This window comes from Panonychus citri, unplaced genomic scaffold (genome assembly GCF_014898815.1).
Source record: "Panonychus citri isolate SS breed McGregor unplaced genomic scaffold, ASM1489881v1 Contig00023, whole genome shotgun sequence".
Taxonomy (NCBI): domain Eukaryota; kingdom Metazoa; phylum Arthropoda; class Arachnida; order Trombidiformes; family Tetranychidae; genus Panonychus; species Panonychus citri.
In genome coordinates this window covers 13500-116129 of record NW_026515428.1, presented here as the reverse complement: position 1 = coordinate 116129, position 102630 = coordinate 13500, and the positions used below count along the sequence as shown (strand labels likewise).

The window sequence follows — 102630 nt, the reverse complement described above, 5'->3', positions numbered from 1 at the left end:
TTAGTTGATTGTTTCTTGATTGTTGAAACTTTTCTTCCATTCTCTCTGGTCATTTAATTGTCATGCATTTAAATTGTTCAATTGATTGTCAAGGTTATGATTTAACTGTTTGTCTTAAGAAGGAAATAATTTACAAAGAGTTTATCGTAATTACTTATTATCTTAATTGTCTTTTTCTTATCAAATCATTGATTGTAATAGTTATGTTTTTTGTTTTCTATCGCAACCAATTCAAATATTGACCATTTTTCCGTGAACAATTAGCGGTTAATATATTGTTGATATTTCCTTCATTAGTTTAAATTGATTGTGATGATAATTAACTTGGAGATAGAGGAAGAGGGAGAGGGAGAGAATTGAAATTAGGAAATTAATTTGGTTTCACAATTAGTTTAAAGGTTAATTGTAGAGAGAAAATATTTTAAAACATGGAAACTTAATCAGTGTAACACATTGATAACCATTAAGGTCATTTGGTTTGTTGATTGTTTATTGACAATTAACCAATTACATCAAATGAAATCATCACATTCAAATATATTTTTCTTTCTCCTTTTTTAGAGTTGATTCCAAGTCTCACAAAATTGTTACCATTGTCTTTGTATGAGAGGATATTTCAATGTTGAATTAATTTCACTTGAGACAAAAATCGTTGATTGTTGAAAGATAACAAGGGTTTATCATGTAACTAGAAGAGAGAGAGAGGGGGGAGGGGAGAGATTTAGGTCTATTTTTCCGGACATTCCACTCCTCTGCGAACAGCCGTGTGGTGCCACACTGCTCGACGTTAGCTAGTGATACCGGACTGCACAATCTTGCACTTTGCCGGCGGACTTTATCGTCTTGTCGATACTAAATTTTTCTTAAATATCACTTAATCTTTATTTACTGGGTGTGGCAAAAGTCACTAACGGCTATTTTTTGTGAACTGTTGAAAACTGGACGTACCGACCTCAACTAAAGTTCGTGAGAGTGTATAACTAGATCTCGGATTATGGATAACATCGATTTTATTGAACTTTGATAAAATATTAGATAGGCCATTTTCCGTATATTTAGACCGGTAAATTCGAAAAATTGAAAATTTTTAAAAGTACTGTAGTTTTGCATCTAGAACTTCAAAAAAACTGAATCCTCGACATTGAAAATATCTAAAAACAGTCATTTAAACATTAACCGTTTCACCTGAAAATTTCAATATTTTTCGACGGCATTTATGCTGTTTCGTAGTATTTTTGACCTTATTTCGAAACTTTGCGATCCACAGGTTTTCTTTTTATATTTTCTGCAATCCGGCAATCTTTTCTGCACAATATAGCAAGAAAACTGTTTTATTCACGTTACTCTGTTCAAAATTTGCGAAAAATAGCCGTCAGTGACTTATGCCACACCCAGTACAAGTTAGTAAATGTCTCGGTATGTCACTAGCTCCCCCAGAGCCGATTCTCCCCCCGTCTTACCCCTTCTAGGTGTCACCACCTAGGGAGGCTGAAAAGACTCCCTCGCAGGAGTCATTTCAGCTGACGGGTGCTGCCCTCTCTTTCTCACTGGGTCAACTAATGCATCACTGGGTCTCGAACCTACAACCTACATTAACGAGGACAGTGGCTTCAACCCTCTGCGCCAGAGAGAGAAAAGATGATAATGTGTAGTTAAAGAAAAAGCAAACCGACGAAAAAATAGAAGCAGAAAAAGAGTCAAAAGGTAAATCCAAATTCTCTCCACCTTTTCTTCAGAATCCGCCTTCTTTTACAGAACTTGGCTTGACTCTTTCTTTTTTATATTCTCTCACTTACCTGTTGATGGTGATGATGGAATTGAGGCGAATTCACTATTAAATTGAAATGAAAAGAAGAAAAAAAGATGAGACCGTAAATTATGAAACCGAAAAACTGGTTTCTCTCAATGAGATATTCATATGAGACTCGATTTAAGATGTAATTCTGGATAATCTACTCTTATCTCGATAATTAGACTATTACACAATTTTCCCAAGTTAAAACAAATTAATTCCAGACAGACAATCAATCAGTTAGTGATCAAATTACAATTAATTCCATTCTCCAACACGAGCGCCATCTCTTGTTCTAATTAACAGATTCAATTCTAAGTCAAATCAAAATTTTTTTAATAATTCTAATCACCAATCGATCAACGATAAACAATTGAAACTAAATTCCAGGTAAAAATGCCTTTCCACAGGTAGAATTGATTTTTTTTCGGCTTAAAGTTCGGTTTGATTGTCTCAGGCCCTCCGGGCCTTTCTTTGGTCATGGTGACCCTTATTAGCGAAGACCTAACCTAATTTAAACAAACACAATTAACTGAACAATTAAGTCCATTTTCATATGTAGCTTGAACTTTAAGCCGAAAAAAAATCAGCTGAAAATTAAAAATATCGAGCTGACGGACATATCTTGAGTCTTATCGCAAATTGATATGCTGTAAGTGGAATCACCTCTGTAATTGGAAAAGTTTACTCGTAGAGGGCAATAGTTTTGTCCATGACTTTATCTTTAAAAATTTAACTTTTCCGTGGTTGTTTTTGTTGTTTCAATTGTAATAGTGATCAGTAAATTGTATCAACATGAATCCTATTGAATATCGTTCAGTAATCAAGTTTCTTGTGCGAAAAGGATTAACAGTTGACCAAGTGACCACTGAGATGAAGAGTGTTTATCGTGATGATTGTCCAAGTTATGAAATAATTGCAAGTGTCCATCAAGAGTTTACTCAAACTTTTGCCTCGAAAATGAAAAAATAACCATTACAATGATCGTCAAATAATCGAAATAAAAATCAATCCTATTCGCAATTAAACATACCAATGTCTTCAAATTACTTCAACTGTTTCAATCTTTACAATTGTTACATTTTTCATGAAACCATCATGAATGAGTATATAGATGGTGACAAGTTAAAACTGTTATTTTAATCAGTTCATCGTTAATATTGAACTGTTATTAATTGGATCTCATGAAAGAGTAGAAATTAAAACACGGAGATGAAAATATTAATAACAATAGATGTGAACAGAATGAATCTTTCAACTGAGAAACCATTCAAGTCTTCGTGATAGTTGTTAGACTTTCTTTCAGAATTTAAATATCTGGATTAGTTGATTCAGTAGAATACATTTTCCAACTTATGACAAATTAATTCAATGTCCAGATTAACCAATTTTGAAAGTGTTTCGATATTAATTTCGTCAGCTAACCATGAGAACTTTTATTTTGATTTTTTAATGTTTCGATCTTAAAGAAACAATGTTCTGAACTCAAGAAAATTACTTGAAGAAACTTGTGACAAGCCAATAGCTTCAATTGCGTAAAGTAACAGCGTAAAAGGAAGACAAAAGTTTCGCGTTTTTTTCCCGCGAAATTTGAACTTAATCGATTTTTTAATCTTAATCTAATAATTAATTAATAATTAATCTTAATAATTTTTAATTTTTTATTTAATCAAACTTTTTTCTCGAAAGTTAAAAAAATGGTAAATATTTCAATCGAAAAATTAATTTTATTCGAAATTAAACAAAATTTGGTTTCCAAATTACTTCAAATGTTTCAATCTTTACTTTTTTGCATAACATTTTGCATGATAACCTGAGTAAACATGGTGACATTCATAGCAACTTTTATACGAAGGTCGAACTGTTATTTTAATAGTTTCACCGTTAATATTGAATTGCCAGTCATTGGATTTCATAAATTGGTGCAGTTTTCCACATGGAGATGATACTAGCAATAGATGTGAATTGAATAAATCTTTCAACTGGGCAACAATTCCAGCCTTGGCGAATAAATTTAGATTTCCTTTCAAGATTTTAAGATTATCTTGACTAGTCGATTGAGCAGAAAAGATCTTCCAATCAACAACAATCAATTCAACGTCAGGATCATCCAATTTTAAAAGTGTCTCGATAACCCCTTTGGGCGTTTCGTTCTTCAGATGAATCTGTAGTCGTTTACTTTGCATTCCCGTGATAAAATTAATACAATCACTTGGAATTAAATTGGCCATTTCCTTTTCCATTCGTTTCTCCATTGCGATTATTATTTCACCTTTGATTCCATTTGCTTCGCCTGTTGGTGGTAATATTTGTACCTCAGGTGGATAAACTTTGTTACGAACAATATCAATCAGGTATTGGAACTTCATCAATTCATCTTCACTTGTTGGTAGATTTCTGAGCCACTTCCTGGTAATTAGGTTAATCACAAGGAAAAAAGATTCGTCACTTATTTCCAATTGTTGTAAATCATTTGGATTGTTTTGTAAACAATTTATAAGTGAATTACATTCGTTGAATAGTTTCACCGTTTTAAATTCACAGTTAATTTCGTTAGTTAACCAGGCGAACATCTTAATGAGTTTTAATCTTTCGAGACTAAAGAAACAATGTTTTAAACACAATTAGATAGATTAGGTAGAGAAAATAATCTTTGTGAACAAGAACGAGAAAAAGTTCATCCTTTTATACTCATGAACTTTGCATACTATCGATTTTAGAAAAAATCGATTCCCTGAAGCTCTATCGATTGATCGATCAATTTCGTCTAAGTTTTGTTTTTATTAATACTTTGAAGTTCAAAGTTTCGAGCGGAAATAAATTATTGTTTTGTCTGCCATATATTACATACTAACCAAATTGTTTACTAATTAACACTTAAATGTGGAAACATGTGCACTTTACTTAATTGTTTTGGTTCAAATCTAAGAGATGAGTTGTTTTCTTAAATCTTAAAACTCTGTTGATTGTATCTTTTCTCATATTCTCGAGAGCGAATTATCATTCGCTTTTAAAGACTTGAGGCCAAAGGAAATCAACGGCCAATCCTTTTCCTCAATAAATCTCTTGCTTTTAACTTTAACGAAATTTGAGAGATTATTGTAAGTTAGAACTGTAATAGTAAAGATGAACTTTGTTTCTTCACTAATTAACAGCGATTTCTTATGACTGAAAAGGCAATTTGCTTGATTGTTTCTCTTCTTGATAGAGTTAATTTTCTCAAACTCTAATCCCACTAAAAGCTTTTCCGAGAGCCGAAAAATTTTTAATTTTATTACTCATATAACTAAATCAACTCGAATTTTTTACTTTAATTGTTATTAGCACATCAATTTTAAGAATTGAGACCTTAGGTCAACAATGGTCATTTGTTTTTGTTTTTACTGATCGAATGTCTCAAGTTTCAAACTTTCGCCGAAACAGTTAGATAAGTTGATTATCATCAAAACGATTAATAGAATTCAATTTTGATTGTAATTTAAAAATTGTTTTGATTTCCAAATTAAGTTTGTTTCATTTGTTTACACTCTTCGGGTGTAACTACCTCCGCCACTGCTTTCTGAGGTTTCATCGGTTGAAACATCAGTCTCTGAGTTTAAGGCTGCCGATGGAGGGACAACTGAATCATCTGATGATGATGATCGAGGTACTGGTGGGAATGTTACTGGTTGACCATCGGAATGACTACAAAGCTCTTCTCCAGTGATCGGTGATACAAATTGAGCATATCGGTAAAAATGATCCATTGGACAGTCGAGATTACATCCGTACATGGCCAAAGGTTTCCAATGTTCAGTTTTTTCACCATCATTGAATGTTAGATGAAAATAAGGTTGTTTTCCTGAATTGGAATAAATTTCCAATCCAATAACTGCTCCTGGTTTGGTAACTATTTCTTGAGTATTGTTAATCAACAAACTGGTCAACAAGGAAATCATCTTAGGTTGTTTGGATGCAATTGATTGATTATTTTCTCTGTTAAATATTTGTTTAGATTGTTCAAAATGGATACACATCAATACCTTCAAATGAAACTTATCCAAACGATGAATATTCTGTATCTGAATATTGGCCTGATGGTTATGGTCAGTTAACTATTGTAAGTGTATTTTAATTATTCTGTTTGACTAATTTTCTAATTAATTGTCTTTATTATTTTGTTTCATCTCTAATTTGATAGTGGGGTAAACAACAATTATACAAACTTGGTCAATCAATTGCATCCAAATACTCAACCTTATTACCAGTTAATCCTCATGATGTTTATATTCAAAGTTACGATGATGTACCAACCTTTGAATCAGCTGAAATCCTTTCCGCTGGTGCTTTTCCTCCGATTGATAGATGGATTTGGAATGAGAAATTACTTTGGCAACCAATTAAGATAAACACTAATCCATCAGCTAATGATACAGTAAGATTGATCAAGATTAATCTATGAATAATCTATAACCTTTTTTGTCCTTGTTACAGATTTTAGGAACATCAATTCCTTGTGAAATACCAACTTTAAGTAACATTCAAACACGAGAAGCTTACATACAATTGACAAAAGCCCATTCCAACCTGTTGGCCTATGTTGCTGAAGAAACTGGATTAGAGGATATGAGTATTAAACAATTCGTCGATTTGTATAAAATAATTATTCTCGAAGATCATGCAAATCTACCTCGATTGTCTTGGCTTAATCAAACAGTTTGGCAAGAGATGGAAAAATTTGTCTCTGATTTGGCTTATTTGATGTACTCAGACAATTTAGTACAAAAAGCCATAGCTGGACCTTTACTGGCACAAATATCTAAAAATATTGAATCAATTCAACAAGGAAAAGATTCACCAAAGGTTTTCATCTATTTTACCAAACAACCTAAGATGATTTCCTTGTTGACCAGTTTGTTGATTAACAATACTCAAGAAATAGTTACCAAACCAGGAGCAGTTATTGGATTGGAAATTTATTCCAATTCAGGAAAACAACCTTATTTTCATCTAACATTTAATGATGGTGAAAAAACTGAACATTGGAAACCTTTGGCCATGTACGGATGTAATCTCGACTGTCCAATGGATCATTTTTACCGATATGCTCAATTTGTATCACCGATCACTGGAGAAGAGCTTTGTAGTCATTCCGATGGTCAACCAGTAACGTTCCCACCAGTACCTCGATCATCATCAGATAATTCAGTTGTCCCTCCATCGGCAGCCTTAAACTCAGAGACTGATGTTTCAACCGATGTGTGACGGTCGATAGGGGGCGTGACAGTCAAGAGGAGGAAGAAAGGAAAGGGACAATTGTTAACCTACTTTTACAAGTTTGATGACAATTGTTGGACACTAGAGGGCGGTAGTTGAGAGGTCAAAGGGAAGTTTATTGATAATTTACATGGTCAATCTCTGGCCTTATAAAGGTCAACTTGATATACAGAAAATACAGTTTATCATTTATCATCAAATTTATATTAAAATTATACATGGTTGACATGAGTTGTTTATGTGTTTGTGTTAGTTAAAATTTCCTCTTCCAGTTTATCTGTTTTGTTTATTTGTTTATTTATTTTCATTTTGTGGACCTTTACACTCTCCCACTGTAATTTTCAGTTTGTGGACGATCAACAAACTTCTTGAGCAGGGAAGCATGAGCGCGAAAAGATGGTCCTGAAAGAAATGTCGAAAGTTACATCGGTTATCTTCGCGATAATGTAGTAAGGGCCTGTATATTTGGGTGATGTCTTGTTGGATGATGGGTGGTTATGTGGAACTTGTTTAAGAACCTTGGCTCCGATGGCAAATTGGATGCTTTTCATCATGCCTTTGTTTCCTTCGCTCTTGTTCTTTTCGGGTTCTTTCTCTGGCATTTTCCCTGGCTTCTTGTATGTTGTTAGTCGCGGTTGAGTACGTGGGTGAAGGGTCGTTACCAAAGAAGAGATAAGATGGAGCGTAGCCAGTGATATCGTGTGGAGTATTGTTATAATCGGTAACGATTTTTGGCAAGAGAGTCGTCCACTTACAATGAGGATGATCTTGTAAAGCAGCTTGTACTTTAAGCATTAAGGTTCCATTGATTCGTTCAACAATACCATTTCTTCGAGGATGATAAGGTGTTGAATAGATATGCTTTATCTGATTGCGTTTAAGGCATTGTTTAAGAACATTACTTTGAAAGTTCTTATGGCAATCAGTTAGTATTGTTTTTATTTTGACACCTGATTGTACTAATTTATCAACAAGGGTAACAATAGAGGCAGAAGTGTTAGTCGCTGTTGGAAAAGCCCAAACATCACGAGAGAAATGATCAATGAAGACTTGAATGTATTTGTGATGAGTGCTACCAGCAGCAGGTCCCATCACAATGGTGTCTAAACCAACGAGTTCGCCTGTTTCGTGGTTGGTACTTGGCAGTATCATTCTTCCAATAGAAGGTCGATGCGGTTGTTTTAGTTGACAGGTTTTATATGAAGCAACATAAGATTTTATTTGAGGAATCATGCCCGGCCACCAGTAGAAACAGGTGATGAGTTTGACGGTTTTGATTTTACCAGGGTGACTGTGATCATCGTGAAAATGATGCATCACCTTATCTTGAAGTGTCGGTGGGATGATAGCTCGAGTACTACCATTAGTTTTTACTGTGATGATACCATTGATGTTGAAAGGTTGTTTGATTTCTGTGAAATCAGCAGTGGATTGATGTTGTTTTATTTCATTTGCATCAATTAGAAGGGTAATTGGAGCTCGTGAAAGTACATCTACATGCTGTTGAGAACGACCAGCTCGGTGAAAAAGCTCGTAAGAGACAGTTGAGAGCTTGATACTCCAACGGTAGAGTCGACCTTTAGGTTTCTTGAGCGTAAGTAACCATTTAAGTGCGCTGTGATCAGTAATCACCTTAAAAGGAAGACCAAAATAGGCTTCAAAATGGTCAATTGCTTCAACGATGGCAAGGCATTCAAGCTCAAAGGCTGTGTAGTTTCCTTGGTGTACATTGAGTGCTTTTGAATAGTAAGCGATCGGGTGTTCAAGTCCATCGTCATCGGATTGAAGTAGCACCAATACCAATTTTAGATGCATCTGTGTATAGTATGCATGGTTTATCTTAATTATAAATGGTAAGGACTGGTTTAGAAACTAATTTTTGTTTTAGTTCCTCGAAAGCTTGGTGTTGAGGATCATGCCAATGGAAAGATTGGTTTTTGCGTAGAAGAGAGGTGAGTGGTTTACTTATAGCAGAGAAGTTTCGGATGAAGCGTCGATAATAGTTGGCCAAACCAAGGAATTGTCTTACTTCCTTAAAAGTGGTTGGGACAGGGAAGTTAGCGGCGTCTTTGTTCTTCTCGGTTGATGGTTTAACTCCTTCATTGCTGATGACGTACCCAAGGTAACCCACTTCGATGCGAGCGAAATTACATTTAGAAAACTTGAGTTTTACATTGTTTTCTCTGAGCAAGATGAATACTCTCTCCAAAGGTTGAGATGATCTTCGAGTGTTTTACTGTAGAGAATAATGTCGTCTAAGTAATTTATTATATAAGTAGAGAAGGGGGCCAAGGATTCGCTGAGCTCGTAGTTGAATAGGAGGATGGTTTGTGGTTGTTATTCGATGTTGGGCTACTGTGATACGTCCAATATCGGTTTCATTCTGGGCAAATACGTTTTGATATTTGTTGATGAGAACGTTGATTTGGTCTTTCTCGGTTGTATCTTCTAACAGGGTTACCAACTCTTTGGTTTTAGGTGATCGGATCGACACAGTCTTTTCTTCCAAATCGATGTGTAATCCAAAACCAACTCCAGTGTCTAAACCTAAGAGAATTGGGTATTTAAAATTAGGGAGAACATGATAATTGACCATTTTAGTTGTGAGATGAACGGTGGTTGATGCGACGACGAATCCAATGCTAGATGTAGATCCATCAAGCTGGTTGATTGTTATCTTCTCTGATGGGTTTATCTTATGATTGAGTTTTCTGCTTATCTTAGAACTCATGAGGCTGACGGTACTACCAGTGTCGATGAACGATTCCATCTTGGTACCATCAATTGTTATTGGTACATCTAGAAATTTGATTATCGGAGAGATGTTTCTACCATAACAAGTGGTTGCAGCTGTAGAGGCAGTAGGATACTCTTCTTCGGCAGTATACGTGTGAGGGGTTTGACTTGTTGAAGGACGATTAGGACATTCACGATGCCAATGATGCTCGGTCTTACCAAGTCTTTCACAGTATCTGCATCTGGAGTTTCCTATCACCCTGAGCTGGACGGAGACTATTGTTGTGTGGCGGAGCAGCAACAAAGGTTTTTACTGGTTTCTTCTTATGGAACGTAAGTTTCCTTTTTTCATTGGCCTTGAAGTGAGCTTCGGTTTGCAAAGCTATTTTGATCCACTCGTTAGTGTTACTGGGACGAGCGGATGTCATAAGAAGTTTCCATGAGAACGGAAGGCCTTCGGTTAGCTGTTGAAGAATTTCTGTTGTAGATAGAGAAGTCTGTCTAAGCAATCTTACTTTGCGTAGGTAGTATTCTTCGACAGATTCTTCTCGGCGAAGGGAGATGTGTTGAGCTTCTACGAGTGGAGCTTCTGTTTCACATCCAAAGCGATTGATCAATAAAGCTTTTACCTCTGTCGAAGATTCGATACCAGAACCAATGATTTCGTCTCCATACCATTCGAGAGCTTTCTCCTTAAGATAGTACATGAGACCTTTGACGAGATCATCGTCATCTTTTGAGTTGATGTGTTGCTCGTAAATTTTATCCAGGTTTGTACTCTAATATCATTAGAGTAACCGAAGTACTTGTCTAGTTTGTTTGTAGAGATCATGTTGATTATTGAAGATGGTTGAGGTTGATCGATAGAGTCAGGGAGAGACGATGGTTGTTGAGTTGAGGTTCTTCTGCGATTTGCCATTTAGTTTATTTTCTAAAAACAATGTGATGCAAATAATCGAGAAGGTGGGTTATTACGGTGTCAAGGGTGGGATTGGGAATTTGATTTATTTGGTTAAATTTGAGCCCTCGGTGAGCAATGGTTTCAGCTCTAGCTAGTAAGTTGCGAGATTCCAATCGTGAAGGCAAGTTTTGGGTTACTTGTTGAAGCTGTTGATGAGATGAGAAGGTTGTCTTATTATTACTATTTCATAACCTTCGTGATCAACTGATATGTTGAGGTATTTTGAATGAGCGCTCTCCGCTCGAGATGAAACACAATAAGTTGTCGCTATGTCCATGGTACTATTAAAAGCTTTATTGAAACCACTAGAGTCTCCACAGGTAGAAAATCTCAACTCTGAAGATGCTCCTGTTATGGAACGAAGAAAATCAAAATTACAACGAGAAATATATCAACAATTTGGGGTGTTCGTCAAACTACCTATTTAAAAGGATAATTAAGTTGATAAATGTTGATTAATTTGACCCGAAGGTTTCACCGGTTATTGTTAGAGATCCAGTTGATGGTTAGATGATCATCAAGCATTTGGTTAAACTACGATGTAAGGAAAGTTAACGCTTTGGATATCGTTTAATGGCCTAGAGAAAAGTCCATCTTCCCAATAGAATCCAAAATTATCAAAGGCTCCTTCAGGGGAAGGTTAGGGAAGGTAATTAAAGAGGGAGATGGAGATCGGATTCAATCAAATTGTGATGGTGCAAAAGTAAATTAACAAACAAGCAACTGATTTACACTTAGTGTAGTAGCTGTGGTTTGAAAAACTTGTGATGATTCCGTCTCCTGATGACAATTTAAGTTTTAATTCCTCCAGATAATTGAGACAAGACATAAATGTTGGTCTCATGTCTGAATTGTAACACCAGCATTGATTCATCAAAAAGAACCTATTGAGAGAGAAATCAATCAAATTAAGAATTTATTCGACTCTGATGATTTTAAACACTTACATCTCCTTTAAACATTTTGGTGGCCTTTCAGGTTGACCACCACTTCGAACATGGTTCAATTCTTATTGGATACTACGAGCTGGGTATGGTTGTTGACTCAAAGTCCTAACTTCCCAAAGTAGAACACCGAATGACCAAACATCCGTTTGGGTCGTGAAAACGACGTAAACTAAACTTTCCGGGCCATCCATCGAACTGGCATTAAACCCTTAATCTCTTTATTATACTAATCATTTATATACATGTAAATATCTCGAGCTAGACCAAAGTCACCGATTTTAACGATTGCTGATTCACGGTTTTTGCTCGCGACAAGACAATTTCGAGCGGCCAATTCTCTGTGAACAAAGTGCATTTTAGCTTCTTTCATGAAATCATCTGTTTCTTGTTCTGATACATCTGATTTTAATTTCTGTGAAAAAATCAATTCAATTAGTGTTATTAATGATATAATTGATCAGCCATTAGAATTAAAAAGAGTCACCTTCATCGCAACGGGCAATAAAGCGTCGAGGCTTCCGACAAGCTCGGGATCAGTGAACAAGTCAATACTTGACCAGCAGCTCCACAACCCAAATGATCTGTTTGTTTGCTGAAAGATTAGAGATCAACAAGTTTAAATCATTCACTTTAAACTTACCTATTTTCAAATTTGTATGAGCTTTTCGCTCACCTGATCTCGGTGAAATGTCACCAATGAATTTGAGTGATGTTGTTTTACCCGAACCATTGTCTCCAGCAATACAAATTCGTTATTGTAGATTAGCGTTTTCTTTTCGGCAAGAATCATCGACCATTTTCACCATTTCACTTGCGTTATTAGGGGTGGTTATCGGATGATAGTCAAGAAAACATAAATTTGGATTCACCTTGATTATATCGATTGCGTCTTCTTTTGTGAATTTTTATTTATAATTTAATTTCAAATCACAATCAAGCTGAATTGTTAACCATATACACGCCATATTTCAGCTCTATCTAAGGGCAATCAAGATAAGACTCATCAGAGTAACTTAACCTTTGAAATGATTAAATTTAATCATGAAAATGAAATAAGCTGGTTAAATGAGTGACCCAAAAGTTGAACAATAGCAAACTGAAAACAAGTTAATTGTCAAAATTAACTTGATTGAAGTGAAAAAACTTCTGCTTAATCGAAACGAAAACTTTTTACCACAGTTTAGACTTTGATTGATTAATTGCTAATTGGGTAGAAAACTTTTTCGAGAATCCGAATGTTGTTCTCGTTATTAAATCTTTTGACTACGATTTTTTGAACTTACACGTTAAAGTTGTGATTTTCTCATATTGAATCTGAACCAATTTCCGCCATTTTGAACAAACTTTTGTAAGTAAAAAGAACGAGTTAAAAGTTACAAATTTTAAGTAAATATTGAGAATACAATTGTTCTTAAAATTACCTTGAATTAATCAACATCAATTGTTATTAAACTTGAATCAGTTTCTTAGGCCCGTATTCACCAACCGTAATCAAATTAGATTCTAGATTTAAATCTGCTAATCACAGCTTTTGTCTTTCACCAACCATTATCAAATCTTGATCTCTAATCAAAGTTAAGTTCGGTTCAATTTGATTCCGGAATTAAAAAATCTAGTTTCACCAATCGAAATCAATTGATCTCAGCTCAAATTGCTGTTTCACCAACCAAAATCAAACAAATTTGATTGTGGAAGTCTTGAGCAAATCTTGGTAATTACCATGATCAAATTTTGATTTGACTTTTTTTTCTCTTTTTTTCAATCTAACTCATTTTTTCCGAATTTTTTTTAATTAATAGGTTTATATCATAATGCTCTATTATTTTCTACAATTTTTGCTAGCGTAAAGAAGATTTCTTTTTCACATAAAAATCTAAACAAAGATATTTAGAAAACTTGATCAGTGTAATCATATAACTTGTTAATTGTTTGGAAATCAATCTTAATTTCAAGTCTTTTCCATAAACAATTAATTAATTCATCCACTTCAAATTAACCGCTTTTGTCTAAAGAGAAATAATTTTTTATTGTTGTGACCGTTGTTTTGTTTGATGATCGGTTGGTAAAAAAAATTGGTAAGATCCTAGTTAATGGTTGGAGGCGGAGCCAATGATTATTCAACACACTTATCGATAGTGTTCGTCAGCTGAAATTGAAAAATTAATTTGAATTTGCGGTTGCTTGTGTGCCCGTTTGATTGTCTCAGGCCCTCCATGCCTTCCTATGTCGATTTTGACCCTTTTAATGAAGACCTAAACTAACCTAATTTAAACAAACAAAGGGATAAGTGTGACGAATAGCCGTTAGCTCCACCTCCAACCATTAACTAAGATCTTACCAAAAAATTAATTAAAAATTAGGGGTAAAAATGAAAAAATAGGGGAAAAAGACAAAAACACGCCCTTTTAGTGACAATTTCTTAATTGAATTAAGATTAATTTAAGTTAAGCTTAAATCAAATTTAAGTCGGAATCAATGATTTTGGAATCAACTAATCAGGCTTGGTGAAACTACTTTATGCTTTAAACTCGGAATCAACTTGATTCCAGGATCAGTTGATCTTAGCTTTTGATCTCAGTTGGTGAATACGAGCCTTAATCAATTAACTTCTAAAGCTACAACCTCGATATTTTTTATTGATGAATGTGTGACAGTGATTTATAACCAATTTCCGAGCTTCAAGTTTTAACAGAATATGAAAAGCCATGTAATGGCAATCACAATAATGGCAAGTTGGAAAATCTAGTTTGTCAGTTGATCGATTTGGCCATAAGCTGGTGCGTCCAGTTGAAGGGAACAGTAAGAACTGGGTAGGTAAATATGAACAACGAGCTATAAGATTGTAACAACTGCGATAATGAATTTCCGATAAATGGTTTCAAATTGGCGAATAGAAAAAAAAGAGAAGCAAAGAAAATCAAGTTTCCTCTCTATCTCTCTGCAAGTTTCATCTTCCTCTCTGAAATCTTATAATCCATTTAAAGCTTTAAAACAACAACAAGAAGATGAAGTAACTTTTTTTATTAGATTGATATAAGATTTGCTTCTTCAAGCATCTTCTTCCGTTTTTTGTTTTCCCATGATAACAGAAAGATAAACATACTTATCTCTCTCTGTCATTAGATATCTAACTTCATCTTAAACATCATCAAGATGATAAGAAGCCCAAGCCACTTGTCAAACTCAGAAAGTCAACCTTTTTTTCAAGGGATAACTGTTATTATCTCATTGAAAGGTTATCACTTACCGATACAAATATGATTCTGATTATTAAAACTATTAATTATTAGAACTGAAATTAAGTTGAAGCAGAAAAAGAAGAAAGAGAGAGAGAGAGTAATTAATTGTATAAATTTCAATAGATTATCAGTATAACGATTAAATCTTGTTAATTGTGTTGCTGATGATCAATGTAAATGTTAATTCAGTTACTTTTCAATTTATTAGCTCATTAAGTAACTTTGTGTTTAGATTTTGATTAATGATTAACTTAATTGTTGTTCTGCATTTGACTTGAATATTATTACAATGAACTAAATTTAATGATTGTGCGGAAAACAACAAAGAAATCATTTTAATGATGATGATGATCAAGTGTAACTAAATTGTTCACAATTAACTACCGTGTTTACGTGCAAATAAGAACGGTGCTTATTAACGAGAGCAACTCGTATAAGTCCATGTTGATACTTTGTTAAAGGCTCTGCTCTCGTTTCACCATCTTTTTCAATGTAGTTTGTGCGCATAGAGCTTCAACAAACTGAACTAAATGGGCTTAAACAAAGTGCACTCATTTACAAGCACCGTTCTTATTTGCACGTAAACACGGTAATAAACAACTCGAATGAAAGTAAATTGTTTAATATAATTTTGCTTTTGCTTTCTTTTAATAGCAATTAAATTAATCATCTTCACCCATAATCAACTTATTATATCAATAACTCTTGAAAGTTATCAAACTGTGGTAATAAAATGATAGTTAATCACAATCATCAACCTGATTAGATTGTAATTCAATGAAAACCAAAAATCAAAATAAATAAACTACAAATAAGACAAGATTCAATTGAATAAATCATATACTATGTTTATCTTAATACCAATGATTAGCTAAACGACGGCTAAATTGCGTTATGGTGATATCAAAGGACGCTACGAAATGTAATGAGTTAGGCTCCATGAATGACAGCCGCAATCATCGAATCAATAATTGAATAAATAGATCACACTCCTTTGATGCACATCGGACTTCATTCTACACATAGATTACCGTTTATGAGTTGTATACTTTACGCGCCAACAATTCTTTCCATTTTGACCCACTTCGCGGGTTTTCTGACCGAATATCTCGACAAATTCTTAATCGTAGATTAGCGTTAACTGATATCTTTTCGCGTACATTTGGTTCGGTTCCCCAACCAAAACTTACCTCATCTAATTGAAGTATCGGTGCACGAGCTAAAGTTTTATTCTCTGGGAATCTAAGGACAACTTTTTCCTCTTTAGCAACTGGAGCAAGAACGGGTAACTTTTCCAGCATTTTGATCTTACTCTGAACCAAACTCGCTCTTTTAGCCTTATAACGAAATTTGTCGATAAATTCTTGAGTATGTTTTCTGAAATCAATTTGAGTTTCATATTCTCTCTCTTGGTTATTCTGCTTCTCACTTTTCACTTTAACAAAGTTGTCATAATTTCCAGCGTAGGGTCAATTCATTGATTATGAAAACAAAGTACATTGGTTGGACACTGTTAAGAAATGAGAGACAACCAAAAGCGCCCAAGTCCAACTTTTGATTAGATAACTTTCGCGCCAAATGATCACCTTCATGTCCAACATGTTAGTAGGTTCATCGATTCAAGATAAGGCTATCAAAATTGCTTGAATCATCATCAGCAAATAATCCGATGGCTTCAGAATTCAGCTAAAAAGTTATTTTGCATTTTAAGTCGTAATGAATTGGGGAAGTTTTCGTAAAGAGCGGGTAATGTTCTTGTTGACGAGAGCTCCCGTGTTTCCCTGGGAACCATCTTTAAGGCCAAAAGAATTACAATAAGAATCTTCAACCGAAAGTTTAAACTTTCCAGTCATTTAATCAGCTTATTTCATTTTCATGATTAAATTTAATCATTTCAAAGGTTAAGTTAGTCTGATGAGTATTATCTTGACCAGTTTATCGCTTTAATGGGTGAAAAAGTTAAACTTATTTTGCATTTTAAGTCGTAATGAATTGGGGAAGTTTTCGTAAAGAGCGGGCAATGTTCTTTTTGATGAGAGCTCTCGTGTTTCCATGGGAACCATCTTTAAGGCCAAAAAGTTCCAATAAGAATCTTCAACCGAAAGTTTAAACTTTCCAGTCAAAAGTTTTTCCAACGTGCAAACTTTTCAAGTGCTTTTTAACTTTCTCATCACCATGAGTATCAACAATCTACCTGATATTAGTTTAATGAAAATATTCGATAACTTCGATAAACTTGAAGATCTTATATCTTCGTCTAAAGGTAAAAACAATTATATTCTCAATATTTACTTATAATTTGTAACTTTTAACTTGTTCTTTTTACTTACAAAAGTTTGTTCAAAATGGCGGAAATTGGTTCAGATTCGATATGAGAAAATCACAACTTTAACGTGTAAGTTATCAGATTGAAAACATTCAATAACGAATTAAACATTTTCTTTTTGTAATTATTTATCTTTTATTTCTTCTAATAGGTGGGTCACAGAAAACGATATTACCTCCACCTCACAATATCTACACTGAGAGCTTTCGATTCATGGAAAATATAAATGTCGCCGAAGTATTTCCAAACCTCAAGGTACTGCAAGCTCGGGATTTTCAAAAAACGTGCCCATGTAAAGTTGTATCGAATGTATTGTCCTCTGGGAATCCACTTAGTGGATTGTACACTTACCTTGACTGTAAAAGATTTCTTCAAAATGAGCATGTTGATATTGACTGAAAGATTGTTGCAAATTGTGGCCACATTACTCAACTATTGGTGAACGATGGAAAATTTCTTGATCTTTTTTTCGTTGAATGTAAATTTGGAGCAAATTTGGAAAAGTTTGGTGATTTCGGTGGAGTTCGCTTGGAAGTCTTCGAAAATTACGCTGCTCAAATGCCGAATCTCAAAAAACTCTATTTAGACGATTCCGAAGGTAATTCCAACTCTCATTCGTCTTTAATTAGAGAAACTGATTTTTATTCTTTTTTCAGCCGAGTTCAGCTACAGCCGATTCTTCCCAGGAGTGGAAGAAATCTTTTTCACATCGTGCGATCATCTCCACTTTCATGGTCCACTGTCATCCTACTTTCCTGATTTGAAAAATTTACAAATTTATTACTATGCAAGGTATACGCGTTCTAAACGATACTCACGCTTTCGTTCTAAGAAGAATCACAGTGTCAGAAAAGTCGCTCTCAATTTCGAACCTAAGGAAAGTAGAAGAAAAGCCCGTCTTGTAATCAAAAGAACTGCATTTCATTTTCCCAATTGTACCAACCTGACGATAATTGGCCGAATTAATATTTTGACAAAAGAAGACGCAATCGATATAATCAAGATGATGCCAAATTTATGTCTTCTTGACTATCATCCGATAACCGCCCCTAATGACGCAAGTGAAATGGTGAAAATGGTCGATGATTTTTGCCGAAAAGAGAATCGAAACCTTGTATTCAGTATTGTTGAGAAGAGCGGAGATGGGCAAATGATGTTTCCTCATGTTGATGGGAAGTTTTTTTTCGATCTTTGAATATTAATAATGATGGATTTTAATGTGATTCGAGGTAGCTAAGTTAGGTAAGGTCCAAGATGTTTTGGTAAAAGGAGGAGTCTCTATTTTCGCCTTCCCCCTTAGCAACTAAAGAAGAAAAAATTTTCGAAAAAAACTAAAGTCAATACATTTCTTTGACAAAAAGTTAATTTAATTGTTCATATAATGATTCAGCGAGAAAGAATTCATATCCTTATAGCCTATTGAAAATAAAGGGAAAATTGACAAATAAATGAATCGATCAGAAAATTTTCTCGAAATTAAAATCAAGTTCCTGAAGAACATGTCAACTTACTTTGCGATCCAAAGTACTTTCAAACGATCAGCTCGCTGTAAATACCGTAATTATCAAGACTTGCAGTTGATGCTAACTTACTGACCAAGTGAACTGGTGTTTTAATGAGTTTCTTCAGGAAAGTTGAATCATTTTGGCGAATCTTTAGTTAAATTGTGTAATCCCATTTCTCCAATATTTTACTATATCGATCAAAATCATGAACATTTCGACGAATAACAGCTTGACGAATAACAACTCCTCTAAAATGATTCAAAAGACTCAAGTGGTTGTTGTCAAACAAACATAAACATTAGAAAAGTGCCAATTCAAATGAACTGATTCATTTCGATCATTTTGGTACATGAAAAATAAATTGAGTTTCAATTGTTTGAATAATATGATGAAAAAAGTAAAAGAATAATCTTTCGTCTTGCTCTAATATGGAAACAGTTTTAGGCTGCTGACAATGCGGAAATTTGTGCGCGTATTTGGGCTATTTCATCGTCTAGTTCTTCCAATTCCAAATCAGAGTCAGCATCAACTAATTCCAAATCAGAGTCAGCATCTTCTAGAAATTCTTTATGAGAATTCCGTTGAGTTTCCAGCATGGAGATTTTTATTCCAGCCTCAACATTGGATGCTTTTAGTTGTTCAATCGAAATCAGCTCTCTGGATATTTTCACTTAGATATTCGTTCAAATCATTTAATCGCTTCATCTTTGCATGATATGCATTTTCTCTGGTCTCGAATTCTATTTTCGCCATTTCTTCTTGATATTCGGTTTAACTTAGCACTTCAGATTCGGCTTTTAGCTCAGCTGCTGCTTCGTCAATAAGTCCATCTAAATTCTCACAAGCTAAGTCAGCATCGTAAATCATGAATTTGAGTTTCAAGTAGGAATCAAAAGCACTGAAGGCTTCTTGATTCGTTTTCTCTCTAGCTGCTATTAATTCATCCATGAGACTGGATTGTAAGGAGATGGCGTTTAAGATTTCTTTAGATTCTTTAGCTCTTTCTTGTAAAAAAGTTGCGGCATTTTTTATGGCAGTTTGGACCTTTTTTGGCACTTATTTCTCATTTCCTGGCGTGTAAGATGTTTACCAAGAATATTTTTCCGCTTGGCATTGGAATGGTCATCCAACAAAACAAGAATATAATGAAACTGGGAAATAACACCAAGTTCTTTCACAACACGAGATAAATCTTCACAAATACTGGTATAGAAACCAACATCATTGTTATCATTTTTACTTTAAACATTTCTTTCGAGTTCTTTTAACACAAGTAGAAAGGTTGAGATCCCTTTAAACTGGTAACTCTAGCTCATTTAGCCAAAACCTCGGACTCATTAACATGACGTTTTAAAGATGTTGAACTCATGATGGTTGGAAGAAAGTAAGAAAAACGGCCCAGCGAAAAGTCAAAAGTGACTAACCTTAAACAGAAAAAAGAAAAGAGCTAATTAAAACACATAATAAACCATAAACTCTACAAAACTCAACACCTCAAGGCTTAAAATTAGAATAAAAAACTCACCTCGAATTGAAAAGAAAACACTGAAAACAATTAACAGAAATGATATGAAATTAACAAAATCAATCAAATCGGACAATTGAAAAGAGAATAAAAAATTTCTCCAGAGCAAAAGTTAATTCATCAGTTACCATGACAACGAAGAGAAAAAGAGGTCAATTCAAAAATCTAATCGACACAGCCTGATGAAAACTTCTTAGTTCCAAGAAGGTATTTAACTATGATCGAAATTGTACAAATAACACAATTTAGAATTAGAAATTAGAATTGTTAGTAATTATTAGAAATTTATTACAATTGAAAAAGCAAACTTATTTGATTATTAATATTCAAAGATCGAAAAAAAACTTCCCATCAACATGAGGAAACATCATTTGCCCATCTCCGCTCTTCTCAACAATACTGAATACAAGGTTTCGATTCTCTTTTCGGCAAAAATCATCGACCATTTTCACCATTTCACTTGCGTCATTAGGGGCGGTTATCGGATGATAGTCAAGAAGACATAAATTTGGCATCATCTTGATTATATCGATTGCGTCTTCTTTTGTCAAAATATTAATTCGGCCAATTATCGTCAGGTTGGTACAATTGGGAAAATGAAATGCAGTTCTTTTGATTACAAGACGGGCTTTTCTTCTACTTTCCTTAGGTTCGAAATTGAGAGCGACTTTTCTGACACTGTGATTCTTCTTAGAACGAAAGCGTGAGTATCGTTTAGAACGTATACCTTGCATAGTAATAAATTTGTAAATTTTCAAATCAGGAAAGTAGGATGACAGTGGACCATGAAAGTGGAGATGATCGCACGATGTGAAAAGATTTCTTCCACTCCTGGGAAGAATCGGCTGTAGCTGAACTCGGCTGAAAAGAATAAAATCAGTTTCTCTAATTAAAGACGAATGAGAGTTGGAATTACCTTCGGAATCGTCTAAATAGAGTTTTTTGAGATTCGGCATTTGAGCAGCGTAATTTTCGAAGACTTCCAAGCGAACTCCACCGAAATCACCAAACTTTTCCAAATTTGCTCCAAATTTACATTCAACGAAAAAAAGATCAAGAAATTTTCCATCGTTCACCAATAGTTGAGTAATGTGGCACAATTTGCAACAATCTGTTCGTCAATATCAACATGCTTATATTGAAGAAATCTTTTACATTCAAGGTAAGTGTACAATCCACTAAGTGGATTCCCAGAGGACAATACATTCGATACAACTTTACATGGGCACGTTTTTTGAAAATCCCGAGCTTGCAGTACCTTGAGGTTTGGAAATACTTCGGCGACATTTATATTTTCCATGAATCGAAAGCTCTCAGTGTAGATATTGTGAGGTGGAGGTAATATCGTTTTCTGTGACCCACCTATTAGAAGAAATAAAAGATAAATAATTACAAAAAGAAAATGTTTAATTCGTTATTGAATGTTTTCAATCTGATAACTTACACGTTAAAGTTGTGATTTTCTCATATCGAATCTGAACCAATTTCCGCCATTTTGAACAAACTTTTGTAAGTAAAAAGAACAAGTTAAAAGTTACAAATTATAAGTAAATATTGAGAATATAATTGTTTTTACCTTTAGACGAAGATATAAGATCTTCAAGTTTATCGAAGTTATCGAATATTTTCATTAAACTAATATCAGGTAGATTGTTGATACTCATGGTGATGAGAAAGTTAAAAAGCACTTGAAAAGTTTGCACGTTGGAAAAACTTTTGACTGGAAAGTTTAAACTTTCGGTTGAAGATTCTTATTGGAACTTCAGCTAAAAAGCCAATGGAGAAGTCCTTAAGAACAGCCATGTAATGACATTCACAGGAATGGCAAAGTTTCCAATTCTCTTGGCAACAATCAATTGAACAATATCTTAATATTAACAATATGATGCACCATTCGCAGGAAGTGAGTCGATGTTCAATTTGAAATGATCTCATCTTCATCTCTTTCGAAAAGGCAAATTTATGAGCATCTACAGTGTCCAAATGGAAAAGTCCAAGTTTTGAATAGACTTAACTTCGCCACCCAAAACACCGAGAAAATTGATAAACTTCATCCCGATTGATTCAAACAACGGAAACGATTAAATGTATTCAGATCGATTAGCCAAGGTCGAGATAATAAAGAACAAGAGAAAAGATTGAAATGAAAAAAACTTCTTTATTTAAATGATAATGAAAATTTATTTTTGTCGAAAAAGTTTCATCATTAGATTTCACTTTGTCTGTCAATTGTTCATCTCAGTTTCCAATTGATTGTTGGATAATGTTAGTTTTTAAATGAATCTCTATAAAGTGATTAAAATATTACAATTTACTCTTAATTGTAAAAGAAACATGATCAATGTGTTGTAGTGATTTAACTCGGTTAATTAATTTGACCTTAGATGAAACTTTAAGACAAGTGTGACAAGAATTATGAAAATCGATAGAAACAAAATTTCAACTCCAAGTCCAGTGAAAATTATGTTTTTGAACAAACGTTAGTCGGTTAGGTCAGCAGCGAAAGAGGCATAAAAATGACCGAGTGCTATTAGTTGATGACTTAGCCGAATAATATAACCAGAGGTAAATGTGATTTACGAGGCCAAAATCAAGTGAACCAAGTTAAAAATCTGATTTGGTCAGTTGATCGATTCGGCCATAAGTTGAAAGTGTCCAGTTGAAGGGAACAGTAAGCACTGGGTAGGTAAATATGAACAACGAGCTATAAGATTGCAACAACTGCGATAATGAATTTCCGATAAATAGTTTAAAATTGGCGAATACTGGTCAGTTTATCACTTTGCTGGATGAAAATGTTGAAGTTATTTTGCATTTTAAGTCGTAATGAATTGGGGAAGTTTTCGTAAAGAGCGGGCAATGTTCTTTTTGATGAGAGCTCTCGTGTTTCCATGGGAACCATCTTTAAGGCCAAAAAGTTCCAATAAGAATCTTCAACCGAAAGTTTAAACTTTCCAGTCAAAAGTTTTTCCAACGTGCAAACTTTTCAAGTGCTTTTTAACTTTCTCATCACCATGAGTATCAACAATCTACCTGATATTAGTTTAATGAAAATATTCGATAACTTCGATAAACTTGAAGATCTTATATCTTCGTCTAAAGGTAAAAACAATTATATTCTCAATATTTACTTATAATTTGTAACTTTTAACTTGTTCTTTTACTTACAAAAGTTTGTTCAAAATGGCGGAAATTGGTTCAGATTCGATATGAGAAAATCACAACTTTAACGTGTAAGTTATCAGATTGAAAACATTCAATAACGAATTAAACATTTTCTTTTTGTAATTATTTATCTTTTATTTCTTCTAATAGGTGGGTCACAGAAAACGATATTACCTCCACCTCACAATATCTACACTGAGAGCTTTCGATTCATGGAAAATATAAATGTCGCCGAAGTATTTCCAAACCTCAAGGTACTGCAAGCTCGGGATTTTCAAAAAACGTGCCCATGTAAAGTTGTATCGAATGTATTGTCCTCTGGGAATCCACTTAGTGGATTGTACACTTACCTTGAATGTAAAAGATTTCTTCAATATAAGCATGTTGATATTGACGAACAGATTGTTGCAAATTGTGGCCACATTACTCAACTATTGGTGAACGATGGAAAATTTCTTGATCTTTTTTTCGTTGAATGTAAATTTGGAGCAAATTTGGAAAAGTTTGGTGATTTCGGTGGAGTTCGCTTGGAAGTCTTCGAAAATTACGCTGCTCAAATGCCGAATCTCAAAAAACTCTATTTAGACGATTCCGAAGGTAATTCCAACTCTCATTCGTCTTTAATTAGAGAAACTGATTTTTATTCTTTTTTCAGCCGAGTTCAGCTACAGCCGATTCTTCCCAGGAGTGGAAGAAATCTTTTTCACATCGTGCGATCATCTCCACTTTCATGGTCCACTGTCATCCTACTTTCCTGATTTGAAAAATTTACAAATTTATTACTATGCAAGGTATACGCGTTCTAAACGATACTCACGCTTTCGTTCTAAGAAGAATCACAGTGTCAGAAAAGTCGCTCTCAATTTCGAACCTAAGGAAAGTAGAAGAAAAGCCCGTCTTGTAATCAAAAGAACTGCATTTCATTTTCCCAATTGTACCAACCTGACGATAATTGGCCGAATTAATATTTTGACAAAAGAAGACGCAATCGATATAATCAAGATGATGCCAAATTTATGTCTTCTTGACTATCATCCGATAACCGCCCCTAATGACGCAAGTGAAATGGTGAAAATGGTCGATGATTTTTGCCGAAAAGAGAATCGAAACCTTGTATTCAGTATTGTTGAGAAGAGCGGAGATGGGCAAATGATGTTTCCTCATGTTGATGGGAAGTTTTTTTTCGATCTTTGAATATTAATAATCAAATAAGTTTGCTTTTTCAATTGTAATAAATTTCCGATAATAGATTTAATTTTCTTGTGTTTTTAATTTTAATATATTACATACTAACCAAATTGTTTACTAATTAACACTTAAATGTGAAAACATGTGCACTTTACTTAACTGCTTTGGTTCGAATCTAAGAGATGAATTGTTTTCTTAAATCTTAAAACTCTGTTGATTGTATCTAAATCGTTTCTCATATTCTTCAGAGCGAATTATTATTCGCTTTTAAAGACTTGAGGCCAAAGGAAATCAACAGCCAATCCTTTTCCTCAATAACTCTCTTGCTTTTTAACTTTAACGAAATTTGAGAGATTATTGTAAGTTAGAACTGTAATAGTAAAGATGAAATTCGTTTCTTAACTAATTAACAGCGATTTTTTATGACTGAAAAGGCAATTTGCTTAATTGTTTTTCTTGATAAAATTAATTTTCTCAAACTCTAATCCCCTTAAAAGCTTTTCCGAGGGCCGAAAAATTTTTAATTTTATTACTCAAATAACTAAATCATCTCGAATTTTTTACGTTAATTGTTATTAGCACATCAGTTTTAAGAATTGAGACCTTAGGTCAACAATGGTCATTTGTTTTTGTCTTTACTGATCGATGTCTCAAGTTTCAAACTTTCGCCGAAACAATTAAATAAGTTGATTATCATCAAAACGATTGATAAAATTCAATTTTGATTGTAATTTAAAATTGTTTTGATTTCCAAATTAAGTTTGTTTCATTTGTTTACACTCTTCGGGTGATTAGATTGTTTCATTTACATTGTTTGTTTACTTGTTAAGGGATAAAAAAATGATCGTTTCCTAATAAATTTGCGTAAATTTTCATTGATTGTTAATTTGTTTGCAAGTGAAAAATTATATTCAACACTTGTCTAAATAATTATTAATATTTCCGATTGTATTCAAATCTTATTTGAGACTTTCTCTGAGTTGACCATTAATGTTATGGACAAATGATTTGGTCAGTGTTTCAAGTTGATTGTCCGGAAAGTTTTTAGATGAAAAAATATTCAACTCGTCTTTGGCGTTTAACGTACTTGGCAACTCCGAAAATGATTAAAGCGACACAAGCTAAACAAAGGATAGTAATTAAGAAAGTACTCCAACCTAGAAAAAGAAAAGAAAAGAAAAAAGTTTCAGTTTTTAGTTCCAATGAATAAATGAAGTTTCTATCGAAGTAAATTTACCTCCGCCACTGCTTTCTGAGGTTTCATCGGTTGAAACATCAGTCTCTGAGTTTAAGGCTGCCGATGGAGGGACAACTGAATTATCTGATGATGATCGAGGTACTGGTGGGAATGTTACTGGTTGACCATCGGAATGACTACAAAGCTCTTCTCCAGTGATCGGTGATACAAATTGAGCATATCGGTAAAAATGATCCATTGGACAATCGAGATTACATCCGTACATGGCCAAAGGTTTCCAATGTTCAGTTTTTTCACCATCATTGAATGTTAGATGAAAATAAGGTTGTTTTCCTGAATTGGAATAAATTTCCAATCCAATAACTGCTCCTGGTTTGGTAACTATTTCTTGAGTATTGTTAATCAACAAACTGGTCAACAAGGAAATCATCTTAGGTTGTTTGGTAAAATAGATGAAAACCTTTGGTGAATCTTTTCCTTGTTGAATTGATTCAATATTTTTAGATATTTGTGCCAGTAAAGGTCCGGCTATGGCTTTTTGTACTAAATTGTCTGAGTACATCAAATAAGCCAAATCAGAGACAAATTTTTCCATCTCTTGCCAAACTGTTTGATTAAGCCAAGACAATCGAGGTAGATTTGCATGATCTTCGAGAATAATTATTTTATACAAATCGACAAATTGTTTAATACTCATATCCTCTAATCCAGTTTCTTCAGCAACATAGGCCAACAGGTTGGAATGGGCTTTTGTCAATTGTATGTAAGCTTCTCGTGTTTGAATGTTACTTAAAGTTGGTATTTCACAAGGAATTGATGTTCTAAAATCTGTAACAAGGACAAAAAGGTTATAGATTATTCATAGATTAATCTTGATCAATCTTACTGTATCATTAGCTGATGGATTAGTGTTTATCTTAATTGGTTGCCAAAGTAATTTCTCATTCCAAATCCATCTATCAATCGGAGGAAAAGCACCAGCGGAAAGGATTTCAGCTGATTCAAAGGTTGGTACATCATCGTAACTTTGAATATAAACATCATGAGGATTAACTGGTAATAAGGTTGAGTATTTGGATGCAATTGATTGACCAAGTTTGTATAATTGTTGTTTACCCCACTATCAAATTAGAGATGAAACAAAATAATAAAGACAATTAGAAAATTAGTCAAACAGAATAATTAAAATACACTTACAATAGTTAACTGACCATAACCATCAGGCCAATATTCAGATACAGAATATTCATCGTTTGGATAAGTTTCATTTGAAGGTATTGATGTGTATCCATTTTGAACAATCTAAACAAATATTTAACAGAGAAAATAATCAATCCAAATCAATTAAATTAGAGGAAAAAAAGGTTGACTTACCAAAATTAATCCCTGGAGATTAGTATTAGAATCATTATTGGCAGAAGTGATTAAAGGTTGAAAGAAGAGACAAAAACCAACAAAGGTTAACCATGTAAACGAAGGAAACATTTTGATTACAGTTAAATTTACAGAGCGAAACCTAAAAAATTGAGAATATAATTGAGAGTTAATCACAATTAGAGGATAGAAATTAATCCAAAAAGGTAATTAAACACAGGGCGTTTTGTCTATTGTCTTTATTACGGGTACACAAACACCAGAGAAACAAATGAGACACAAAAGGAGAGAGAGATTGAGGGAAACAAAGACAATGGAAGAGTTTAAATTGATTATCGAGATAATTAGAGAACAAAAGTCACTCAGGTACACACAATAGAATCTAATCTAAAAAAAGGTAGAAAAATAATCTAATAATTAATTAGAAGGAAAAACATTCGAATGAAAAACAATTAACCAAAAGAGAAGAGAAAACAAAAAATAGAAAAGAACAAAATTTTACCAATGGAAACTTTTTATTCTTCTCACGTGATTCTATGTAATTCTTTGGTTCCATTCGCCATGTTTACGTTTCTCTGTCTAAAGAAAACCAGTATTTCTTTTATTAGTTGTTAATCCAGTTTTGTGGAAATTAATTAACTAGAAATTTGATTCTTTAATCACTTCAAATGTTTCCAATAATTTATCCAAATGGACTAGTTTCTATTCGGATTAATCAGTAAACGTTTTCTCTTGTTTTCACCATTCATACATTCCTATGGATCTTTACCTTTAATCGATTGTTTTGATTTGATTTGATTCTCTTTTTTAATCATTTTCATTTTTTTCCTTCTTTGCCTTGACCATTGGTCATTCTGTTGGTAGTGTCGTTTATTGTGTTTACTTTTTTGTTACTCACTTTCTTTGTTTTTCTGTGAGTGTTTTTGTTATTTTGTCGGCTTGTTTTTTGTTATCATCTTTATATGTTTACATGCCGGAAAGAAAATGTTATCACAATTAACCCTTTGCACCGGTGTGATTGTTATTTTTTTCTTAATTGTTTACTCTGATTTTGTATCAGCTTCTAATGTGACAATTGATAAAAATGGTTATATTGTTTATTGTCCGTGTATGGGTAAGTAATTGAGATTCTATTCTCAATCAGCTGACTTGATACTCTCTCTCTCTCTCTCTCTCTCTCTCTCTCTCTTTCTCTCTTTGTTTATGACATTTTTTGTTTCTCTAATTGTTGATTAATTTTTCTCTTCTTTTCTTTTATAATTTACTAGGACGTTTTGGTAATCAAGCAGAACAATTTCTCGGCTCTTTACTATTCGCCAAATATCTAGATCGTACCTTAGTTTTACCACCATTTGTAGAGTATCGTAATTATCAAGTAAGAAATTTTGAATTTTCTTTTGGGATTGAGATTATTTTGAGACTATTGTTATAATCTCAATGATGTTTATGTCTTTTCTTAATTATTTTAATGATTCTTTTCTCTTTAGGTTATATTTTCACCTTTCGATGATTTCTTTCAATTGGAACCGATTAGAAAATATCATAGAGTAATTGCCATGGAAGATTTCATGGAAAATATCGCACCAACAATTTGGCCTGAAAGTAAATTGAACTATCGTTTTGTTTGAAGAAATATTCTAAACTAAATTTTTCTCTTTTCCATTGATGTTATTATTATTGTTTCAGATGAAAGATATATATTATGTTATGATCCTAGAAGAGGTGATAAAGACCGGACACCAGGATGTAATCCATTTGACGGAAGTCCATTCAAACCATTTTGGTACAATTTCAATATTACCCGTTTTCGATCATCCGTTTTCCATCAACCTCTTGTCACGCAATTTTCAGAGGCCAAACTGTGGAAATCGCGATTTAAACACATTAATGTCCTTGCCTTCGTAGGTAAGTTAGAAATTCCCACCTCGATCTATTTCTCTATTATTATGATGATGACACAGTTTCGAACTTTTTTAACCTAAAAAAAAATGGTTCCTCATAACAGGAGCCCCATCAGCATTTCCAACTAATGAGGAGGCTATTCCACTTCAGAAGTATCTTCATTACACTGATTCTATTGCTGAAAAAGCTGCCAAATATCGAGCAGAACGGGGATTCTCACGAAAACCATACTTAGCAATTCATCTTCGACATGGTTCAGATTGGGTAAGTCATTTGTTACCAATTAGTTTTTCTAATTTCTCAAATTTTCGTTGATTACTATTAATATTTTCTCTTTCTCTCTCTCTCTCTCTCTTTTCTTGTTGGACTTTAGGTCAAAGCTTGTAGTCTTCTTAAGGAAAATGACATGAGCCAATTGTTTTCATCGAATCAGTGTACCAATCGAGCGGGAATTAAATTGAATGAGATTAAATTACCTTATGAGGTTTGCTCACATTCAGTTCGTACAATAATTAAAGATATCAAACGAGCTTTAACTGATGGTGAAAATACTCACCGATTAGAGGTGATCTATGTCGCTACCGATTATAATAATGAGCTAGTTTGGGATGAGATACATCGACAACTACCTGATGTCAAATTAGTCACACCAACGTTAACCTATCACAACGGTACAATTACCAGGAAACACTCACCACCTCATTACATTATCGACACTTACCTATTAGCTTATTCCAATTATTTCATTGGTAATTGTATCTCATCATTTTCGGCATTTGCTTCACGAATTCGCCTTCAGTCATTCCGTTTCAATCGAACAACACAATTTTTCGCCAACGATCTTCTTTATCCAGATCAATTATCTTTCAAAGATGAACTTTGACTTCGACACACAATTAGCGAGCTAATCATGACCATCGAGCAATTATCAACAATATTAAATCAATCATCTTAAGATGATATTGAAAAAGCAAAACAATTATGATCTCTAATTGAATATTCAATTGTAAAGATAACAGGTGGTTAGTTATCAATTTAATTACAATGATTTAATCTCATAAATTTCTTGTAAATTAACTTTTTTTGTTAAATAATTAAAATGAAAAATGGTTAATCATTCAAATGGTTATTATTTAACCGATCAGACTAAGGACGAGTACCAAAAAGGCCTGCAAAATCAAACTGCTTAAAACCTAACTATTTTGATGCTAAGCGTTATGGTGATTCTGAATTTTTACTTTTTATTTCTCAAAAATGATATTTTTTGTAATATCGTCGAAAACCGTGTTTTTTACCGAAATATTGTAGGCCACTTACCTATTCGCGAACACGGCAAGAAGTACATTTTCCCCACTCAGTTTTTGATGCTCTACAATATGATGAAGTTCATTTTTCTCTAATGATTGACTAAGATAGTTTTTTTCGCAGGCCATTTTTACGGAACGGAAATAGTCCTACAAGATATTCGTGAACACGAATAGAAACTCATTTTTCCTACTCAGTTTTTGACTATTTCCGTTCCGTAAAAATGGCCTGCGAAAAAAAACTATCTTAGTCAATCATTAGAGAAAAATGAACTTCACCATATTGTAGACCATCAAAAACTGAGTGGGGAAATGCACTTCTTTCCGTGTTCGCGAATAGGTAAGTGGCCTACAATATTTCGGTAAAAAACACGGTTTTCGACGATATTACAAAAAATATCATTTTTTGAGAAATAAAAAGTAAAAATTCAGAATCACCATAGCACTAAGCACCAGAAAAAATTGGTTTAACAATTTTTTATTTCGAGGGCATTTTCCCTATTCTTTTGGTCCTCATCCTTAATCTAATCTACAATCAAATGGTAATCGAAATAAAAACAAACAATTAATAACAAACGTTTTTTTTAATTACGTTTCTAATTATTGTAATTAACTCCTTGATCTTCATTAGATGCACTTTAATTGGGCTAATTTGACTCAAGCCTTGGTAGTTAATAATTGATTTAATAATACAACTCTGATGATGGTCATGATAATCAAAATCCTTGATTAACCTTGATCATTACCAACAATTAACAACACGTTGAATCATTTTAGTTACAGTGTGTGAGAGAGAGAGATACAAGAAATTAGTTAATTGTTGGTCTGTTGATTTAGTTTTTATTTTATATTGAGCAGCAATGAAAAGGACAAATTGTAATTACAATTAACTACAACTATTACTACTAATAAACTAACAATGATAATGATGACAAGTGAAATTAAAATGATCAAACAAAATTGATTGGGTGAGATGATGATGATGATTAAATTAATTTTGATAAACAAAATCATTTCAATTAACCATTAAAATCATTGGGCAAATTAAATTGAAATCCAAGGTAAGGTTATCAAAGGAAATCAAAGTTAATTGTCAATTGATTTGATAATTAGATTTTGTATTATATTACTAATCGATTAGTTTAATTATTTCTTTGTTTTTTGTCTTCAACAATTTAAATTGGGTTGAATTTGTTTTTTATATCCATAATTATATATTTGTATATGTAACATAATTGATTAACCAATTAGTTGATTAATCGTAAATTGTAAGGCAAGGTTTTTGAGCGTAGCTGAACAAAGCTGGACATTGATGATTGTAGTTAATTGTGATTAAAGTGCACATGATTAAGCGATGATTGCATTGGACCAGATTTTGACAGTCGATTGAAAAAAAGTTACAACGACGATGAAGACGATTGATTGTTTACAAGATGAGAAAGTGACCTGAACAAAAATCGCACGAAAAGCAAAACAAAAATAGAAAAAAAAATCATTTTCTCCATATTATCAAATAGATTTTAACAGATTAAAAAGTTAATTGCTAATTTGTTATGAGATAAACTTAACAATAAACCATTCGAGTTTCAATTTTGATGATTACAATTTGAAATAAAATTTGAAAAAAAAACACAAAACAAAACAATCAAGGAAAACAAAATTAAATTAAGTGTGTATCTTTTTCCTATCAACATATTATAATAATAATATATGTAACTGTTGATTAGATCATTAACTTGATTAGATTAATTGGATTACTAAGCACAACATGAATGCTCTAGACTTTCAGATGGATAATTAATTAGTAAATTTGAACCGCTAGTGGGATCAGATGATTTTGTTGTTGTTGTTGATGATGAAGTTAAGGATGAACATGATGATGATGATGAAATTGTTTCATTTGGAATTGTAATTGCGGCTTCTGATTCAGTAATTGTAAGTAAATTGTTGGTATTTGAATGAGTTTCACAAATATTTGTTTCTTCACCAGGACAACCAGGACAACAGGTTCCATTTTTGCGACACAGATTTGGATCACATTTACAAATATCGGCCTGAGCGGCCGCGCCGAAGATGATATTTTGTGGATCACAACAGCCATGAATCGGAGTGAAATTTTCATCCTTTGAAAACTTAATCTCTTTTGTTGAATTTAAGCCAAATGGATCACCATCAATATGACAATTGTCATTGTTATTGTTTACCCTGTTGTCCGTATGAACATTATGATGATCATTATTGATAATATTTGTATTATTAGCGTTTACATCATGATTTGTTGATGTTGCCGTTGATGTAACATAATTTTGTGCAGGTGAGATATTTATTATTGTTGACATTTCCACAGGTAAATATTGATTTGTCGGAGTCTCCGTTGTAATTGGTAAAAATGTGTAACCTGTTAACAAAACGATTATCAGACAATCAAATAAACGATTGAAAAAAAGGAGAGGATTAGACGATTATTATCAATATGAAAGAATGATGAAATTTTGTAAAATTGTTGTTTACCTGTTGAATTATCTGTGGTTTGAGGTATTAATTGAATTGCGTTTATTGAATGAGAGGCAAACATTTGAACATCAACAGAATTAAGTCCATCCATTGGTACATTATCAATTAAACCGGAGGTATTACAATCAGTACCATTGAGAATCGTTGATGTTGTTTGATCTTCAACCGAAACATTCAAGGTATTAACATTGGCTATGGACAATCCATTATTATTGCTATTACAATTTGTGCAATTGTCATTGTCACTATTGATTATTGTATGATTATTATTGTTATTAATTGTGCTATCGTTATTATTATCATTATTATTAACATTATTCAGTAGTTTAGTATTCACGATGACTCCATGATTAGTTAATAAATGACTATTTGATTGAGAAGTTAATCCAACACCGGACATATTGACAACAGGTAAAGATGATGAGGAAGACGTTAAATTGTCAATATTATTATTATTAATTGTTGATGATCTAATACACTGAATATTAGATGAATTAGATGAACATGATAAAGGTGAACAAGAGGCAGGATTTGTAGTTGATGATAAAGGTGATGATGAAGATAATGATGATGATAATACAGTAGCCGTTTGTTGATTAAGGTGATTAACCATTGATGATGCTGATTCATGTTTACGTTTTAAACTATTATTATTATTGTTGTTGTTGTTGTCATTGAGATTGTTACTCTTATGATTACCATGGTTTGACTTTTTTAATTGATGACGAGTAAGATGACTTTTTAAACTATATTGGGTTGTGAATGATTTTCGGCATCCATCTTGATCACATGAATAGGGTTTCTCGCCGGTGTGTGTACGAATATGGGTTTTAAGGTGATGAGAAGCGGAAAATGATTTACCACAACCCTGTTGATTACATTTGTAAGGTCTTTCTCCCGTATGGGTCCTCCAGTGTTTCCTTAAATCACTTAGAGTGGTGAAAAATTTGCCACAACCATCACTCGAACAATTAAAAGTATTACCAGTGTGTAAACGTTTATGTGCTTTTAAACGGTAAAGTGTATTAAACGCTTTCTCACATCCATTGATTTCACATTCAAAGGGTTTCTCCTTTGTATGAACTCGAGTGTGAATTCGTAAACTGTATGATGTTAAAAATGCTTTACCACAACTCTCCTGATTACAGACGAAGGTTAATTCACCTGTGTGAGTTTTATGGTGGGTTTTAAGGTTACCCGCGGTGGAATAGGTTCGTCGGCAACCATTGAATTCACAACGAAATACTTTGTACTCTTTTCTTTTTGTATTCTCATTACGTGTCTCTATTGTTAACATGGCATGAGATGGATTTCGAGGCATTGGTGAGTTTCCTGGATGAACGTGCATAGTAATCTGATCCTCGGTGATACTATGGTGAACATACCTGAAAGAAGAAATAAAAAAAGAAATTGAAATTAGTTATCAAATAAATTCTCATAAATTGTTATCATATGATATATAAATTATTTCTTAGCAAATTGATCGGATTTTCATCGTTGACCTTCAATTGTTTCTATTTATTATTCTGTGATTTTGTTGTCGAAAGAATGAGAATAATTTTGATTAGTAGATTGATTAATCGTCGATTTTCAGTCTAATTTCTTACATGGAAGAAATTAGAATAATCAAAATTATCTGAGAGAAGAAAATTGATTCAACCTCGCCCCTAACTCTCTCTCTCTCTCAATGATCTAAATAATTGTTACATATTATTTTCTATTTTTCTTCTTCTCCTTCCTTCTCTATCATCATCATCTTTTTCTTCCTTAGATTAACATCATCATAGAATATATTTAGATACGAAAATATCTTAGATATAATTAGTTACTCTCTTCTTATTACTTTACATGATTTTCCTGGGGATAGATAATTGTAACAACTAATTTTCAACTGAATCTAAATATTTGTCTTAGGAATGGATTTTCTTTTTCTTTCTCAAATAATTAACAGCATCATCTTCATCACTTGTTACTTGATTAACAATTTGACAATTTATGGTCAATTGTTTCAAGTGAGTCAATGAAGATTGTTTTAACATTTGACAAAATTGCTTTTCATCATCGACAAGAAAAACATTACGTTTGAATAACATCATCAACCATTGAAGGTTCGATATTGGGTTAGTCCCAATTTTGTTTTCTTCTTTCAAAATAAGGATTAATTAGGTGAAACTGTGCCATGTAATGAGTATTAATACAAGTAGTAGAGGGAGTGGGGAGGATTAAGATGATGATTAAATGAGAAAATGCATATGTCTTCCAAAAGAAAAAAAAATAGTTCTAAAAATAACAATTTACTGCGAAGATGAGAAACAGAAAAAAAAAATTCGAAGCTAAATTAAGTTTCTACTCTCTTTCTCTTCCTCTATTGGTGTGAGTGTGTATGTTTACAATTAACGATAATGTCGATGATTATAATAATATGATTAGTATGAGACGATAACAAAATTATGATTAACTCAAAAATTGATTGTTTCTTTTATATCTCAATCGTTTCATCTTTAACTATCTTTTCGTCAGCTTTTTTGTGCTCTCTCTCTCTATCTGTGTGTCTTAATCTTAACCAATTAAAATTAATCATGTTAATCAATGATTGATTTTAATTATTATTATGATACTAACCCTGAATTTTCTTGGTCAATAAGGAAATCAGTTGATTGTTGACCGAGAAGATTATGATTGTTCAATGAATTAGATCCATTTAGACCAGTGGAAGAATCAATTTGATGTAAATTATATCGGCTAGTTAAACAATCTAAATTTGATGTTAAACTGGAAGAATGATTTTCATCACCTGGTAGTGTTGTTGTTGTTGTTGCTGCTGCTGTTGATGATGTTGTTGGTGTTAGAGAGGAAGAGGTTGATAATAGATGAATATTATTTATGTTACCATAATTTAGATGATTGTTTATATTGTTATGTCCACCGGGATCGACGATTAGTCCATTTGTATCTATGTTTGTAATGGTCGTTGGTGTTGCTTGTAACATGTCAAACTGATGACCATCAAGTGAATCATCAAAATAATCATGAAATGTTATCGTCATTGGAGGTGTATTAAGCCCTTCACGAAAAGTATCCATGGTCAGGGGAGCTTATTTATCACAATACACACAAGAACAGTCAACAGGTTAAGAATATGTTTAATCCGAAGTTTGTTTGTTCCTCTTTTTTTGCCAAAATTGCCTTAATCTTATGGTGGAATAGGCTAGTGGTTACAATTAGTGTTGATTACGATGATGATAGACTTTTATGGTTATGGTGAATGATGTTGATCTCCAGAGGGATTATCTCTCCTTTAAAGGTGGCAGATTCATAGGAGATTATACATGTGTACTTTTTGTTTCATATGATCAACGATTGCATGGAGAAAATAACCAGTTAAAATATTCTTTTTTTTTCTATCTGGAAAAAAAGAAAAAATTGTTAAAAGAGAATAAAATTAAAGAGGCACCAAAACAAAGAGAATCACAGAGAAAAATGTAACTTCATTTACAGAGAGAAGAAAAATCCTGGTTAATTTTTTTCTCTTCTCTCTCAAAACCACAAACGGGAGAAAATGAGAGAAGATTATTCGAGATAACTTGATTGAACTTGTTCTCTCTTTTTCTCTTTCAAAAAAGAATTTTTTCTCTCTCTTCATATAATAAAAACATAGAAAGGAGAGAGAGAAAATGATAATAGCAACAGGCACAAGTGCTTCCATCTCTTTGGGTTGATTTGGTTGATAATCGTGACAAGAAAATAATAGTAATCATTAAATCAACACCAAGATATTAAATCTCAGCTAATCCAAAATAATCAACTGATTAACAATCAACACGATTCACTTGGACAATTACCTTTTTTTTTGTTCCAAAAAGGAAAACTGATCCAAGGACAAATCCAAACTAAAGCGACATGTAAATTTTGTGACAATTAAACCATATAACCCAAACGAAAGAAAACATCTAGAGAATCCATTATGTAACAATTAAACGAAAGAATTAATTAAAATTAGCAGAGAAGAAAAAAAATAACATAAAATGATTCCAATCACAATTAAAACAGAAAGAAAATAAAAGGTCAATGTTAATAACAGAAAAGAAAAAAAGAAAATAAAAACAAGATTAGTTTTCTAATCGGTCAATTTATTCTTACCTTTAATCTATCCGGTGATTTATTATTCTCTTCATTTTCCAAGGTCAGTTAATTGTCCATTCCAAGAGTAATTAAATTATAAAAAAATAAAAATAAAAATAAAAACACTTCGTAAATAAATAGTTAATTGTTCATCTGGTTAACCTTCATTTTTTTTTCTTCAATCAGATGGAATTTTCATCCCAATGAGTTTCCCGCTCGAAATTTTTTCTCTTTTTCTGTTGACCGACAGATGGAGCCACATTTTTTGTCTTTCATTTTTGTTGGTGATTTTGGTGAATTCAAGTTGATGGTTTTTTGTGTGTTGTTGATTTAATTAAAAAAATTAAATCATTATGAGCAATAATCAATCCCGCTGGTATTTTAGTAAAGAATCTTTAATTAATACTCCATCGAGAAAATGTGGAATCGATTATGACAAAGAAATGTCTTACCGACAACAAGCAGCCAATTTAATCCAAGACATGGGAAGACTTCTCAAAGTGTAAGTGTTTCAACCGTTTTTGGTAACACACATTAAATTGTGATATGATTAATTGTGAATTTAATTTTTTTCAATGTTTATTTTAATTGTGTTACATTACCTGTTAACCTATGAGATGTAATCGTGCATTTAATTACATTCTCAAAATTATCTTCTTATTGATAGATTTGTGTGTTTGTAAAACGAAAATGTTCTCATATATTTTTCTTCCATTTTTTTTTCTTTCTGGTTCATCCATTTTTCTATAGGGACCAATTGTGTATAAATACTGCTATCGTGTACATGCATCGGTTTTACATTTTCCACTCTTTTCAGAGATTCCACCGAAATGTGAGTATTTACTCTAAGTGTAGTGATCATCTTTGACCATCTAAATAGCGGATTAAATCAACAATGATTGTGATATTTGTCGGTAAAAATGGAAGTGGATATAGAGAGATGCTGTTGGAAAAATACCAAGCAGATGATAGTTTTCTATCTTTCTCTTTCTTTTTCTCTTTCTTTTTTTTTTCTCTCTCTCTCTCTCTCTATTTCTACTTTCCAAACAGCTATATTCAACATACACATTCTTGCACCAGCTAAAAGACACACACTACATAAACACAAACATACACACATTTGAGGCTTAAGCCAGCAAATAATTGAATTGGCTTGATCTAACTCATATTTTTTTCTTTTCTCTTTTTTTCTCCAGGCAATAGCAGCTTGTGCTTTATTCCTTGCTGCCAAAGTGGAAGAACAACCTCGAAAATTAGAATATGTTATCAAAGTTGCTCATACTCTTCTAAATCCTAACCAACCACCATTAGACCCAAAGAGTGATGTGAGTTCATCGATACAATTTTTGTATATATGAAAACATCTCTCTGTCTCTCTCACACACACATCCTAGTGATATTGTTTCCTTTCTCCCATTTGTTTACCATTTCTAATTTATGGTTTCATTTTTTCTTCTTCAACCAAAAACCATCAGTATTACCTAGAACAAGCTCAAGAGTTGGTGGTCAATGAAAATATCATGCTGCAAACACTTGGTTTTGACATAGGCATAGAGCATCCTCATACCTTTATAATTAAATGTTGCCAGCTAGTTAAAGGTAACTTGTAATTTTATTGTGAAAATTGATTTAGTAAGATTGTATATCAATATCTTCTAATGCTCAGATGTATTTGCAGCGCACAAAGACCTCGCTCAAACATCATATTTCATGGCAACCAACAGTCTACATTTGACGACAATGTGCCTACAATATCGCCCGACATTAGTGGCCTGTGTATGTATACATTTAGCATGCAAATGGTCAAATTGGGAGGTAGGTTAACTTAATAATCCGTCATTGGTGTCAAAAACGAAACTTAAACCAAACCATTCGAGTCACTTTGGCCATTCGAGGAACAGAAAATTTCTAATTTAATCTTCTCATTTTATTTTACTCTTTTTCAACAGTTGCCGCAGTCATCAGAAGGAAAAGACTGGTTTTATTATGTTGATAATTCGGTTACTTCTGAAATTTTAGAAGAATTAACATCAGAATTTTTAGCAATTTTGGATAAATGTCCATCTCGTTTAAAAAGTAAAATTCTCGCCAGTGCCAAAAAACAAGGGAATTCAACTAACGACGCGAATGCACATTCAACTCCAAAGGTAAAATTTACCTTTATATTTTTCACTCTAATCCAATTGTAAATCTTTGTGAATGCATGAATTGCTCATAAAATGTCATTCAACTCTTGTCTTATTATCTATATGTTTATAATTTTTTGTTTTGCTTTCTTTTCTCTTTTATTTTCTTATCCATCACCATCTTAGAAGGATAGAAAAGGTTCATCTGTTAAAAATGAAACGAAATCAAAACAATTACCATCATCATCATCGTCCTCATCTGGTTATAATCAACCATCAACATCTAAAGCAGATGAACCATCTACATCAACATCAACCTCCACACCAACAATTCCAGTGCCCAGTATGACCAAGAAGCAATCTCCACCTTCACCAACTAAAAAATTCAAAGATGAAACAGTTAGAACGCATTCCACGACGCACTTATCTCAAGTATCTGGTCAATTAACTAATGTACACAATTCATCAAATTTGAATGCTCATAATACAACCACAGATAGTAGACAACGTTCTCAGTCAATTAAGGTAAATAATAATAATTAAACTTTAACCAAATCTTTGATAACGATGATGATCATTGTTTAACCTAATTTATTATTTATCTGCTCTTTTACAGGATGAGAAAAAGCTTTCACTATTGAAAAGTGATACTAAATCTAAACCACCTTTACCTCATCCGCCATCATTATCATCATCGTCGTCTCATTCTGGTCAGTTATCCACATCAAGACAAAGCAGTGAGATGTCGTCTTCAATTCCGTCCATTAGCTCTAGTGAATTTGATAAAAGGTCGCCTTCACCGGTTACAAGAAAAAACAAAAAGGAGATTCTTCCACCTTTTCCTAATAAACCTCAACCTAATTCTCACAGTTCCTCTGGTCAAAACGTAGCTAATAATTCAATCAACTATAATCCTCATTTCCAAGGAAATTCCAGTTTTACTAATGAAACTAGACCTAGACCAGCATTTAAGGTTTGTTTAGCTTTTGGTTTTTATTTCTCTCGTTCACTTGTTGCAAATTTAAATATTTATTTAACGTTTTTCGCTTATTTCTATTGATCTCTTTTTATCTTATAGGAGGATAAAATATCTCCAATAAAAAATGAAGTTAATCGACCTAAACCAGTAGCATCAGTATCAAATAATCACTCTTCTCAAGCCAAATTTCTTGGTGATGTATCAATGAATTTAAATGTTAATCAATCAAATGCCAATGTGAAGAAAGAAAAGAGGTCACCCTCACCAGCTGATACAAGAAAAAGAGTCGATTATCCAACAAATTTACAAAAAAGCTCCAATGCTGCCGGCCATAGTTCTCAATCTGGTCATACAACTTTTTCTGCTTATAAGGATAAACGAGAGAAAGAAAAAATTTTACCCCAACCACAAACTGAACTCATTAATAATAAATCAAAGGATAGACCATCTTTGGATAGGAATACAAAATTGGAAAAGGTCGAAAGGCTGGATCGTCCCGAGAGAGAAAGAATTGGTCATCATGAACGAGTAAATAAAGTAGATCATCATGACTATAGAGAAAGAAGGGAAAGGATTGAAGGCCCAGATCATCATGATAATCGTCACGATAAACCAGAACGTGTTGATAAAACTATTAAACAAGATAGAAATGATCCTTTTGATAGGATTTACTCGCAATTGCCACCACTTCAACATCTCCAACCACCACCTCATCAGCCTATTATCAATACCCCTATTACAGATAATTTTAAAGATTTTGCAGCTAATTCAAATGAAATTCCTCGAATGCCTCGATTAATACCTCAAGCAAACCAAGAACGATTTGATAGACCTATGAAACAAGATCGATCTCAAGAACCTCAACAACAAATGTTACACCACCACCAACAACAACAATTAGACATTCATCAACACCAAATGTTGCAACATCAACAGTTACACCAACAACAATTGCAACAAATTCCTCATTTACAAACACAACCACAACCACAACCACCACATTATTTTCATCCATACCAAACACAACAACAACAACAACAACAACAACAACAACTTCAATTTCAACAATTAATCCCTCATCCGCCACAATTACCGCAAATACAATCCCAGTTACATCACCAACAACAACAACAACAAGTTAATCCTTTTGATCAACAATCCGAGATGAGTATAAATGAAGATAAAGATATAGGTATTATTAAAGGTGAATTTGAAGGACCTGGTGAAAAGCTTTTAGACTCAGTTAACGAATTTGATCAAGATCAAACAGGCGAAGAGGTTGAAGATGATCTGGATGATAAATTAAAATCAAAAGATAAACATCACCATCGACATCATCGTCATCATCAAAGTAGCTCATCTAAACATCATCATCACAGTCATGGGCATAAAAAACATCATAAAGAAAAACACAAGAGTAAACATAAGCATAAGGATAAGGAGCGAGATCGAGATCGAGATCGTCATCGTAATGATCATGAAGAAGTTAATCATCGTGATAAAGACTTTAAATTAACTTTAACAGTGCCTAAAGAGGATAAAAGTGAGGAAGAAATAGAAAGACCATCACCAATTAAACTAAAAATTTCCAAACAAAAAATAAATTACAGTGGAAGTGAAAGTGATTTAAATAGTGAGACACCTTCTAGTTTAAGGATTGTGATACCAAAAGATAGACTCGGAGGTAATGGTGGAGGTGGAAATTCAAGTAATAACACCATGACCAGAAATGATAATTTAAATATGCCATCATCTTCAACCCGTAAAAGGAAAACAAGTCCTAACGAGTCTACATCATCATCTTCATTTCTAGATCGTGAAATTAAATTAAAGAAAGAAAAATTCATTGATTAACTGGGAATTAAACTTCATCAAAGAAAATACCAAAAATCAAAAAAAAATATCAACATCAACCAACATTAAAAAACCAGCAAAAAAATAACACAACACAACACATACACACACACACACCATCATCAACAACAACAACAATAGAGAAATCCCTAAATCTACATTTTCAAAAAAAGAAACTTGCTAATGAATACAATGTATATTTAATTAATTAATATTGAGTAATCTATTAAATGATAATAAATGAACAAAAAATATTGATTATCGTAATAGAAACTACTTGGACTCTCTCACTCTCTTCTCTATTTGTAAATAATTTAATTAGTTGATTCTAATTTTCTCTCTTTCTCTCTCTTCGTGTAAATTTTTTACTCTTTTTTGTAATATTTTCATTGAGGAATTTAAATCATTGTGAAAATAAAATTAAAATTCAACAATTAGACAAAAATTTATATTCAATTAATATAAAATCGGTCAGAAAATTACAATGGATTTTAGAAAACACCAAATGACCTAATTGATGATAATCTCTATTTGTAATTACACTAATGATGATTAAGAATAGAGAAACAATTACAATTCTAATTAATAGGTTAGGTTTTTTCTTCCTTTTCTGATCCAATTAAACTTAACTTTTTGATAGAAAATTTTTACTATTGTTATTGGTTTGGATTAGTTAATCATCTGGTAAGTTAAATTAAAGTTAATTCGAAGCTCGAATTATTATCAGTTTGTTCAAGGTCAGACCGAATTTGGATTCATTATAAACGACACAAAAGGAAAAAGAAATGATAATAATATGCTATCGACGTTTCGTCTGTGGTCTGAGGTCAATTTTTCGTTCACGTTCCGTTCCGTTCAGAACTGACGATTCCGATATTCGATTCGTACAAGAATATCGGTGATTATCTTTTCGATTACAGTAATTAACTTTCATTGTGTTTAAATTTCTCTTAATCAAACGGTTGATTAATTTTTCGTTAACCAATCCATTTACCAGAGTTCTTTTCATTATACTCTTCCATGTCGATATACGATTCCGAGTTCTTGGTTAACCTTGGACTTTAAACTCTGATTCTCTGCTGTTCTATTAGAATAAAATAGAATAATAATATTATCATATTTCGCTGAGATTGAACCGATTGGCAATTCGTTTATCAGTGTCTTTTGATTATTCTGATATTTTCAATTTCTTTATGAAATTTGGATAAACATCATCCGAATAAATTTTGATTCTTCAAAACTCTCATTTTTCTTACCTGTTCATTCAGAGCCATCGATATAAGTGAATCGAGAATGCGGAAGAAACTTCATTAGCCACAGCTCCTGATTTCTAAATGACAGAGATATTTATCAATTATCTTCATAGACTAATTGAGTTAATCTCCAATAAATAATAATACATGTATTCTCAACTATTAATGCAACAAGTAAGTTCTCTAAATTGAATCCTCGCATATTTTTTTACGTATTTTCGATAAATTTCAACAAAAAGCACGAAAACCCTCCTTAACTATCATAACTGAAGGTCATCAAGCCACCAAATTAAATAGAAATCTACAAACTGATTGAAAAAAAACAATTTTGATTGTTTCAAATGTTATTCCCTCTGATTGACTTTTATAAAACCAATTGTCCTCCTACAAGACTTTAATTGATACCATTGAATAAATGAACTAACCACTATTGATTTAAAACTAATCAGAATTAAAAATTCACCCCTATGATAGATAAAATATTTCTAATTACTGGACATTTCGAAATGTGTTCAAAATAATATCAGTTACTTCCTCATGTACTCGGACACTGAGAAAATATCAAAACATCAACAATATTATTTACCACAATTTCCTGATCCCTCTCCTTCCATCTCTTCAAATCAAAACACAATTCAAGATAATTAATAGCATAATAAAATCACATCATCTTTGAATATCGTCGATTCCAATGAAAAGGTTCGTTCATTTTGTTTATTTTCACGAACTTTTCAAAATTTGATTAATAAGCTTTTTCGAAAGTGTCGCCATCTAGTGGATTAGATTTTCTTTAGGTTTTCTTTCTAATTTTTTTCTATCTTTTGGTTTTGATGTTTATTTTTTTTTCTTGTGTTTAATTTCACACAAGTCACAATCTCCTCACCCTCTACTTTTTAAGGATTAATTTTAATCTTTAAATTGTCCTTTCAATATCCTTTCTTGTTAATACCCTTGTTTATTAACAATTCTGCTAATTGGGAGTAGATCATCTTGTACAAAATACAACCAAAAGTATAAATTGTGTAATAATTTTTTAGAGCTTGGCCTCGAATCAAGTAACTCTACTACTCATACATTGCTTTTTTTTTGGTGATTTGCAGAAAAAAAAGTAATCACTTTTCTCTTGGTGTTTTGTTTTATATATAAATAATTAATCTTTTCCTTCATCATCTTCAGTGTTTTATCCCAATTTGCTGTTGGACATTGTTGAAAATTGTTCTATTCAAACTCTTTTTTGTTTTGTTCTGTTTGGATTAATTTGACTGTGTGTTTGTTTGTCTTTTAAGCCTCAAACTTGAAGAGAAAAATAATACCAAGGATATTTGCTTGGAAGACGATTTAATTTAGTTGTTCTTTCTCTTTCTCTCTCTCTCTCTCTCTCTCTCACTTGGAATTATATTCAATCATTATTGTCTCATTTACTTTTTCTAGAAATGACTATTCTTTCAAGTAAAAAGGAGAGACGAGGTGATTGTAAAACTGGTAATAATGGTGAAGCCAATCTGGAAAAGGATCATTTACCTGGTAATATGGGCCATCCTCATATAGCTCCTGGTTTACATCATCACTCTTCCCCACCAAGATGGTCTCGTTCCAATGATAGATTTCCAGGATCACCTGGTTCCTCCGGAAATCAAGTAGAATCTGTTTCAGATGGTAATCTACGAACACCTTCAGACGTTGGTGATGTTCATTTATCTCCCCAGAGTTCAGCAAGTTCTCATTCATCTCCATTGATAGGAGTTGCCCATTCTTCTCATCCAGCTCATGGTTCTAAAAGAAGAGGACGAGATATGACCAGATATGGATGTGGTGTTGGTTATTCTTGTTGTCGTAATAATAAATCTGTTTGCTGTTCATCAACGGCACCTCTTAAAAGTCCTAAAACAAGTATCAAAAATGGAGTTAAACGAGACTGTTCCGGTGATTCTTCTGAAAATATGAATGGTGTTAGAGGTAATTCATCAAGTTCCGTTGGTCCTTCTGTTGACCTTTCTGGTTCCGTTGTAGATTCAGTTAATGGACCTGTTCAACAATCTTCCCTTTCTGAACCTATTGATGTTGAATCTGATCCATCAGTTCAAGGCTACAATTCAGGTGATGAATATGATAAAGCAGCTAATTGGACAGCTGAACAATTAGAAGAGATGGAAAGAAGATTTGAGAAAAAGATGAGGAAAAAAGGTTTCATCATAAAGAAAATGGGTGAAGATGGTGCCTGTTTATTTCGAGCAGTAGCTGATCAGGTCTATGGTGATCAAGATATGCACACAGCGGTACGAAAATTGTGTATGGATTATATGGCAAAGAATGTTGATTACTTTTCACAATATATTACGGAAGATTTTAAGGCCTACATACAACGTAAATCAATGGATCATGCCCACGGTAATCATGTAGAGATTCAAGCTTTGTCTGAGATGTACAACAGGCCCATTGAGGTTTACCATTACAATACAACTCCAATCAACATATTTCAAGGTTGTCATCAGACAGAAAATGATCCAATCCGTTTGAGTTACCATCAAAATATCCACTACAATTCGGTTGTTAATCCCTTTAAACCAACCGTTGGTGTTGGCCTTGGTTTACCTGCATACAAACCTGGGATAGCGGATAAAAATTTGGTCGATAATGCTATACGAATTTCTGAAGAACATGAATTGGAGAAAGCAATGTTAGAAGATAAATTGAGAGCAACCGATTGGGAGGCGACCAATGAAGCAATTGAAGAGCAAGTTGCACGTGAATCTTATGTTGAATGGCTAAGGGAAAATGAGAAAAGAGCAATGAAGAAGAAATCAAAATTAACCGCAACCGCAACCGCAACAAGTAATCAACAACAGATCTCATCAAGTCCTTCACGGTCAAGTCCAAAAGCGAGTTCAAGTGGACTTAATAACAACGATTCTCGTACACCTAAAGACTTTGGTCTTGTGGAAACTGCGTCTTTTGTCAATCAATTTCCTCCTCAATTATTTGGTTAGTAAATTCCATCTTCTAAAATTCTTCAATCATTAATCAATATTCTTTTTTTTTCTTTATCTTTTTCTCCATTTCTCCATGTTCTCTCTCTCTCTCTTTCTAATTCTCTTTCTCTCTGATGATTTATAGGAATTTCTGATTGGGATACAACTGAAGAACAGGATATCATTGCCCGAGTATTGGCTCAATCACAGCAAGAATATTTAGACTCATTGAAAAGGAATGTAAATAACCTGAGTAACAATACAAATAACGGTAATTGTTCAACTTCAAGTACAATTAGTGGAATCGCTGGAAGCAGTGGAATCAAATTTTCAAAGGATAAGGAAAACAATTCTACCACAACCTCAACCACTGCATCAACCAGTAGCAGTAATAATAATAATAATACCTCATCTCTGGATCAACCATCTTCAAGTATCGCTTGATTCATATGATTGGTGGTGACAATTGAGACTGTAAATGTTATTCAGAAGGAGAAAAGGAAACAATTTAATATCATCTGATTTTTTTGCCGATTTATAAAATCAACTCAACTAACCAGCAAATTAGTGACACACAAACAAGTACCGGACGAGAAGCGTGAAAGAAATAATTTTTTTTTCTTCTCCCATTCTCAACAATAATTATAATCTGAATAATTTACATTATTATTATATAATAATCATTAGAATCTTTGATAATACCTTTGGAATACATGATAATATTACAAGGAGAAAGAGACAGAGAAAGGGAGAGAGAGAGGTAGGGAGAGAGAAAGAAAAGGAAATCAAAAAGAGAGGGATAAAGGGAGCAGAAAATAACTGTAAACATCTAACTAATCTACTAAATTTCTGGTGTGAATTACAGTAAACAAATCTAATGAAGGAAATTACAGTTTGAAGAAGACTAAAAAAGATCAAAGGGATAAATGATGAGGAAAACAACTAACAGATATTTATCATCATCATCATAATCATCATCATCACACTGTCATCAGAAAAACAATTATCATCATCATCTCAACAATCAATACAACAGCAAACAACAAACGGTACACGAAGTTATTTTGTGCTTCATCTTTTTGATTATAAATATATTATATAAATAATAATAATATTACAAGAAGGAAAAAAATATATCTCTTTTTTGTGTAAATAAAGCAGAAAATTAATAACTAACAATTATCGCAATTATGATTACAATTAACGAGAATCAAGAGAGGAAAAGGTAAACAATGAATTTTGTTTTGTTTTGACTTCTATTTTTAGCAAATTACGAAAGAAATGATTGTATTGATTCAATGGTGAAGATAATCATTAATCTATCCTGTAGAATTTGGATTAATTTAATTGCGAATTAGTTTATCAATTGATCGTCCAGAACAATTAAGTTCGTATCGATCTCCGTAAATTACTTGTTCGTAGATCTTTAAATGAACTTCTTCAATCTCTCGTTCTCTTCGTCGTCTTTCAGCTGATTTAAATTCATATTTAGCTACTTTCCAATTAGCATGAAAAGCAACAATTAAAGCAATTAATCCGATCGTTAATCCAGTAAATCCGATTGCTAAAGGTAATGTAACAAATCCTGTAATTAAAACGATCGACAATCAATATGAATCTTTAGACTGGTTGATTAGTTTTCTTTTCTTTTGATTGGCTTACCATTGTTGATCTTTAGACAAATATAAACAATTAAATCATATGTTAATTGTGATGTTAACAATTGAAACAATTTAATCCAATTTGTTTTATCAGGTAAATCAGTTGAATCGTTAATCTGATCCGTTGGAAAGGTTGAACTGTTTGCAAATGATGAACTATCACTTGATGTGGCATTTTGATTAATTGTTTGTCCTGAGAATTGATTTAAATGATTAAAAATTAGATTGAAACTTTTTTAATTGTTGTAATTAGTGGGAATATGTTGACTGATTTATTGATCAATTGTCTCTTACCTTTGATGATTGAAACGAGATGAAGAGTAAGCAATAAGATTAATTGTTGGAATGATTTTTTCATTGTAGCAATTAAATTAATTGCAATTAGATTTTCACATTATTCACTGAAAAATTAACAGAGTGATTAAGTTAATTATCCATCGGTAGGCGTTCAGTTGAGTTAATCAATTGATTAATAATTAACTCGTTGACTGGTAATCATTTTTTTGAATTCACTTTTTTTTTACTCATTTGATTCCTAGTTTTAATTGTTAACCTTATATAACAATTAATTGATTACTTATCAAAACAACCAAAAAAGGATAGGAAAATTAATTACAATCAGAGTCTAATAGTCAACAGGATCTTCAAAAGTTAAATAAATGATTAATTGTCCAATTAACGTTATAATTGCGTTGATATTTTATTTAACATTTTTTAGAAATGAATTTGAATTATTTACAATTTTGTTGTTAATTTATTAAAAGATGATTTCTAATTGTGATGATTGGATTGATCAACAATTAAACTTGATCATCAAATTCATCTAAATCATAACCAGCTTCGGAAATTGTTGATAAGTGACCATTTCTTAATTGTTTCAATTCAAGTTTTTCCGATTGTGATACTTTTAGTAGTTTACGAATTTGATTCTTGACTTGATTAACCATAATTATTGAAATTAACGAAAACAATAAACCGATTCCTGATACAATTAGCGGTCCATCTAGAAATTATCGAAACAATTAACACAACAATCAACAACAATTAGCGTAAAAAACAAAATTAACTTACATTGATTTCCTAGATGAAGTAAATTGTTGACATTAAGTAGAGACATAATTTTGTCTTGTTGATCGGTTGATACATTTGTTGAATTACCATCAGAATTAATTGCAACTAATTCAGTTGATTGGCAAACAATTTGCTCAATGATTACAGTTAATAAAGCTGGAAAAAGAAACTAAATTAATATAAATCAATCGATAACAATTAACTGATTGACTTACCCAATGAAAGAAACATTTTTTTGTTTTCGTTAATCTTTAAGTTAATCAATTGATTGAATTTACTTTTAAATTAGCTGATTGCATGGAAATTAATTGTCACTAATTATTAAATGAAAATGTTGACAATATGAAATTAAAGTTGATTTCTAGTAACAATCAAAATCCATTAAAAGTTGTTGATTAAATGATGTTACATTAAATTGGAATCAGATTTGATTTAATTATCTAGATTTTAACAAATTGTTATCAAGATAATTTCCTTAACCATATATTCATATGCTCACCAAGTTGATCAAAAGTTAATTGATTGTTAATTAGGGATTGGGTAAAAAAGGTAACAATTAATCATTGAAGATCAATTTAATTGTTTGTCGTTTTATCAACAAATGCAAATTAATTTGCACTTTATTGGCACCGTTGGTGTTTATATGATAATTGTTACAATTGATCATTTTACAATGAGATCACAATTAGAGATAAACAAAGGTCTCCTTTGATTATCATTCTAATTATTGTTGTGATTAGTTAATTTCCCTGGGAGAATGTGACAAGTTTTTCATTGACTAATTGTTTCAACTTTTCTTTCCTCTGTCCAACAATTTTCAATTAAAATGCATAAGAAAAGTTTAGTAAATTGTAGTAGTAAAATTGTTGATTGTTTGACTGGTTGTTGAGCATCATTGTGATTGATTATCGGGCAAATCTTATTAATATTTCAAGATTAGCTGCTGATGGTAAACAAAAATAAGACTTTGGTTTAGATTTTCCAATGGAGATTCAATTAAATTGTTAACTGATTTTCCATCCTTTAGAAGTGTTTGAAAATTTTTCGCAAATGACTTTTCTCATCGAATAGACTTCTTATAACCATAATCTGTCCAAGGCCAACTACGATCATTAGTAAAGTAGAGACAAATGAAAATCGATTAATAGTTTTAGAATTGTTATCAACTAGAACCCGATCACGACGCTCAATTGCTCTTCTCTCATCTTGACTGTGGACAATTTTGATTAGATCATCTCGAACCTTGTTAATTGAAGTCTAAAAAGAGAAAAGAAAATTAATCAATTAATGTGTTGTTCAATTAAGAATCAAAGTGATTAAATAACCTTAATAGATTCAATTGTATCCATGGCTTGACCCTCCGGGGTGAAAGTAATCATACCCTCAATGTATCCCCATCGATCATCATCATCCTTTGAATAAAGATAAACCTCAACATTGACCAATTTAGTTGATCCTGATCGTCGATTATCAAAACAAAGTGTATAAACACCCTGATTATGTACCAATTCAATGTGATTACCTTCCTGTTTATCTCTTTCCTCAAAAACCAATCTACCTTGTGGATCTTTCATAAAAAAATCAATCACCAAATCAGCAACAGTATTAAGTGAATACATCCATTGGAATCTTGGACTTAACTCAATAACCTGATAAGATATGTCAAGATTATGATCTTTAGCTGCATCTTGATAAAAACATTCAACCTTTCCTGGTTCAATGGCAACTCGAAAATCTAAATCTTCCATTTCACCGGTAACCGGATTATAATTAGGTAAATTGCCAAGCATATCAGTTGGAGGAGTAATTGACCAACACGAAAATGTAAACAAAGACAAAAAATACAATAAACAAGTAAAAATGTAAAACCAAATCATTTTGAGACTAATACGATTTCTCTTTAAATCACCAGGTATAAACAATCAGTTGGAACATACAAATTAGCAGGAAAGTAAAAGAAATTAATTAACGAAAAAATAAAGAAAAATAATTAAAATGGAGAATCAAATTATCCTGATAATTTGAGAAGAAGAGAAAACAAATCCAATGTTTACAATCCGAAAGAGAAAAGGCTAAATGACACACTTATCCCTGATGAAGTAGAAAAGGTTAACACAATTGAGAGAAAAAATTTTCTTATCTTAATTGTTAATTGGTTTTCTTTTGTTTTTTTTGTTGTTGATTAATATGGTTAATTCTAAAGATCCGTGTAAAGAATATGCTTGTTTAATTCAGAAGTGTTTGAAGTCTAACAGTTATGATGAAGAAAAGTGTATTCAATCAATTGAGAATATGAAAAAATGTTGTGTCACTTGGAATTATGATTCTTTCGTTTGTGATGGTTTTCTTCAACAATTAGGATTTAAAAGGAATAGTAATCAGTCTTAATTAAGGTAAGTGATGGTTAATATTATGGAGAAGTTGATTAGTTAATTGTTCTCTTTTTTTTCTATTCTATTTTCTAGGTTTAAATCTCTTTTTCCCTCTTTGTTTACCTTTAACTTTGTTTGGTTTAAAGAGAACTGGTTATGTGACTAATCAGATGTTTTCGTATTCTAATTGTAGTTTAGTTTCATGTTGATTTTGTTGTTGTTGTTCTTTAATTTAGTGATTAGTGATACCATATTCGTTTGATTGTGATTAAATTCTATTTTAATTGGAAAAATGGATGTTATTTTTGAAGAGAAACATTCAGGTAAAGGGATAGTCCGGTCAGTCTGTAAATCAAAGGATCGGCCTAAATGGTCAATGATTGTTGAAGATAATCAATATAAAGATGATAGAATTAAATTTTCTTCATGGTTTTCCATCTATCAAATGTTTAAGGTAAGTCAAAATCATTTAATTGTCCACTTATTCCTTATACTCCTTTACTTATTAATATCTTTCTGTGTTTTTCTTTTGTTTACTTTTTGTCTTCTTTTTGTAGGAAGTTTTTCTGCCAAGAGGTTATCCTGATTCTGTTAGTTCGGACTATTTATCTTACCAAATTTGGGACAGTTTACAGGCTTTTGGTTCAAGTATCACCGGAACTTTGGCTACTCACAATGTTCTCAAAGGAATTGGTGTTGGTGATCAATCGGCAACCGTTACGAGTGCCACGTTAACATGGTTATTAAAAGGTTGGAATCTTTTTCTATCCTTAATCATCTTTAGGTGTAATTTTACTAATTCTTGTTTTCTCTCAATCTCTTGTCTAGATGGAACTGGAATGATTGGTCGGATCGTATTCACTTACTTTAAGGGCTCGAATTTAGATGTTGATTGTAAAAAATGGCGTCTCTACGCTGATATAAGCAATGATTTCGCCATTGGTTTAGATATGATTTGTCCCATGTTTCCAAATTATTTACTTTTACTCCAATGTTCATCGGGTTTGATCAAATCATTGGTTGGAACCATTGGTGGTGCAACTCGTGCGGCATTAACCCAACACCAAGCTCGTAACAACAATTTAGCCGATGTTTCAGCAAAAGACTCAAGTCAAGAAACGCTGGTCAATTTAGTCGCTTTAATAACAAGCCTAATATTAGTGCCTTTGGTTGCAGAATCAGATTCGTAGGTTAATTAGCAAGTGACATCCAATCACATTTCTAACATGATTTTTTCTCTCGTCATCTCTTACAGATTAGTTTGGATCCTTTTTGTAATATTCACTATTACTCATATTTATTGTAATTATCGTGCTGTTAGATCAGTTAAAATGGAGATTTTTAATCCTTCAAGATGGACATCGTTCATTGAGAAATATATTTTTAAAGAAACTATTGGTTCTGTCGATGAGATTAACCAATTGGAAAATATTTGGTTCTTTTCAACTCATCAATTCCAAGATCGAATTGAATCTGGTCTCCCTTTGAGTGATCACGATTTAAGTGATGAACAATTTGATCGTTTAAATGAAAATCTCCACAACAATAACTACATTTTATCAGTCAATGGTCAACACAATGTTTTAATTTCTTTCTTTGATGGTCAAGAATCTGTGAGGACAAAAATGGAAGCTTATTTTCATGGGAATCTGATTTTATTTGCATTAACTGATCAAAAGAAAGCTCAAAGTCTTGGAATCACAATTAATGATCACGAAGAGTTAAAATTAGATTCGATTGTTAAATCAACAAGATCAATAGTTGACAGCAAATTTGACCAAATGCTGACCAATGCCATGGACAAAGGTTGGAATCTGAGTAATTTTATTTTCCTTGAAAATGGTTGGAGAGTAAAATCAAGAGACTCAAGAATATCTGACAAAAAATCCAATTAATCAACTAACACATTATTACAATTTGTGATTACAAAGAAAAACAATTAACTATTTTAAGAGTAATTTACTATTCTAATTTACAATTGTTATTTGCTTCAAAAATATTTAATTATTAAATTATTGGAGGATAATTGATTGATTACTGCAACTCTTTTAATATTTAATGTGTACTGGTGAAATTTGCTTATGATAAGTTAGATAATTGTAACTGTCACCTAAATGTTTATTCAATGAATTGAATTTGCTTAGAACTCGAGATTGACCAACTCGATCGGGAACTTTATGTTTAATTGCAAGTCTTTTCCTCCGAGTTAATTGTTGTTCAGCTAAACTGTTGATTGATTTTACCTTTGATCGTCTTGAATCAAGATACTTAATAAACGATGATGAGGCTCGATTAACAATCGATATAATCGAAATACCAAACCAGAAACTAAGAGATGAGCTTATGTAAATAAGATAGTCTAGTAAAGCGACTTCGAGGAAAAATTCATTGTTCTCGAACGGAACTGTTGGTACATTGATGACGATCGTAAAGTCGTTTTTGTCCTTTTCGGCAAATTTATCGCCAAAAGGTGAGTAAATCTCGGTGACACAATTGGGCGAGGTAACTTGTTCGGAACAAGCTGACCTGATATCTTGGAAAATGGATCGATCAATTTGCCGTTGGGTCAAATTTGGTGTTAAAAATTCGCGATAATATTGATTGTAGCCCGGCTTCAGATCTTCGAGTGTTAAATCGTCCAACCTTTGAATTGTTCCATAAAACGAAGTACCCAAAGTTGACCTTGACCTTTGATTGGTACAATAATTGAATCGAATGATTTGATCTCCCTTACCCTCACTTGGTGGACCTTCGGGTGTACATTTTGTTTCCGTTGAAACTGAGGCCAAATTGTTACGAATCATTGAATAGGTTACAATGAATGTACTCGGCGCTGAACTAAGATCAACCGAATAAGATGAATAATAAGATCCGCCAACACGTGAACCTGAAGTGGTGAATAAAAGAGACGCTGACCTGCTAATCGGTTGAACTACCGACCAATTTAAACCAATGGTCAACATTCGGCCACCATATCGAGGCTCGAATATTGTACTTCGAGGATATGTAGCTGGTTCTCCAGTCTCGCCATTGGTACAAGTGATTGTGTAACAAAAATGAGGCTCATGAAGATATCGAACCAGGTCACAGGTCACACTTGAACCATCATCGGGCTCCAACTGAGTGGGAGTGATATCTTCCAACAGGGAGTCCAATTGGGTTTTCATCAAGTTTTTCAACTCTTTCAAACTTTGATTACCAAGAAATTCATATAACTCAATCAGATGATTGTGTCGGGTTACATGATCTTCAGCGTAAACCTGAGAGGCCTCAAATATGTGAGCTAACGAAGGGGAAACGGAAACGATGGCACTGGTATTCAGTGTGTCCAGGAAGTTTAAACAAAGGGAAACACTGGGAAGGGTCAAATAGTCGGGAAACGAAAGGTCAACTTTGGATATTGTATTTCCGTCCATATAAGTTTTTGTTATTGACCATAATTGTAATGAACATAAAGTGACCATTACAATTCGTGTGACAATAAATAAGATCACTCGGTGATAATTGATTACAATCAATGAACAATTGGACCACATTTTCAATTGACTTTTTTTCGCCTTCAACTAAGCAGTTAAATTGTTACAATCTAAATTTCTATGGTTACTTCAATATATTGCTATCGAAAGTTGATCAACAACCAAATCTAATTGATTGACTTTTTTTCTGTCATTTTGATTAATAATTTAATCAATCATTTAGCTTTTGTACATTACAGTTTATTAATTGTCAAGTATTTTCTCTTACCAATTGGGTGATTTTAATTGTAAGTTCGTACAATTTGATTGCAATCTAATTGAAAAAAATCTTTAATTGTTGGCTACCGATTGTAATCATGATTTGATTCGTTGGTGGTTTAGGAAAAACTTCAATTTATCAAATTAATTTTTGGATGAAGATGAAAAGTTTGAACAGTTAAATAAGCTGATTTAGAGAGTGATTAAAACACACAATTTAGAATCACCAAACAATTAAAGGGGTTAAATCTTTGGACGGGTAATTAAATATAAATTTAGAATTGATTAAGTAGTTAATTTGTTCAGTTTTCCAATGTTGGAAAGAAAAATTGAAACAAAAAATGAGACAATTAAGTATCAGAATGATTAATTAATTTAGTTGATTCTTTTTATCATCATTTTGATGATAGCAATTGGCAGTTAATTTTGATTTTTACATAAATTGTTACGTTTTAGATTTGATCAGTTGGATTAGAAGATGTATACATTGAATGATATATAAAAAAAAAGCGGCCGAGGAAAAGTTTCAAACCCGTTCTGAGGCCAATTCAGCGGCCGGTGAGATCCGTGGTGACGGAGCGTCGTTAGCCTCAAATCGAGAGTAACAAGCCTTCACAATCGGTGACTGAGTGACACTTCCCGTCGATGCAGGATTAGCGGTTATGGTGACAGTCGGTAAGATATGATGGTGACCTGAAGCGAGAAGGTGTTTCGGCTTAAGGTGTCGATTGTTAATCTCCATTTGCATTAATTTCATCAATTCAATTTGAGTGGCAAGTTTATGAATCTCCTCTTTTAGCTCTTCGTTTTCTTGGTACAAATCGTGAGTCTCTTCATGGACAAGTCCAACTCCGTTCAACGAGAATGAAGCGTTAATACCTCGAGCACGAACTCGATTATCCCAAGCGTCACCTTGACCTTTAATAACTCGATAAAATTTGGGCCCAAAGATAAACGCGATTGTGGTTGTTGTGGACAATTGAGTTCTGATGAAACCGAAAAAATATTTACCATCAGGACCCGCTTTCGGTAATAATATCAAACTGTTGTTAACAATTACAAAGAAAAATAGGAAACAATTAAATTAAACATCGAAATGTTCAAACTCTTCAAAATCGATGAAAACAATCAACTGATTATCGTTGATTATTGAAAATTATATTAAGTGAAATCGGAAACTTCATATACAAATGAATCAATGATACGAACAAAATTAATCAATCAATTGGAACCAAATCAGTTTCTTATAACAATATAACAATTACTAAATTGTTTTATCAAATAAGATATCGAATTGATTAATTTAATCATTTATTGGTCTGTTGATTGTAATGGAAAAAAAATGAGGGAAATTCAATGAAATCAGAAATGATTCTCATTAAAGTTCTTGATCAAAATTTGAGTTCAACTTACTGAATACAAATCATGGTAACATTAACAGCGGATATATTGTAGATCGCCCAGCAAATGTATTTGGCCTCATTGAAAAACGATTCAGCATTTCGGACATTATAACAAACTTTTACACCCCAAAGGAGGAAACAAGATTCCATGATGGCAAGACTATGATCCCACCAATTGTATTCACAGATTTTAAATTTTAAATTATTCCAATCGTAGATATAAATTGACTGAGGTGGAGCTGAAATTGTCCAGGTACCAAGATAAATGGCCATTATCATGAGAATCGGGAATAACCATTGAAGAAGCTGTTTATCAGTTAACTTCAATTTATGAGCTGATTTAACCCGATAGGTAAGGGAGACCCGCCAAGTTTTCAATAATAACGCTGAATAGGTTAAACAAAAGCCCATGTGTCGAGTTGTCTTCGTAGCAATACAAGCGGCCGTTGTTAGAACCGGAAATATCGCCGCCATCTAAACAAATGTCAACAAGAACAAGTCAGGTCAGTACTCAGAAAAGTTGAAATTGAAGCTCCCATGAAATTATATTCAAATTTTGCCCACAACTTACCTCAAGGTACATGATCGCACAACCGAGTAAAGTGATACACAAAAATATTGGACTGGCCACTTTGAACACTTTTAACTTTCGATACTTGTAAATATAACAAGCTAACATGGTGGTTAGAAAGATACATATGACTGAGAAAGTAAGTAACGATATCCGAAAAGCCCAATTGTAGCTCGACAGGCAAGGGGAATTGTCCTTACAGGTATCACATCCTGGTTGACATTTTTGGCAAACATAAATCATATCATACTGGACACTTCTGGACATCAAGTATATTGAGTAATCAAACATTTCATTATTATCATGTATTTGTGATATTAATGCAATCTCAAGAGTTAATCATCATTATCACCATCATTATATCAGAATAAATTGTCTATCATGTTATTAATTGATTAACTAATCGATAGTTAATCATTTTGGTGAAAAAATAAAATAAAGATTGTGAAAATGTTACCATGCAAAACTATCATTAAGAGTTTTTGTTTTTATTATCTCCTGTTATTAGTAAATATTATATGATTATCTAATACATTAAGATTTGATAATTTTCATGGAGATGATGATGATGGATGAGATTTTCTTGATTGTATTTAATGAATGAGAGAATTTAAATTTACCCTTGATTGGTTAATTTCTCGTTCCAAGCTTTCTCAACTTCGGTTCCATTGAAAGATTGGCTACTTTTGGTCTTATCTTTGGTAAAGGAAGCGGAAGGAGCGAAATAGCCGTCACGACATCGACATTCATATCCACCTTTAGTCCATCCATGTCCCGGTTGAAAAGTACACTAATAGACAATCATGAGGAAAGAAACAATTTAAAATTCTGTTATCATGGAAAATTTTTATATCGAATGGAAAATATTCACTTAGATGATTATTCTTATTCTCTAATTTAAAATAAACAATCAAAAGCAATTAAGAAGACAAATCAGAGAGAGAGAGAGAGAGAGAGAGAGAGAGAGAGAGAGAGAGAGAGAGAGAGAGAGATGAGTAAATATTGAGAATGAGAATTTGAGAAAACTGTAATTTCAATGGTTCATTTAATTCAGTGTTTTCGTTAACATGATAATTGAAGTTTCAGTTTTGTCACCAAATTTGTCACCATAAAATTACCATGTATTTGTAAGCAAATTGAAAGGTAATTCTGGTGAAACTGAAACTCATTATTCAAGGAGGTAAAGAGAGAGAGAGAGAGTAAATATTTCCCACCTTCCACCGAGTGGGAAACTTAAACCTTGTTAACAGAAATACATGAATTGATGTTACATTTTAGTGAATAGATTTACGATTTACACTAAATTGGTACAAAATTATGGTGATATATTAATGATAATAATTTACCTGAATTCATGACGATGATTATGAATTAATATTGTATAATCATCATCAAGTTTATCAGATTATTATTAATATATTGAACTGAAAGTAAAACAATATTTCAATTGAGTTGTGAACATGATTATCATTGAACTTTTTTTTTATCATAATCATAATAATATTTATCTATTTTTTTTTGCCTCTCCATGGTAATATTTCAGAGACAAAGATATTATTACTTATGAATGAACATGTTCATGGTGAAAATAAAATAATGATCCTGTCAGAATGTGAGATAACTTTTCAAACATTTGATTGCCTTTCTCGTTCTGGGTTATCATCATCATCACAATTTATCATGAAACTTTTTTTTCTGAACATGCTCATGGGTCCATGGAAATCATTCTGGGGTAATACTCATATACATGTTTCATACTGAACTTTTCCTCTTCAAAGATTCAGTTTTTGCTTCGTCAAGACATAGACAGAGGGAGAGGGAGAGGGAGAGGGAGAGTGATAAACAGGGTGGGTGGTGGATAATTCTTGGATTGAAGCATTGGATTACAAGGTAATGTTACAAATAGTATTACATGTTAGAGTACAAGATGAATATTAAGATTAAGATGATTTAATCTCAATCTTCAATTAGGACTTAAGATCATTATTGTTATCCTGTAACTCTGAGCTCATGATAATCATGAACTTTTCATCATCTTTATGTCAAAGATTAAAGTTCATTTTAATAACTTTGTTAGCATTTAGACGAGAATCATATTGGTGAAATTTTTTCTTCTTTTTTCCATAATTCAGGCTTATCCGAAATTCTGAATGAATTTTTTTTTCTCTTCTTTCTATCTTTCACTTTCTTATTTTTTTACCAAACAATTTCATGGAAATTTTTATTATTAGAATAAGATGAGCAACATGAAGATAAGAAGAAGATGAAATGAAGATGAAGATGAAGAATATCGATTTTATTTTTCTTCTTTCGTAAATATCGTTTTCTTTTTTTTCTCTTCGACATTTATTGTTGTTATTTTATCAATCATCAGAATTTTATTTCTCCTCAAGATTGAACATCATCATGATTACATATATATTTGGGTCTATTTGTCTCCTCATTTTCATCTTCTTCTTCATCATCCTTTTATCATCTTTCATCTGCTTTGATTTCCAATCTCAGGGTGATTCTTGGATGAATAAAGGAAGATAAAAGAAAAAAAAATTTCTTCTAAAAGGTAAACTATCATCATGAAGAGACGCTGACATCACATTTTCACCATGAGGGAGCCAAAAAAAAGATTCAGCTAATCAACTGAAACTACTGAACTTGTCGATATTAATCATCGTTGACCAATTAAGTTGATTATCTTGTTAAGCAAAATCTAATCATTATGGTGTTGGACAAATAAGATTGCCTTTTATTTATCTTACTGAATTTTCATCAACCAGAATCACTGAACTTTTTTATATACATATTCAGGTAGATGAATTCATTTAAAAGGTAAGCAAAGGTAAGGTCAAGTTAAACATGATGATGATTAACATGATGAAATTAAACTAATTCATGTTACATATTAATACCTAGGGGACTAATCAAGTGATAATTGGCAATCCAAATCCTGAATAGTTTCATGATTACACATGAAAATCGGAATCACAATTTACTTCATTTATTTCTGAATACTTTTAGTTGTTGATACAAATTCATTTTAATTTTAATTCAATTCAACTGCCACAATTGATTCAATTGAACTTTTTTTTTTCTTGCTTGATTGGTTAATTTTAAAATAAATTAAATCAAAGACAATCCAATCAGAGTAACTAATTATTCATGACATATTAGTTAAATGAAATTGATTTAATTTCAATGTTTACTTGATTAATTGATTTATCTGTATTGTTACAAATTGCTTGTTTCTAGTGGTTGTCAAAAAACTTGACAAACAATTAAAGTTAATTGTCTTAAGACTTAGCAATCAATCAATATTCAAGCATTGATGTTGATAATGATAAAGTTAATTGTTATTCAATCTATCTAATCTCATCAATTGTGATTTTTTCATAAGTAATTAAATTGTTAAATCATCACAATTAAATGTAACCAAGGTAACCAATGAATTTTTTACATTTACAAATCAATAATTTACATTTCAATCAACTGAATTTAACAGTAGAGTAACAATTAATGATCAACTATTATGCTTAGTAAGTTTATCATTAACTAATTGTCCAGCAATTGAGTTGGTAATTGTTATAAACGTTGATTGCATTGAATTGCAAATAGCAATTGAGATGAAGCTTGATTATGATAATTTTTCATTATTGATGAAATGAGAAACACTTTATGGTAATTATTTGAACACTTATTGAGTGGGATGAGGATCAGGATGATGGTGATTAGTAAGAGATGAGATTAAACGTTGATGATGAAGATGAAGATGATGATGAAGATGATAACTAAGTGTGTTTACATGAGTGATCTTTCAAGTTTCATTCTAGTGTGAATATGTTGTTGGCTTTTTGAACGAGAATGGAAAAAGTGACTTCGATTGTTCATCCAACTATAATTCAAGAAGTTGATTGTTAAGCTTCAATAACGATTAACAAGAAACCACATCCTGAAACATTTTATCTTCATCTTCATCTTTATCCTCCCTCTCTATCAACACGACCCACTGTTCCTCATCCTTTTCCATCATAAAAATCATAATAACTCTCGACAGTTCAGTTCACAATAATATTGGAAAATTATCTTTGTTTTTATTTTGTTTTCTCTTGGAATTTAAAATTTTTATCATTTTTTCATCTTATTCTTCTTCCATCCTCATCCTCATCCTTCTTTGTCATCTCTCTCTCTCTCCCTCCTCTTCCTATCCTAAAATCATGATGAGAATGATGATGAAAAAGATGATCGAATGATAAGAAATCGTTTTTGTTTTGTCATAAAAATCATTTCATCTTCTTTTCACAAAGCATTAGATTTAATATCAGCTGATGATTGTTAATGGTTAACTAATCATAATAGAAATGATGATAACAACAATCAACATTATTATCATCATCATCAATACACCCAGTATATGGTTAGATGATTTATATCGTTGACAGAATGACAATCAACAAAGAAATCAAACTAAATCTCTGATTGTCCCTGACGAAAAAAAAAGTTCAATAAATCAGACCTCGAGTTTTCAGCCCATGAAATAATTTTCTCATAATCAATATTATTAATAATAATGAGTCAAAAATAGATTTGATTTTAATAATAAACATATTCAAATCTATTATCATCATTAAATCAAATTAAATTCTCAACTCTTTTTTTCCTCACTATGACTACAGCAATTTACTAAATTGTTAACCGTTATTATCATTCTTGCACATCTCTAATCATTGATTACCGTTATCATCATCATCATCATGGTTAACTCAACTGTTAAGTTAATTGTATTATTTTACTGGTGTATTGATTTTCTCGTGTTCAATGAATACACTGTGACAATGATGTTAATCAATAAAATTTATTTCTCTTGATTATCTTGAGACAGGGAAAGTAATTAGTAATAATCATGATGATGTCAAACAATTTAAAGGGGTGAGAGAGATTAGAATGATAAAAGGACTCAATTAATGATGAGGATTTTCACAAATCCATGATAATCAAATGAACTTTGATGATTGTAATTTAATGAATGAAAAATTGATCTGATTACTGAAGGAAGAAAAAAATATTTTCATATTATTTTCACGTCTCTTCACAATATTTCATGATGATAACCAGGGAGGAATGAGGTAATAGATATGAGAAGATTTCATGATAAGTTGATTAGTTCTCGATTCAATTTGATTGTGAACTTTTTTTTGTCCTCAATTAGAACGAGATATTTTTCATTTTGTCAGCATTTCATTCACAATTTTCAATCTCATTCATGATCATGTTAACAAACTCAATGGAATAATAATGATAATACAATTGAATTGGAATTGAATTGAATCAAATTCAATTAAATTTTATGTGTTCATCTTTTTACACTCAATTCAAAGATTAACATTTGAAACTTTCTGTTTTTTTGCTGTTGTAACTTTCAAAGGTAAGAAAAAAATTCACCCAAAAGTTTCAACGATAATCAACTGATTATTCATTGGAACGTGAATTCAGTGTAAAAATAATCATAAATTGAATGCAATTAATTATCATACTATGATGAAGATAATAGATTACAATTTATTATTGATTGATTTGAATATAGGTAACAATTAAGAAGTAACTTTCGACCCAGTCTTAGATGTTTTCAGTTCTGGTTCCTTGCTCATGACGATAATCATCCCCAAGGGTTATGTTTGTTGGTGGGAGTTACAGGGAGGGTAGAGGATGAAATTTGATTAACGGTTTAAATCACAATGAATTATGATCAACATCTTCCATTGTTTTCGCTTAATTATGTTGTCGTTGTTATGCTCAGTTAACACAAACGGTTTGTTCATTCACATTATTAACTCTATCACCTCAACCTTTTCACTTTCTTTCCTCCTCCTCATCTTTATCTTCTTGTCATCCATTTCCGTAATCAACTGATGCTATTTATCATCATTATCATTGTGATAGTAGTTGACGATGATAGAGTTTCAAATTGGGTTAAAATGAGCGAAAATAATGAAAGTACCTGGAGAGAGAGAGAGAGAGAGAGTTGGTGGAGGTGGAAATGTCATCATTGAAGATAAATGGATGAGGATAAACTGTATCAGGAGGAGGATTGAGTACTTTTCATGAGGAAAATCACAATTCAGACTGAGAGAGATTCTGAAAATGATCAATCGGTTGGTAAATTATCATTAACTTGGAAATCAAGAGCAATTCAAAGTTAATCACTAATTACCTAATTATTGTGATGATAATAAGATGGAATTAAAATTGAGTAACAATCTAAAAGTAACAAAAATTTATCAAAAGAAAATAAACAAACAATCATGTTGATTAGTTAATTGAATCATGATAATCAGAGTAAAATCAGAGTAATGTTACTGTTAAATTACCTCACGTTTGAATCGATCAATAATCAGTTGATTGTTGTAACTTGCAAGGAAAATTAAGATAATTTCTAATAACATTAGTGAACTTTACTTGATTGTTTCGCTAAACAACAACAACAATCAACAACAATTTACTTCTCAATATAGACAATTTAAGTGTATAAACATGAGAATGAAAATTTTATCAGGTCAACACAATCATCTCTGTACCAATATTATAAAATATTATCACAAGTAATCATTAAAATTGATTCAATGGTTAACATTATTATTCAAGTCAAATTTTGATTCTCAGCTCAAATAGTTAAATCATAATTCAGCTCAGGCAACAATCAAAATCAATAGAAAATTGAATCAGTTGATTTCAAGTTTAAATTGTAATAGTTTTGATTATTGATCAGCTTGAAATTGATCAAGATTAATTTGCTTCTAATATTGAAAGTTAATTAATCGGTTTAAAAGTTTACTCTAAATAGGATTGGGTAATTTACTATTCTCATGAGATAATCTGATTTATGTTTATATTTTCCTGGTAATAATTATCTTGATTAAATTAGATAATTAATCATCTAAGTCACAATCTACTGTGTTGGAAATTTAATTCACAAATTTGGGTTAATTTACTTTGTTATTATTTTTTTCTGCCTATTTACTGAGTGAAAAAACTTTGAGGATAAAGCATCAGGGTGAAATTCAGGGTGATGATGATGATTCTGAATTGGAAACATGGGCTAAATATATGAGTCAATTTCATCATGTCTTATGAGAATTTATGATGATAATTCCCTCAAGGGAGTGATGAGGATAAAGGAAGTGATCCTTTTGTACCTTAGCATCCTCATCCTCATCCTCATCCTCATCTTCATCTCCATCCTCTTGAAGATCTTGAAGACATTGATGAAGAGGAAGATAAAATAAGACACGATATTGACTCAAGGATTTGAATAGAAACATGTTAATATTATCCTGATGAATATTGTTCACTAAATTCAGGGAGGAAAATTTTTTTTTTTCTTCATGATGATGATGATGCTCCATTGATATCTAATTAAATTTATATTTAACAAGCCTTCAGGGTATAAGCTGTTGGTAATGGCGATGATGACCAAAAGAGAATGTGAAAGAAAATGTCTCTTGTTCATCATCATGTTGGAAGAATAGAAAAGAGAGAGAGAGAGAGAGAAAAGTTCTGAGATTAAATTCTGATCCATGGAGAAAGTCAGAGAGTTGATTAAGGAGAAAGTTAAAGGCTTTAATCTTACATATAAGAAAGTAAAAGTTCTGGTAAAAGTGATTAGTGATCAGGAAGAAAAAAGAATGAGGATGAATGAGGTGGAAGAGAAAAGTTATTTCAATGTTCAGAGAGAAAACTCATGAAAATTGAGTGGAAAAAAAGAATATCAGGTTTTTCTAATAAACTTTTATCGTGAAGAACATGATGATGAATCAGATAGAGATTCAGGTCAATGGGAACATTAACTAAGGTTCCAATGAATCATTCTGAAGGGAAACATTATGATCATCATGATGATCAGGTGAAAGTCAGAGACTGGATCATGTTTATGATAACCATGAGCTCGAGTATGACAAGGAAAGAGATGAACATGTAATGATCTGGAATCGGTCTCATTATCTTTGAATAGTTCATGATAAGTGATGGTGAATGAATATACAAAATTCATTCTCAACAAGCATGAAGATAAAAGTGGAAACAAAACATTAGGTTTTTTTTTACTTTTCGTTTCCCACTAACATTTTATATCGGTAAAACTGTTGATATGAACAATTTAATGGCCAATTAAGCCATCAACTATCACCCTGATGAGAGCAATTAATTTAATTGTTCCAGTTAAATCACTTCCTTTCTCTAGACGGTTGAGAGTTGAATCTATTTAGATGAAAGTTTATTGTTGATATATATTAATACATCACCAAATTGTAATTATTGTTAAACTGTAAATCAGCTGATCAAATAAATGTCAACATCAACTGTTACCAGATCTGATGTGTCTCTTTTGAATCAATTGATTATCAGCTATTGATACTATTTGATGCTTTGACCATTATCATGATGGTCAATTGTATCAGTTAGTCTATGGTTATCGTCAATGAAATGTCACCATGATAATAACAAGCTCAGCAAAAAAGAGTCTTTGGAAATGAGATTCAAAAGGAGAAAGAAATGAGAGAAAGAAAATTCTAATTCTGAAAAGTTTTTATCTCCGGTTTGACTTGGAAAATTGAACTGTCAACAATTGAATTTTATTCAATTAAGAGATGTGATGATGAGAATGACCTTTGGTCAAAGTGAAAGGAAAGAGAGAGGGAAAGTTCTAGGTGAATGAAAGGAGAGCACGAAAAAGGAAAAAGTTCTGTGGAAAATAATAATTGAATCCATGAAAAAGATTGAGAATGATTATGATGCCTCGAAGTTGAAACATTCGATAATGTTCAAGAATTGGCGCATGAGTGAAATTCCAAAAGAATGAAACACTATTATGGTTATTCAGGTTTCGAACAACTTTTTTCTTCTTTACTTTCTCTCTACAGATAATTCTGTCTACGAGCCATGGATTACATGATGAGAAGAGAGAGAGAGAGAAGGCTAAGAAGAAGAGGGAATATTAACCAACTGCGCACAGAAAATTATATTAGAATTTATTCTGAACGAATTTTCTGTTTGGTGGAAGAAAAAAAACTCGAGGAAAAAATTCTTTTGTTTTTCCTTTTCTCTCTTTACCATGTACTCTAAATTCATGGTATTATTATCCAAGAAATTTATGTAATACGATTGAGTGTTCAGCTAATCAAGGTAATGATAAGTTATATCGACGAAACTTTTTCGAAAAGAAACTCTCTCTCTCTCTCTCTCTCTCTCTCTCTCTCTCTCTCTCTCTCGCAATCGAAAGTTTTTCTTATGATTAAAGTTAATTATCTCATCAATCTGGGAAGAGATTGAGTGTTTGGTCAACCAAATGACCAAAGGTAAACTGTTTGTAAGGAAAATGAAAGTTACTTTGAAAAAAAAACATTAAATATCTTCCTGAGTATAATCATTATTATCTTGTGAGATTTTTTGTTATCATGAAACAACATGATGATGAATCAATGGTTTCCAATTCTCATGAGGAAATTTGATCAATGGTTTACCATTATCATCATTATCGTTACATTTGATTCTTTTTTTTCTTCGAAGTTAGAACAAAAAAAATTCTCTTCTATCATCTTCATCATTCTTTCAATTCGTACTAAACAATATTAGTTCAACGGATTTCATGAGATATTCTGATAGACTGAATTTAGATTTGAAGAGAAGAAGAAACAAAGGAAAAGATTCCCTTCTGAGCTACTCAAGAGTCTCAATGAAATCAGAACTCTCTCTCTCTCTCTCTCTCTCTCTCTCTCTCTCTCTATTTGTAAATTCTGATTCTTTTTGATTCTCATCATGAAAGTTTCCTTTTAACATCAAGGTAAGAGACAGGGGGAGATGTAATATTGAAGGTGGAAAAAAATATTCCATTATAAAAGGTTGATAATGATGATGAGGATTTCCATTGAATCAATTGATTCAATTCTGATGATTTCTGATGATAATGATCATAGGATCATCTCTCTTCATGGAATCAGGGGAAAAGATTTTTTTTCTTCTTCTTATTCATGATAAAAGAATTTTCCTAGAATAAAATTATAGTAATCATGTTAATGTTTTCTTTTCATGATTCAGATCAACTTTAAGAATTAAAGATGAACCTGATTAGATTGAGATTATGTTGAAAAGATGAAGCTTGTTAATCATTGATCAAGATTGACAAGGTTCAAGTGATCCTCATGTTGTTATTATTTGTTCTTGGTGATTATTATCATCATTATCTATCATGTTTCCATCATCTTCATGAAAATAATTACACTTTGTTGGGATCAATGAATAACTTTCTCTCTCCACTGTTTTCAAAGTCAACAAGTAAAATTTTCATTTCTATTCTTAACTGACCAATGGTTCCAATAACAATCGCCATGACCACCAGTGAGCATCATGATTATCATCGATTCAATTTCAGAGTTCATAATAAGTTGTTTGATGAAAAAAAATGGGTGTGGTAAGGATTCAGCTTGAACAACATGGAAACTTGATGTTTATTAACTTATTCCCTGGGAGTGAAATTAGTTATGAGTTTTTATCTCTTTTTTTCACCATGAATATCATGATAGTTTCTCATGATAATTAAATGATGTTTCAAAAGGTAAATCTAAAAGTTAATTGGGTTCAATTTAATAAAAAGCTGAAACCTTATTATTGAGTTTCAGGTGAACGATTATCAAATTAAATGAACATTTCAATTCTATTATCATGATGATAATGAACATTATCAAAGGTTTAAAATTTAATTTTCAATTGATTAGTGAAAGTTAATTGTGATTATACTGTTAACTGTTGTTGAGTTAATTGTTATACAATATATAAATTGTTTACCTCTTATGGTTTGGATATTATTATTATCAGATTGAATTAACTTTGTTGTTGTTTCCACAATTAACTCAAGGGTGAAATTAAAGTTTTAATTATTTTTACCCTTGGAACACAATTAAGTGATTACTTTGATTATATAATTTCCATAGGAAATTGTATTTCACTTTACTGGGTATTCATGATTATGTTTTCACGTCATGATCATGTTATCACTCAATCTCTGAATCAACTCATGAACTCATGTTCATGATGAGATGAAGTTTTCAAAAACATCCAAAAGTTAACTGTGACTTAGATATAATTTATATATATATAAATTGTATCATTATCTTCATGATAAAATCTCATGTTGGAATAGTGATTGAGAAAAAAATTCGAGTAGAACTTTTTTTTTGTTCTCTTGTTCTTTTTTGTCATCAAAATCATCATCATCTTCTTCTTCTTCTTTGTCTTCTTCATTCTAAGCTTGTTGTTGTTGTCACAATTTCGATTTTCTCATGTTAAGGGTCAATCAACAATTCTAATTGAATTTAAACGAAAAACATTTAACATGGTCAAGAACAGAAAGGAAACTTTTCTCAGAAACCAAATCAAGTCTCTCTCTCTCTCTCTCGCCCTTTCGGTGTAATAAGTATCTAATTCATCATGATTGTAACTGAATATCGTATTAGTGATGAAATATGATGATGATAATGTTCAGCGAACATGATTATCGGTTAAACAGTAGGAACAAAGGAGAAAATGATGAAGAAATAAAAACAAAATGATTTCCTTTTTTTCTGATAACAATATTATCGATTATTGTTATTTACATGGGAAGTCATATATTCACACACAGGGAAAATTGTTCAGTAATAAGTAATCATAATCATGGAGATGATTGAAAAAGCAACAAGCTTATTCCAAGTAAATGTTTGTTTTCCTTTCGATTGTTATGATAATAAAAAAATTTCCTTCGAATATAAGTTTTCATCTTCTTTACTCCCATGAAAATAACAATATCTTAGTTTCCATCATCATCATGGAACATGGCTGAACATCAACACTTTATTCCAGAGTAAGAAAACATGGTCATAATTTATCATTGGAATGAAAACTTGAAATAGAAAATTTTCTCCAAAAACTATTGATATTGATTGAGAAAACTTTTTTTCTTTACAATTGTTTACAATCTCCAAGGTCAAGGATAACAATATTTGACCTTAAAAGGTCATTTAGTTTGATTGTCCTCTAAATGGGTCAATTTAAACTCGAGGAAAGTTGATAACTATCTTGATCCATTGTAATGAACAAATCATTTAATCAGAATTCAATTGTTCACCATGTTAACAATTCATTTCTCGTAAACTTTTTTCATTAATCTCATTCTCATGGTAATAGTAATCATAATCAATTGATGATGAGTAAATTTCAATATATATTAATAATTTAAGATGAAATCGCCTCAGGTTATCATCATCATCTTTCAATAACAATAATAATAATATTTGATGTTCATCTTTCTTACTCTTATTTCATGATAATTTCATAGATAAATCATGAATTGGGTTAAATGGATCATGATGATGATTTGAATTTGATGTTAAAAGGTCAAAAAATATGAGAGAAACAAAAAATATTATCAAATAATATCAGTTACCATGATATCTCAACCATGAACTCATATCATGGTAACATTATAATGATTCTGATAAATTGTGACAATAAATTATATTGGCAATGACATTTTCATAATAATAACAATGATAACAACCACCATCATCATCATCATCATCATCATCATGATTAAATTCAGGTATAAAAACAATCAACCCAAATTTGAATTTGCAAAAAATTAAATTGATAAAAAAAATGACAACAGATTAGGATTAAAGGTGAAAGGATTAACCCAAAGGATAATCTTACCTTACTACTTGGTTGGTGACATTTATTTGTCCCGATAAGAGGGATAGTAATTAAATTAATTGTTGATGTTGATGTTGATTGAGATGATGGTTTATTTATTGATGATTCTGTTGATAATGTTGATGATGTTGTTCCTGTTGTTGTTGTTGTTGTTGTTGCTGATAATGATGATAATGATGATGATGATGTTGTTGGTTCTGTTGTTAGTGTTGATTTAATTGTTTCCATAATTGTCATAAATGATGGTTGATAATCACACTGGTTAATATCAATTGAATTAATATCTATATCAACTGAGATGATTCCTCTTAATATACAAGAATCAGCTGTTTCCATGATGATCAAAGATGTATATGAAAATAACCATATCTTATAATCACATGAATAATATGCATTTGTCCAGCTAGTAAATTTAGGACACTTATTATTATTATTACTGTGGTCATTATTATTATTGGGGTCATTTTTATTACTATTATTATTGCTCATCATGTTGGACTTGTTTTTATTGTTTATCATGATTTTCTTGGTGTTGGAACTTGAGTTTAAATTATTTGAATTGGTTGCTTTCTTATTATCATTACTATTGTGATGATCATTTTGATTGTTTGATGAGGATGAGGATGAGGATGATGATGATGATAAGTTGTTGTTGTTGTTGTTGTTGGTTGGGATTGGGAGGTTGGCTGATGATGGTTTTGGATTATCATTGTTATTATTTAAGTCAATTGGTTGTTGGAATGATGATAATTGTGATCTTAAGATGTATTGTTGTGTTAACAGTTGATCGAAAAGTTTTTCTTGTTCAATTGATTTAAATTGAAAATCTAACCAAGGTTCGAATGGAGAAATGGTTCGATTAATGTTCAAATATGTATAAGTGTTTAAAGGTCGTTTACGTTTCGTTGTTGTGTAGTAATAAGTTGGTTTAATGTTATGATTTATCGTTATACTAGTTGGAATCAAGGATGAACTTGATTGTTGATTTAGTTTGGAGATGTCTGTGTTTATATTTTGTTCATTTAGCCAAATTATTTTCGCATGAATTATGTCCTTGTCAAGGTCAATCATGTGATGGAATGATTTTTTCAAGAATCGATAATTATCAGTTTGAGATTTGTAATCATGAAGAATTGCATTGAGAAGATCAACTCGAGCGGCAGTTTGATTATATTTTAAACGCAAAGAGTGCGGGGGAATCTCATGTAAGGGTGAAGAAGCATAAACCAAAGGGTGTGAGGGTATTGATTGTTTCTTGGGGTGGGAAGAGGCCGATGAGGTAACGGAAGAAGGTACCGAACCGGAAGGCATTTGTAATTTACTGCTAAAAGTGATCTGATTAGTTGAATCTATTTCGTACAAGGATGATGACGATGATGGAGACAAAGGTAAACCGGAAGAAGGAGATGAAGATGAAGATGATGATGAAGTACTTGGCAAGTTTCGTATTGAATCATCGGCAACGTGACCATGAAAACGACACCAATCACCTCGAGAGATACGATCGATATAAGAAAGTATCGATTCTTGTGACATTGTTATTGATCCTTTAGGTAAACCTCGACCTCGACTCAAGATGATTAGTTCATTTTCTGAATTGGAGATTGAATTTTCAATTATTTCTTTCAGTCCATTTCCACTCTCTCCTCCATCTAATCCAATAACATCTCTCTCAACACCTTCATTCATCATCATCATTGAATCATCATTCTCTTCATCCTGACCATTAACCACATCACCACCGTTACCTGAATTGTCATCATCATTAACATCATCAGCACCATTACTATCATCATAATTAGTTTCATCTTCTGAATCAACTGAAGTCTCATCAAATCTTGCATCATGTATTGATGATCCATGTGAAGATGATGATGGATGAGAATGATAATTGGAAAAAGATGAAGATGATAACAAGTGAGAGTTAGAAGATGATGAAGATAAACCAACTTGGTGAGATCTTAAATTTCTGTAAATTGGATAATAATTTGTTGGAAGATAAAATCTTTTATCTTCATCTAATGACCATGAGAATGGTGTTGATGTAGTGGACACAATGGTGGACACAAGACACTTGAAGATAATCATTAGAATCCAAAATGATTTACAATTAAATGAACAATTAATTGAACATAAACCGGATGAAAATAGATTAACAATAACAATCAATTTACGAGGTAAATTGATAACTTTCATTTTATCCTGATTAACTTGATTACTGTTCCTCATTTCCTTGAACAATTAAATTTAATCAGCACAAATCAATCAAAAATATCAAACAAACAAATTGTTGATTGTTTTAATTAAAAAAAAAACAAAATTATCGATCAGGTTGACATAACAACGGTAACAATTTAATCCAATATTGTTATTAATATATAATTGGCACAGAAACATTGATAATTAGATGATGATGAGTAGATTAATTAATTGTCGTTGATTAGTTTTGTTTTAATCAATTGATTGGTTGGCCATGGATTCACATTATTAATTGTGATGATTAAAGTCACTGAGTTGCAATTGAACAAACAGTAAAATTGATGAGGATGTTTTGTTTTGGGTCTTTGTTGTTTATTTCAAACAATTAACATTGATTGTGATTGATGATGTTGTTGATTAGGAGACTGGTTAATGATGATCATCATGAAATTATCATTATTGAAGTTAATTGCATCCCATTTGAAATTGAAATGATAAAAGATGAAACCATGATGATGAATTTTCAACACACTAACTATTCATTGTTTTTCATGTTATCATGTTGATATTTTCACTTTGCTTTCATAATGAATTGTTGTCGAGATGTTGATTATTTTTTTCTGTGGTTCTCACTCAGTTATCATCATCTCACTTTGTTTTCTCTCTCCTTTGTTGTCTCTCTTGCTCTCTCTCTTTCTCTCTTTATCATTATCATCTTTCTTTCTTATTCTAACAAAAAGATAATTTCATCACTTCATCTTCTCTGCATCCATGACATTTTCAGAATGTGAAGGAATGATGATGCAAAGAGAAGGAAAAATAAGAGAGTCATGATGATAAGTCTTTCTTTTCTCTCTCTCTTTCTTTCTTTCGTCAACGAAAGTAGAGAATCATCATCTTCCCTTTAACTCCTTCTCTCTTTTTCTTTCTCACTCCCAGTTCTCTCTTCTACCCACTCCAACTCTTCTCTCTCACTCTTTTCTAGTCTCTTTTCTTTGCTTTCTCTCTCTCTCTCTCTCTCTCTCTCTTCAAATAATCAGCTGATCTTGCGCACACATTTTCCACTCCACTTCAGCCCAACACCCCACCACCCACTTTCACCAGTTCTCACTCACTCTCCCTTCACCCACCTCATCATCATGTTATTCCCTAGCAATTGAACTACAAAATATTTTCCAAAATAACATCACCATGATATCAAACTCAAAGAGAAAATAACGGTAAACATAAAAACCTAAAAACTAATCTGATAAATTCTGAGAGTATTCAGAATTATTATTCCATAATAATATTTACCAAACCTTCAGCATCACAATTTGATTATCAAATTAATTTTGTTTAGTTAAATAATTTAAGATACTCGACATTTCTCATTATAATTGAGACAAACAATATAAGCTCAACAATCAATGAATATCAAATTAAATTAACAATTTAAGATCTACAATCAATCATCAACAATGGCGATGGTTAGAGAGGGGGAAGGTTTAAATTACTGAAAAATTGATTAGTTGATTGGATGATATTGAATTGAGAAAGAATCAGATTGAAATTATATTGAAATCAATCAATTTAAATTCCGGATTAAGGTGAAATCATTGGCGCCACTTAACGGTAATCATGTCAATTGGAACTTTTTCATTTCGAATAAAAAAAAGTTCTAATCAAGTGTGTTAATTTAATTAATTGGAGGATAAAAGGGATTACAAAATTACAGAGTTTAAATTAAGAATGTCAATTGATTGGAGATTAAAAGTGGGATATTCTTTGAGAAGTGATTAGTAAATTATTCCAATGGAAAGTTGATTAAAGTTTCAGAATCTTCGATAAGATAATCTCGCTTTCTAAGATAATCTTTTAATCCCATTATATTTATCCAAATTCTTGAGAACTGTGTTCCAACGGATCGCTCTTTCTGCTTCCTCTATTTCCGTTAATCCAGAATTAACTTTATTCTTTAATTGATTAACTAGCCTTTGATTAGTCTCGAAATTATTGATCAAATTATCTCGACTCATTGATCTCATGTGTTTCAAATGTTCAGGTAAATCATCATGATTAACAGTTTCCTCTGTATCATTATCATCATTTATCTCATTGTTATTCAGATGATTATCTTTTTCATCAATATTTCCTGTAGTTACTTGGGATTCTTGATTATTATTATTAGTTGATTGTCTTCCTAATGGATTAGGTATTGAATCATTTTCATTTACATTTGATTCATCTTTTTGTGTTTCCGTTTCCGATTCTGATTCTGATTTGGTGTCAGTTGATTGTTGATACTGATTTTCAGGTGATAAATTGTTATTGTTGTTGTTAACATTTTCATCTGTAATTGATTGATACCGAGTCTCTGGGATTGGAGGGTAACGTGAAACCTTATACCCTGAACCATGGGAATATGAGGTTATTGGAACCTGAGTTTCTTGAGTTGATTCTGGTTGATTTGGTGATTCTGATTCCAATTGTGATGGAGATGAAGATGATGAATTTTCAGTTACTTTAGTTGATGAAATTGTCCCATCATTTGAAGCTTTAGATTCATTAGATGAATTTGATTCTGACTCTGAATTTGAATTTGAATTAATCTGATTTTGTTCATTCTGTTGAATTATATTTCTTATGTTATTATATTGGTTAATATCAGCTGATAATGTGGTTAAATTGTTATTATTTTCATCCAAATTAGTTGATTCAGTATTAACTAAGGTAGATATTGGATTAACATTATTAATTTCTTGATTGTTATTATTATCATCGACTGTTGATTTAATTGAGCCTCCTTGAGGTGTTAATGTCATTTGCTGATTGTTGGTTGAGTAAAATGTATTTGGTTGTTGTTGATGGTGATGAAAATGTTGTTGGTTAATTGTTGGGTTTGATTGTCCATCTTCAGGTAAATTTGAATCACTTTGGTCAACTGGATTAAGGATAACTTTGAATTGTTGCTGTTGTTGTTGATTATTAGGTGATTGTAGGTTCAATTGATTTTGATGATGATGATGAGCCATTAATTGTCCAGAATTAGTTAAATCAGTTTGTCCATAATTGTTTGATTGTGAATAATATTGTTGATTGTTAACCATTGATTGTTGTTGCTGGTTTGCTGATGTTGGTGAATTTAATTTTACATAATAAGAACCAATCATATTTTCAATTGATTTTTGATTATTGCTGTTGACAAGATTGTAATTAAATGAGTCGCTAGGTGAGTCTAATCCAATTGCTCGAGATGATTGCGGATTAATTGAACCATAAATTGGTGATCCAGTTAATCCAGAGCCAGACATGGGTTGAACCAGAATAGTTTGTATACCATTTGAGGAAGATGATGTTGGAGATGATGATTGAATGGTAGAGGGAGGTGGAGGTTGGGATGAGGATGAAGATAAAGGCGGAAGGGGAATTGATGAGGTTCCGGTTGAAAGTGATGCTAAAGATGCTGGTGAGTTTGTTGTAGGCGGTGCCAGTTGAGCTGCGGTCATTGGTAAGGTTTGTTGTTGATGATGGACACCTAATTGTTGCTGTAAATTAGCAAGTTGAGATGATAATTGTTGTTGAACTTGTAAATGTATGTTGGGTAATTTATCCTGTGAGATTATCAGAAATGGTTGATTAAAAAGTTGATTGAGAAAATTTTGAAAAAATTAATTGTTAATTACCTGAAGTTGAGCTTGAATCTGTTGAGATACTTGGGGAATTAATTGTTCCGGAAGTTTACCAGCTAATTGTTGGGCAATTTGCTGATTAAGTGTAGCTTGAAGTTGAGCCGAACTGAAATCAAATCAATAAAATCAATTAATCATAATCATATTTCCTTAATCAAAAACAATTCAGTTCATTTTTTTTCAATCATAATCAATTGATTAACTAAAAAAAATTCATGAAAAAATCACAATCAGTCAATTGTAATTGTTTTCATTGTTAAATTATTAATCATCACCTCTGACTAAATTGTCGAGATTAATTTCGTTAATTGTTGCAAGTACATGAGGTAAAACGAGTTAATTGTTATTAATTCAATTATCAGTGTTTCACTTTGACTCGTACACTTTTTTTAATTGTTAAGCTTCAATTGACAAGATTATTATAAAAAAAAATGAGAACAATTAACTTTTAATTAGAAAGCGATTGATAAATTATTGGAATTGGAAATTAACTGTTCATGCATCAACAATTAAAAAAGTATTCCTCTTAATTGTTTCAAACTTTTCAATGAAAAATTGATTCAAGTTAAACGTTGATTAAAATTCAACCAACTCATAGTTAAATATACAATAGTTAGGAAAAATTAATTTCAACACTAATTTAAGTTAATTGTAAATGATGAAAAGATTTACAATGATTAGTAATTAGTAATTGTTAATCAATTGGTTTCAATGTAATTGTTTGATAAACTTACGAGTAAAGTTGAGGTTGATTGAGTGGTGATGATGTTGGTGGTGGTGTTGGTGTTACCGGCATGATTAAGCTTTGAGTTAATTGCTGTAAATTAGTTAATTGTTGCTGTTGTTGCAATGAATCAATTGCTGACCCTCCTCCTGGTTTAATAATTAGCTGAATTTGTCCATTAGGCAATTGATTGGGTACCAAGGTGATTTGAGGGATTGAGTGTTGTTGTTGTTGTTGTCCATTATTTATACCAACACCACCTCCACCTCCTGCCCCACCACCATTACCAGCCCCGAGGCTATTCAAGGCTGCTGATAATGTGAGTGAATTTGGATTGAGTTGATTGTGTTGACCATTTTGCTGACCATTCGGGTCAACAAATCGTCCAGCTATTGCCGTTAAAACTGGACCAATCATTTTCCTGATCACTTCCGACATGACCGCTTGAACAACCATATCCATTTGGTATCTCATTAAACGTGGGCCCAAAAGGGTTAATATAATCCGATTTATTGGATTAAAGAGTCGCCTTTGAATTGGTGTTTGGATTAAAGGTGAAAGTGAAGATAAAGGCGAAGGTGATTGAATTGGAAGCTGCTGATTAACTTGTGGTTGTGAGAGTGAAGTTGCAGAGTTAAGATTATTATCAATAATCATCGGCTTTTGATTAAGATAAACATCATTGCTTATGAAAGGATTAACGGATGGATCATCATTGTAAGGGCTTAACTGTTCACCTTGAAATTGATCTTGGGAAAATGATGAAGATGCTGATGGTGATGATGATAATTGTGATTCAGCCAATGATTGTTGTTGATGAAATGATGGTGATACTAATTGTGATGATGGTATTGTTGATGGATTTGCTGATGATATAAGATGATGAGGATGAGGATGAGGATGAGATTGGGATATCCACTGATTTGATAATCCGTTTCCATCTAACTGATCTCTGTAATAATTTGTACTTAATTGTTGAGCTTCCATGACCAATGGTATAATTAACAAAACCACAATCACTTTAATTAAACAAAGATAATAAATGAATACTTTTTGTTAATTGTTCCTCAAATTGATTGAAAATTTTAATCCAAAGAAAAAGTTAATCCACTTACCTGATAACATTATTTTCAAAGTCCAATGTTAATTTTGACTTGATCATCACTTGATTACAGAAACTGATTAATTAGTTAACTATTGACTGATTGTTAATCGTTGATTGTCATTGTGTAGACACAACTGATTGTAAAAGTTAATTATTGATTTGAATACAGAATGAAAAAATCAAACAAACACAATTCAGATTCCAACTCAAAGTTTGATTAAATCAACTAATCAACTTGATTTAATTTCATCATCTCGATTCATTAAACATCATCATCGTCATCATCCTCATCTTTGTCATCATGATGATGATTATTATTATAGCTATTTGATTATTTAATCATCTTCTTTGTCTTGATCTGATTTTTTGATGATAATTTTCATCCTGATTTCTTATTAATACTCACACTTAATCATTTCGCTTCAGTTAATCATTTCGTGTTGATAATTAAGTCTTAATCATGTTGAGGATTGTGAAACACAATTAATTAAAAATTAACTTAATTATTTAAAAACAGGAAAATGAATTTTGATTGTCAATCGGTTGATCATCATTCACAATCAAATATTGAGAGATTAATGTTATTATTATGCTCAATTAATTTTCTGTCTTTAATTGAATAATTAATTGTTGGTGAAAATGAAAGTTAAGACAATTTTCCCTTTTCATTTTTAATTACAATTAATTAGCACCCATATTGTTAATAAAATTGTTTATTAATATCCTTGATTGTTGTTTGTTTCATCTTAATTGTTTGGGTGTTTGAATATTAGATTATTTTTGGATATATCAATGGAGAAAGTTAATTTCACAATTACCGTAAATCCAGTTGTAAATTGGTTAAAGAAACTTAAAAGTAAAATTAATTGCTCAGCAAATTATCATTGGTAATCAGGCGAATCTTAATTTTGTAATCAAGTAAAAGTTATATATTTAATTACAGTTGATTAAGTTAATCATGATGTCGAAATGCTGACCAATTGATTAAGATACTGATTGTTTAGATTGAACAATTTCCAAAATAAAATGATTAAGTTTTCTAATTAACAATTGATGGTGAAGATCTTGTTCTCTTGCTTGAAATTTTCGGTCTTAGAAAATGACCTAAGGTCAATTTTAGACCTTCGAACTTCTCATATCACCTATTGATGAATAATCGTTAGTAAGTATTAGATATTAAGATCAAAGTTCTAATAATAACTCGAAGATGAGAACATTGGATGAGAAGAGATCGTGATTTACGATTTTCGAATGGAACTTCAATCGAAAGATCAACAAGTTCAAGGTTAGATTTCGAATGACCTTTAGGGCATTAACGAACATTCTTATACTATTAGAAGAGGAAAATTTTTCGGTAAAAAGTTTCGATTCAGTGTTGATATTAGTGGTCATCGATTCAGAAATAAATCCAAAGAAGAGCCAACTGACCTTGAATCGAATCTGATAAATAAAAAAGGTCATCAATAAGTTCGAGTAATTGATTTAAAGACAAATTAAGATTCGTCTTATTTTCGTTAATTAAAGTACATTTATGATTAGCAATTAGCGAGAAATCAATCACCGTCAATCCTCTTGGTGGAAAATCAAGTAACCACTTAATTCATTTGATGATTTGTTGATTTAATTACGATTTTCCTTTCATCTTGATCAGATTGTTTTTCTATTATTGGAATTGGATTTAGATCAATTTTCCTTTAAGTAAATTGTTTGAAAAAGATCGGAGATTATGATAATAGGCTATTAGCCGATTTTAACAATTAGTTTAACCAAAGGTTTAATTGTTGATAATTAATTTGAATACATGAATAGAAGTAACAAAAATAGAGCAAAATAAATTACAATAGAACCAAAGTAGAACAATTTACAATTTGTATTAATTGTTGGAAAATTTTGATGATTGGAGATTTATGAATTCGTGATGAGGATGAAAATTCATACGATTAATCTGATTTAATCCATTAGAACCTTTTCTTCATTAAATGATTGATATTGTCTCTTAACATTGTAGTTGATATTTGATTATTGTTATTATTATTATAACAATGATTAAGAATTACGAGTAAATGATTAATGATGAGAAATGTGATGATCATTTGATTTCTTGTTATTTTGATCCGTTGATTGTGCTGATAATGATGATGATTGTTTGATGGTGTCGGTGATTGATGATAATTGTTAACCTTTGTCTTGATATTGTTGTCTCTTTTTTTTTTGGTGAAAATTAAATCAGCGGATTAAGGGCTGATTGTTATCATTGATTAGTCTCCAATCTGATTACCAATTCAGAGATGATTACAAAGGGATTGATGGAATAAAAATCTAATCAACAGGATTGTCTTTGATTGTCTTTGATTGACACCATTGATTTGGTGATGATCAATTTTCGGTGATTACGATAAATATATATACGTTAATTTCATTTTTCTTTGTTTGGTGGATTCATTTTTTTTTCTTCTTCTTATTCCTAACTCAATGGTAAAAGTTTCTTTTTCTGTCCATCAATACGGATTCGAATAAACTGGATGAACCCGATCTTCTGGTCTGTCGAATTGTCGATTCGCTTGGGACAGTTAAAAGTGTCACGGGTTCCTCGCAGTCGACATTGTACCACCAATCGCAAACACCGGATTTCTGGTTGAAAATGGTTCCGTTTGGACAGAGGAATGAGTGTTTTCGATGACCTTGACACATATGCCAAACTTGACATCCCGTCTCTGGATCGGCATAGAATCCACTTCCACCAATATGATCCTTGCAATCAAATGAAGTTTTTGGAATTGTATTGATTATTGGAAAATCTTTACCAGGTTCACCTCGACGTCCAACCTTTGATCTTGAGTGGCTACTGGTTAGTTGATTAATTGATGTTCCCAATTTATTAGAGCTTGTTGACAGGTATCCTTTTCGTTTCGATAAACGATTTGAACTTCCGCTGATTTTTAAATCATCTGAATCCTCTAAACTTTGACGATGTTTAACTTCATACTGAAAAGGAAAAAGATGAACAAAGAATTAGTTTAATTTTCATATTCTCAATTAAGAGGTTAAATTGTAAACATAGTTAAGTAAATGTAACAATTAAGCTTTCGTTTTGGTTAGTTTGTTAAGTCATCACAATTGATGATTGGTTAAAGTTACAGATTAGATGGTTTTTCATTCATTATTTAAAGTAAATCAATAATCAATAATCAGTTGAATGTTGAAAAAAAAGCTTAATTGTTGCAAAATTGAAGGTCAATTTGATTTTCGGCTTTCTAATTGTCTTTTTAACAATAAAAAAGATGTGGTCACTTCCATGTTTCCCCTTTTCTTTAAAAGTCAATCCACTTTGATTACTAAATGATCTCAACACCATGATTTAAATCTTGTAACAATTAAATCCCTAATAGCTAATAGGATTTAATAAAAAATTAGATCACTTGTGAGGTGATCAGTGCGTAAACATGATGATGATGAACTCGAACAGAATAAAAAAGCAAAAAGAGATAAATAAAGTTACAAGTTCTAAATTTGAATGATAATCGCAATTGTTATCAATAGAAATTGAATTAAGTCAACACATATTAATAATATGTACACACACACTCAGTACTAGCGATGGATAATTAGAAGAAATGAAAAAAAGAACAAGAGAAACAATTAAACTTTCAGCGAACTACTGAACTCATTATCTACAAAAATACTAAATAAGTCATTATATTGACCAGAGCCTCGCCCTGAGTCGCCGATAGTTCATTTTGTTTACACTCGAAGATCAGTCTTTTTACCTTTCCTTTAACATCATATGACTTTCTTTCAATTTCAACTAAGCGATTAACGATATAAATCAATCTTATTAAACTGACCCTTAACTAATAAAGGTAATACACACACATAAGAACATTCTAACTTGAGCTTGATTCGAGTTTGATTGTTACTCCCTAACTCTCTCTCTCTCTCTCTTTTCTTTCTTCGTTTTTTTTAATTGTCCACTAATGAAGTGAGTGTGAGTGTGAGTGTGTTTTATTAATTCTCCTTTTCTTCACTTCATATAAAACCAACCTTTCTTTGATTGTTTTTGTCCAAATTGTAGCTTCGTGCTGATTCCTTACGATTTAACCGGTAATTATATGTAGGCCTAACAGTTGTACTGGTTGATGTTGTTGATAATCGTTGTAAATTGGGTTTAGGTATAAATCCGTTTAAACTGTACATTGCAGGTCGTGAGAATTTGGGTAATAACAGCTTGGGGATGTTTCGAGAAGTACTTCGAGTGTCACCATTATTTGGTGTTATGGAAGGGGAAGACGATGACAACAAGGAATTATTAACACGCGATGGAGATAAACTTGATGATGATGATGATTGTGGTGATAATCCGGAAGATGGTGATAAAATCTCTTCATTTTGTTGACCTGTAATACCTGAATTACGTATTCTCAACACTCTAGATGGTTGCTCATTTGATTGGTGATCAAGTGGATTAGGTTGATGTTGGTGGTGGTGATGATGACGATAATAAGAGTTACCACTTGTAAGTTGATAATATTGTTCATCAGGTCCAATTCTCATTCGTGAGGTACGTTTTTCCGATGATGATATCTCAAGGATATCATGTCCTCCAACCTATCAAAACAAATCAAAATATCAAAATATATCATCAAAATCCCAAAAAAAACAAATCAGAAAACCGAGAAAACATATTAACAAAGAAAAGAAAATCAGATGAATTTTCAATTTCTTCCCATTTTTTTCACTAATTACAATTCTAAAACCGACCAACGAGCCATCAGAAGAATAGAGACAAGAAAAAAAGAACAAATCAAACAATAAATCAGAAAGAAACCAATAATTAGAGACAATTAAATTAATTGAATTAATTAATGAATTGGAAAAACAAATAAACAGAAGAAAAAAAATTCGAAATTGTAACCATGGAAACCGAACCCTTTCCCTCCAATGAGATAACCCGAAGAGGGAAAACAGTTGACATGAAGATCTCCATGAGTAAAGGTTAACAATTAGATGATTAATTTTTGTTAATTACCGTTTAAACAATTAATCTTATTCATTTTTGTTCTTTAACTAATTAATAACCGTTTTGTTTCATATTCTATTTGACGTTGTGTACGTGTTAAGGTGGTTTACAGTATCTTTTAAGGAAAATTAATCGAAAGGTAAGTTGATTTGTTTTTCGTTTTCTTTTTCTTTTTTATATTCTCTTCTCTTTTCAATTCATTCTATTCTCTCTTCATCTTGTTAGCAAAGGGATCATTTCTCCCTTTTCCTGTCTCTTTCTTTTTCTTTTTTTTTGTGTTCGTTTATTTGTACTTGTATTTATTTCTTGTCTTTTATAATATTAATACTAATAATCACCTCTCCTTCTTTTTTTGTTTTTATTTTCTCCATCAACAGCATCAACATTAGCATCATCTCTCTCTCTCTCTTACTCGCTATCTTTGACCAATCTATGTCAAGCTCGACTTGATTTACTGGTGGCTTGTAAAAAGTTGGAACATTTTCAAACGTTTTTCACGACCAAATTGTTAATTCTGCTGATCAATTTAAATTCACTGTTAAAAGAGCTTAAACTCCTCAAGTACATGTTAAGTTACTGAATTTTAAGTGATTGGGAGTCTTAAACTCACAAATACGTAATCGTGGCTGAGTTACCTCTTTTGTGTAAGAATATCATCAACACCATCTCTTTTAATAGCTCAAATTATCGTAGGCCTTATACTTTTTATGGAAAAATTTGACTTGTTGATGTGTTTTTTATCTTATGGTAACAAACCCACCAAACTGACCAGTCAATTTAATAATAGTAATAATATTACCATTACTAAGCATCGTGTTTGTTGATAAAAAAGATAATTTATAACCTTTTCTCTCTCTCTCTCTTTTTCTCTTTCTTTCTTTCTTCTTCTAGATCCAAATGATGATGGAGATTACAAAGTTTACCACTTTCTTTTTACCTGACATTTGGCGGAAAAATATGACAAGATGATGATAGCTATTCCAATTAATAATACAACTTTTCAACTTGTTTTAATTGATTGAATTTCTTTTTTTACTGGTGAAAAAGAGGAAGAAAAAAACTGTTGATTTCTATCGTTAATACACCTTTCCCATCAAGATGATGACGATGAAACTATTAGAGGTACTCCTTGTGCTCAAATTAACAGCATCTACTCATCATCACTTTACCAATTGCTTTTAATAGATGATGAATTATACATAAATCATTATATCAATTTCGTTCTTTAAGCTGCTTACTAATTAACTTTTAAACATTTCTAATTACAGGCTAATAAGTAAATCTATTTTATAATCATTACTTAACACTTATAAAACTTCATCAATACCTGCGATTTTATCGATTTAATATAAATTCTTAATGATTAATTTATAATCTTTATTCATTTTTCAGGCAATCACCATCATTCGCTCGGAGGTATATGAATTTTTGAATAGAAAACCCTTGGAAATCGTGTAACTACCTAACCAATTGAAGATTGAAATTCTGCCTTCCTGATTTACAATTAAGTCCATCAACTCTTAACTATTAATAAATGAATACCCTTGGTCTTTGTTCAATCAAAACAATATCGACGATGATGATGATACATTTGACTGATTCAAGGATAGTTACCAGAAATTGATGATAATCGAAATTCTCAAAATTTAATTGCTCGTTAAAAGTCAACAATAAATGATGTTTTCATTTTTTTTTTCTTCTTCTACTAAATGTAAACAATGTAAGTTGATCAAATTTTAATTCCTTTTCATTTAAAATCAAACAATGAGTTACTTTTATTCATTTGAATATATTAATTTTATTTATATTTGACATTCCCATTACTCTTTGATTATCTTGATGCTCATTGTTATACCTTAATAGTAATTACAATTATTCTGATCGTTATTATCTCCTATTATATCTCAATTTCAGGGCAAAAAAAAGGATATTGAAATTAAAAAGAAAACAAAGAAAAAGGAAAATAAAAAACAAAATGGATTCCAGATTAACCTTGAAAATGGAGAAACAAATTATCACATCAATGCTACCATTGGATTTTTCTTATGTCCATTTGATTTGGGTAAATGATCAACTTATAATTACTTTATTAACTTTTTGTTAATCCACCCGAATTGACCTTAAATTGTTGTGAACAATAATCCAATCTATGATCAAAGTAAGCTATTAACTTGGTAAACAATTAAGTGTTCACCAAGTTAACTTGAATGAAATTTAGTGACCAATTCATATTAACGTAAACATATTATTATTATATTTATATCATCAGATAACAAATCTATTAGAGTAAACAATTAACTTGCTAGATTAACCAATTTACTGCTAACAAATTAAATCATTTTGATAAGAAATTAATTTTTAAACTTCTAACAAAAAAAACTTTAAAATCTCAAACAATTAAGCAAGGTTAAAGTTAATTGTTTTGTATTTTTATATAAATGATACAATTTACTTATACTAAATTGTTGTGTGTTTGATATTTTTAATTAATGAATTTTAATATACATTGATTAACTTTTCTAACCTTTGATTTTTCTGTTTCTCATGATTACAATTACATCATTATTATCACAATTATCGATGTTGTTGACATGTTCATGGTTAATTTAGTTGGTAATTGTTACACTTTCACTAATTTAATTCAATTTACCCTTGTATCTTTTTCCCTAATCATTGATACAATTTTCCCATAAAGAAATCGCCTCTTCGAATGATAAACAACTTGGAAGATACTGATTTCTTAATTTAATTTAAATTGTTGGTGAGAAAATGATTTTATCAATCAAAACATTTCTATCATAAACAATTAACAGTAATCAGAAACTTATTTAATTGTTGTGTTGTCTTTACAATTAAGGGAAAAACATTTTCTAATTACGTTGCAATCAATTTATTTATTTTTTCTTCAAGTCCTTTATCAGTAAATTAGAAACACTAATTTACAATTAATTGGTAATTTATTAACTGTGATTAGTTAGTTATTAACCTTTTTCCTTTATTTTTCTGAATTTTTAATTCTGTCTCAATGTGAACTTGAAAAATCAAATTAATTACTCTAAACTAATTTCTTTCTTTCTTCACTTTCAATTCGATTACTACAAATCGTGTATTCTAATTGTATTAATTAAACAACAACAATCAGCCAATTGATTTGTGATATCAAATCAAACGTTAATTAATACTTTAAATGAAAAACATTCATTCACCTTTTATCCAATTTAAATCAATAAAGTTTAAAACCTAATTAGCACCAAATCAGATCTTTTTAATTTGGTAATAATTAGATTTGAAGATTTAAATTTTTGTTAACAATTTAATAACAAGAAAGGTGAATTAATTAATTGAAATGTTGATAATGTTTTAATACGAAAAAAAAGAGTTAAGAATTATCCTTGAAAGTGGATTAATATTGGTTAATTAAAAATCAATCCAACAATCAACAATCAGCATCAAAGTTGATTAATACACTTTTCTTACCATATTGATTAACAGATTAATAAGTTTAGCTTTTTTTTTAATTTTCAATTAATTTGATATCAATTTCAGATTAATATTAAATCACCTTGATTTAATACCAGGCTTTTTAATTATTATTACCAAATCTGATTGTCAACCAAACAATCAATCAGGAAACCAAGGATTCAACAATCAACTTGTGATAACAATTGGATTCTTGTTAATCTAAATTTTTAATTTCATCATCAGTAAATTGTTTCATTGTAAACAATTAACATTTTCAATATGCTGATTGTTGTGACTACCTTTCCATTGATTAATCAAATAAATTGAACATACAGAAAACTAGTATAGTGGTCACAAGTGTTGGAAAGTGATTAACTTAATTGTTAACAATTTAAAAGTAGAGTAAAAATCTAAATCATTGGAAAAGGTTAATCAGCAAATTCATTATGAAGGTCAGTTTAATGAAAGAAACGGAAGAAGTAAAAAAAATTAATGATTAATTGTTGACAGAATGATGATAATGATTAGTGTATAGAATTGTCTTGATTAAGTTACGAATTAATTTATTGATCAACTAACTTGATTGTAAATTAACTACTGATCAATTGTTTTCCTTTAATTGTTATTTACTATTTATCACGATAACTGATTTCTTTTTGTTAGCTAATCACTTTTTTTTCATTCTTTGTTACAGATTATTGTTATGGATGATTCTGATCATGATTCTCGAAATCAACTGACCATTACAATTTCCTGATTAATTTACCAACTGATTACAATCAATTTGTATATCTCACCAAACAATTAAACAGGAGAAGGGTGGAAATCAAGTTGATCATTTTCAAAACTACCGTTAACCAATTGTTATTACCATTTAATCATTATTCTGATCTTGATGCCTTGATTTGATTATTATTACCAAGATATTAATCATAATGTTAATTCATTGATTATCTTGCTAATCTAATTGTGATGAAACAATTTGATAATAATAAAAAGGTTGATTTGATTCCTTCCGATCAACTTTTTTATATCATTAATTGTTGTCTCGTTTTTTTTTCACAAATCACCATTGATTTAATTATATCGGCATCTAGATCATAAACTTTTGATTTGGTTTATGTTTAATAAGTTCTGATGATTATTACAATTAGTAAATTGTAATAACATTTTCACTAAAAAACAACTTTAATTTCATCCGTTAAACCTACAATTAACTAGACGATAAAACAATTTAAACTTTTTTCTCATCAAAAACTAATCATTTTCATGTTACAATTAGTAAGTTAATCCAGTTGATTGTACAAATCAATTTGATTATGATGAAATATTACAAGAAAAAATTGATTGTAATTGCAAATAAAAAATCATTTCTGATTTTTGATCAATCACAATCAACGAAATTGGTTTAAATTATTGATTAATTTCAACTCGTTTCCTATTCAAATGAAACTAATTTGATTTGATTTGTTTTTTTATCCATTTAGATTATTCAATAACTCAAGGCAATTTAAATGAGTTAAATTGTTGGATCAATTTTTTGTTTTCTATTCTCAAAGTGATGATTATGATGATAATTGTAATCATAATCATGATTCTTAAATGATTGACATGAATCAAAAAGTTAATCTTCTTATTCAATGTTTTGTAGATTTAACTGATTAGTGTTGATTTAATTTGAAATAATCTGTCAAATTGATATGATAATCAAACTTTAATTCAGTTCTAATTAACCTTTGTTTAAATTGATTCAAAGTTAAATATTGTATCAAAATTGGTAGCTGATGAAAATCAACTTTCTAATCGTAATCAAAATTTCCCGGACAATTTAATTTAATTATCTTTTAATTTTTGGTTTCAATTACTTTTGGTCTAATTTAATTGACAATTAACAAACTAATGATCCAACTATTAATATATAAGGTCAAGGACTTGCAATTAAATGAAAGTTTTGGTCAACAAAACTTGATCAATATTAGTAAACATTTAATAATAATCAATTTTTGATCGTCTTATACTCAATTTAATCATCTAATTGTTGGTGTTTAATTCAGTGGAAAAAACTAACTTGCAATTCGAGAAGAAAAAATGAAATAATCAAATTTAATTGTAACTCTTTGATCTTGTATCAATTAGATTTAAAATGTAAATAATTTACAATTAACGTTTAACAACAATGTAAACATTAATTCAATCAAATAGCATTTTTTTTATTTCTCAATTTGATTTAACTTATTTAATCAGTGATTATCAAATTAATTCAACGGTCAGATAATCAAAATATCATTAAGTTTGATTTTTTTTCCCTCTGCCTTCAGGTCAAGTTTGAATTTTGGATTAACTTTAAATGGTCATTACGATTTAGATAATAATTGTGTTTGGACGATTAAGGTGATTAATTGGTGGATAATTCAGCTTACCTGTGATGATGAATTTTTATACGAAAGTGGAATCAGATCAGAATCTTTACCGACACTTCGAGGTTTAACCATAGAGCCATAAGAGATTCGTCGAGTTTTGGTCGGAATCGGTTTAGAACCAAATCTTAGTTTGGGCGGACGAATTGGAGCTTTAGATCGTCGACTTGAATTCCAAGGAATTTGACCATTTGCATCGGTCGAAGTCGAAGTGGAATCTGATTGGACATTCGACTCACTTTTCGACTTACCAATTTGAACCTTTTCTTCTGGACCATTTCCGTTTCCTTGGACAATCGGTTCCGGTAAACCGTCAACTTTATCACCAACAACAATTAACTTTTCCTTTAACAAAAGAGAAGAAAGAAAATTAATCTGGTTAATCAGTTGATCATATGGTGATGATTGAATTTTCAATCGGTGATTAATCAAATGATGTCAGTCAACAATCAACAAATAATCATTTTTATTACTGTGATTTTATCATTAATTTGTTGACCATCGATAATCAAATAGTTAAGGTCAATCAAAAAACAATGTTGACAATTGTTGATGTTAATTAATTGCCAGTAATTACAAATGATGATTATCACCAATTTAATGTAAATTGGTGATTTGATTCCGTGCTAATGATTAACAAATTATCACACTATTATCACAAAAGTTTTGTACATTTGATTGTCCAACTTGATATTTCAAGTAATCAATCAATTAATTGTGTGGGGACTTGGTGATTAACTGAATTGTTTGCTACCTCAATTGTTACAGGATTAATAAGGACGAGGATTATGATTAGTAAATGACAAATCAAATACAATTTAACTAATTGTTGTTGATTGTTGTCCACTTAATTTACTCCTTTTTAACATGTTATCGCTATTTAATATTAATAATAACGATATTTATAATATAACTAATAAGGAACAATCAACAATCAACAATTAATACTTTTGATTGAAGGTGTGGTTGTTGGTGTAATCGGTTAATTGTCGTTAACTTTTTAATCATTAACCATTTAACTTTTCAACTCTCTTCCGTTAAATGATTAAACTATTAATTAACTTTATCAATAACTTTCATTTCATATTGATTTGATTTAGTTTAACTGATTAAGGAACTTAATTGTTTGATTAAATGAGAGAAATGAAAAAATCAATAACCAACAATTAACTTGAGGCATTAAAAGGTTAATAAGATGATTATTAGTTAATTGTTTCATAAATAGTAGTTGTTAATTAATGTTGATTTTGTTTTGTTTTGTTAATTACAACCAGTAAGTTGAACTTTATGTTTTTGGTAAATTGTTTTTTAATTGTTGATTTATGAATATTAAGATTGATTTTTATTAACTCTAATCAATTACCTGTCACTATTATAATTAATATCAACCTTTAATTGTTACTTAGTTTAATCACGATTTCAATTGTAATCAATTGATTATTTTGTTGACTAATTATGATCAGTCTTGATCATTTCAAATTAACCTTCAAATTTAATTGTTTCAGATAAACAATCCAGGGTGTTGTTATAATTGCTAATCAAATTGTTGATGATTAAGTTGATTATGATGATGAAGATAATGATTAAGGTGATAATTTGACTTAATCGAGTTTCACTTTTTTTTCATTACTACAATTTAATCAACTATACTTGAAACAATTAAATTGTGAGTTAGTAAATTAAATTGTTAAGTTGAAATTAAATTTTACAATCAACACCAGAAAGCTTGAGGTCAATATTAATCACAATTAAGAAGCAACTAAATTAATAACAATTGATAATAATAGAGTTGACCTTTAACTATTAATGGTTAGTCAACTATTAGTTTAATTAATCACAATTACGGGATTTGATTAACAAATAGCAACATTAACAACTGGTTAATGATAAACGGGTAACAATTTAACAATGAAATGATAACAATTAACAATTGTATATCCTTAATTGTAAAACTTAATCGTGAGTGATAATTATTAAACAAAAAGTTGAGAAAAGTAAAATCAGCAGTTAACAATTATGATGATTAACTTTCAATCAACTGTTTGAATGTTTAATCACAATTAGATTTGATTTGTTGTTTAAACAACAATTTCCTTGACAATCAACATGAATCCCAATGGTTATAATATAAAAACAATTGTAACAATTAGACTGGCGATTACTTAATCACTTGATTAACTTGATTTACTTAGTTAATCATCAATGAAAATATGATAATTAAACATTGACCTTAATAAACAATTAACAACAAGATGATTATTACAATTAATCATCAACAATGAGCAAATACTATATAATATCAACCAAACTAAATTAACAAGAGCACAGTTAATTAAAAAGTTAAATCATTAAACTAAATTAACTACACACAATCAAACAAATTATATTAATCAAATTTTTAAACTAAAAGTAATTCAATTTACAAGTTACAATTGTAACTTTTTGTTTAGTTAATTGTTATTGGTCAGACCAAAAAGTTAAATTGTATTTACCCTCATGATATTTAATTTTAATTTTTAATTTAGTTTACAACTAAACACAATTTAAAAATTTATGATTAGTAAATTGTTGAAAGGGACTTAATCATATAAATGATGCTAAATTGTTAGTTAATCACAATTAAAACAGATTAAACTTATATTTCTGGTTTATCCTTAATACACAACAATTAGTTTTGATTGTTTGTGTCCACAATTAAAAACAAAATTCATTATTAAGAAAAAAATAAATATTAATATTCATTGGGTTTTGTAAATTGTGAATTAATTACAATTAGATTTTAATTGTTAGTATTAAGATATTGAGAGAGAGAGAGACATTTAATCACCCACTCATCATAATTAACTGCACCTAAAAATATTCAATAGGAAATCAAGTTAATCATGTTAATCAACGTTAAGAGTTAATTGTAATTCATACAATTTAACAGTTTCCGTTGTTTTCCTGATCATTTTAATCATTACACACGATCAACTAATTCAAATCAAATGATTAGTAAATCATCATCATCATTATGATTTATCAACCAACGCGATTTAATTTACTTGGTTTGTTTTTGTTTTTCATTTGTTAATTGTGATTAACTTTTGATTATTATTGTTGATTATTTTGTCTTAAACTACAGATCAATTAATCCAGTGATTTAAAAAAAAAATACCCTGATTATCTGGTTAATTAATTGTTGATTAATGAAAAATGAAAAGCTCGTGATTTTGATTGAAAAATTTGATTGTTGTTTCATATTTGATTAACTGAGATTATCGTTATTATATGATTGCAACAATTAAACACTTTGATTTTAATCAATGTTTCATTGATTTGAAGCTTTTCAGTTTCCTAGTTACTGTTACTAAATTGTCATTGGAATTGTCATTTAAAGTTTTTAATTATAATTCAAATTTGGTACTTAATTTACACTTAATTGTGATTCTATCAGCAAACTCTGTCTTACTAACTAACTAACTAACTGTTATCAAATTTTGATTTAGTTAATTTAGTTTTGTTGATAAGAAAAAAAGAAAAATTAAATTAAATTGTGTTCGTTACCTTCAATAGTTTTACTCTGATTTAAATGGGTTTTTAATCATAATCACGCAATAGGAACCTTATTGATTGTTGTTAATCAAAGTAAATAACAATCAATTACCTTGAATTGTCCAGATGATGAATCATGGTCATCAGTTTAATCATCAAGAGTAACAATTTAACAACAACTAAATATGATATTTATGTGTATTGATATACAACAAACAAACAATTACAATTAATTAAGACAATGATTAGTGTAAATCTTATTCAATAACATTGATTTGGCGTTTTAATCAATCAATATAAACGCTCATTTGTTTTTTAAGGTGTTTCTAACCACGTTTAACTGATTAGCAACAATTAACTAATCAAGGTTTTCGTAATTTATTAAATAATTAACTGTTAATTGTTTATTTACCATTGGGAAATGATTAAGGTTATACTGGTGTTAATAATTGTGGATAATGATTGCAATTACTAAATCAATGATTCTGTTGATTAATTTTACTTTCTCATTTTATATTTATCATGATTAATTGACAATTAAAAGCATCAGATTTTAAAATAATAGATTGGGTTAATCTTCATTGATTAATTAATTATCGGAAAGGTTAATCAACTTGACTATTAACCTCAAGTATTGTAATCTTTGGACAATTAAAAACTTTAATCATGAAAGTTGAGATGAGTTGTTGATTGTTAGTTAATTGTTTCAAATCAACTGACCATTAAATTGTATTAATGAACTTGATTTTGTTTAATTGTTGATACTATTATACAATTGATCACAATCAATGAATCAACTATGATTTAAAATTTGTAATAATGATCAAGTTCCGGTTAGTGTTTTAATTGTAAACAATTTAGATGAAAGTTAATAAACTTTTAATTGTCATAATTTAAAAACTGATCTAATCAATGGAAAAGCAATTTAAAAGGTTAATTGTAATTGTTTTTTCAATCCATCTATTACTGATCACAATTAACGACAATTTAGATTGGTATCAGTTAATCATTTTAAAAACATAGCCAATGATTTTGATCATCATTTTTAAAATTGAACAATTAAACCAACAATTAACCACAATTTTGTTGCAACAACAAATTGTCAACTCATTATAAATATGATTAACCCCAATCAATTAATCAGCTGACAATCAGTAAACTTTGAAAGCAATTGTTGATTGTGAATCAAACAGTTAACTTAAATTGTTGATGATTATAAATTGTGATTAGCTGAAACAAGCTTTAATTACAATAACTAAATTTTGATTAATCATTTAAAATGATGAAAACAACCAATTGAATACAATTACAGTTAATCCATCAGTTGATTAAAGTTTATTGGTGAAAAGTAATCAAGATAATTGTGACAATTTCAATTTGATTGTCACTTGATTGAATATTAATTTCACTCTTTTTTTTACATATGACAGAAATTAACTTGATTAACTTAATCCAATGTGATTAAGCATAAATTTTAATCAAGATTGGATTCAGATTGAGTTCAAGTTGACACTTTTTTGGCAAAACAATCAACGGGTGACAATTTATAAATCACAAACGAGGTTAGTTGACACAGAAAATTTAAGTCTACTGATTAACCTAATTGTTGGGGATAGATTGTCATTGTAAATTATGGTTGACATTTAATAAATTGTCAATTTTGTCTTGCTAATTGTGAGAAATTTAACAAAAAAACATCTAAGCTTAATTAATTAGTTGATTAACGGTTAATTCAATTGACCCGCAAATGGATTAAGTTTTTGTTATTAATTAATATAAATTATGATCGATGAGCTTATGATTCCCAACAATTAAAAATGATTTTTTATTTCCCAACTAATCAAAAATCTAACCAATTAAAATTAAAACTAGTCTAAACTTGAAATGATTAAGGAAATCAGCACAATTAACTAATGAGCGTATCAACAATTAACTAATGGTCAGTAAATATTGTTAAATGAATATCATTTTACATTAAGTTAATTTTCAATGTGATACTCAACAATTTACCATCTTGATTAGATCTTAAATTGTTACCAATTAACAAGTAATTCAATTGATCAACTGAATAAATTGCCTCAGGCTAAATGATGATTTATCTTTTATTTTAATCATCACTTTTTAGATCAATAATCAAAATAGACAATCATTGGTCACCTTGACAACTTTTACATTTAATTGTGATGATTAAATGTAAATATATTTAAATCAATTCGCAACAATTAAAAAGTTAATCAACTTTGTAATGTCACTTTGAATAAGTTTTTTTTTTATACTTTCGTTAATTGTTGTTGATTAACTTTCACTTTGATTTGAAGTATAATTGATGGATTGATAAACAATATTGGTTATTTAACATGATTATTATTGTAACAATTAACCTACGGGCAATTTAATATCTGGTTAATTTAGATTAAGGCAATTTCTGTCACTTTCAATTGACACCAATTAACCGGTAATCCTGCCTTCCGGTGGTTAACAATTAACTAAATTGTTATCATTAGAGTTAAATTTTTGCCCGATTCTGTAATATTTTCAGACAATTAAAACAAATCAATATTTTCCCGTCGTTGATTGTTAATCAATCTAAATTGTAACTAAATATACACATCTAATTAATAACTTTTATTTACATTATTTATGATTGTTAATTGCTGGACAATTTAAATTAAGTGTATATGAGATATTTAAAGATGAAATTAGTTAATTATCAGTAAAATATTTAATCACAAAATTTACTTCTTTCTAATTCAGTTGTTAATATTAATATATAAAGTTTGTTGATCGTTGATTGTTGTTGATTAAAAGTTAATTAAAAGGTGGGTGGTGTGTGATTACTTTATTAATTGTTGATTTCTAGCTAGATAATAATCAGTTGATTGTGAAAAAAGTTAACAACAATGTTAACTGTTGTATTAATCAACTAAATGATAGATTTTCTCAAAAATTGTTAACAATGATTAAGCTTTCAAATGATTAAAGTTAATTGTTAGTAAACTGGACTCGAGAAGTACAAAAAAAAAGTTAATCAAACTTTTTTTCCCTCCAAAGTTAATTGCTACAAACAACCAATGGTTAATTAACCAATTAAGTTTTGCAAACCCAATGAAATATACCTAATAAAAAGTTAATTAAATTAACAACTTACAATTGGTTTATCCTTAATTGTCGTGATTGATTCCTTAATATTATCCGATTTATTGTTGGAATCAGTTTTTCCTTGATTAATTGTTGATTCCAAACAAATTGGTTGACATTTGGACGATGATGACGATGAAACAATTAACTTTGAATTATTAGTTTGATCACTTACTGAAGAAGATAATGATTGACAATTAACCTAATCAATGGAAATACATACAATTAAACAACAATTAAGTAAAGAAACACAATTAGACGGAAAAATTGATTAATCACTTGGATGAGATTTTGGAAAAACAATTTGAAGAAAAGGGGAAAAAATTAATTACCATAAATCCATAGGGTACAAACAATGAATTAACAATTAACCAATAAATCCAGTGCATGGTTAACATTGAGTAGCAATTAGTAAATTGTGATAAGAATTAAAATCCAACTTAATGTTGACCGAATCACAATAACAAGATAAATAAAAAGCAACAAGTTTATTCCAGGTAAAAGTTACCTGAAATTTTTTTTCTCTTTCTCTCCTCCTTCATTTTACTTTCTTTCTCAATTCTCTTTCACTTTCTCTTTCTATCTTCCATCTTCCTCTTACTCACTATCTCTCTCTCTCTCTCTCTTACTTTTTCTAATCATCATCATTCATGATTATCTTACAACAATCAACGTAACTACATCACAAGAGTAAAAAAGTTTCAACAGTTACTCTTGACTCTTTACCTTGTTGATTGCGTTCAAAATAAAAACAAGGTTAACATAATTGATTAAAGTTTAAAATTGATGATTAACACAATTAATTGTCTCCCCATTTTAACAATTAAACATTTTCAATGTATTTATTTATATTGTGTTGTTGTTGTTGACAGAAAATCTTGTCCATCATCAACAATTAAAACAATTAGAAGCGAAAAAGTTTCGACATTAGAACTCGAGATTTGCCATTTGAAAAGTTTTCTTCTTCATCTTTGGCTCTATTGTTTCACCTAATTGTTAATTGTTGAAAATTTTCGCGTTTTGTTTAAAATTCAATGTTAATTGTTGCCGTTGATTGCGATAAAACAATCATCCCTAATACTTGTCTTCTTCACATTCAAATTGTTAATCTTTTGGCAATGATATTGACTTTTAAGAATCAAAGTTAATTGTTATAACAATTTACTAATAATAAAGGTCTTGTCTTGGATAATCAATCAGTTGAACAACTTTCAACTTTCAAACAATAACGATTACATATTAATTGTCCAGTGAAAATTTTCACTTTTTGACCGATTGTATTAATTATCAACTATGAATACACTTTAATTAAGTTTAAATTGTGATTAAGTTTCCAGTTTTCCAATTGAATTTGAATTGAGTTCAAGTTGACAGTTTTTTGGCAAAAACAATCAATCGGATGACAATTTAACATAGACAACATTGATTAATATTTATATCAATTAACCTGATTGTTAAGACTAATTGTTATCTTGTTGAATTGTTGACTTTAGTGTTAATCACAATTAAGAGCTCAAAGATGATTGAATTACCCTGAGAATCAGTAGATTAACAGTTATTTTAACAATCAATTTGCTTATTAAACAATAAGATTGTTATTTATTGTTGATGAAAATGTTGATTAAACATATTTGCAGATAAATTGAACAACAATTCAATTAAATTGTCACAATTAATCATTTGAAAAGTTGTTAATCATTGGAAACCAAGAAAACGCTAGTAATTAACAATCAAATCAAGTAAACAATTTCGTTTAGGGAATAGTTTTATTTTTATAAGAATTAAAATTTATCGTTAGTCACAATTTACTAATTGTTGACACTTGAAGAGACTCATTTGAAAATATACCAACACAAGTCAAGGTAAATTGTTTGGAGCCAATGGTAAATCTTAATTGTAACAATTTACCGTTACCCTTTAGTTACTCAAAGAAAGTTATATGAATTGAATCGAGACGAGAAAAAAAAACCAAGAATTTAGTTTAAACATTGAGTTTATGGATTAGGATTGAGATGATGAAGATGAAGATGATGATGATGATGATGATGATGATGCCAACCCTGAAGATGATTATGATTACGATGACGATGATATTAGTACCAAGATAAATTTAGAAATCAAATTCAAATTCAGTTCAACATGAAGATTTGGATGGTTCCTTCAAAAATCCTGAACTAATCTGAAAATTTAGTGCATGGTAACTGAACATGATCCTTAGGATGCTCATGATGATGATCAGGAGCAACAAGTAGTTTGAATTACCTTGAAATCATTTAGCTTGAAATCTTTAATCATTCTCACAATTTACATCCGAGGTGATCAACAACCGAATTAGTTGATTAGCATTTCGACTTTTCCTTTTTCCATATCATCAACGTTCATCATTCTAATTGTTACGATTTATAATCTCAGGTAGGTTTTTATATTTAATCTTCTTCTTCTTCTCTGATTATTATCATTTAATTTCCTTTTATCATCTTGTCCTTTTATTGGTTTAATTGATCGTTAATTTGTTTTTATTTTTTATTTTTCTCTTTTTCTTTCATCAATTTGGATAAGGAAATATTAGTTTAATCTCAATCTAATCACCTTTATAACTCGTCTCAATGTCAACTTGGCAGCCTCCCGCATCTTCATCTATTTATCATCCATCTTCATCTTCATTAACTACACCATCATTTTCATCATCAACCTCTCCCACTCCCACTTCCGCTACCCCGACATATCGACCTATTCTTCCCTCGGTGGGAGTGATTCCACACTTCGATACCCACCTAAATGGACCCACTCAAAGTGAACAAGAGAAAGTTTTATACCAACAGGAGAAGCAACGAGAACGATTGGCTGTAGTTAATCAGGTAATTATCGAGAAAAATTATAATTTATCGAAAAGAAAAACATTCCCAACTAATAATATTCCATAATTGCAACATTTACTTTCCGCTTTTCGATACATTAAAATTTCAACGAAATTTAAGTTCGATTTTAGTTTAATTCTCTTCCAATAGATGGCAGCACGTGTAGTGTGTTTTCTTTCGCTTCTTAATTAGTGATTTTTGTTTCCATTCAAATTTTAATTGTGATTAAGTTTTTTGTTGATTTTTTCTTCTAATTGTGATTATATGAACTTTAATTCATTGAGAGTGTCCTCTTGGTGAACATTTGTCAAGGTGAATGGTTAGAAATCGTTAGAAAATTACTTAGAATTTTGGAAACTCTTGATTTTCAGTTTCTCCATTTTCTTAAGAAATTGTTTTTCTTTTTTTGGCAAATTGACAACAATTTACTGATTATAATTCTGATTCTGTTGTTGAAAGTATCCAAGGATCTATTATTCAAAATAGAATAACTTCTAATCAGTAGTAAGAATCTAAATCTTTCTATTTACCAGAGAGAAAGAAAATCAATTGGATACAAAAGAGAAAAAAAAAATTCTCTCCACAAGCCAAGATGTTTTTCTTTATTTACATATTCCAATAACCTCTTAACCTTAAACTCTTTTGATTTATTTATTTATAAATTTTCTTCTATTCTTTTCCATTTCAGCCTCATCGGACTTTCCCCGTGGTCACACCCAAACCAAAGCCAATTCACGACTATCCGATTGGATCTTACCTTCGACATGTTCGAGATCCAACTTGGCAACAACCACCTCGAGTCTCCTCACCCGTTCCGAGGCCTGACAAGCTAAAAGAGGTTATGAACAGAGTAAGTGTTTAATCATTTTTTTCCGCACTTCATCAATTAAACTGAACAATCAAAGTAAATCATCAATTTAACAACAAGCTAATCACAATTACCAAGCAGATAGCAAGAAATTGGTAAAAAAAAAATGATTACATCAAATTATCAAGTTTACTTTTGAGTAGCAACAACAAAAACAACACCACATTCAATTTTCACCTCTATGGTTACAATTACCTTCACAATTAATTGTTAATTGTGCTAATTAGTGATCATTGAATCTCTATTTATTTATTTTTTTTCTCATCACTAAATTGACAGACAATCGGTTTTACAATTATATCAACAATTAACAATCATAACAGGATAACCAGGTAATTCTGATAGGAAACAAATGTATCACTATAAGAAGACTATAAGTTAATTTGATCACAATTAATTATCAATAACATTTAATTATCAATGAAGTGGTGAACCAAACAGCACCACCATTTAACTTAACCATAGATCCGATTTAATTGTAATCAAAGTGATGATTAAACCAATTGATTATCTATTGAGGTGTAACCAGAAATAACAGTTAACAAATATTAACCCAGAGAAAATTAATTCCTCTTGAAATTAGAAAAGCAATTATTTAAATGAGGCGAAACAATTAACTAATTTCTTTATTAACATTTAAGTTCAAGGTTTTCAAACAAAAATCTAATTTAAATTTACCACAGAAAACTGGGTAAAAATGGTTAAGGTTATTTAAATTGTTGTGTCCTCATTATTTTTGGCAACATCAATTGATTTATTAATCATCTCAACAATTAACATTAGACACCAAGAGAAATCCAAAAATCTCATCAAGGTGATACACCAACAATTAACTTGATCATCTCAAAATTGAAGTTATCGATTGCACTTTTGATAAACTAATTCCAGAATCTTAAATGAATATTAGACATTTAAATCAACTTAGAAATTAACTAGAAAAAAAAATCAATCAACTACTAATCATCATTAACAATTAGATTCTTATCCTTGAAGTTGATTTAGTTAATCACTTTCTCTTGATTTTCAATTGTTTGTCTAATTTGTTACAATATCTTCATCCAGTGTTAATATTTATATTACATTATTTAATCTTAATTGTGATCAATAAAAAGCAACTACAATCAAGGTTATCAAGAAAATTACAATATTAAATTGTGATATCATTTGATTTGATTTGTTAATGATTAACTTTAATGTTTAACAAGTTATTAAGGTTTGGTTTTAACAATTTACAAATTGTTGTTGTTGTTATATGAAAACCTTGGATAAACAATTAAACTTAATCATAACAATGAAAATTATTGAAATAATCATCACTACCGGAAAGATGATGGGAACAATTAGATTAAATTAAACTTATCCTTGTTAAATTGTCATCTAATTGTTATCATAATTAATATGAAGAAAATTGTTATCATTGAAATTGGGAACAATTGATTTATCTTAAGATTGTCACATTTTCATTATTAATATAAGCACACTGATTATTATAACAATTAATTGATCAACAATTTATGTTCTAATTTTATTTCTTAATCATTTCAAGGTACTTCAACAATTAATTGATAATTAGTTAATCATTTAAGTGTTTACAATACTTGGAATTGAATAGAAATGAAATTTTTTTTTCTCAATCAGAACAAAAAATTAACGTCTTTCAATGAAGGACAAATGATTATGATTAATTGTTGTTAATTGTTATGATTTAATAATCACAATCAACTTGATAAACTTTTTTTTCCTCTCAAATCATTGATCTAGTTTTTCTTAATTGTGATAATTAGTTTTTAATGGTAATTAGTTGAAGAAGTAAACAAATAAGAATCGTAATTAGATTAATTTTGCTTACCATGGTTCTCAATTGTTGTTGTTAACAAGCAACAATTTACTTTAATCATTTGAATTGGATGATGATAAAATTGCGAGAAACATGATTTCGAGGTAAATTAACTGTTGATTGTTATAATCATTAAATTATTAAAGTTTTAAATTGTCAATAAATGATAAATTGTTTTGATGTTTTTAAAGGAAAAACAAATTGTGTCAGATTGTTGATTAAATTGATTGTAAAGGTAAAAACTTAAATTGTTTCAGGTTCGTTGACAGATAGTTTGATGATGATTGTTGGTTAATCATGATGATCATGATAATCGATGAGATCATTGATGAATATGATTAACAATTAAATCTCGATTTTCTTAATTACAGTTTGCTGGTGATCTTGATGCTGAAAAGGTTGTTCATCTTCAATACAATTCACCATTAAATGTTTACAGTAGAGATTCAATTGCTGAAACCTTGGCTCCGTAAGTTGATTACAATTAACTAATCACTAACAAAATTGTCCCTTGTCTCATCACTAATCACCTTTTAACCATTAAATAACAATCAACAATCAAGAATCACCAATTTCAGGTTAGAATCAATACTTTTCCAATACAATCCGAAGAAAACTTTTTTGTTTCAATTTACAATCTAATCAAATATTGAGTTAATCATCTTAATTGTCAAGTCGTAGTTGTTTGAGGACAATCAGGTGAGAAAATAATCAATTATAATCAACAGAGGGAAGAAAAAAAATTGAACAATAAATTAAGGTAAGTTTGGAGTTAATTTGATTGCTACTGATTAACACTTTGTTTCTGTTTGTTTGTATGTTTATATAAATACAGAATTTATTAATTGATTACATGTGAGAAACAATCAATTGATTGATTTATGTTGATGATTAGATTATTATTATAATTGAGAATCAATTGAAAATGATCTTCTCTCTTCCTTCCTTTTTCTCTCACCCTTTAAATCATCATAATCATGATGATGATTTATCACTGAACTGAATTGAACTGAACAGTTTATTTATTGACTTTTCCTTTCTAAAGTCAAACCAATGTGAAAATAAACACACCAACAATCAGCCACAATCAAAATGCTACACCAACACAATCGCCACATTATCAACCACAACAACAACAACACCATCATCATTACGTAGTAGACCCAATGATGAGCCGTCTCTCCGTTTCACCGACTCCCTACAACACCAACAACACCAACAACAACCTTCGTCCATCAACACCAATTACCGATATCCGTAAATCACCAACCTGGCAATTAATTCAAGAACAGGAATCGGCTAAGGCTTATGGTCCGGTCAAGGAAAGGGTCAACTCGCCGGTTGGGGCTACTCTTCATGTATCAAGTATCGATGGTCACGAATCACCAGCACAATCATCGACATTTAAACATCTAATGAGTGCATTGGTTGATCATCCAGCTTATTAATTGCAATTAAGAAACAAAAACAACAACAAAAAAATGCAAATTGGATTCTAATCAACTTTTTGCCCGCCATAATTGATTTAATTTCTTTTCCCCTTTAATCCTTTAATCTTAATCTTAATCACTATCTAAGTCCAAAGCTGTTTATGTGTTTAAATCAACAATCAACCCTAAATTTAACCTTTAATTGTAATTGTGATGACGTTGGTTATGATGGCGATGATGGTAAAACTATGATTGTTAAATTTAAATTGTGATTTCGTTGATAAGTCCTTAAATAAAGTGTTTCAATGTTATCAAATTATTTTAATCAACCAAATGTCATTTAATCTTAACCTTAGTTAACTTTGCTGTTAATCAACTTGGCAATCAAACTAAACAATTAACCTTGACCCTTGGAAAAGACTTTTAAATTTGCCAAATTATTATAATCCTATTTATAGATAATCATTGATCTTTCTCAGTTTTAATTGTTAATTTAATTTATTTCCTAAAAGCATCACAATTAACAAAAAAATCAATTTCTCTGTGTAAATGTAAATCAAAGTTTTTTTCTCGAAGTTCGAGTTGAACATTTCG

The 102630-nt window shown here is 30.8% G+C and overlaps 13 protein-coding genes, 1 long non-coding RNA gene and 1 pseudogene across 23 annotated transcripts; 7 read left to right on the top strand and 8 right to left on the bottom strand.

Moving 5' to 3' along the window:
• Nucleotides 1-5563: 5563 nt before the first annotated feature.
• On the top strand, nt 5564-7051 carry LOC128396617 (lysosomal acid phosphatase-like). Its single transcript, XM_053357231.1, has 4 exons — nt 5564-5608; nt 5787-5891; nt 5973-6206; nt 6266-7051. Exons 1-4 carry the CDS (start codon nt 5564-5566, stop codon nt 7034-7036), a joined length of 1155 nt encoding a protein of 384 aa, XP_053213206.1. The 3' UTR covers nt 7037-7051.
• Nucleotides 7052-7558: 507 nt separating this feature from the next.
• On the bottom strand, nt 7559-8863 carry LOC128396616 (uncharacterized protein K02A2.6-like). The gene has a single exon (XM_053357230.1). It carries the CDS (start codon nt 8861-8863, stop codon nt 7559-7561), a length of 1305 nt encoding a protein of 434 aa, XP_053213205.1.
• Nucleotides 8864-25186: 16323 nt separating this feature from the next.
• On the bottom strand, nt 25187-27676 carry LOC128395046 (lysosomal acid phosphatase-like; annotated as a pseudogene).
• Nucleotides 27677-27844: 168 nt separating this feature from the next.
• LOC128395092 (GDP-fucose protein O-fucosyltransferase 1-like) lies at nt 27845-30228 on the top strand. The gene is made up of 6 exons (XM_053355494.1): nt 27845-28326; nt 28481-28587; nt 28700-28814; nt 28899-29117; nt 29218-29378; nt 29488-30228. Exons 1-6 carry the CDS (start codon nt 28197-28199, stop codon nt 29995-29997), a joined length of 1242 nt encoding a protein of 413 aa, XP_053211469.1. The 5' UTR covers nt 27845-28196; the 3' UTR covers nt 29998-30228.
• A 1299-nt stretch (nt 30229-31527) lies between these two features.
• Nucleotides 31528-37222, bottom strand: LOC128394969 (zinc finger X-linked protein ZXDB-like). 2 transcript variants are annotated; one of them, XM_053355352.1, is made up of 5 exons: nt 37073-37222; nt 36775-36882; nt 35555-36337; nt 32930-34317; nt 31528-32816 (listed from the first exon to the last, which is right to left on the bottom strand). In XM_053355352.1, exons 3-5 carry the CDS (start codon nt 36013-36015, stop codon nt 32176-32178), a joined length of 2490 nt encoding a protein of 829 aa, XP_053211327.1. In that variant the 5' UTR covers nt 36016-36337; nt 36775-36882; nt 37073-37222; the 3' UTR covers nt 31528-32175. The 2 variants fall into 2 exon arrangements, with proteins under 2 accessions (XP_053211327.1, XP_053211335.1); XM_053355360.1 differs by having other exon boundaries at nt 35555-36333.
• A 109-nt stretch (nt 37223-37331) lies between these two features.
• LOC128394906 (cyclin-T1-like) lies at nt 37332-42286 on the top strand. 3 transcript variants are annotated; one of them, XM_053355300.1, is made up of 9 exons: nt 37332-37556; nt 37805-37886; nt 38251-38379; nt 38530-38653; nt 38733-38869; nt 39004-39201; nt 39367-39705; nt 39797-40153; nt 40259-42286. In XM_053355300.1, the coding sequence occupies exons 1-9, from the start codon at nt 37408-37410 to the stop codon at nt 42011-42013; spliced, it is 3270 nt and encodes a 1089-aa protein (XP_053211275.1). In that variant the 5' UTR covers nt 37332-37407; the 3' UTR covers nt 42014-42286. The 3 variants fall into 3 exon arrangements, with proteins under 3 accessions (XP_053211275.1, XP_053211265.1, XP_053211258.1); XM_053355290.1 differs by having other exon boundaries at nt 38721-38869; nt 39370-39705; XM_053355283.1 differs by having other exon boundaries at nt 38721-38869.
• A 1821-nt stretch (nt 42287-44107) lies between these two features.
• LOC128395005 (OTU domain-containing protein 5-A-like) lies at nt 44108-47414 on the top strand. The gene is made up of 2 exons (XM_053355393.1): nt 44108-46248; nt 46381-47414. Exons 1-2 carry the CDS (start codon nt 44700-44702, stop codon nt 46677-46679), a joined length of 1848 nt encoding a protein of 615 aa, XP_053211368.1. The 5' UTR covers nt 44108-44699; the 3' UTR covers nt 46680-47414.
• Nucleotides 47415-47472: 58 nt separating this feature from the next.
• Nucleotides 47473-48396, bottom strand: LOC128395228 (uncharacterized). Its single transcript, XM_053355635.1, has 3 exons — nt 48191-48396; nt 47898-48089; nt 47473-47820 (listed from the first exon to the last, which is right to left on the bottom strand). The coding sequence occupies exons 1-3, from the start codon at nt 48252-48254 to the stop codon at nt 47579-47581; spliced, it is 498 nt and encodes a 165-aa protein (XP_053211610.1). The 5' UTR covers nt 48255-48396; the 3' UTR covers nt 47473-47578.
• Nucleotides 48397-48571: 175 nt separating this feature from the next.
• LOC128395196 (transmembrane emp24 domain-containing protein 1-like) lies at nt 48572-51004 on the bottom strand. Its single transcript, XM_053355600.1, has 4 exons — nt 50293-51004; nt 49183-50224; nt 48968-49123; nt 48572-48899 (listed from the first exon to the last, which is right to left on the bottom strand). Exons 1-2 carry the CDS (start codon nt 50842-50844, stop codon nt 49991-49993), a joined length of 786 nt encoding a protein of 261 aa, XP_053211575.1. The 5' UTR covers nt 50845-51004; the 3' UTR covers nt 48572-48899; nt 48968-49123; nt 49183-49990.
• A 429-nt stretch (nt 51005-51433) lies between these two features.
• On the top strand, nt 51434-53246 carry LOC128395058 (RUS family member 1-like). Its single transcript, XM_053355444.1, has 4 exons — nt 51434-51793; nt 51897-52089; nt 52168-52525; nt 52595-53246. Exons 1-4 carry the CDS (start codon nt 51632-51634, stop codon nt 53232-53234), a joined length of 1353 nt encoding a protein of 450 aa, XP_053211419.1. The 5' UTR covers nt 51434-51631; the 3' UTR covers nt 53235-53246.
• A 1787-nt stretch (nt 53247-55033) lies between these two features.
• LOC128394897 (probable serine/threonine-protein kinase DDB_G0282963) lies at nt 55034-72747 on the bottom strand. Its single transcript, XM_053355272.1, has 5 exons — nt 69777-72747; nt 57668-57837; nt 57048-57306; nt 56487-56950; nt 55034-56116 (listed from the first exon to the last, which is right to left on the bottom strand). Exons 1-5 carry the CDS (start codon nt 72003-72005, stop codon nt 55600-55602), a joined length of 3639 nt encoding a protein of 1212 aa, XP_053211247.1. The 5' UTR covers nt 72006-72747; the 3' UTR covers nt 55034-55599.
• An 812-nt stretch (nt 72748-73559) lies between these two features.
• On the bottom strand, nt 73560-77715 carry LOC128395959 (putative uncharacterized protein DDB_G0277255). The gene is made up of 4 exons (XM_053356461.1): nt 77486-77715; nt 76381-77389; nt 75641-75752; nt 73560-75568 (listed from the first exon to the last, which is right to left on the bottom strand). The coding sequence occupies exons 1-4, from the start codon at nt 77493-77495 to the stop codon at nt 73820-73822; spliced, it is 2880 nt and encodes a 959-aa protein (XP_053212436.1). The 5' UTR covers nt 77496-77715; the 3' UTR covers nt 73560-73819.
• A 1508-nt stretch (nt 77716-79223) lies between these two features.
• LOC128396611 (probable serine/threonine-protein kinase DDB_G0282963) lies at nt 79224-95562 on the bottom strand. The gene is made up of 5 exons (XM_053357219.1): nt 95376-95562; nt 95054-95245; nt 88375-88716; nt 81517-82080; nt 79224-80460 (listed from the first exon to the last, which is right to left on the bottom strand). Exons 1-5 carry the CDS (start codon nt 95439-95441, stop codon nt 79945-79947), a joined length of 1680 nt encoding a protein of 559 aa, XP_053213194.1. The 5' UTR covers nt 95442-95562; the 3' UTR covers nt 79224-79944.
• Nucleotides 82429-88287, top strand: LOC128396614 (uncharacterized). Of its 6 annotated transcripts, XR_008326815.1 has the most exons (7): nt 82454-82631; nt 82870-83136; nt 83384-83614; nt 83885-84212; nt 84407-84554; nt 86649-86817; nt 88273-88287. It is a non-coding gene; the product is annotated as an uncharacterized LOC128396614 (long non-coding RNA). The 6 variants fall into 6 exon arrangements; XR_008326816.1 differs by lacking the exon at nt 88273-88287 and having other exon boundaries at nt 82429-82631; nt 83384-83768; nt 86649-87033; XR_008326817.1 differs by lacking the exon at nt 88273-88287 and having other exon boundaries at nt 82429-82631; nt 82870-83278; nt 86649-87033.
• Nucleotides 95563-97296: 1734 nt separating the features above from the next.
• LOC128396613 (uncharacterized) lies at nt 97297-102352 on the top strand. 2 transcript variants are annotated; one of them, XM_053357229.1, is made up of 5 exons: nt 97297-97455; nt 97603-97901; nt 98590-98751; nt 100978-101075; nt 101624-102003. In XM_053357229.1, the coding sequence occupies exons 2-5, from the start codon at nt 97650-97652 to the stop codon at nt 101865-101867; spliced, it is 756 nt and encodes a 251-aa protein (XP_053213204.1). In that variant the 5' UTR covers nt 97297-97455; nt 97603-97649; the 3' UTR covers nt 101868-102003. The 2 variants fall into 2 exon arrangements, with proteins under 2 accessions (XP_053213204.1, XP_053213203.1); XM_053357228.1 differs by having other exon boundaries at nt 97303-97455; nt 97613-97901; nt 101652-102352.
• The last annotated feature ends 278 nt before the right edge of the window (nt 102353-102630 follow it).

Excerpts from the sequence above, each read along its gene's own strand:
- LOC128396617 (XM_053357231.1), top strand. The coding sequence starts at position 5,564 with ATGGCCAAAGGTTTCCAATGTTCAGTTTTTTCACCATCATTGAAT. Across the intron at positions 5,609-5,786 it reads TTTTTTCACCATCATTGAAT|ATTGTTCAAAATGGATACAC; the intron begins GTTAGATGAAAA and ends ATATTTGTTTAG. Across the intron at positions 6,207-6,265 it reads ATCCATCAGCTAATGATACA|ATTTTAGGAACATCAATTCC; the intron begins GTAAGATTGATC and ends TCCTTGTTACAG.
- LOC128396616 (XM_053357230.1), bottom strand. The coding sequence starts at position 8,863 with ATGCATCTAAAATTGGTATTGGTGCTACTTCAATCCGATGACGATGGA.
- LOC128395092 (XM_053355494.1), top strand. The coding sequence starts at position 28,197 with ATGTTATCACAATTAACCCTTTGCACCGGTGTGATTGTTATTTTTTTC. Across the intron at positions 28,588-28,699 it reads TAGAGTATCGTAATTATCAA|GTTATATTTTCACCTTTCGA; the intron begins GTAAGAAATTTT and ends TTTTCTCTTTAG. Across the intron at positions 28,815-28,898 it reads ACCAACAATTTGGCCTGAAA|ATGAAAGATATATATTATGT; the intron begins GTAAATTGAACT and ends TTATTGTTTCAG.
- LOC128394969 (XM_053355352.1), bottom strand. The coding sequence starts at position 36,015 with ATGGATACTTTTCGTGAAGGGCTTAATACACCTCCAATGACGATAACA. Across the intron at positions 34,318-35,554 it reads ATTGACCAAGAAAATTCAGG|GTATGTTCACCATAGTATCA; the intron begins GTTAGTATCATA and ends TTCTTCTTTCAG. Across the intron at positions 32,817-32,929 it reads AACCACAGATAATTCAACAG|GTTACACATTTTTACCAATT; the intron begins GTAAACAACAAT and ends TTTTGTTAACAG.
- LOC128394906 (XM_053355283.1), top strand. The coding sequence starts at position 37,408 with ATGAGCAATAATCAATCCCGCTGGTATTTTAGTAAAGAATCTTTAATT. Across the intron at positions 37,557-37,804 it reads ATGGGAAGACTTCTCAAAGT|GGACCAATTGTGTATAAATA; the intron begins GTAAGTGTTTCA and ends ATTTTTCTATAG. Across the intron at positions 38,380-38,529 it reads CATTAGACCCAAAGAGTGAT|TATTACCTAGAACAAGCTCA; the intron begins GTGAGTTCATCG and ends AAAAACCATCAG.
- LOC128395005 (XM_053355393.1), top strand. The coding sequence starts at position 44,700 with ATGACTATTCTTTCAAGTAAAAAGGAGAGACGAGGTGATTGTAAAACT. Across the intron at positions 46,249-46,380 it reads ATTTCCTCCTCAATTATTTG|GAATTTCTGATTGGGATACA; the intron begins GTTAGTAAATTC and ends GATGATTTATAG.
- LOC128395228 (XM_053355635.1), bottom strand. The coding sequence starts at position 48,254 with ATGAAAAAATCATTCCAACAATTAATCTTATTGCTTACTCTTCATCTC. Across the intron at positions 48,090-48,190 it reads TCTCGTTTCAATCATCAAAG|GACAAACAATTAATCAAAAT; the intron begins GTAAGAGACAAT and ends ATCAATTCTCAG. Across the intron at positions 47,821-47,897 it reads TTGTCTAAAGATCAACAATG|GATTTGTTACATTACCTTTA; the intron begins GTAAGCCAATCA and ends TTTTAATTACAG.
- LOC128395196 (XM_053355600.1), bottom strand. The coding sequence starts at position 50,844 with ATGATTTGGTTTTACATTTTTACTTGTTTATTGTATTTTTTGTCTTTG. Across the intron at positions 50,225-50,292 it reads ATACAATTGAATCTATTAAG|ACTTCAATTAACAAGGTTCG; the intron begins GTTATTTAATCA and ends TTCTCTTTTTAG.
- LOC128395058 (XM_053355444.1), top strand. The coding sequence starts at position 51,632 with ATGGATGTTATTTTTGAAGAGAAACATTCAGGTAAAGGGATAGTCCGG. Across the intron at positions 52,090-52,167 it reads GTTAACATGGTTATTAAAAG|ATGGAACTGGAATGATTGGT; the intron begins GTTGGAATCTTT and ends TCTCTTGTCTAG. Across the intron at positions 52,526-52,594 it reads TTGGTTGCAGAATCAGATTC|ATTAGTTTGGATCCTTTTTG; the intron begins GTAGGTTAATTA and ends CATCTCTTACAG.
- LOC128394897 (XM_053355272.1), bottom strand. The coding sequence starts at position 72,005 with ATGAGGAACAGTAATCAAGTTAATCAGGATAAAATGAAAGTTATCAAT. Across the intron at positions 57,838-69,776 it reads GTCACCAACCAAGTAGTAAG|TGTACTTTTCAACCGGGACA; the intron begins GTAAGATTATCC and ends ATTGTCTATTAG. Across the intron at positions 56,117-56,486 it reads GTTACCATGATTTGTATTCA|TTTGATATTATTACCGAAAG; the intron begins GTAAGTTGAACT and ends TGTTAACAACAG.
- LOC128395959 (XM_053356461.1), bottom strand. Across the intron at positions 75,753-76,380 it reads AATCAACCTCAACTTTACTC|TTCGGCTCAACTTCAAGCTA; the intron begins GTAAGTTTATCA and ends ATTTGATTTCAG. Across the intron at positions 75,569-75,640 it reads AGATTCAAGCTCAACTTCAG|GATAAATTACCCAACATACA; the intron begins GTAATTAACAAT and ends ATAATCTCACAG.
- LOC128396611 (XM_053357219.1), bottom strand. The coding sequence starts at position 95,441 with ATGTTAACCATGCACTGGATTTATTGGTTAATTGTTAATTCATTGTTT. Across the intron at positions 88,717-95,053 it reads CAATTAAGGATAAACCAATT|GAAAAGTTAATTGTTGTTGG; the intron begins GTAAGTTGTTAA and ends CTTTTGTTAAAG. Across the intron at positions 82,081-88,374 it reads ATAAAAATTCATCATCACAG|GTTGGAGGACATGATATCCT; the intron begins GTAAGCTGAATT and ends TTGTTTTGATAG.
- LOC128396613 (XM_053357228.1), top strand. The coding sequence starts at position 97,650 with ATGTCAACTTGGCAGCCTCCCGCATCTTCATCTATTTATCATCCATCT. Across the intron at positions 97,902-98,589 it reads GATTGGCTGTAGTTAATCAG|CCTCATCGGACTTTCCCCGT; the intron begins GTAATTATCGAG and ends TTTCCATTTCAG. Across the intron at positions 101,076-101,651 it reads ATTGCTGAAACCTTGGCTCC|TCAAACCAATGTGAAAATAA; the intron begins GTAAGTTGATTA and ends TCCTTTCTAAAG.